The 139,687-nt window shown below is 53.2% G+C and overlaps 3 protein-coding genes and 1 long non-coding RNA gene across 6 annotated transcripts; 2 read left to right on the forward strand and 2 right to left on the reverse strand.

Moving 5' to 3' along the window:
* The first annotated feature begins 3,397 nt into the window (after positions 1–3,397).
* On the forward strand, positions 3,398–10,526 carry PSMA4 (proteasome 20S subunit alpha 4). Its single transcript, XM_032836828.1, has 9 exons — positions 3,398–3,458; positions 5,372–5,397; positions 5,605–5,647; positions 6,041–6,203; positions 7,367–7,444; positions 7,752–7,840; positions 8,305–8,435; positions 8,923–9,046; positions 10,138–10,526. The coding sequence occupies exons 2-9, from the start codon at positions 5,395–5,397 to the stop codon at positions 10,290–10,292; spliced, it is 786 nt and encodes a 261-aa protein (XP_032692719.1). The 5' UTR covers positions 3,398–3,458; positions 5,372–5,394; the 3' UTR covers positions 10,293–10,526.
* Positions 10,527–24,635: 14,109 nt separating this feature from the next.
* Positions 24,636–65,931, forward strand: CHRNA5 (cholinergic receptor nicotinic alpha 5 subunit). Of its 2 annotated transcripts, none has more exons than XM_032836912.1 (6): positions 24,636–24,833; positions 55,250–55,401; positions 60,015–60,059; positions 61,305–61,414; positions 62,909–63,740; positions 65,770–65,931. In XM_032836912.1, the coding sequence occupies exons 1-6, from the start codon at positions 24,734–24,736 to the stop codon at positions 65,929–65,931; spliced, it is 1,401 nt and encodes a 466-aa protein (XP_032692803.1). In that variant the 5' UTR covers positions 24,636–24,733. The 2 variants fall into 2 exon arrangements, with proteins under 2 accessions (XP_032692803.1, XP_032692804.1); XM_032836913.1 differs by lacking the exon at positions 24,636–24,833 and adding an exon at positions 37,422–37,438.
* Positions 26,041–44,525, reverse strand: LOC116854767. The gene is made up of 3 exons (XR_004380215.1): positions 43,934–44,525; positions 40,379–40,382; positions 26,041–26,052 (listed from the first exon to the last, which is right to left on the reverse strand). It is a non-coding gene; the product is annotated as an uncharacterized LOC116854767 (long non-coding RNA).
* A 3,246-nt stretch (positions 65,932–69,177) lies between the features above and the next one.
* On the reverse strand, positions 69,178–94,067 carry CHRNA3 (cholinergic receptor nicotinic alpha 3 subunit). 2 transcript variants are annotated; one of them, XM_032836885.1, is made up of 6 exons: positions 84,624–84,705; positions 82,888–83,027; positions 82,735–82,779; positions 81,704–81,813; positions 76,290–77,301; positions 69,178–69,622 (listed from the first exon to the last, which is right to left on the reverse strand). In XM_032836885.1, exons 1-6 carry the CDS (start codon positions 84,700–84,702, stop codon positions 69,494–69,496), a joined length of 1,515 nt encoding a protein of 504 aa, XP_032692776.1. In that variant the 5' UTR covers positions 84,703–84,705; the 3' UTR covers positions 69,178–69,493. The 2 variants fall into 2 exon arrangements, with proteins under 2 accessions (XP_032692776.1, XP_032692777.1); XM_032836886.1 differs by lacking the exons at positions 81,704–81,813; positions 82,735–82,779; positions 82,888–83,027; positions 84,624–84,705 and adding exons at positions 91,852–91,961; positions 92,064–92,108; positions 94,008–94,067.
* Positions 94,068–139,687: the final 45,620 nt, after the last annotated feature.

Raw genomic sequence — 139,687 nt, forward strand, 5'->3', positions numbered from 1 at the left:
AGCGTATGCTACGAGAAACGTGTGAGAAGGCACAGACGAAGAGGCAGGCAGTATTCGTAAGAAGAAGGGTTCACGTGCTTGAGAGGACAGCAGTTGAACCTGGGCCTGGACGGTACTGGACCTGCCCGGAAGCCAAGGGAGACCTCCGGGCAAGGCTGCCGACTCCTGAGTGAGGGGCCCGAACATCCCTTCGTTTTCAGCTTGAGACTAAGAGGGTCTCTCAGCAGATACTGCAAAATTGCTCTCCTTTGTGGTCCTTTTCATATGAACACGTGATGTCTGCGAACCACAGCTCCCTGCACACTGACATGCGTGATACCACGGTCTCCTTCGCCGATTTCTCTGCATGTCTCCCTTCGTCGTGCAATTCAGTAAATGGCTTTACTTATTCTTGTGGGTTTGTCTGTTCTCCAGGAGATCGCAAGTCTGCAGGCCTGGCCATTCAGGCTCGTCTCTTTCCGTGTATGTGAACAGACATCGCTTCTCCGTCTGTGGGGTGGACTCATGAGACGAAATTCAGTTGTGGTTGGTAGGGTTTATGATGAATAACAAAGACACTCCTCTTACTCTACCATTCAGGGGATTACAAGGGTTTTAGAGCAGAAGGAAACCCAAACCTGTATTTATTGTATCACAGTATTTTACATGGATTGTCTCATTTAATCTCCACAAAAAACCCATGAGGGAAGTAGTGCTGTGATTAATCCCCATTTTCTTACAGAAGAATTTGCTTACAGAGCCAGGGTCCCAGTCCTCCCTTCTCTCACCCACCATGCATGCACGTGTGAGCACATCTGTATTAGAATCAAACGAGATCACTCACGTGAAAGCACTTATGCTTCTGAAATTTAAGGCATTGTATATATTTTTTACAAAGATTTCATCATCATTTTTTAAAAATAACCTCTACCCCCAACGTGAGGCTTGAACTCTCAACCCCAATATCAAAGCGACTGAGCCAGCCAGGCGCCATTTTTTTTTAAATCTAGCTTGACCATTCTGGAAATTGGGGACCAGAAAAAGGAACGGAATCGTGGATTTCACTCCCAGACCATTGTTCATTCTCTTGAACCATGAAACTCTATGGATCTCCTTCTTAATTGCTCCTGCAAACATGGGTTCTCCTTCACCGAGTTCCTAATGCAGATGTTGCTAGCCACGATCTTGATGTTTAAGTACATACGGGCTTGCGTCGATAGTGTACTACTCGGTGTTTGTCCTTGCTTATCTCCAGTCAGTTCCGTGTAGTTTTAAACTCTGGTGGCATAGGGCCGCCTGGCCAGCTCAGTTCGTGGAGCCTGTGACTCTTGATCTTGGGGTCATGAGTTTGAGCCCCACATTGGATGTAGAGATTTAAAAAAAGGAAAAAATAGGTAAACTTAAAAAAACCCCATGTCTTTGATGGCATACATCGAATAGTATTCATTTTCTGTTGTTAGCTCCGTACCGGGCCCCTGGCACACCCTTAATAAACTGCTCGGACGAATGCATTTCCACAAGAGCCGATCTCTGGTCCTTTCATCCAGGGAGGGGAAAACCCAGTTCTAGATTTGGGGATCAATGCCGTATGCACAGCAAAGACTCTGCTCTTGCTTTTTCTGTCCAGGCTCTTATCCCCTCCAGGCTACAGAAGCACCTTACCTTCTGGTATTCTTATCCTTAATCTCTCCAACCTACCTCCATCCTTTTAGAGACAGATTAAAAACTCCAGCTGCATATTGCCGTGTGACAATTTAACCAAAAATTTAGTGGCTTAAGTCTCAGTCATTAGCATCTCATGGATTCTGCAGATAGAAACTCAGGCACCAGGGCAGCTGGTCTCTGCTCCCCAAATGCTTGGGCCTCTGTTGGGAGGTGATCTGGGGATTGGGGGAAATTCAGTGACTGAGGATATCAGCAGCAAACTTCACTCACGTATCTGGCAGGGGATGCTGGGACCTCGTCTAGGCCGGTGGCAGATCACCTCTCCATGTTCGAAGAACGAGCATCCCAAGAGGACAAGACAGCAATCTATCATCTTTTATGACCTACCGCTGGAAGTCACAGCATATGACTTCTGTTGTAGTCACAGGCCCAGGGGACTCAAGGCGAGGGGACACAGGACCTCCAAATGGGAAGCATCCATACCACATTGTAAAAGGAACATATGAGGCCTCATCATCCTAAAGCATCACTTTAATGCTCCCTGTGACCCACAGGGGAAAAAATTCTGGCATTGGAGGCATCTACGAATTGGCCTGATGTCTCTCCTCCTTCCCTTCCTTTGTTGTCTCCTTCATTCCGCTCAGATTCAACTGCTCTGTCCCCCAAACTGATCAAACTCGTTCTCTCTTCTGCTCTTTTGTCTCACCAGATCTTTCTTCCGTCGACCTGACATTCTGCCTCTCACTTGGGCCTGAGAACGCATAGTGACCCACCAGCGTGGGGCCCTGTGCCGTTTTGCCTGGCTCACCTCCTCCTGTGCCCGGGAAGCAGTAGCGACAGCAGAGGCCTCACACACGGCTCATTCCCAGGCTGCCTCCTCTTCAGAGTCCAGTCCCCCAGGAGTAATTTTCCATCCGGTCTGAAGAGCCCGGAGCCCCTGCCCTCTGGGCCTCTCCTTGGAGGGGACTATAAGCCCGTGACACCGTCTTAACCCTGATCTGGCCAACCGTGCGATCCAGGGCAACTTAAAGCACGAACAGTAGGTGGTGGACCAGAGGACGGGAGCCGCTGGGAGCAGGGCAGAGGGGCGGGCACCGAACAGACACCAGACGGGGTCAGCCGAGTGCTGTGCGCGCTGCTGGTCGGTATGGCCCTAACTCGGGCGGGCCGAGCGGGGAAGAGGCTGAGACCAGGCGTGGGCCCCGCCGGGGGTGCGTGGGCCCCGCCGGGGGTGCGTGGGCCCGTCCCGGCCTGCTCCGTGTGCCCGCAGTGAGAGCGGAGGGCAGAGACCCTCAGGCGGGACGCAGCGCATCTGACGAGCTCGGGACCGGCCCCGGGGAGCAGCGCACGGGCGCGCACGGCCGCCGGCTGGACGCCCCACGCGACCAGCACGCGGAGTGTCGGGGAAGCGGCCGAGGAAGGGCCCGGGGCCAGCACGGGTCACAGGGTCCGCGCGGAGGACGGCCCCACCCGCAGCACAGCGTCCTCGCCCAGGGCCCTTCCGACCCGAAGGTGCGTGGCCACTGGGGGGCGCGGGGCGCGGGGAGGGGGTTGGCTCCCGGCGCCGCCCGGGCACACAACCCAGGCCTTCGCAGAACCGAGCGGAAGGAGAAGCCAGAGTCCCCGGCGCTCCTGCTGTAGCCGTCAGTTCCGGCCCCGCCCCCGGACTTCCGGGCCAGCGGCGGCCCCGCCCCCGTGCTCTGCGCACGCGCGGGCGCCATATTGACAGCGACTGCTCGACAGTGGTGGAGGCGGCCGGTGTTCTTCCTCGTGAAGAGTCTCGGTGGACGTCTCCACTCTTCCGTGTTCCGCTGGTGAGCTTTTGCCCCTGGGCACCCGCGGAAGGGTGGCCGCCCTCTCCGCGGCCGGGGCTCGTGAACGTCGCGGCAGAGCCGTCTCGGCCTGCGGCCGCCACCGAGGCGCCCAGGGTGCCATGACTCTGCACCCGCTTCCTCGGCGACAGGCCGGCCATCGTGGGGCTTGCCTGCGGGGCGCGCGTCTGGGTCGGGGCCGGGGCCGGTGTCCGAGCTGGGATCTAGCGCTCTCGTCGGGGCCGGTACTGGGGTCCCAGCTTGGATCTAGCGCGCTCCTTGGGGCCGCGTCCATGTCCAAGCTTGAGTCTGTCGCTCACGTCCGGGCCGGGGTCCAAGCTTGGAGCTAGTGCGCACGTCGGGGCCGGGTGTGGGGTTCCCAGCTTGGATCTAGAGCGCACGTCGGGGCCGGGCCGGGTCGGGGGCCGGGGCCGGGGTTCGAGCTGGGATCTAGCGCGCGGGTCGGCGCCGGGGTGCAAGCTTGGACCTAGTGCGCACGTCGGGGCGGTGCTGGGGGCCCAGCTGGGTGGGACCTAGAGCGCACGTCGGGACCGGGCCGGGGCTCGAGCTGGGATGTAGCGCGGACGTCGGAGCGGGGGTGCAAGCTTGGACTTAGTGCTCACGTCAGGGCGGGGCTGGGGTCCCAGCTTGGATCTAGAGCGCATGTCGGGGCCGGGCGGGGGCCGGGGCCCGTTCGAGCTGGGATTTAGCGCGCGGTCCGGCCTGGGTCCAGGCTTGGACTTAGTGTGCACATCGGGGCAGGGCTGGGGTCGGAGCTTGGATCAGGCGCTGCGATGGTCGGGGCGGAGGCTGGGGTCTGAGCTGGGATCTAGTGCTCCCGTCCCAGTTGGGGATTGGGCTCCGCGTCCGGCGAGCTCTGCCGAGTCGGGACTGGGGTGGGGGTTTGGTGCGCACTCTGGGGCTGGGGCCAGGGTGGGGGTTGCACAGGTGGGATGGGGGCGTCACTTGGGAGGGTGGGTACCCGAAAGTTGCCCTGCTGGAACTGCACCGGAGGTGCACAGCGGGGCTTGTGCTCAGGGCTGTCCTTCCCTTTCCCCTGCTGGCTGGTGTACAGCCTCCTAACTGGTGACCTTTCTCGCGCTCTCCTCAGCTACAGTGATCTTCCTGAATGTCATCCAGTTCCTGTGGCTCTGTGGCCCACAGTCCTGCCGTGGAGCCCCGCGGCCCGAGAGAGAACATTTGCAGTTTTTACTTGGGTTGGGGGGCTTTCAGGGTTGGGGTCTGGCTTGGATTTCTAGCTTATCTCTCTAAGTTTGCTTCTCAATATTCTGGGATTTAGGAAAATGGGCTTTGCAGTCTGAAGTTTGGCATTTACACTAAATTGCGCTGAGCCCCAATGCTGGCTTTTGCAGGAATAGTAGGATCTCTAGCCCTACCTCCTCTAGGCTGGGACTCCGCATCGTCCTGGAGAAAGCAAGCCTCAGCCTTTTCACTCGGCGCTCGAGGCTCGCGCGCGTTGGAGTGTGTGCTCAGCTCTCTAGCTCCTTCAGGTTTAAGTTTAGCAGTTTGTCTCTCACCATTGAGCAGGCGTTCTCCTCGGCCTGGGCTGCTCTCCCGTCTACCCATGTTCTTCCTCTTAGGCCCAGTGGTTCCCAGCCTTATTTGTCTCTCCCACGTCTAATTTGAACTCATTTATTTTTATTTTTAGTTTTGGTAATTGTTTCTCAAAAAACAATGGTGTCTGCCTCCCTCACCTGAGTACCAGATTGTAAGCTCTGCAGGGAAGGGATTGGTGTTCCCTTTTCGGGATTCCAGCATCTGGCCTCGTGCCTGCTGCATTGTGGATGTTGGATGAGTGAAGGGAGTGAACAAAACAGATTTTTCTTTTTAAGTCAGAAAATGCTCCTTAAATTGTTAAGTTTCATTTTAATAATGATCTTACTTTCTTCTTACAGGAATTACGTGAAGTTCAGAAAACATGGTGAGTTGCTACGCATGCCCGTGAGCTGTTGCCTGATAAGTGCTATTGCTTGTGCCTCTAGACTAGCGTGAGGAAACGGGACGGAAGGGGTCTTCTTCCCTGTCAGTCCCTCCCGCACACTGAGCTTTGCATGCCAGGGTGTTTCATAAGATGGTTCGTGGACTGACTTCTGCTGGGCAGGACTCACTTGCCTGTTTTCCTTTGCAGTCTCGAAGATATGACTCCAGGACTACCATATTTTCTCCAGAAGGTAAAATCGAAACTGTTTAAGCTATCTCAAATTTAAAAATGTCTGTAGAGTTTGAACTAAAAAGGGGGGGTGGGTCTACAGACTTTTTTTTTTTTTTTTCAAGTTTTATTATATAAGTAATGTCTGCACCCCACATGGGGCTCAAACCCACGACCCTGAGATCAGGAGTCCCATGCTCTACTGACTGAGCCAGCCAGGCGCCCCTATGTAGGAAATTTTTTTTTTAATCCTTTGCTAAGTTCATCGTTTTTGTACTTTGGGCTGATTATGGCCACCGGGTTGGTTGGGTGCCTCATCAAGGGTGAAAGTGAGGCTCTTGCGTGTGTCCTGCCAGTGGTGTGACTGACTCCCTGGGGGCCGTGCTGCTGGGTACTCACTGCTGCTGTCTTCTAGGTCGCCTGTACCAGGTGGAGTACGCCATGGAAGCTATCGGGCACGCGGGCACCTGCTTGGGGATTCTAGCGAACGATGGTGTTTTGCTTGCAGCAGAGAGACGCAACATCCACAAGCTTCTTGATGAAGTCTTTTTTTCTGAAAAAATTTATAAACTGAATGAGTAAGTGAGATCTTAGGGAACGGAGTGTAAAATGTCTCACTTTTTCATGCAGTGATATCGCACATATGTTGGGAGAGCTGTTCTGTGTGTCAGGGTAGAATTGAAGAGAACGGTTTTTACCTCTGAGAATTTCTGCTTTTAATTTATCTTGTGTGAAACCTCCTCGAGCCCCAGACCTCGTGTTACCCTCTTGAAGCAGAGCCAAGCCCTCCGTGGGGAACCGAGTTGTGTATTGATAAGACTCAGGCTTGGTAGTCCCACAGATTTGGGTGAATTTAGAAGCTGTGTGACCCTACACCGATTATTTAATGTCTCTGGGTCTCAGCCTACTGGAGCAGTTATGGCAGTTTAGTGAAATGAAATAAACACAGACAAACCAGCACAGTGTGCAGCTTGTAGCAGGCCCTCCAAGCATTGTTCAGAGTGGCTGCTCCGGAGTTCTGTGGAATTACACTGACTCTTACCAAACCACAGGCCTCCCGGAGGTGTGGGGACAGTTCAGCCGAGCCCTGTACCCTCGGTGACGGTGGGGTGTGTGGGACTTGGCAGCTGGCAGCGAGCAGGGCTTGCTGATTGGTCCTTCTCCTCAGTGGTGGGCCAGGTGATCGCTGCTACTGGGCTTCTCTGATGGGCCTGTCCGAAGGAGTGCTGTCCCCTCTACAGCGTCACTGTCTCAGGCTTGCCAGGCAGGACAGAAGCTCTCGAGTCTGTGGGAGAGCCAGGGCAGAACAGGGGACGAGGGCAGAGGTAGAACTGTCCCCTTCGTGTGAGCCTAGCCCTGGGCTTCTAGGCAGCCTTAGAAAAGGCCCTTCCTGTGGGTGCCCTCCCCTTCACCTCCATCAGGCCAGGCCTCAGGAGGGAGGAGGGCACAGAGCAGCCTGTCTCCCTATCTGGTAAGACCTCTCTCGCCTTTGTTGATGAGTCTTGGGATTTACTTTAGCTTCTTCATCGTATTCCCTTGCCTGTTCACAGGGCGGTGATGGTAAATACATCTGTTGGGGAATTCATGGGTGCATTTGTTTAGTTTTCATGTGGAATGACATCTGGTTGAAAGTCTGTAAAGATGAAACTTCTGTCAGTGGCTTTGGAGCAAGGGTGGTGCATTTCTGACCGAACTCGCAGACCTCTCCCTGCTTACCGATCCCTGTCTTCCTTTTCTCAAGGGACATGGCCTGCAGCGTGGCAGGGATCACTTCCGATGCCAACGTTCTCACTAATGAGCTGAGGCTCATTGCTCAAAGGTATGCTTGTAGATAGCATCGGTGCAGGTACCTGCATTAGTGGCCGTATTTCTAAGGAGGAGTCATTTGTGCAAAGGTCAGAGTCATTAAAAAATGTATTCCTGGAAAATTCAAGTTTTCTTAGACCAAGGTTGTAACATGTTACTTCCTCTAAGCATATCACAATGCGGCCATGCTCTCCTCCCCTCTTGGAATCACAAGTAACTGTCCCTGTGGCACAGATTTATTTCCAGAGGGTGTATTTGTTTGCTTAGGGTATATCTGTGTTTTAGAAAAAACTGTTAATATGCCAATTTCTTTGTCGTAGGTATTTATTACAGTATCAGGAGCCGATTCCTTGTGAGCAGTTGGTCACGGCGCTGTGTGACATCAAACAAGCTTATACACAGTTTGGAGGTACTGAATTTTTTGAACATTGTATTCCAAAGTTAAACCATTTTATGAACAATAACCTTTTTGAGATGCTAAAAAGAAATTGAAAATGAAATAAAACTCTTTGCATAAATTCCTGCTTCATGAATTAACTGGCTTCTGCTGTGTAGATTGTCCTATGTCTTATTAATAGACTGCTGGAAGGCCATAATGCCGTTTTCAAATCTGGAAACAAATTGCTTTCTACATAATAATGAAATTCAGCACCAGTCTTCTGTGTCTTTATTCCTTTTCCTGGCTGTGCCCAAATCCTAGAGACAAAAGTGGCATTTTGGCTGGCGCTTATCTGTGATGTTCAGAAAACAAAGCAGTTTATGAATGCTTCACTTCACAGAGAAGGCTCTGGTCCCCCTCCTGGGCTCAGGGAACCATAGCGATCCCGGATTCAGATCGCTGACAGGTTTGGCTGTTTGCTGTTGCTGTTAAAGGAAAACGTCCCTTTGGTGTTTCGTTGCTCTACATCGGCTGGGATAAGCACTACGGCTTTCAGCTCTACCAGAGCGACCCCAGTGGGAACTACGGAGGATGGAAAGCCACGTGCATTGGGAACAACAGTGCTGTGAGTACTTTCATGCTGCAGTGAAATTGAGCAAAAGATCAAAGAACCACCACAGTTTTCGAGCGGCCGTGAGTACAGACTATTCTAAAATAGCTGCTGCGGCCCTGATGCGACGGCAGAGCACCTTTGATCCTGCTGACGAGGGGCTCGCGGGAACCACTGATCCTCCCAGGACTTCCTGTCTACCTTTGTAACGAAAGGAAACGCCAGTTTTCAGGGAGAAATGGAAACAGACGTAGTTATTTTTCATATCTTAGTTCTCAGACCCCTTGACTGCTGTCACGGACCCCTTGCAGGCCTGGGGAGGTCCAGGTTCCAGACCCCCTCGTCACCCCACCCCGTGTCTCCCCTCCCTGCCATTAGGGTTGTGCATGTTGGTTATAGTGCCCACAGTGATTCAGTCATTTCTCTTCTGACCAATCCGTATTCCAAAAAAGTGCAGGAATTTAAAGGAAATTCTTTGTTGATTCTCCTTTATGTCTTATAGGCAGCTGTGTCAATGTTAAAACAAGACTACAAAGAAGGAGAAATGACCTTGAAGTCCGCACTTGCTTTAGCTATCAAAGTCCTCAATAAGACCATGGATGTGAGTAAACTCTCAGCTGAAAAAGGTAATTGGTGTTCACTCCTAACCGGCTCACTTGAGTGAGAGAAGCCATTGAGCGGCTCCTGTGTTTGCCCTGACGTGTCCGAGTTCATTGATGCCGCGGCCTTAATGAATTGAGCGGCCTTAGACCTGTTTCCTAAGTGAGGATGCTAAGCCTTCATGAGGTTTGGTGCCTTGACCATAATCCCACCCTGTGTTCTGAGCGTGAGGGCTTGGGCCTGAGTGTTCTGTGTTCCTGGTTAGAGATCTGAGCTGTGCTTTTAGGTCCTAACCGATCAGTTTCTCGACAGCCTGCTCTGTGTGTGCGTGTATGGACAATAACGTGCGTGTACTTACGTGTTCATCCGTGTGCTGTGGTGTGTCTGAGGGATGACATTCGCATGAATTGGGGTATCCTCTGTTCTTTAAATCCACTGATCTCTAATGTTATCCCATGTTTGCAATTTTAAGTACTTTATTTAGTTTAAGCTCTATCATCATATAAAACTATTTCTAAATAAGGTTTTCAAAAATTAGGGTCAGTTAATGGAACGATTTAGTTTAGGATACTTGAGCCCCTGGTGTTCCTTAGAAAATGGAGTTGACTTGCAGACTGTCCTGTCATGTACTTCTCCCTAATTTCAAGGAGGCAGTACCCCGTTTCCCCTGCTCAAAAAACTCCTTCTTCTTTGGTGTCAGTTTACTTTTCTTGTCTGTGGTCATGGAAGCTGCTTTTCATGCCTTCGTTTTGAAGAGCTTTCCAGAGTCCCTGAAAAAGGCATGTGATTACTGGTTAGAGACTCTGTGCCTTCAGGGGCTCCATGGAGGGAATGGAGGCTCCCGCTGGTGTCGCAGCTAATGGCAGGCCAGCTAGAGCAAGAGGTTGGCGTGCTCTTTGAAGGAAAGTGACAGACTGGCGAGTCGGAGGTCGGGATTGGTGAGGGACCTGTCAGTAGGGGCGTGTGTGTGTCACTAGGATCGGGACAGGAAGGAAGGTATTGTTTGCTGTGGGAGCGGCCGGAGTCTCCGTAGCGCTGGGCCTGGGCTCCGGGGGAACTGGGACTGTGAGCCATTTTCCAAGGGCGTCCGCCTGTAACTGCGTGTGCTCCCTTGCAGTGGAGATCGCCACCCTGACAAGAGAGAATGGGAAGACGGTCATCAGAGTCCTCAAACAGAAGGAGGTGGAGCAGTTGGTCAAAAATCATGAGGAAGAGGAAGCGAAAGCCGAGCGGGAGAAGAAAGAAAAAGAGCAGAAGGAGAAGGATAAATAGGAGGACCCAGGGGTTTCGTAGCTCACGTGGAGTCACTTCAGGGCCCTCGCTGTCCTCCTTCCCACCCTGAGAAAGCCCTCGCTTATTCTCGCCTGTGTGGGGAGACGCGGGTCGTACCAGCTGCGTCGGGTCTTCGCCGTCTCTGTCCAGTTGAATCCTGCAACACGATGGCCTGCTGGTCGTGGACGCCCTCGCCCCTCCTTGTTTTGGGTAATAAAACTTGGAAAGAATGGCGGAGGTGAAGGAAGAGAGTGTCTGTGGCAGGAGTCGCGACGGCCCCGGGATCAGCAGAGGCCGTGGTCTGCCTGTGAGCTAGGTGCCCTGTGGTGGCCCGTGCGCGTGGCGTCCGTGCGCGGGGACAGCTGACGCGGTGCTAACTTCATAAATGGGAAGGGGGCACGGCGCAGTCAGGGTTTCCTCTGTTGTTGTCCCCCTTCCGCTGGGAGCGGAACAGAGAGTCTTCGTCTAGGAGTCTGTGGGGTAGAATCCAGGGACGCAGGGCCCCGTGCTGTCCCCAGTGTGGATGGGTGCATACCGGACTGGAAGTGTGTGAACGTGCACGTCTGTGAGGAGTTGGCGACATGTGGAAGGTGTGACAGAGTGAGACCCCGTGTACCCACTGCCCCCCTCTGCCAACAGCAGTTTCAAAGCGCCCTGTGGGAAGGGTCCCCCGCAGTGTCCCTTTCCCATGTCCTCCTGTCTGCAGGGCTTACACCCTGGAATCCCACCCCCCGCTCTTCTCACAGAGGCTCTGTCCACAGGGATGGGTCTGAGGATGAAGGCGAGGGCTGGGCTGGAGCGGGGGGTGGGGGTGGGCAAGACAGGGTGAGGGTCCTGACACTGGGATAGGCTGCCCGCAGCCCGTGCTGAGACACAAAGGCAGCAGTGGAAGAGAGGAACCAAAGAGGGGACAGTTTACGTCGACCAGAGGGAGCTCCACTGCTGAGTCCCGCTGTCCTTGTGATGGAGCCCCCTTTGCCAGAAGCTGCAGAGATGCGTTCCCCTGATTGTGTCCCCGGCCGGCCCCCCCGCACCCCACAGCCCGGGTGTGGGAGATGCCAGAGCTCTCTGGGGACTTCTCAGGCTTGAGGGCCCATGAGAAGCACACGCTGAGCTTGTTAGAACATGCAGGGCCCCAGCCAGTAGGTGTGCGCAGCAGGGGCGGTGTGTGCCAGCCCCACTGCTGGCCTTCCTGCTGAGGGCTGTTTCCAAGACCCTCTGACATAGTGTTTTGTTGTTGTTATTGTGGTTGTTTATTTTAAGATTTTATTTGTTTGACAGAGAGTGGCACAAGCAGGGGAGCAGTAGGCAGTGGGAGATGGAGAAGCAGGCTCCTCACTGAGCAGAGAGCCCGATTCGGGGCTTGATCCCAAGACCCCAGGATCATGACCTAAGCCAAAGGCGGATGCTTAACCCACTGAGCCACCCAGGCGCCCCTTTGTGGTTCTTTAATCCAGATGGCTTTTGCTCTAGACAGCTGGTTCCTGTTACTCCCAGTAGCTGTGTTCTGTCACATTGTCCTGAACACCGGATGAGCAAATGGTGATCCGTGGCCTGGGGGGAATGAGTATCAGGCCAGGATCCTGAGCTGCTGGCCACACTTGCACCAACCGATCAACATGTGACCTTGTTTTGTGTGTGTTTCTGTTTAAGACATCAATGTGTATCGGTAATTCATTATCTTGGGCTCATGGCCAGCAGCTGTAACCTGCCGTCTGACCCATCCATCTCCTTCGTGGGGGGGACATCAGCAGGCACTTTGGCCCCGAGTTTAGGTGGGATCACCAACAGCACAAAGATGGGGAAAATAGGCACAAAATAGACCAAAAGAGTGCTATTGGCGCACAGGGTGAAATGAGGCAGGGTTCTACTCCGAAGCTGGCTGGGCTGGTCCACCTGTGGGCCCGTCCACAGTGACCGAGAAGGCCCCGCCCGTGCTGGCTTGGGGTGACAGGCAAATCTGCAGACGCAGAATCTAAGTGGTGATGGCCGGCTCCGTGGGGTCACGTGATCCTTTGGGTCTCGCTTTGCCCAGAAGGGGAGGTAGATGGAGAAGGGAGCTGCCTGTCTCCCGACCAGACCCAGGGTGCAGGTGTTGGCCACGAGAGCCTCTCACGCGGGCCGTTCGGACAGCCTTGTGTCGGGTCTTCCCTTCAGTCTGTCCTCGACACGGCAGCCAGAGCAGTTCTCAGTACAGGCCGTGGCTGGGCCGCCCTTCCTGTACGGGGACAGCCGCTTCACTCTGGTTTACAAGGGGCCCCACGGCTCCTTCCCTCACCAGGTACTCGTCTGAATGAGCTGCTTGTTTCTTGAAATAACCGAGCCTCTTCCACCCCAGGGCCTTTGTGCCTGCCAGTCCCTCTGCCTTGAGACTACTCTGCCCTGGGAGTGTCTGCATTGCCCGCCCACCCCCCCACCCCGCGGCCCCCTGCCTATGTTCAGTGTCACCTTGTTTGGGGCATGTCCCCAAAAGGAGCAGCCACTCCCCTACACACGCCTCCTCCCTTTCCCTGTGGCCGTGTTTCTCCAAGCCCTCACCACCACCTGGCACATCTGCTTACTGTCCAGAGCTGGGACTCCACAAACAGCTATGTCCCAGCACAGAGAACAGAAATGGGCACGTATTAGGCCTCAGATACTAAGGACTGAGGGAACAGTGGTCCTTGATATGCTGGAGTGAAATCCTGAAATCCACTGCCTTCCAGTCCAGATAGAACTGGTGGGTTTTCTGTGTCCTGACCACCCCTTGAGCACTTTCCTAAAGTAAAGAGAACCGCAGAGGCCAGGGTCCTAGCACATTTTCCCACAACATCCAGAACAGGGATTCAGGACTCCATCCTCACAGTGGAAAAATCTCTACATACCTTTAAAATATATATATATATTTATATATATAAATATATATATATATATATATTTTTTTTTTTTAAAGGATTTTATCAATTGGACAGAGTGAGCATGAGCTGGGGGAGGCAGAGGGAGAAGCAGCTTCCCCGCTGAACAGGGAGCCTGAGGTGGGGCTTGATCCCAGGACTGTGGGATCATGACCCAAGCAGAAGGCAGATGCCTAACTGACTTGAGTCGCCCAGGTGCCCGTATGTTTTTTTTTATTATTTTTTTTTATTTTGAGTCCTCTGCACCCAATGTGGGGTTTGAACTCACAATCCAGAGAGGAGAGTCACATACCGCACTGAGCCAGCCAGGTGCTGCTGGCCCTTTTGTTGAAATAATTTCATGCTAGGGAGAAAGGGAAACCTGGGGGTGGGGTAGGGGCTGCCCTACCTGGTTTTTCCCTTGCTCCAAGGCTACATCCAGCCTAGATTCTCCCCAGCCCGATTCTGCTCTGTGGCGTCTTCGTGGCTCCAGGTTGCAGGGTGTTGCTGATGCATCCTAAATGTAGCTCAGCAGTCCTCACCTGAACGCGGGCTCTTCCCGTCAGGGCATGGCCGGGGCAGGAGTACTGACAGGCAGAAGCAGGGAACCAAGGAGCTAACAGGCTGAAATCTGGCGTTGATTTCCTTTGGGCGAGTTACAAATCATGTTTTAAAAAATGACTAATGTGGGGGAAAAATTAGGTGTTCTTCTGTATAATTTTACTTCTGGAGCTTTTTTTAATCAGAAAATAAGCAAGACTCGAATTTCTGCTGTCTAGCACTTCGAAAGGTCCATGAAAGCATTAGCAGTGCAAAATTATTCCACGTTCTGGAGGAAAAAAACCCAGAAAGTAGATTCATTTCTGTTCCTATTTGCCATGTTGCTGGTAATTTTAGGTGATGGCAGTTTGTGGCTGAGTAAGACATGTTCCCGGTTATTACTGTGCCGGAAGGGCAGGGCTGTAATCTACTCGCTAATGCGGACACGTGCTGGACCCCGGTGGCCGCGAGCCGCTCGGGAGAGAGGGCCTGGCAGCGGGACAGCCTCCCATATTTATGGAACGGCTGTAGCTGAGCAGAGCTGGAGCCTAGCTGTCAGGGGAAGACGATTAAGGACAGGAGATGAGGCTGGAAATGTGCAGAGACAAGACAGCTTTGCTGACCGCGTTGCCTGTGCTCTGCGCCATGCAGGAGCCACAGAGAGTCTTTATTTTTTTAAATTTCTTTTCATGATTTATTTATTTGAGAGAGACAGCATGGGGGGGCGGCGGAGAGAGAGGGAGAAGCAGACTCCCCGCTGAGCAGGGATTCCATGTGGAGCTTGATCCCAGGACCCTGAGATCACAACCTGAGCCAAAATCAAGAGTCGGACGCTCCACCAACTGAGCGCCCCAGGCAGCCCAGATTTTTGAGTGAATGAGGGAAATGAGTACACCCTAACTCAAGTCCAGCAGCCGGATCAGATGGGAGGAGACGGTGGGGAGATCAGCATCGAGGCTGCAGAAATGGGAGGAAGGATGAGGGTCTCGGTGGTGAAGAGAAGAGAGGGGGGAAGCTCTCCGGGGTGAGGGCGAGAGGAGCCGCACCAGGGCTGCTGACTCAGCCCGCAGCTAAAAGGCATGAAGAACAGGAGCAGGGCCCCAGCGGCTTAGTCGGGGCAGCCTCTGACCCTTGGTTTCGGCTCAGGTCATGCTCTTACGGTTGTGGGATCGAGCCCCACGTCGGGCTCCGTGCTCAGGGCGGAGTCTGCTTCAGATTTTCCCTGCCTCTCTGCTCGTGCCGGCATTCTCTTAAATAAATAAAACTCTTAAAACAAAAAGCTTCATGAACCACCCCTAAAATTTTCTAACCTTTTTTTTGTTGTTTTGGCCTCGTAGGGAGGAACTTGGTGACATCACCTATGAACCCATGAACCCATCACACGCTTTCCGCGCCCTTTTTCTTCCAGATGCTCTACATTCGCGTTCTCTTGGGCTCTGTCTGCCCATCTCCTTGCCCGGCTTCCTGTCACGGCCCTTAGGAAAGTCATTCCTGAGCTCGTTGTCATCCGCGTCCCGGGGTCTTCTCATCCTAGCACTTGCATTTTTGTTTTTAATGCTGATAATGGGAGGCTTTTTGTGTTTTTGTAGGCAAAGCTGTGAGTCATTTACGTTTCTTGTTGTTAGTATGATACATATAAAGATACTCCACCCCCATCTCCAAAGTATATAAATGTTCGGTGCACTTGGAAAAGGTGCAGGCACCCTGATGTTTACTGCAGTGTGTTCAACAATAGGCACACTACGGAAGCAGCCCAGAACAGAAGACGTGCTGTGTACACGCAATGGAATATTACGCACACACCAAAAAGAACGGATACTTACCATTTGCCATGACACGGACGGAACTAGAGAGTGGGAAGCCAAGTGAAACAAGTCAGTCAGAGAGAGACAACTAACGTATGGTCTCCCTTGCATGTGGACTTTAAGAAGCAAAATAAACAAAAAAGAAAAACCAAGAAACAGACTCTTAACCTCAGAGGACATGCTGCTGGGGGCCGGAGGGGAGGCGGTGGGGGTGGGGGATATGGGCTGGGGATGGAGCAGGCACTTGAGATGAGCATGGCTGGTGTACGGAGGCGTCGAATCACCGTACTGTATACCTGACAGTAATGTTACACTGCATGTGAGCTCTGACGGAATCACAGGCTTTTAAAAAGTATACGGACATTCTTCTAGTAAATTTGTGGTCTTACCATACACGATTTAAAAAATGGAATTGGTAAAAAATATAAAAATAAAAAATTTAATTGGTATCGTTAAAAGTCAGGATTTCAATTAGCGATGCCACCTTAATTCTGTCATTCACACTAATGTTCTTGAATGAATTCAGAATCAGATACAACGAAATGGTGACGTTTTCTCCGTAAGGGCTTTGTGGCGACATTACGCACCACCCATCCCCCAGGACGCGCACACGCAGTGGCTTTAGTTTGTCTCCACGGCTGTGCCGCCAACACCACGGTTTAGAAGGCTTTCATTCTCCCAAACAGAAACCCTGTCACACTTGGCCATCACCCCAGCTCCTCTGGCCCCGGGCACCCGCCAGTTGGCTCTGCATCCACACAGATTTGCCCACCGTAGATGTGTCCCAGAGTGCGGTCAGCAAGCCGCCGTGTGGCCGTCTGTGACCGGCGTATCACCGAAGGTCATGTCACAGTTCGTTGCAGCCCAGCGTGGGTTGGCAGGTCACAGCTTACTGGATAAGAGGAATAACGGCAGGAGTCCCTTGTTCTTACTGCGGAGAGATATCCGCCGTGGGGTTGTACTATGTGCTGGACGCGGGGGTGGTCTCCGTTCGGGGTTTCGTGGCTAGCGCTGCTGTGGACTTGTACGCCCACACTCTGGGTGGACTTGGGCTTCTGTTTCTTGGGCATATCCCCAGGTGGAAGTGCTGGGTCACGTCTTGTTTAATTTTTAATCCACCTTCGTGCCAGACATTCACATGAGCAACTCGGGTTGTAAAAGGGTCTACTTTCCCCTATTTTCTCCTAAAGAGACCAGGACAAGTGGAGAGTGCGTAGACTCCTGAGTGAATGTCTAGGAGTTTGTCAGCTTCGGTTGAAATAGGGCTCACGGTTGGAGAGAACTTTGGATTCCTTTCATGTTGGCAGCCTTTGTACCTAACGCTAGGAAAGGCTGAGTCTTTGATTCCATACCCAGGCGCCTTATATAATATTCTCTGAAAAATTCCAAATCATACAGAATGGGAGAATCCAGGATAAATGTCTCCTGGGTCCTGAACAATCCAGTAACTTATTTTTTCTGATTATAAAGCAGCATGTGCTCGCTTTGCAAAATACACAACAGATTAAATGAAAAATCGCCCGTACAGTCTTGCTCAGAGCTGGCCACCGTACACGTCCCTCCCTGGCCCAGATGCTGAGTATGTCTATTGGTAGACTTCAGCAAATTACAGGCCATTCGTTGAAAAATAGTTTCAAAGAAGACATTAAAATAGATATTTCTCCTTCTCGTTGCTTCCTGAAGGATTTTGAAGCCTTAGAAAACCCTTTCTCTGTAGGACAGAGCAGAGACTATCATTTCTGGAGCAGACGGTCTGCATCAGTGACTTCATGTCTGCTGCGTCTGACAGTCACCTCGTGAAACCTTCCTTACAAGTACAGCCCCCATTGCTGAGGGCCTTGGATGTGCTTGGTGACTCAGAGGCATCTTTCTGTTGTCTGGCTGAGGAAAGCAAAGCTCAGAGAAGTGTGTGAGGCGTGCCTGGCCCCCCGGTCTGCCCCCTCTGTCCCCGTGTGGGCTGTCCTGCCCTCCTCGGGGCCTCCAACACCTGTCCCCCTGCATGCATGGCTCCCTACCAGGGAGTTTCAGGCTTTTATTGGGATGCTCACGAGGCTTGACCCCTCGCATCCCTCGTGGGCACAGCGCTTCCAAGGCCCTGGGAACGACACGTTATTATGTATTCCTACGATCCTGTGTGCTCAGAGTGAGGTCTTGGTAAGTCCCACTGTCGGGTCCCACACCCGCTTCCCCTCCTCTCGAAGGTCCTCGGAGGGGTCTGGCTGCACCGCGAGGTGATCGTTGATCCTCCCAGAGTAGAAATGGCTTCCCAGGCATTTCCTGCCAAGCTCTCTCCAGCTCAGCCAGCGCCCGACGGGAAGGTGTGGAAACAGAAACTGTGTGAGCCCACGGACGGCATCTGGCACGGTGCCAATCGCTGGAAGAGCCGCAGGGCTCGGCAGGGATGGAGTCAGAAGCCGGTCTCCAGACCTGCAGAATTACAGGCTGAGGATTCGGTCCTCGCAGCCAAAAAAGCGGGAGAGAGAGTCTTCCACAGATGGGTCCCTTCAGCCAACCCTGCTTTTCTAGGTTACGGCATTATTTGTCCACTTTTAAAAGATGAATAGTTTGTTGAGTCTTTTGAAATTCTAATTAAATTATGAGGACCCCCACCCAAATAATAGAAGAATCTTTACTTTAAACCTGTTGCTGCTTTCCGCTGTCCCAAGGAGAAAGTCTGTGCTCTCCCTCCCGGCCTCCCCCTGTTCCCCCGTCTTGACGCCTCTTTCTGTCCTTCCTCACGAAGCTCTCTGGTCCCGTAGGGCCACACATGAGCTGCCCCCCTTTATCTGGACCGCCCCCCTCCCCATGCTGTGACTGGTGCTTTCCCTGTCTCCCACCTCAGACTATCCCCCCCAGGAAGGCATTTTCTTGCGCCCCCATCACTTTCTATATATTTCCTCAAGAGTTCTTAGCAGACGCTGAAACTCTCTTGTTTGTTCTCTGCCTTCCTCTCTAGGCTGTAAGTCCTGCCCTGTTTGCTGTGTCGTCCCAGGAACTGGGCCTATGGTGGGTTCTCAATTGTCGAACGAATGGCTGAGATGTGACAGAAGGAATTCAAACTCGCGTTTATTTGACACCAAAGATCAAAGGCCGTGTGTACCTCCCAGTAGGCCGCCATCTTGCTGTTTTCCAGTCCGTTACCCCGCAGAGCACTGGGGAGAGCAGACGTGTATCCCAAGTCCCACAGGCAAGCTCAGCCCTGGTTCCCTGATGACAAGGAGAGGACACGCCGCCTAGGATCAGGATGTCCTTTGGTGCGCAGAGCGTCTCAAGCATTCTTTAGTGTGCAAGCGACTGAAAACACCTGAAATTAATCAGGCGTGTTCTAGAAGAGCAAGGAAAGATCGCATCTCTGGGGCACAGCTGTGGAGCTGGACGTTACCAACGGTTTCCCGTTGTCAGAGACCTGGCTCAGGTGGCTTGGAATTAGGTTAAAGATAATCAATTCTCTGGGACAATCAATGTCATCTATTACTCTAATCCTCAGAGGGAACTCTTTGTGTTGCCGAAAGAGGCCCATCTGGTCGTGCTTCTCAGCCGTAAAAAACTCCGCACCAGTCACTGTTGCACAGAAACTGAAGCTGGAGGGGGGGGAGGGCTTGCTAAGTCAGTTCAGGTGGGTAATGAGCAGGTTCCCAAACGAATGCGAGAACAGCCCCAGCGTGCTGTCTTCTTACCCTCCCTTCCCTAAAAGCATTATGCGGTCGTGTACAAATCACAAATTAAGTCTATTTAATTTTGAAATTTTTTTGTGCATTTTGTGAGTTTCAGAATTTCATAACACCCCTTGATTGGAGTGGGAACAATGAAATTGGCAATTGTTAAATTAAATTCTGGGATGGCAGTTCTGCTGCTGGGTGTGTAGCCACAAATTTCTGGAGCATCTGTGGTCTATACCTGTGGTATAATTTGTCCTTTGAATTTACTTCGGATGTGTGGGGCAGTGTCTATGAATATCTCTCAGTTCCAGAATAGAAAGTGAGTGACGTCCGGCTTGTGTGTTTGAAGAAAATACTTAAATTCTACCTTTTGCACAGAATCAAGCACTTACGATCGTGTCTTGCAGACATCAAAATAGGGGCTTAATGTCTTTTATAAATCTACACCAGTGGGCATCGGTGAAGAACAGGTCACTTAATACAGTATAATTTATACTAGGTTGTGTTTACTTAGTACAAATGTTGAGCTTTGCATATCGAGTAATTACAAATCTGGTGAAGAAATTTATGGAAATCCATATTCATCCTTTTTTTAACCATAGAAATCTCTATGCTTTAGCAGCTTTATTTTTTTTAAAGATTTTATTTATTTATTTGACAGAGATCACAAGTAGGCAGAGAGGCAGGCAGAGAGAGAGAGAGAAGAGGAAGTAGGCTCCCCGCCGAGCAGAGAGCCCCATGTGGGGCTCAATCCCGGGACCCTAGGATCATGACTCAAGCCAAAGGCAGAGGCTTTAACCCAGGCTTTATTGAGATAGCAAAAACACGTGTGTCTTGTGAATTGCCATTTCCTTGTCCACTTGTGTTTTTCTTCTGGTCATTGGGTCTACGATGTTGTGGCATAGAAATGCTATTATTAGGAGCCCCTGGGTGGCTCAGTGGGTTAAGTCTCTGCCTTCGGCTTGGGTCATGGTCCCCGGGTCCTGGGATCGAGCCCTGTGTCAGCAGAGAGCCTCCTTCCTCCTCTCTCTCTCTCTGCCTGCCTCTCTGCCTACTTATGATCTCTCTCTCTCTCTCTCTGTCAAATAAATAGATAAAACCTTTTTTAAAAAAAGAACTGCTATTATTAAACTCTCTGGACACAGCTCAGATATGTATATGGTTTATATTTTTGTCATCTGTGATTTTATGCACTTCTACTTAGCTATTACAGTGTAATAAAAATATGGCCAACTAATTTTCTTTCTTGAAGCTTTGTACATGAAAATATGTCTGCCCTTTTACATTTTGATTAGTCACTGAAATAGCCCCTGAAAAAGGACCTTTTAGTCTTATATCATTTCTCTTGAAGGATGAATTTTAATACCCTATCAATACTGGCTTTTTTTTCTTTAATCTGTGAAAACGCATTTAATTTCAGCAGTAAAATTGACAGCATCCATTTTTATCTTTAATTAACTTTTCAGTTTGGCTTTCATCTTAAAGGCTCACAGCAGAATTTATCACCAAACTACAATGGAAATGCTGAATGGGAGATTTGAGAATCTGCCCAGCTCTGCGTTTGGCTCAGCTGACCCCATTATAAGGCAGGAAGTGCACAGCAAGGTTGGTACGCAGGACGCCACCTTGGGTCACCCCACTGCCAGACGGCGTGGTTATCGGACTTCTGACCATGCCCCCCCACCCCCGTGCTCTTTGGCTGCAAAGCACCAGTTTCCCTTTGCTTAAGGGCTCTGTAGGTGAGCACATCAGAGAATAACTACCCCATAGAGGATGACCCCGTCTGCCTCCTGACGGCAGGCCGGTGGGGGAGCCTGCCTCCAGGTTGTAAGGCACCACTTAGAAAATAAAATAGGACAAAATCAGAGAGAGAGAGAGAGAGAGAGACAAACCACAAGAGAGGGTTGCTGGAGGTTGGGGCTAGGGTAGCAGGGGTTTGGACATTTGAGGAGGCACGTGAGGTGATGAGCGCTGGGTGTTATATGCAACTGGTGAATCCCTGACCTCTGCCTCTGAAACCAATAATACACTGTGTGTTAATTAACTGAATTAAAAAAAAAAAAGGATTGGGGTGGGGCCCACAGAGCGCATTCGTTCAGAATGGTGGTCTCCGAGGCCTGGGTTTGAGTCCCCGCTCACCATCTTCGGCTCGCTAGCTCCGAGATCTGGGGCAGACTCCCCAGCATTCATGCATTTACCCAGCAAACGGTCTGAGCCTCGACCGGTGCTCCAAACGCCGGGTGCAGCCGGGTGAGCGAGGCAGACACAGCTTCAGCCTTTGGGAGCAAATGTCCCACGGGAGGGACCGCATACTGAAGGGCACGAATCACACAGACTGTGACATGTGCTGAGGGGAGGGCGCAGAGGGAGAGGAGGACCCGACCACAGGGCTGGTTTGTCTCTCAGAAGGTGACAGGAATCAGACACCCCAGGGGAGGTGGGGCTAAGAGAGAAAGGGCAGGCACCTGGAACACCGGAACACCGGGAAGGCGGGTGTAAGGGGGAGGGGTGAAGCTGGCACTAGTGAGGGCAGCCGGGCTACTCCGAGGGCCCTGGCACGGACTTGGGCTTTGGCTTTCCACGTTCAGATGATCACTCATTGCCCTCTGCAGAATGTGCTGGGGCGCGCTGGGCAGCAGGCTAAGCTGGAGATGCCTGCAGCGGTAGGAGGGAGGAATAGGGACGGGTTCAAGGATTAGTCAGGTGATGAGCCAAGGGGCGCTGGATGTGCCTAGCGAGGTGGGGGTCGGGGGGGGGACCTGAGCATGCCGTGTTTAGCTGGAGTAAGTCGCTGCATGGTGGTGCCACAGACTGAGCTGGGAAGAACGAGAGGCCAGGCTGGACTGGGACTTCCTAAGTGCCTGGTGCAAGTGACCCAGGGGGACACACTGGGGCTCCGAGGTGAGATCAGCACCCGAGTGTGCATCTGCTCATGTCAGTATGTGGGAGACCCCTCCATGCCCACGATCACAGAGTGTGGGGTCTGAGCAGGTGCACTTCCCAGCATGCAGTCTGGGCGGAAGAGCAGGGACCCACGAAGAGAATGGAGGACAGGGCAGCTCGAAGTTGACACGACACTGCCCTTGTTGGACAGCTTGAGATCAAGTGGGCTTGTGTATTTAAAGAGTGCGTAGGTCATGACAGCCCCCCACTCCTTAGCAAGGTTAACGTGGTGATGATTAAGTTCCACTTTCTGTGGCGGGGCACTGACGGGCTCGTGGGCAGATTCTAGGCCTGGGAGCTCATTATCTAGGAGAGGACATAAGATTTAGAGAGAAAAAGATGGAAAGTAGGAATGCAAGAGACGAGTGTTCTGGGTCCTGAGAGAAGGGAGGTGGCTAAGGCTGGGAGGCACCAGGCTGTGCTTCATGGGGTGAGCAGCATTTGAGGGGGTTCCTGAAGAAATGGTAGATGTGGATATTCCAAGAAGGGGTGGAGGAGGATGGCCGCAGGCAGGGATGTGGGGTGAGAACCCCACTCTGGTCAGAGGGCAGTGTGTCTGGGATGCAGATGTGTAGGGCAGCCCCTTGGGTCAAAGCTCAGAGTGCCGGAATCGGATGCTGAGTTAGGGGACGTGGTCGGTGGGAGCTGTGGCATTCACGCCCTGTGTCAGCCGTGTCTCCTAGCGGTGTGACGATGCCTATTACCAGAGTCAGGTGTGGCCACTGCAGCCAGCAACTGAGAGTGACGGGCATATCCTTCCAGAAAAGCCATCCAAGATGCACACTTTATGTTCCATAATTATGGTTGGATTTTAAAGTGCCCAACAAATTTCTCACTATGCCTTTCATGTACAAGCAGTCACAACGAGTGGTCCTTTCCCCAGACTGTGTCCATCACCACTATTCTCGTGGTTATTGATAGAACTCCTGGGAGAGGTCCGGGAATTGCAGTTATGCTTGCTGATGGGGCTGACGCCACCCAGGTTTCCCTGGAAAGGTCCTGTGCCCTCCTGCCGTGATTCAGCCAAGCTGCTTCCAGTCCCCTAGCTGTGAAAGTGCAGTAACACTTGCCTTGCTCAGATGCTGTCCTGCTGAGCTGTGTGAGAGTCTATGCGCCCCATCTGCTGAGCGGAGCAAACAAGTGTGCAGCGAAGGGACCACACGTACTTTCCTTCCAGTGCAGGAGTGTCAGTGGGGACTCACCTGACCCCTCTCCGTGGTCCCAGCAGAGCAGCATCATTGGGCTTTGTCTCCATGTTCCTGGCTGTACTTAGACCGAGGGGAGAAGTCTTACCTGAACTTAACCATTTTAACATTCTTTACAACCAGGTTTTTTTATCAGACTTTCCGGGTCTGGAGCTTGGTGTGAAATTCCTGCTCATGAGAGGAGTCTTAGAAGTGTGAAAAATCAGCGAAACGCTCTGCCACGTAAGTTTAAAGTCAGTTCGCCTGAACCTCTTCAGCCAAACGAAGCTTTCTAATCAATTATGAGCAGAGAGAATGAAATGCAGGGTCGGGAGGGATTGCCGATGGCACACCAGCAGTCTGCCCGGGCCAGTGGCTGCATTTCTGTTGCATGGAGTCATCAATCTTTACAGACGCTCATGGACGGGCACATGGTGGGGGGGCACCGTTTACAGATGCTCATGGTCCGGCATACGGTGGGGGGCACCGCTTACAGACACTCATGGTCCAACACACGAGGGGGGGCACCGCCTCCCGCTGGGGGGGGGGGGGGTGGGCACCGCTTACAGACGCTCATGGTCCGGCACATGGGGTGGGGCACGGCCTGCGCCGAGACGGCTGCGTGTCATATCTGCGGGCGCCTGAAGGAGGGTCCGGACTGGGCCCCCCGGGTCCCCACGCTTGGCTTCAGGGACTGGGGAGCGGACAGGCGTCCCCCCCCACCACGTCCTCGCGCTTCAGCCCGCGCCCTGGTTCCTCAGCGATTGTCCTGAGGACGGGGAAGGACTTCCTCCTGTGGGCGGGGCGCAGACTGTGGGCCCGTCGCCCCCGGAGCGGCACACAGCGCGGACGTTAATCAGTGATGGTGACCACAGGTAGCTGGGGGCCTGCCCAGGTCGCCGGAGGCCAGATGAGGGACCGGCCAGCGGCGCCAGGCCCGGTCTCCCCCTTCCCGGGATTGAGGGCTTGGCTGCAGCCGCCGGCATTGGGGCGCGGAGTCCGGCCAGTTAAGAGGGGGGGGCATTGGGGGCGGGGCCAGGCGCGGAAAAGGCGGAGCTCTGGCTCTAGGCTAACTTCTAAGCCAAGAGGCCAAAGGCGGGCTGGGGAAAACGGAGGCGGAGCTACGGGCGAGCGGGCGGGGCCAATGAGAAGGGGCGGGAAAGGGGCGGGACCAGGCGCGCGAGCCCCCTCAAGCGCCGGGAGCCTCCTCACGCGCGCGGAGTCTCCTCAGGCGCCGCGAGCCGGCGGGAGCCCTGCAGGCTGAGGTGGCCCCGCTGGCACCGGACTGAGGCGCGCTCGCGGAGCAGCCCCTCCGCAGCGGCGTCCGTTCTCGGTCGGCTCCTGCCCCTCCCCGGGCTTCCGCCCGCTGGAGCCCGAGTTCCTTTCCCGCGCGGCCGTCGTGAGGCGGCCGCCGGCGTTCCCGCGAGGGGCCAGGCGATGTCTGCGTGGGGGTCCCGCCCGCTCCGCCTCCTCCTCCTCTTTCAGCTGGTCGCGGGGCGCTGGGGCCCGGCCGGCGCGGGGGGCGGCGCGCCTGGAGGTGAGGCTGGGCGGCCGGGGGTCCCGGGATTGCGGGGCGGCGGGGTGCGCGGCGCAGAAGGGTCAGGGGCGCGGGGCGGCGGGGCCCGGGGATTGCGAGGGGCTGGGGGGAGCGCAGAAGGGGCGGGGGTCGCGGGGTCCGGGGACCGGCAGGCACGCGGCGGCCCGGGGCGCGGGGCGGCGTCGCGCAGGGCCCCAGCTGCGGCTCGCGCGGAGCGGCTCGGTGCCGAGGCCGGTTCGGACCTTCCGCGGGCTCGGGCGGGGGCTCAGGCCGCGCGCCCAGCTGGTTGGCTCAGACTCCGGGAGGCCGCTTGGGGCTGTGTCCCGTGACCCGCGTCACCGGAGACCGCTGGTTGACACCGGGGACGCGGCCTCCACCTTTCGGGGTCCCAGAGGCCACTGGGACCCGCGGGGCCCGCCGTCTGCGCCCACGTCGTCCGGGTGCTCACAGGCGTGCGGCCGCTCGCCCGCCCCGTCCGCCGTAGCCCCGCGGGGCAGGTGTTCCTTGGGCCGTGCCGGCCGCTGCCCGCCGGTGGCCCCGAGAGCCGCGCTGGGGCCGGGATAGAAGCAGCGGCACAAGGAGCGCGTCTCCAGCTTCCGGGCGTGGGGACACTCCGGGCCGCGCTCTCGGATCCCGAAGCCCGCGCCGCTTCCCAGTCCCGCGGCGCGCTCCCGGGAGTCCGCGCTGAGGGCCGGCCGTCGTCAGGAGCCGGCGGGACCTGGCCGCGCCCGCCGTGAGCCGTGGCTTCCGGTCCCGAGGCTCCAGCGGCTCTGCGCAGGCGGGACGCGTGTGGGGACGCGGGAAGGACGGCGGCTCGCGCTCCCGCGGGGACCCCCTGCCGGGACTGTCGTGACGAAGGCGCTGCGGCGCTGGCAGGTGGCGACCCGGGGTCACGCGACGACCCCGCCGTGTCCGCGCTGCTCAGCCTCCTTGGGGACCGCGGGGATCCTGTCTCTGTCCTCCGCGCGGTCTCCGGACTCCGTCGTGCGCCCGAGGCCGGTGCGGTGCCGGCCAGACCCGGGGGCCACAGGCCCCGCACCCTGACGCGCTGGAGGCGAGCGCTCGGTGGCGGCGGCAGCTGTGTGCCCCGCGTGGCGCGCAGGGTCCTGGTGGCGCAGCCAGGCTGGCCCAGGGTGGCCCGAAGCCCGCCCTTGAAGCAACGTCACGTTCTGTCGCGTTTGTTTCCTCTTTGCCCACGGGAGCTCCTCAGGACCTGGGCCTCGTTTTCGGGCTTCATTTCAGTTCGCGTGTCTGCGGAGTGTTCGGTGTGCCGCACGGTGACTCAGTGCTCGGGTGACCCCGTCAGCGGCCCCACCGCCGGCCCCTGCTCTGCCGACCGCCGCGGTCCTCCGTCGTGCCGAGAAGAGCTGGGACGCGGCTCGGAGCCGGCGTGTCGCGGGCCGCCGGGAAAGCTCTGGGCGGGACGCCGGAGCCGGAGCCTCTCCGGACCCTGAGACGAGCGGTCGCGTGGCTTCCCCCTGCGGCGCCGCCGCCCCGAGACCGTGTGCGCTCGCGGTGCGCGGTCACGCGAGAACAGAGCGAAACTGTGCCCGACGGGGGTGCACGCTGGCTCGAGTGTCGCAGGGGCTTGGGCCCCGCCTCCAGCACCCTCGGGCGTCGCTGCCCGCCGGCTGGACGCTCGACCCCAACCCTAACCCCAACTGAGAGGGCGGCCGCGCCCTGGCCGCGGACGCTTCGGTCCCTTCAGCCGTCATTGCTTCCGTATTACATTTCGTCGTTTTCTTATTTATCTTAGAACTCGGTGTTACTTTGCTCACAAACGATCCTACTCGTCGATTAGAGGGAGCGCCAGCGGGGAGGGGGCAGAGGGAGACAGAGAAGCGGCCGGGCTGAACAGGGAGCCTGTTGGGGACCTGACCCTGGGATCCGCGTCGCGGACCGAGCCGCGGGCGCCCCCGATGCGATCTTAGGAATTTCACTTGTTTCTTATGGTTTTCTGCGACCAGCCCTCAGGGGCAGAAAGGAAGTCTAGTCCGCCGGCGGCCCTACCTCCTGGCCGGCGGGAAACTGCAGAGTTTGAAGTGGCTCAAGAGGCAGCTTTGAACGCGCTAAAGAATAGCGGGGCGCCTGGCCGGCTCAGCCGGGACAGCGGGTGGCTCTTGACCTCGGGGTCACGAGTTCGAGGCCCACAGCTGGGGTGTGGAGATTATGAAAAATAAATTAAGAACTTAAAAAGGAGAATAATTAGTACATGAAGATAATACCAGCCTTTTTAACGGACCTGACCACGATTGCGGCGGCGATGTACGCGAGTCAGTCGTTGGTCAGTTATACTTCTCGGCTGTGGGACCGTCGAAGCGCTTGAAACTTGATTTTAGTATATGTGGTAAGAAGTTCTGTCATGCAAAGGGGAGTAAAATAGTTGTTTCAGGGAAAACAAGAGCTGTGAAGGATTTTTTTTTCTTGTCACCTTTAGTTTTTCTCACTCACATTTTCAGAAGCTAGCGGGAATACGCACATAGCGCCGTCCTCTCTCCTTCTGTGACGGCGTCCGCAAGAGTCTCTGGCTGCCTCAGGCCCTCAGGCAGGTCTTCCGCATTACTTGAAATTACACGTTAAACGCAGTCGCGCTCTGTGAGCTCGCCTGCGAGCACGTGGCAGGCCGGTCCGTCTGTGCATGTCCCGGTGAACCCGACTGACTAATGTAGCAATGGAACTTTGAAAGGTTTTCAGTCATTGGTCAGAATAGAGTTTTTTTCATCCTGTAATCTACAAATTAGATCTAACAGGTAATTTTTTATAATTAGGATATGACTTTTTAGCACAGTAATTTCAGTACAGAACATTTTTCTTTTAATAGTAGTCTTTTCCCTTAAGAAGTGAAATTATTTTTCTCAGATGTAATTTTAAGTTAATATTCAATAAGCATGTCTTAACAATGTGAGTTGGCAAATTTGGAATAGTTGTAAAAAAAGTTTCTAACTTGTTTGTCTAGAAGTCTACGCTACAGAACAGCATGGGTATAGTTTAAAAATGACAGTAGGATAGAAGAGATTACTTTAGCGATCCTTTTCTGCTCTTCAACTAAAATGTTCATTTAAAGGATCTGTTTCCATTTTGGGGATTACATGATATTGTTTCTCCTGTGTTTAATTCAGAAAACTTATCTTTTCCCCAGAAAACTTCCCCCTTAAGTAGAATTATAAAACCCCCTTTAAAAAAAAAAAAAAATTATTTATTTATTTATTTGAGAGAGAGAGAACATGAGAGAGATCAGTGGGAGAAGCAGACTCCCTGCCGAGCAGGGAGCCCGATGTGGGACTCGATCCCAGGACTCCAGGATCATGACCTGAGCCGAAGGCAGTCACTTAACCAACTGTGCCACCCAGGCACCCTTTAAAACCCTTTTACTAGTAAAAAGAGCAATTAAATATAAATATTTGAATTCTGACAAAAAAGATAGCATAAACTTTTTTTTTTTTTTGAAGCATGTCATCTACTATGTTTTGACAGTTACACAAATATTTACACCAAAGTGTGATAGGGGCTTTAATAGAAATATGACAGGAATAACAGAACGGTCAGGAAAGCATGGTCAGTTCTCTACAAAACATTCCCTCCACCTCTGGGCCTTAGAGGCCTGGTTCTCGCTCAAGGAAATGGGTTCCTCTGTCATCCTGTCTAATGCCGCTTACTTGTATACTGTCCCGTACGGCAGACCTGGAATGTGGGCACACTAGCTCTCCACTGCCATATCCACACTATTACCTCTTTCTTCCCTTCTGAACAGAATTTTTTTTTTCTTCTAACAGGAGTTTACAGGTTTGATGCAAAACAGCAGCAGCTGGTCACTGCTAACAATGTAGTGTAGTGTCCATCCAGATTGTTCTCTGTGCATGTGTGGTTTTCTCTGGTGTGTGCGAGCTTTCTAGGATAATGTAGTCCAACTTATTTATTTTTGCTTTTGGTGTCGGATTCGGAAAATTATTGCCAAGACCTTTGTCAAGGAGCTTACCACCAATGTTTTCTTCTACGAGTTCTGTGGTTTCAGATCTGACGTTCAAGTCTATAAACTGTCTTGAGTTAATTTTTGTGCCTGGTGTGAGAAAGTGGTCGGGTTTCATTCTTTCGCATGTGCCTGTCAGGTTGTCCCAACACCATTTATCAAAGAGACTGTCCTTTCCTCCTTGTATATTCTTGGCTCCTTTGTCCTAAGTTAATTGACCATAGAAGCATGGGTTTATTTCTGAGCTCTTTATTCTGTTCCACTGATCCATGTGTCTGGTTTTATGGCGATATATACTGTTTTAATTACTACAGATTTGTAATATAGTTTGAAACCCGGGAGCATGATGCCTCAATCTTTATTCTTTCTCAAGGTTGCATTGCCTATTCGGGCTTTTTATGGATCTGTACAAATTTTAGGATTACTTGCTCTATTTCTTTGAGAAATGCCATTGGAATTTTGATAGGGATTGTGTTGAATCTGCACATCATTTGGGGTAGTATGGACATTTTAACAGTGTTCTTTCAATCCCTGAGCATGGAATATCTTTCCATTTGTTTTTGTTGTCTTTCATTTCTTTAATGTCTTGTAGCTCTCAATATATAGGTGTTTCATCTCCTTGGTTAAATTCATTCCTAAGCATATTTTTTCTTTTGATGCAATTGTAAATGGAAGGTTTAAAAAACATTGCTCTTTCTGTTAGTCTGCTATAGAAAGGCAACCGATTTTTTTGTAAGTTGATTTTGTACCCTGCAGTTTTACTAAATTTGTTCATTCTAACAGCTTTTTGGTGGAGTCTTTAGGGTTTTCGATATATAACATCATGTCACCTGGAAATAATGACAGTTTTACTTCTTCTTTACCAGTGTGAATACCTTTTATTTCTTATTCTTGCTTCATTGCTCTGGCTAAGACTTCTAGTACTATGTTGAATTAAAGTTGTGACAGTGGGCATCCTTGTCTTGCTCCTGATCTTGGGAAAACTTTTCAGCTTTCCACTGTTGTGTATGGCGTTAGCTGTGGGCGTGTCATACATGGCCTTTGTGATGTGGAGGTTGATTTCCTCGGTGTCCACTTTGTTGGAAGTCTTTGTCATGAGTGGATATTGAAGTCGGTCAAGTGCTTTTCTGCATTCACTGAGATGATCATGTGATTTCTACCCTTCATGTTGTTAATGTGGTGTATCCCACTGACTGGTGGGTGGGTGTTAGACTGTCCTTGCATCCCTGGAGTAAATCTCACTTGATCATGTTGAATGATCCTTTAGTGTGTTGGTGATTTGGTTTGCTGCTGTGTAGCTGAGGATTATCGCATCTATGTTTGTCAGGGATGTTGGCCTGTGATTCTCTTTCCTGTGGCATCCTTATCTGGTTTTGGTTTCAGGCTAATGTTGGTCTCATAGAATGAGTTGGAAGGTGTTTCTTCCTCTTCTATATTTGGAAGAACTTGAAAGTTGGAGAAGGATTGGTAATAATTCTTTGAATGATTGGTGGAATTCACCAGTGAAGCTAGTGAATTAATGGAAGAGACTGTCCTAGATTTTTCTTTTCTTGGAAGTTTTAAATTACCGATTCAATCTTCTTACTAAGTATCAGTCTGTTCACATTTTCTGTGTAATCATGATTCAGTCTCAGTAGGTTGTGTGTACCTAGGAATTTACCTGTTCTAGGTTGTCTAGTTTGTTGGCATGTAACTGCTTGCAGTAGTCTTTTATGAGCCTTTGTATTTCCGTGGTATCATTCGTAACATTTCCTGTTTCATTTCTGGTTTTATTTATTTGGGTCCTCTTTTTCTTGATGAATCTAGCTAAAGGTTTATCAGTTTTGTTTATCTTTCAGGGAATCCGCTCTTTGTTTCATTGATCTTTATTTTTTAGTCTCTTTTTATTTCTTCTCTGATCTTATTTCCTTCCTTTTAACTTTAGGCTTTGTTCATCTTTTTCTGACTCTTTGAAGTGTCAAGTTATGTTTTTATTTGAGACTTTTCTTGTTTCTTGATATAGACATTTATAGCTAGGAACTTCCCTCTTAAAACTGTTTTTGCTGCATCCCACAAGTTTTGGTATTTATATTTCCATTTTCATTTTTCTCAGCATTTTTTAAATTTCTCTTTTGAATTCTTCTTCGACCCATTAGCTGTTTGATAGCATGCTGTTTAATCTCTACATACTTGTGAATTTTCCAGTTTTACTCTTGTAATTAATTTCTAGTTTCATGCTGTTGTGGTCAGAAAAGATTCTTGACATGATTCTAATCCTCTTAAATTTATTAAGACTTGGTTTGTGGCCTACCATATGATCTATCCTGGAAGAATATATATTCTTTTGCCTTGGACAGAATGTTCTAGGTCCGTCTGGTCTACTGTGTCCTTTAATACTGACATTTTCTTGTTGCTTTTCTGTCTAGATGATCTAGCCATTTATGTAGGTGAGGTATTCAAATCCCTTACTATCATTATATTGTTATCCATGTCTCCTTTTAGATCTGTTAATATTTGCTTTATATATTTAGGTCCTCCCAAGTTGGGTGAATGAATCTTAACAAATATCACATACTTTTTTTTTCCTTTGGATTGTCCTCTTTATCGTTATGTATCAACCATGTTTGTTTTTCAAAAAATTTTTGTTTACTTATTTATTTAAGATACACTCTGTGCCCATTGTGGGGCTCGAACTCACAACCCTGAGATTAAGAGTTGCAGGCCCCCTGCCTGAGCCGGTCAAGCAGCCCCATGTTTGTCTTTAATTACAGTCTTTGTTTAAAGGCTGATAGAAATATAGCTGCTCCATGTGTTTTTGGTTTCTGTCTTCATGGCATCTCTTCTATCCTCACTGTCCACCTGTGTGTGTCCTTACATCTAAAGTGAGTCTCTCACAGGCAGCACGTGGATGGGTCTATTGTTTCTAAACCATTCAGCCACTCTGTCTTTTGATTAGAGAATATGATCTGTTTACATTTAAAATAGTTATTGATAGGTATGTACTAATTGTTGTTTGGTTAATTGTTTACTATTTTTGTAGTTCCTCTCTTGTTCTCTTCCTTCATAATTTAATGATTTTCTTTAGTGGTGTATTTATATTCCTTTCTCCATCTTCCTTGTATGTATAATAGGTTTTAGCTTTGTGGGTACCATGAGGCTTACATGTAACAACCTATGTCTTTAACAATCTGTTTTAAGTTGGTAACAACTTAAGTTTGATCCCGTTCAAAAGGTTAACATTTTTACTCTTTCTCTGACCCATGTTTTATGCTTTTGATGTCACATTTTGCATTTTTTTAGTCTTCAGTGTCCCTTAACTAATTATTGTAAACATAGTTATTTTTACAACTTTTGTCTTTTAGCTTTCATACTAGTTTGTAAGTGATTGACTACTTTTTCTATATATTTACCTTTGCAATAGATTTATTGAGATTTATTCTTTCAAATATTTTCTTGTTATTAATTAGTGCTCCTTCTTTTCAGCTTAAAGAAGTCCCTTTAACATTTCTTTTTTAAAAAATATTTTATTTATTTATTTGATAGACAGAGATTACAAGTAGTCAGAGAGGGAGGCAGGGAGAGAAGAGGAAGCAGGCTTCCCACTGAGCAGAGAGCCCGATGTGGGGCTCGATCTCAGGACCCTGAGACCACGACCCGAGCCGAAGGCAGAGGCTTCAACCCACTGAGCCACCCAGGTGCCCCCCCTTTAACATTTCTTATAAGGCTGGTATTGTGGTCATGAACTCTTTCAGCATTTGCTTGTCAGGAAAACCATTTATCTCTCCTTCAATTTTGAATGCTAACTCTCCTGGGTGGAGTCTTCTTCATTGGAAAATGTTCCCTTTCAGCACTTTGAATATATCACGTCACTCTCTTTGGCCTGCCAAAGTTTCTGCTGGAAAATCTGCTGATAGCCTTATGGGGCTTCACTTGTATATAAGTTGTTTTCTCTTGCCACTTTCCATATTTTCTTCTTATTTTTAACTTCTAATGTTTTAATTATAATGTATTTTGGTGTGGATCTCTTTGGGTCCTGTTTGGGACTCTCTGGGCTTCCTGGATCAGGATGTCTGTTTCCTCCCTCATGTTAGGGAAGTTTCCCACCACTTTTAATTAATTAATTGATTGATTAAAGATTTTATTATTTATGTATTCAAGAGAGAAATCCCAGGACCTCAAGATCATGACCTGAGCCCAAGTCAGATGCTTAATCGACTGAGTCACCCAGGTGCCTTTATTTATTTACTTTTAAAGATTTATTTACTTATTTTAGAGGGGGGGAGGGACAGAGAGAGTCTTTTTTTTTTTTAATTTCTTTTCAGTGTAATAGTATTCGTTGTTTTTGTACCACACCCAGTGGTCCATGCAATACGTGCCCTCCTTAATACCCACCACCTGGCTCCCCCAACCTCTCACCCCCACCCCTTCAAAACCCTCAAGTTGTTTTTCAGAGTCCATAGTCTCTCATGGTTCACCTCCCCTTCCAATTTCCCTCAACTCCCTTCTCCTCTCTAACTCCCCATGTCCTCCATGTTATTTGTTATGCTCCACTAATAAGTGAAACCATATGATAATTGACTCTCTCTCCTTGACTTATTTCACTCCGCATAATCTCTTCCAGTCCCATCCATGTTGCTACAAAAGTTGGGTATTCATCTTTTGGGACAGAGAGAGTCTTAATCTGACTCTACGCTGAGCAGAGAACCTGAGGCAGGGTTCATTCCCACATCCCAGAGATCATGACCCGAGCCAAAACCAAGAACTGGAGGTTCTTGGCCACCCAGGTGTTCCTCTGCCATTATATCTAAAATAAGATTTCTATATCTCTCGCTTTTTCTGCTCTGTCTGGGAGCCCTGTGATGTGAGTGTTAGTCCATTTGATGTTGTCCCATGGGTCTCTTAACTTATCTTCACTTTTAAAAATTCTTTTTTCTTTTCGTTGCTCTGTTTGGGTGAGTTCCATTGCCCTGTCTTCAAGCTGACAGATCCTCTCTTCTACTTCATCTAATCAGCTGTTGAACTCCTAACTGTCTCTTTCAGTTTGGTTATTGTGGTCTTCACTCTGACTTCTGTTTGGTACCTTCATGTGTTTTCTACATCTTTGCTGAAGTTCTTGCTATGGTCATTCATTCTTCTCCCCAGTCTGGGGAGCATCTTTATGACCGTTACTTTGAATTTGTTTTCAGGTAAATTACTTATTTTCATTTCATGAAGGTTTTTTCCTGAGGTTTTATCTTATTCTTTCCTTTAGAACATATCCCTCTCTTTCTTCATTTAGCTCAACTCTCTGTGTTGGTTTCCGTAGTTGAAACAAATGCCTCTTCTGGCCTTGAAGGAGTGGCCTATATAGAAGGCAAACCTGGTCATTCAACCCTGACCCAGTTCTTTGTTGTCTCTCAAACCTCTGTGCACGTCCAAGTAGCCTGTTATATTTTTAATAGAATCTGGTAGGTGAGGATGTGCCAAGACCTGCCAATATAAGTAAGGGAGGATTTAGTACCTGCATTCAGGGTGTTTGGTAGCCAGGTAGCTACCCTCAGGTAGCAGCTTTTATCTTTCATTCATTCATTCATTCATTCAAAGTAGGCTTAGCATGGGACTGGAACTCACAATCCCAAGATCAAGAGTCCTACTGACGGAGTCAGCCACATGCCCCCAGGTAGCACATTTTGAAAGCGTGCTAACATAGGAGCGCCTGGGTGGCTCAGCCGGCTGAACATCTGACTCTTGGTTTCAACTCAGGTCATGATCTTGGGGTCATGAGATTGGGCCCCAGAGATTCTGTCTCTCTCCCCTCTGCTCCTCTCCTCCTCCTGTTCTTTCTCTAAAATAAATCAATAAATCTTAAAAATATAAAAGCGTGCTAAATATACACAGTCCCGTGGAGCCACAAGAGAACGCCCTGCTGCCCAGGTGATCTGGCAGTATCTCCTGGGCAGCGGTTGTTAAAAAACGGGACTCCAGACCAGTGTATAAGCCCTTTCCTGGGAGATACTGGCCAACAGGAGCAGGGCAGAGGGAGAGCACCACGATGGCATCCACAGCCTGTGTTTGTTGAGAACATTCGTGGTCCTCTAGGTGCATGCCAGACCTGAAGCCCGCCCTTTAGGGCAAAGCTCTGGGAGAGGCAAAGAGGCCGCCTTCACAACTTCACAGAGAGGTAGGGCTGTGTGTCTGTCTGTCTCAGTATTCTCTCTGGGCAGTGCCGTGGAGGTGGCAGCCTGCCAAGAGCTGTCTCTTCAATTGCCGCAGTCCCATGGGACCAGGAATGCAACACCCTCCAGCCCTCCCCAGCCGCCTCCAGAACTGTATCAGCAAGGGGCATCCCCTGGGCCCAGCTGCAAAAACTGGGGCACCAGATATAAAAAACAGGGCACCAGTCACGTGTAAAGCCACCTTCCAGGAGACCCTGATCCTCTGGAGTGTGAAAGAGGCAGAAAGCAAAGAGAGCGCCTACTCTCTAGGACTCTGGAAAAGTTCATAGTCCCTTGTTGAGAGTTTAACTAGACATCTGCCCCGCAGGCCAGAGCCAGTAGGCCTCCTTTGCAGAGAGATGGAGCTCCTGGGTCTGTTGCCTCTTGCTGTGCTCTGGGGGTGGTAGCTGTTTGCAAACTCTTTCTCCAGGGATACAGTCCTGTGGGACCCACCGGCACAAGCCCCACTGGCCACCAGGACTAGATGGTGAAGAGCTGTCCCTTGTCAGCAGCTGCAAAAGTCAGGGTGACAGACAGGGGTGTGAGCTCCTTTTCGTGTGGCACCAACTGGTACAGTCCCATGGAACCAGCGCAAGCCCCACTGGCCTTTAGAGCTGGGCAGGCAAGAAGCATCTCCTGGGGAGGCAGCCACAAAAATCAGGAGACCAGATGCACGTTCACGTGGACGTACCGAGGCTCTGGGTCATGGCAACGGGAGAGCTTGATGCTGGCGCCCAGCAGGCTCCCTCCCTGGAGAGAGTTCCCGTAGATGCCAGGTGTGTGGGTTACATCAGATGCCTGCCCCTCAGGCCAGTGTTTCCAGTTGGTGAGGCTCCCTCACTTTGAGTCCGGGGGATGGGCTGCTTCTGTGCTGGGGTAGGTAAGTCTGGGTGCCTAAGCCCCGTTAAGAGCTGTCTTCCAGATTGTTACAGTCTCTCAGGTCTCAGGACGGGAGCCCTCTTGGTTTTCAAAGTGAGATGTTTTGGGGGCTCATTTCTTACTTGCAGGTTCTAAATGTTAAGGTGGTCGAGGAGTTTGAACGCTTTGCTCCTTGAGGGGCAGCCCTGGGTTTTGAGTTTTCTCCTGGTTTTGGGTCGCTTTGCAGGGGTGGGGTTTCTGGCCTGTCCTGCCTGCCAGGTGTGGTGTTTTCTCATTTGCCTGATGTGCAGTCCTAACTCTACCAGCCTTTAGATTTTTGAAGGAGGAAATGGTCCCGTATGTCGTTGTAGACTCAGGGTATCTGTGGGAGGAGGTGAGTTCCGGGTCTTCCTCCATCAGTACTTGAGCCACAAGAAACCCATGCATCACTGTCTCGAGCTGGAACCCCACGGTGTAAACTTTTGATACTATTTTTATTTCTTTTTATTTTATGATCCACAATGTCTATATGGAATTGGGCAAAACTTTTTTTCTCCAAGTCAGGGTTCTCAACCCCTGACACTGGGGCTGGATGAATCTTTGTTATGGGACACTGTCCTGTGGATTGTAAATCTTTTGGCGGCATTTCTGGCCTCTGTCCACAATGCCTGTAGCACCCACCCAAAACTTTCCAGACAGAGTCAGATGCGCCTTAAGGGACTGCACTGTTCCCCTCACCCCTACCCCTGGAGCGTCACTACTGTCAGTCTTACAGACTGCAGCTTCCCAAACCGTGTGCCCTGGAACCCGCAGGGGTGTTGTGAGGATGCAGATGCTGGTGCAGCAGTGGGAGGCCGGCTCGAGATTCCGCGTTTCTTACGGGTGCTCAGGGATGCGAATGCCGCCATCCCGGGCTCCGCACTGAACCTCACGCTTGTAGACGTCCGCTCATTCGTATCATTTGGGTGAATTTTCAAGAGGATCCAATGGCAATAATTACAGAAATAGTAGTGAACTTTGAGTGAACTGTAGCCCAACAATCTAAGACCGATGGAAACTCGGAGAACAAGCTCTGTCCCTCCATCCCCACAGATCGCAGCTTCCTTTCCTTTTCTGCATGTCCTTCCAGCCCTAACGTTCATTTACAATCCAACTCTAAGGGTGGTGTTTGCCAGAATCTTACCAAGTTCACCCAGACGGTCGTGAATGGAGGCAACCTTATGTCCCACTGGGTGTTTTGAGTTAGGGTGCTGTGAACGTTCTAGCTCCGGAGAGCCCTCTTGGCCTGTTGAGAGGTTAATGGTATTAAATTCAGACTGCGAGCTCTGATCTGCTGATGCTCAATCTGTCTTTTGTGTGTGAAGGTGCCCCTTCTCCTTGAGGACTATTGACTGGACCTAAATTCAGCACGGCTGGAGGTCGTTTTCTTACTACAGGTGTTCTGAGAGTCCTGGAAATAGGTTAGGTTAGGGTTATTAAAGCTTACCACTTACAGAGAAATGTTGTCCTATACTTCTGTTCTCAGAATCAATAGAACATGTAATGAAAATCCTGGAGTGAAAAAAAAATCCCCTGCATTTCATCCGGAACCCTTAAAATAGTGATCGGTAAGCAGACTCATTTGTCACATTGAGAATGCTGGATACAGAACACATTTCTTCTCCTCTGCAAAATAATTGATTACGTTCAGAGCTTGATCTTGCTGTTGCTTAAAATAACCCTCTGAGAATGGCTGCAGAGAAGATTCTTTTGAAAAACGGAATATAAGTCACTTTCTGCTTAATTAAACAATACCAGGAGACGTGGAAGAGTGGATTGACTGCCCCAGTAATGCCTTAGTCACAGACTGGGGACGCATAACACATTGTAGGTCACTTCTACAAGCCTCGTTGAGGGCATTCTCTTATTTCATCCTTGTGGCAGCCGGTGACGAAGAACGGGGGGCTCTAGGCAGTACCCAGCAAAATTTAAAACATGTATACCCTTGACTCAGCAGTTTTAGGTCAGTGGCATAGAAATCCTTGTATAAGGGTGGAAAATAGATGTAGAGGGATGCTGACACCGCATTTTCCCCATGGTAGCCTGGTTAGAAATAACCCAGGGTTGAAGGCTGTATGACTGCCCGTCAACGGTAAAAGCTTAAACTATAATAGACTCATAACTCAGGTCACTTTGCACCATGTGAAGGAAGAGTGGGGAAGGATAGGCTTATACTGACGTATAGGATGGCATGCAAACAGCAGTCACAGAACTTACAAAGAGGAAGACATGTGCTCTTTGTGTGTGTGTATTTAAAAATGTCCATATATTGAACTTCACAGTGATTACCTTTGGAGGAAGGAGAGGGGAAGGAGAATTCCTACTCGTAATGTGCTTCTGGTTTGAATCCTGGCAATGATCATGTATTACTTTTGTAATTTAAGCATTATTTTGAGAAAAAACAAAAATGATCCTGGGTCCTAGTTCTACCGCTGCTACTCAGGTTAGACCAGTGGTTCTCAGCCTGGGGTAGTTTTGCAACCCCCTTCCTACCCCCCACATTTGGGAACAACTGGAGACATTTTTTGGCTGTCACATTGTGTGGAGAGGCCAGGGAGGCTGCCAAACCTGTAGTGCACAGGACAGCCCCCATGACAAAGACCAAACCCCAGATGCCCATGTTGCGGAGCCAGGAACTCGCGGGTCAGACTCCAGGGCTGCCGCCATGGTCAAATAGGCAGGTTGTGCACCTGACGGTATTGGGGACTGCTGTTCAGTGTGAGGTGTTCTCTGCGTACCACAAACCTCACCATTGTGATATAAGGGAAAGTAAATGTGAGCATGTGTACCCCAGGAAGCAGGCACTGGTTCTTTCTCCTGTACTGTTAGCGCCCAGTACGGACACTGGCGCATTGAGCAGCCACTCAGTGTTGGCTGAGCGAGTGAAGGAATTTAACTAGATACCCCACGTTAGGCTCTAATATACCCAGGTTGGGGCAGATGCTGAAGATTTAAGAATTTGCAGATGAAAACTAAAATTATGGCAGATGTTGTCTGTTAATTTGTCTTAAGACGAGAATTGACAAAAGACTGCTAATACTTGTCATTCATTTTAGAACACCTTTGGTTCACTTTTTGATAAGAAAATCCTTATCTTTTTGATAGGAAAATCCCGTTTCTTCTTGGAGGAATGCCAGTAAAGGACCCTATTGCATCTTATCTTCCTAGATAAGATTTTTAAAATCCTTTGCTTTTTGGCTGCATACTGACTTTAGTGGAGAAGACCTTAAAAAATTTATTTTTAAAATTTTAAATTTATTTTTAAACAATCCTTACACCTAACGTGGGGCTTGAACTCACAACCCTGAGATCAAGAGTTGCATGCCCTATGGACTGAGCCAGCCAGGTGCCCCTTAAAAAAACATTTTAAACTACTTTTGGCACTGTCTGACCTAGTAAAATAACGTACATTGTGTTTCACTTTATCCGTGTAGCAGTGAGACAGCAAAGCTGAAGGTATTCTTTTATTAATGTTTTATAATGGAAAAACTCAAATATACACAAAATATTTAAGAATAATGAGTTGATGAGTCTTTTTTGCCATACACTTCACAATTTTAGACATCTGCCAACAGATACCCTTATTCATATAGATTACAAATTGTGGCGTATGAAGGCTAACAGCTAATTAGTGCCAGTGCTCAGATTAAGGCTCTCATCATCTTAAAAATTGAGGAGCAAGGTTACATTTTTTGGAAAATGTATGTGGTTTCACTAAATGACTTGTGAAAGTGAAGGTTTTTCGTAACACATTCTCCTAATTCCTCCCAACATGAGACAATTCTGGAGCGATGATATTCAGACTTAAAACAGAATTTGTAAAACCCAAATTTAAATCCTTCAAAATGTTCATGGCATTATCCGTATTTGTACCTTTTAGGTATTCAGTTTTGTCTCCCCCTTGCTAGTTGTATCTTTACTATGGAAGGATTGTCCCATTTGCGCTTGGTCCGGATCTTACTCTATTTTTAGAACAAGCTCCACTGCTTTGCTCCCTTTGTTTTTCTGATGCTTTTCACAGGTTGACTTTTTAATTATTACTATTAGCTTTAGAGGATACAGACTTGAGGAAAGCTTCTAATTGAGCCGTCACTGTGCTGTGTCGAGAGCACCCCACATGACAGATCCCTCGCTCTGCCTGCTGTTGCCAGGTCCCACTGCCTAGAGTCCTCTGCAGGGAGATGACTTTGTTGGGCTATTGGGGGAGTTTTAGTCAAAACCAGTCGATGTGCAGGCAGTGGTTGTGGGATCTCTAACTTCAAGAGGCTGTCTCTGGTGACTTTAGTCCTTAGGAGTAAATTCTTGCAGCCCCGTGACAGTGTCTTCACAACTGGTGACAAAATTCTGAATCATTAGAGATAAATGGGACTTGTCGCAGGTGCTGACCCATTTTTTCCTTCATGTACTCCACACACTGAGCACCGCTTGTGTGCCAGCACACTGTTAGGTGCCAGGGTCATGTGAACAAGACACCCCCTGCCTTTGGTCTACACCACAGTGGGGAAGACAGACCTGGATCAAATATAGCCAAGATTGTACCATTGCACTGCCGGTAAGGAACACGGTTTATACAGAGGAACCCAGTGCAGACTTTGGGGGGTGGGGAAGAGCCTTGAGGAAGTGATGCCTGAGCTGGGATCTGAGGCTGAGCAGGAGGAGGTGAGGTGAGGAGGGGAAATCATCTCCGGCAGGGTAGAGGAGCGCTCCTTGTTGGAGGGAACTGTGCGGTGGGCTTGAGAAGCTGAGCTATCAGTATGGCTGGAGCAGAGAGCAAAGGGGACAGTCACACCAGAAGAAGCTGGGCAGTATTTGACCTTAAGGATTCGGTCTGTCTTCCACAAGGAAAGCTATGGAGGAGTTTTAACCAAGGGGCTACCACCGCATCTGTGTTTGGAGAAATCGCTTGGGTATCCGCACAGAGAACTGACTGGAGGGGACTGAGAAGCCACGAGGAGCCTGCTTAGGGCAGTAGGTTTGCTCTCACCCCAATGAGAGAAGCGGACAGCTCATGCTAAGTTGGTGGCAGTCTTGGGGTAGGAAATGGATCGATTTGGAAGTATTTAGAGGTAAGCCCAACAGTTTCCTGATGGATTGGCTATGCGGGTGAGGGAGAAGGGATGTGCAAGATGGCTCTTAGGTTTCAAAATTGTAACGAGGCACATGGTGGACCCACTCACTGCAGCAGGCAGTACGGTCAGGGACCATTATGGTGAAGGTCAGGAGTTTGGTTTTGTCCGTGTTGAGTTTGTCGTCCCTTTTACAACATCCGTGTTTCACAGAGACCAGATAATTGTGGCCAGCAGAGGTTGTCAGGTGATTGAGTGGTGCTGAGCTCTCAGGTGAAGGTTCTCAGCTTTGCAGTGTCCTCCCTCGTCACCATGCTGGAAGTAAGGAGCAGGGTTACATGTCTTTGAGACTATGTGTGGTTGCACTAAATGACTTCAATGGGAAATGTTCCTCGTCGCTGAGAGATGGGACCTTCGGGTGTAGAACAAGAGGCAGGGGCTGTGTGGGAGATTTGGATGCCCCATGAGCAGTCTTTCCTTAGGTTCACTTTAGTTCCAGTGCCCTTGGAAATGACCTTTTGGGGATTCTCTGGGATAAATATGTGGAGAACCAGAATAGAATTTCTAGGATCTCCATTGCTGAGTGCAATTTCACAAGCCTCCTAAAAAATTTCTAAAAATGATTACTGGGTACCTTCAAACAGAAAATCTCTGTGAAAGCAGGGGTTGGATATGTCCGTGCCAGCAGATTTGAAAGACCATCTGTGGGACTGGTGTTTCTGAAAGTGTGTCCTGAAAACTTCAAGTGTCTCTGAGATCTGTAGGTGGCCAGCACTGGAATTACATTGTTTTGCATACTGTTTGCAAACTAGAAATGTAAGATTAGTTATGTTTTTCTCCCCCTTTGGAAATCCCATTGTGTTCTTAATATTTACCTTCAAAGGAATGTGCTCGGAATGAATTGAGTGTCTTAGCTGACATGTTAATGGTACGGAGTTCAGCTAGATGTCACATGATTTAAGGGTTATTATTGACATTGGCTTATTTTACTTTCTTATTACTGTCATGTTGCTTTTACCCCATTCTATAAAAAAGACCTGTGGCTAAAGGAGTGAAAATGACTAGTAATGTACAATTCAGAATTTTGCCATAAATATAGTGCGCGTATGCAGTCTAAAGGTCTGTATGTGTTCTGATCCATCAGTCTGCAAATATGGTGGTGTCACGTGTGCTCCCAAAAATGGAAAGCAAAACCACGATCACCTGGAAATCAGGTTTCACCCTCTCAGGAATCCGTTCCCCAGTGCCTGGGGTTATTTTATTGTGAGACTTCGTCAAATAACGGCAGCCCAGAAAACACTTGTGACATTTTCAAAAGACAGTGGCCTCTGGTGAACCAATTATTTCCTTAAATAAGCATAATACTTCATAGTATGAAATTTATAAATTTTGTTACCAAAGTCAGAGAGAGACTAAGATGCCAGAGACATCAGTCCAAGTTGGATTAATTCCATGTGAGGAGATTGGGTTTAAGGTCGGTTGCAGGTAAGAATTTGCAAATCCAGGAACAAAATTATTCTGTGTGAAGAGAAAACAGAAGTGACTAATAACAAAATTCCTTCATCAAGTGACACATTGGATGTCATGTTAATAGCACGCCACGCGGGGACCGTTACTGTCGTGTGTGTGTTCCGATATTTTGCTTTTTGGTCCTACAAAACCATGAATGTACAGCATGAATCGTCTTCTAGCTTCTTCGTGGGACATTTTGTTACCGGGAAGAAGAGCTGTTCGTTTTACTTTGGATTGTTTTGTGAGCCCTGGTGTGGATTGGAAGAGTTTGTTGAGAGCCGCTCTGCGGGCTGTGGCGGGGGGCATTGCTGGGCGAGTAATTGGGGTGGCCCTGGGGTGCCCGTCCACACACTGTCCCACTCGCAGGTAGCAGCTGGTGGAGACCATGTGCTTCCTGACTGGTCAGTGTGGGACAGAGTACGGAGCTGAGAATAAGAGCGCGTCACGGGCACGGGCTGTGTCCCTCAGCCGCCTCAGGATGAAACGGGCACGGGGGGTTAGCCTGTGCTTTTCCATCCTGAGACACCCTGATGCTCCAGGGGGCAGGTGCTCACCCCAGCCCTTTGACTTGGGGGATTTGAGAGGAACGTTTCCTTGTGACACTGACAATGCCATTTTCTGACTTCAAGCGTTTGCAGGTAGCCGAGCGCACTGACCCAGTCATATCTTGAGTAGGCAGAGCTGGGCATTTGAGGGGCAGAATGTGCTCTTCCCCCTTGACAAAAAGGAGTCAAGGTCAGAAAAGGAGGGAGACGGAAGTGATGGGGAGGGCAAATACACCAAATTTAAACAGTAATTCTCAAGCAGCCACACTCTCCAGAGAAGCTATAGGTTTCTTAAACTTGCCCACACCTTGATATGTGCTCTCCACGCAGGCCAAGTGCTAATTTTTGGTAAATGTTAGAAATTATTTATTAGGATAAAAGTGAAATAGTGTTTTAACTGAAGAATTGGACCTTAGTAATGAGCTATGGTGTGATCATCTCACACATCCAGCTTTTTTCTTTGCTGCATATAATCATACAGCTAAATAAATTCAATCTTTGATTGTTTTACAAAAACAGGATTTTTTTGTAGTTTCTTTTTTCCCTTTACCAGTACCACATGGAAATCCCTATAAGCTTTTGGTTGTGTCTCGTCAGGTGTGACTTATTACAAACTTCTTTTTTTGTTGTTTGAAAGTTTAGATGTCTTTTGTGTGGGTGATAGTTTCAATTAGAGTTTTTAAAAAATAATTTTTTAAAAGATATTGTTTATTTATTTGACAGACAGAAATCACAAGTAGGCAGAGAGGCAGGCAGAGAGAGGAGGAAGCAGGCTCCCCGCTGAGCAGAGAGCCTGATGTGGGGCTTGATCCCAGGACCCTGAGATCACGACCTGAACCGAAGGCAGAGGCTTAACACACTGAGCCACCCAGGCGCCCCCATAACCACTTTTTTTTTTTTCAAACTGCATCCAGCTTTATTAAAGATACTTTTCATAAACAATCATGGTATTTCAGGCAGGACATGGGCAGACAATCGTTAGCAGTATAAACAACTTTCAAACTCCCTTCTTCAATGGACTACCAAAATCAGAAAGCCACTATAAAACCCAATGTGGTCTTCATGTGATGCCCGGAGCAGGGAAGTTTAGAGTGAGGGCGGACAGTTCACATTTAGCATGTTGTTTAACAACTTTTCACAAGCCGACCCTGACTTTCAGGAAATGAAATGAAAATGGCAGGATTATCCATCTGAAGACCCACGAGCTAAAGAAGGAACTCTTTTGAGGGACGCCATCTCAGTGGTGACACTTAGTCAAGTCCAGATTGCCTGACATACTGGGAACCATGTCTTGGGGGTCAGATTCCAACAGGCCTCTGTGTTTAAGGGAGTCAAGTCTATGTTGAAGGCAGAGAGGGAGAAGAGGACATAAAACCTGAATTTTAGTTTTTTCCACACCACCAAGGGATTTGTGCCCAGGTGGCTCATGTGTGTCGACGTCAAGGAACCCCTCCTCCTGGGAGCCAAGAGGAAGTTTCTCAGAACTAGGAGGGAAAGGTGTTTTTCCCTTTGTGTCCATCCAGCTTCAGAGATATTCTATTAGTGACATATGCCTTTCCCCAAAACAACAATGAAGTGTTCTGTGTGCTAACAATAGCTTAAAAAAAAAAAGTAAAACAAAACTCTGCGTTTTTATAAAACGTGATAAAAATGGTATTTCAAACTGTACAGTCACCAGAAGTACACAGTTATCAAAGATGCACACCCTTCCCTTGGCATCTCCAGCACCTCCAGCTTTCTGTGCCTGGTCTGTTTTGGCCTCTCCACTTTCTGCGGGTTATCCCCATCCTTGCTGGCTTCAGCTTTCCCCTTTTACCCTTTGGGTACCTTCTGTCCCTCTGCTGGGGCCTGTTCAGGCTTGGGCTCTGGCTGTGGAGGAGCAGGTTAGCAGGTAACCCTGCAGATCTTCTCTGTGGCTCGTCCTTCACCTTGGCTTTACCTCCTTTACCCTCCCCTCAGCCTTTCTGCTGGGCATGGTGGCGATGGCGGCGGGACGTAAGCGCTGGACGCGGGGATACAGCGGTGCGCGGGCTTTGGCCGGTCCGCGGGTCGTTCTCATCTCTTCTTCTTCGTCACACTGCTCCCCATAACCACTTTTTAAAAATATTTTATTTATTGATTTCAGGGACAGAGAGTGCACAAGCAGGGGGTTGGGAGAGGGACAGAGGGAGAAGCAAGCTCCCTGCTGAGTGGGGAGCCCGATGTGGGACTTGATCCCAGGACCCTGAGATCATGACCTGAGCCCAAGGCAGCTGTTTGACTGACTGAGCCAACCAGGCATCCCCATGATGACCATTTTTAAGTGTGTGGCTCAGTAGTGAGAGTTAAGTGTACTCACATAGTTCTGTCACACATCTCCGGAACTTTTTTTTTATCTTACACTGAAGCTCTCTACCCGTGGAACAGAAACTCTCCCGCTGCCCCCCTCCTTGCCCCAGTCAGCACATTCTACTTCCTGTTTCTGTGAGTTGACCACTCGAGAGACCTCATCTGAGTAGAATCATGCAGTGTTTGTCTTTTTGTGACTGGCCTATTTCCCTGAGCACAATGTCCTCAGGCCTCGTCCACGTCGTCGCAGGGGTCGGAATGTCCTTCCTGTTCGAGGCTGAGTGATATTCCAGGCTGTGCATCCCCCGTTCTGTACATCTGTTCATCTGCAGGAGGACATCTGAGTCACTCCATGTCTTGGCTGTTGAGAATGATGCTGCTGTACACATAGGTGTGCAAACATAGCTCCAGACCCTGCTCTCCCTTCTTTGGGGTGTATGCCCAGAAGTGGGACTTGTGGATGATATCGTAATTCTGTTTTTAGTGTTTTGAGAAAACTCTGTACTGTTTTCCACATCGCTGCATCATTTCACCTTCCCCTGACAGGGTACAAGGGCTCCAACTTCTCCACATTCCCTCCAACACATTTTCAGGTTGTTAACGTTTCACGAGTAGCCATCCTACCGTGTGTGGGTGACACTTGGTGATTTTGACTCACATTTGTCTGATGATCAGTGACGGTGAGCGAATTCTCACATGCTTGTTGCCATTTTAATGTCATCTTTTTTTTTTTTTAAAGATTATTTATTTATTTGACAGAGATCACAAGTAGGCAGAGAGGCAGGCAGAGAGAAAGGGGGAAGCAGGCTCCCCGCTGAGCAGAGAGCCCAACGCGGGGCTCAATCCCAGGACCCTGAGACCATGACCTGAGCTGAAGGCAGAGGTTTTAACCCACTGAGCCACCCAGGTGACCCTTTAATGTCATCTTTAGAGAAATGTCTATTCAAATGTCTATTTGCCCATTTGTTAAAAATTGGATTATTTGGTTTTTGTTGCTGTTCATTTGTTTTCTATTTTAGAAAATAGAAATTCTATTTTATTTTAGAAAATAAATAAATTCTATTTTATTTTAGAAAATAAAATTCTAAAATAGAATTTTAGAAAATAAAATTCTACCCCTTATGGGACATATGATATGTACATATTTTCTCCCATTCCCTAGGTTGCCTTTTCTCCCTGTTGATTGTGTCCTCTGATGTTTAATTTCTAAAATTTAAAAAAGGTACTTATTTTTATTGAATGAATTTGACATGTACCATTGCATAAGTTAAAGGTGTGCAGCATGATACTTTGAGGCATTTCTATATGGTAACGGGGCTGCCATTGTAGCAATGATGCTCACGTTACATAATTACTGGGCGGTACTGTTTTCTCTAAGCTTCACACTGTGCTTCGGATCTGCATGGCTTACTTACTGCTTGTTACAAGTGTGTCCCCTTGGGCACTAGCAGGCTTACCCCCTACCCATGCAGACAAGTTTTTGAGTTAGAGGTATTCCCATCTGTCCATTTCTGATTTTGTTGCTCATGTTTTTGTTGTCATAAAAGCAAGAAATCACAGAGCACAGTGTCAGGAAGCTTTTGCCCTGTGTCTTCTTCCCGGGGCTGTCCGGTTTGAGTTCTCACATTTGAAATCCGTTTTTTAGTTGATTTTTGTATATGGCTTGTGGGAGTGGTTAGGGGTCAACTTCTCTTGTGTGTGGGTATCCTGTTTTCCCAACACTGTTTGTTGAAGAAATTGGCCTTTCCCCGTCAAGCAGTCTTGGCATCTCTGTACACTATGTACGGTGTCACTGGTGTCATGGATGTGACCCACTCTCTTTGTCTCTGTGGTTCCCAGATATGTGCTAGAGTCCGTACAGAGGCCACCGTCCTTACCAGGTGCCCTAATATGTTGGTGCCTGTATTGTTATGGGAGTGGGGCGTGGGGTTGCCGGACCAAGGGAATATATACTTTTTGATAAATTTTGCAAGGGTAAAATATGACAAGGGTATATTTCAAAAAGGCAGTAATACTTTACGTCTCTACTCCCTGTGTTTGAGAGCAGTAGGGTTCTTCTTCATCAGATCCCGGGACTGCAGGCTTCAGAAGGCTTCTCCCTGGTGGGATCATATCTGTGATGAAAAGAGATGTTTCTCTTTATCAGTACGTATGTTAGTGCTTAACATTTAAACACATAAAGACTCCCCCCCTCTCCCTTTCCATGACCTCCAGAAGCCTACTGAGTGGCAGAGTTCTGCTGACCTGTGCTTACCCTATGGAGGTGGAATCAGTTGAGGAGGAAAAACCCGGGCTTTGGAGATTAATCTGGCTTCAAAGCCCAGTGCCAGGTCGGCCTCCCAGCCTTTTGCTGTGTGATCCTGGGCCGATGAGAGCCTCTCACACTCTTCACTTGTGAAAGGTGTCCGTGCATTTGCCACTGACGCCGCAGAACAGTGAGGCGACTGTTCAGTCCTCCTCACACGTGGTCTCCAATCGCTTGGGCTGCGGAACGACTTACTGCCACCAGGGTGGCTTGGCAACAACAGACTCCTGAGAGGCTGGAAGTCTGAGACGAGGGTCCCCCGTAGCTGGGAAGGGCCCTCTTCCAGGCCTGGTCTCCCCACATGGCAGAAGCAGCTGGGGGCTCTGTCTGCAGGCTTCTTCACAAGGCGCTAGCTCGTGCGTGAGCGCCCCACTCTCATGCGCTCAGGACTGAGGTCTCCCTACTGATCCCATCACCCAGGGGGCTTAGGAGCTCAGCATGAATTTTAGGGGGCACCAACATTTACACCGTAGCCAATGTCATTTTCTATTTATCAAGATAGTTCTCAAAAACAGACTAAGACGCAACTGTGGCGACAGTAGAAAGATGAGTGGTTGCTGGGGTTGTGGTGGGCGGGGAGCCATGAAGGGCCACAGCGCCAAGCTTGCTGAAGGCAGCGAGAGCCCCGAGGACGGTCCCGTGCTGGTGGGTACATGTCCTTACACACTTGCCCATACAGAGAATACATTACGCCGGGGGTGAAACGTAGTGTAAATTATGGACTTTGGGTTCATCCGCGGACACAAGTGTACCACTGTCATGGGGGTGTTGATGGGGAACAGGGAGTCTATAGAAAATCTCTACACCTTCCCCTCAAGTTTGCTGTGAACCTTGAACTGCGCTACAAAATAGTCTCTTAAAAGTAGTTTTTACATTATTTTTATGATCATCACAGTAGGTCTAGTTAATATCTTTTACCACATATACTTACAGTTTTCTTCTTTAAATTCTTTTTCTTCTGATGAGGAATTTTAAGATCTACTTTCTTAGACACTTTCAAATATTCAGCACACTATTCCACTGTACTCACTCACTGCGTATTACATCACCATGATGTCTATTTTACAACCGAAGTTTTGGGCCTTTTGGTACCTTTACCCATTTTGCGCACCTGTTCCCCTCTTGCCTCTGCCAACCAGCTACCTGTTCTCTGTGTTTGTGAGCTTTTGAAAATAAATATTCCGTATGTAAGTGAGATCACTCATGGTCTGTTGTTGACTTAGTATAATTCCCTCCAGGTCCATTTGTGTTGTCACAAATGGCAAGATTTCCTTCTTTTGAGTTGAGCTGGGGTAGTGTCAAGTTAGTGTTTTCATTTTCTTCAGATAAATGCCCAAAGTGGAGTTGCTGCATTGTAGGGTATTTCTATTTTTCATTTCTTGAGGGTCCCCCATGCTGTTTTCCACAGTGGCTGCTCTAATTTTTCCACAGTGCTGCAATGGTGCACAAGGGTTCCATTACCTCCACATCCTTGCCAACACTCATTTTTTCTTGACTTCTTTTTATAAGAGCCATTCTGACGGGTGTGAGGTAATGCCTCAGTGTGGTTTTGACTTGCAGGTCCCTGATAATCAGTGATGGTGAGCATCTTTTCATGTACCTGTTGGCCATCTGTATGTCTTCTTTGGGAAAAAGTCTGTTCCTATTCTCTGTCCATTTAAAACTGGATTGTTTTGCTAGTGAGTTGTAGGACTTCCTTATATATTTTGGATATCAACCCCTTATCAGATATATGATTTGCAGTTTGCAGATATTTTCTCCCATTCAGTAGTTGTCTTTTTATTCTTTTAAAAAGAGGGGCAGAGGGAGAGAGAGAATCCCATGCGGGCTCTGCACTGAGTGTGGTCCCCACTGTGGGGCTTGATCTCACGACTCCAAGATCATGACCTGAGCCAAAACCAAGAGTCAGATGCTTAACTGGCTGAGCCACCAGACACCCCTGTCTTTTCATTTTGTTGATGGTTTCCTTTGCTGTGCAGAAGCTTTTTACTTTGATATAGTCCCATTTGTTTATTTTTGCTTTTGTTACCTTTGGTTTTGGTGTTGAATCCATAAGATCATTACCGAGATCAATGGCAAGGAGTTTACTGTGTCTTCTTGTAGGATTTTATGGTTTCGGGTCTTCCATTCATATCTTTAATCAGTCCTGAGTTAGGTTTGTGTGTAATGTAAGATAGTGGTCCAGCATCCTCCTTCTGCATGTGGCTGTCCAGTTCTCCACATGTGATTTATGACCGACTGTCCTTTCCCCATTGTGTATTCTTGGCTCCTTTGTCATGAATTAATTGATCATATATGCTTGTATTTATTTCTGTGCTGTATTTTCTGTTCCACTGATCTCTGTTTTTACACCAATACCACTCTGTTTTGATTCTATTTTTTGTAATGCAATTTGAAATGAAGTAGTGTAATACTTCCAACTTTTTTGCTCTTTCTCAAGGTTACTTTGGCTATTCAGAATGTTTTGTGGTTTCACACACGTTTTAGGATTGTTTATTCTAATTCTGTGAAAAATGCCTTTGGAATTTGATAGGGATTGTACTGAATCTGTAGGTCGCTTTGGGTAATTTGGATATTTCAACAATACTGATTCTTATAACTCATGGGCATGGAATATCTTCCCATTTATTTGTATCATCTTCAACTTCTTCCAATAATATCTTACAGTTTTCAGTGTGCAGGTCTTTAACTTCCTTGGTTAAATTTATAACCTTATAAGTTAATGAAATTGTAAATGAGATTATTTACTTAATTTCTCTTTTTGATAGTTCATTATTAGTGTACTGAAATGTAACAGATTTTTGTATATTGATTTTGTATTCTGCAACTTTTTGAATTTGTTTATTCTAACAATTTTTTGATGGAGTCTTTAGGGTTTTCTATATATAACATCAGGTCATCTGTAAGTAGTGACAGTTTTATGTCTTCCTTTCTGATTTAGATAACTTTTCTTTCTTCTTCTTCTTCTTCTTTTTTTTTTTTTAAAGATGTGTTTATTGGAGAATGAGCATGAGACAGGGAGAGGGGCGGAGAGAGAATCTCAAGCAGACTCCCCACTGAGCACAGAGCTCTACATGGGGGCTCGATCCCAGGACCCCAAGATTATGACTTGAGTCAAAATCAAGAGTCAGATGCTTACCTTACTGAGCCACTCAGGTGTCCCAAGACATGTTTTATTTCTTATTCTTGCTTCATTACTCTGGCTTGGACTTCCAGTACTACGTTGAATAAAAGTGGTGACGGTGGGCATCGGTATCTTATTCCTGGTCCTGGAAAGCTTTTCACTGTTGTGTATGGTGTTAGCTGTGGGCGTGTCATACATGGCCTTCATGATGTGGAGGTGGATTTCCTCGGTGTCCACTTTGTTGGAAGTCTTTGTCATGAGTGGATATTGAAGTCGGTCAAGTGCTTTTCTGCATTCACTGAGATGATCATGTGATTTCTACCCTTCACGTTGTTAATGTGGTGTATCCCACTGACTGGTGGGTGGGTGTTAGACTGTCCTCGCATCCCTGGAGTAAATCTCACTTGATCATGTTGAATGATCCTTTAGTGTGTTGGTGATTTGGTTTGCTGCTGTGTAGCTGAGGATTATCGCATCTATGTTTGTCAGGGATGTTGGCCTGTGATTCTCTTTCCTGTGGCATCCTTATCTGGTTTTGGTTTCAGGCTAATGTTGGTCTCATAGAATGAGTTGGAAAGTGTTTCTTCCTCTTCTATATTTGGAAGAACTTGAAAGTTGGAGAAGGATTGGTAATAATTCTTCGAATGATTGGTAGAATTCACCAGTATTTGTTGCGAGGGATGAAGTCTTAATTAAAAAATATAGACTGTTACTAGGAAACATATAAAACATTACAAAGAAACAAGGAACATAAATGTGCCAGCATTGCCTTAGTTTTATCTTTGTTATTTGCAAGGGAACACTTGTGGGGTGACTATTCGGATAACATTTTTCTACAGTTACATCCACACTGTCACGTTTTCTCAGCGGTGATCAGAGCTATATTGCCCACGTAGGTCCTTGTGTGAGCTCCATCATAAGGACATTCTCCTTTTAGTGACAGCGTTATCAAGACGTCATTCACACACGATATGACTCACCTATTTAAAGTGCATGATCCTGAGAATTTTAGTATGTTCAGGATAGTGCTGCTGTCACAGAAAATGGTATTTGAACATTATCTCCCCCCTCCCCCATACCGCTCTCTCCCTAAGCAATCACCAATCTGCCTTACTCTGTCTCTAGATTTGCCTGTTCTGGAGAGTTCACGGAAGTGGAGTCATATAATTCACAGTCTTTGGGACTGGCTTCTCTACGTAGCGTGTTATTGAAAACGTTCACCCACATTCCAGCCTGCACCATTCATTCATTCATTCATTCATTTTAGTGGCGAATTAACATTCCTTTGGGTACTCCACATTTCATCTCTCCGTTTATCCTTTGATGGGCATCCGGGCGGTTTCTACCTTTTGGCTGCTGTGAACATCTGTGTGCAAGTTTTGTGTGGACGGCTGTTTGAATTTCTCTTGGGTGTGTACCGAGAATGGAATTGCCAGGACTATCACAGCCCTGTAGTTAACTCTCTGAGGAACGGACAGATGTTTTCCAAGGCAGCCACACCACCTTCCATTCCCGCCAGGAGTGTACGAGGGTCCCAGTTTCTCCACATCCTTACCAACACTAGTTGATCTTTGATTTTGATTATAGGCATCTCCCTGGGCATGGAATGGTAACTCATTGTAGGTTTTTTAAAAAAATATTTTATTTATTTTTAAGTAGTCTCTACAGTCAACTTGGGGCTTGAATTCATGACCCCAAGATCAAGGGTCACACATCCCACCGACAGCCAGCCAGGTGCCTTCAATGTAGTTTTGGTTGGCGTTTTTCTGATGGATAAAGGTGTTGAATATGTTTTCAGACACTCGTTGGCTCTTCTTCTTCAGAGAAATGTTCAGATCCCTTACCCATTTTAAAATTGGGTTATTGGGTTTTTAAATGATTGACTTGAAAAGGTCATTTGTGTATTCTAGATATATGCCTCTTGTCAGATAAATGATCTGCAAATGTTTTCTCCCAGTTCCCTCTTTTTTTAAGTCAGGAAGGGAAGAAAAACTAAAATGTATTAAGTAACTATCATGATCAGCATTATACCTAGTTAGGGCTGTAGAAGTTGCCGGAGCGTAGAAATGATTTCTGTCTTCTAGAGGTTTAGGTTTCTTTGGAGACCCCAGACTTACATGGCAAAACTGGAAAGCAGCACAGAACAGCGCATGTTAAATAACACACAATCTCAGTCAAAAATGGCATGGAAAAAAGTATGAGAAATAAATGCTCTGGGATTCCAAGGAACTGAGGTTGAAAGCAACTGATTTAAATTATTTATTTTGAGTAGAAATACATGAGCAAATGTTAACTATTCAGGGCAACTTCTAAAAAAGAATGTTCTCGTTTGATCAGCTTCCAGAGAGTTTCATAGTATCATGTACACCGTGGTCAGTCTTCCTGGTGGGCCTTCCCTGTTTATCCCTGTGCTCCCAGTTCTGGGCATGCGGCCGGAACCGTTTGTCGAAGGCACGAGCACACGCCAGCAGGGCTGGAGGGCTCAGGGCATGCAGCACCGAATGAGCACTTCCCTGAAGCTGGCACAGGTGCCAGTGTTAGGGTGGAAAGAGCAAGGGGTGGAGGGGCCCTGGGTGCCCTGCAGGCTCTTCCCCGAACCAGGTCGGCAGCAGCGGCCTTTCCAGTCCCACAGCCTCACTGTGAAGCGAGGGGAATGCACTGGGTCTTCTCCTCAAAGCATTCGGAGGTTTATGAGCAGCAAAAACTCGACACATTTAGAGCCAGCTAAACATTCTCTAAGTAGAATTTGAATGCATGATTAAGGTTTTATGCTAAAATCGCGCTGACAGGGGCCCCTGGGTGGCTCAGTGGGTTAAAGCCTCTGCCTTCGGCTCAGGTCATGATCTCAGGGTCCTGGGATCGAGGCCCACATTGGGCTCTCTGCTCAGCGGGGAGCCTGCTTCCTCCTCTCTCTCTGCCTGCTTGTGATCTCTGTCAAATAAATAAAATAAGTCTCTCTGTCAAATAAATAAATAAATAAAATATTTTTAAAAATAGCACTGATTTTAGCACCTCCCATTTCTATAAAATTGTGTCAAGGAAATGGTATTTCTGATATTGGATGTACTATGAAGATATTTACAAGGCAGTATCTTTTTTTAAAATATATTTTAAAATATATTTTATTTATTTATTTGACAGAGAGAGAGAGAGAGAGACAGTGAGAGAGGGAACACAAGCAGGGGGAGCGGCAGGCAAAGGGTGAGGGGGAAGCAGACTTCCTGCCAAGCAGGGAGCCCAACACCTGGGCTCAATCCCAGGACCCTGGGATCATGACCTGAGCCGAAGGTAGACCTTCAACTCACTGAGCCCCCCAGGTGTTCCTACAAGGCAGTATCTTAAGGATTATCATTAAGTAGAATGTTAGAATTAATTTATCAACTTATTTATACTCTATCTACTTTCTTTCAAACAAGATTTGAGATGGCAATTCAAGCTAGTATTTTTTTCCCTAAGGCAAAAGGTTCTTAGATGCTATTAAAATACATTCTGTTTGTTATTTTTATTTTTTAAACAAACTTTTGGTATTTTGGAGGCTAAGATTTTAAACAGGATTAGGAGAGGAGAAATAGTTTGGTAATGCTATTTTAACATGAAGCTCTAAAATTAACGGCTTTTAAACATGAAAGCTCTAATTTTCTGTCAGACCGTTTCGGTTGGAGAAGGACCATCACCAGCTACTATAAATCCCTGCGTGCATGCTTAATGGTAAACAAGCCAGTGGGGGTTTGGTTCAAGTAAATGCTTTTTCTTTGTAAAATCATGAGTCCTAGTAAATGTCATGCTTGAATTTCACACCTTTGACATATCCATAACAGAGACTCTGAACTATATAACACTGAAATCTCTCATTTCTTCAGAGAGGCTTAGTTAAACTCAGTAGAAATAGAAACATGACCATGACCTGTAAATCTAACCAGTCTGTGGCTACAGCATCGAAATCTTTAAAATTTTGTTTCTCTCTCTTTCCTTTCTCTCTCTCTCTCTCTCTTTTTTTAAAAGTGTTAGGCCATAAGGTAATTTTATATAAACGTATAGCAAACAAAGTATGACAAATCTGAATAATTCATGCAACGTTTATATGTTTTATATTAAAATCATGTAAGTTAAAACTTGTTTATTTTACATTTACAGTTGATATAAATAAACTTCAAAGTATCTATTTTCTAGGTTTCGAATTTTATGACAAGCAACCCCTTTAGCTCCAGTAACTTATTTAAAAGCTTAAAAGCTTTTGTTAAAATACTCTGTATCAAGTAGTGAGTGTTTCCTAGGGAACTCAGCATATTTCCATGTGAGTAATCTGATTTAACTAGAAATGTATCCGAACCACAGTGTCCTTTATGGATCATAAACATCTGTATTAATATTTTCCTGTAAAAGCTCTGTTAACAGTCTAAATGATAGGTTGGTTCCTTGATAAAGCCGAATGTTCTTTGACGTAGGGGTGTTTGGTGGGAGACAAGCGAATACACTAACTTTTAAACATTTTTATACAGGATTAGCTGAACCATCCTTTGTTGCGAAACATGAAGACAGTTTGTTTAAGGATTTGTTTCAAGACTACGAAAGATGGGTCCGTCCCGTGGAGCACCTGAACGACAAAATAAAAATAAAGTTTGGCCTTGCGATATCTCAGTTAGTGGATGTGGTAGGTGTGCATATCACGACATACTTCATTTCTTATGGGCTTCCTGAGGGCATCGTGGGGGCCCAGGCACCATGTGAGGCCGCGGGGATGGCAAAGATGGACGAGACAGTCATTCTCCTGAAGGAACTCAGCAGGGAGAAAGAACTACTACACGAGAGGCCTAGGAATACACTGTTTCTCTAATACCGTATAGTTTAGAAGTCATTTATTGGTCATTTTAATGGGCCTGTTTTTAATAAGTTCAAGGATAGTAAACCTTTTATATGGGAGATTCTCATTACATTTGTTTAAAAATACAATTTTAAAAAGTCAACATTTTAAAGAGGAGAAAGTCCAAGAGTAGAGTTGTAGATTTTGGGGACCAGAAGGTATCTCAGCAGATCATTGTTTCAGTATCACACTTAACACCTAGCTGAGACTTTCCCATATGACGCCCAGGGAGTATCTGTTCCATTGTAACTTGTTTTTATTGTCGGGAGATCCTTTCTACTTAAAGGACAAAGTTCACGCTAATTTTTAAATTAGTTTCTTCTTTTTTTTTTTTTTTTTTAAAGATTTTATTTATTTATTTGACAGACAGAGGTCACAAGTAGGCAGAGAGGCAGGCAGAGAGAGAGGAGGAAGCAGGCTCCCCGCCGAGCAGAGAGCCCGATGCGGGGCTTGATCCCAGGACACTGGGATCATGACCTGAGCCGAAGGCAGAGGCTTTAACCCACTGAGCCACCCAGGCGCCCCTAAATTAGTTTCTTCTTGTTCTGATCATGTCGATCAATAATTATTTCCCTGCTGTGTTCCCAGAATAGCCCGTGTGTGTGCGTGCATGAGATAAAGAATGTACACCAACATTTATAGGTGTGCCTTTATTTCCTAATTAGAGAAGCAATGCATAATTTTTGTTGAGAGTTTGGAAAGTGTGTTAATACAGACGAGGAAATAAAAACTGACTGTGATTCTATGACCCGGAGATGACCAGTGGTAACATTTTGCTGTATTTCTTGCAAGTTTTTCCTGTGTGTATGTTTTAAAATTGGGCTATTTTGACATAAAGAAGGCCTTTTTTCCTCCTGTTTTTTTCCCCCCTCAAAATTTTATTATTTATTTTAAGGATTTTGTTTATTTATTTGACAGAGAGACAGTGAGAGAGGGAACACAAACATGGGGAGAGAGAGGGCAAAGCAGGCTCCCCATTGAGCAGGGAGCCCCATGCAGGGCTTGATCCCAGGACCCCCGGATCATGACCTGAGCTGAAGGCAGACATCTAACTGACTGAGCCACCCAGGTGCCCCACAGGATACACATTTTTAAAAGTCTGTTGATATATGTCACTTTAACTGCCTCCAGAAAGATCAGTGAATATGGACTGTGTTGTGTGCTTGGCCCTCTGCTTGGGAATTTTCAATATAAATACAACAGAGAAGTAGGAGGGTGAGGGGGCTTGCTCTCAAAGACCTTTCTTTCTAGTTGGGACTGTGAGCAAGTAAGTGGAGTCACTATAGGACACAGCATTACTGGCCACAAAAATTTGGGAACTCAGGTTTTGATCAGATCGTCAAAGAAAGCAAGATAGAGGAGGGGGCACTGGGGCCGGCGTTGTGGTGAGTGAGGGATTGCACATGCAGGGAGGAAAGTAACAAGGAGCAGTGTGATCACAGGCTCAGAAGTGACCAGGAGCCTTTTTGTCTGTTGAGATCAAAGGGTTAATGTTGGGAGCCACCCTGGGATGGCCTGATGGGTCTCGGGTTGCCTACATGCCACAATGCTGTGCCCCCTGCCATTTTTCTGTTGCCTCTTGGAACAAGTCGCTCATCCTTCAAGGCCAAATTTATTTGACCTGTGGTGGAGTCTTTCCCGAGTTCCCAAGACAGTCTCCTCTGTCAGTGTCGCCCTCTGCTCTTGACAAGTGGCCATCACGGTGGCTGGCGCTCATGCGCTCAGGGCGGTGCCCTCCAAGCTTGCTGAGCTTCATTCCTCGGGTCCGTCCGAGAGCCCAGCACAGTGCCTGGCGCACAGTAAGGGCTGTGCGGATGACATATGTGAAGGCCACAGGTGTGGTTGAAGCTGTGCTTTAGGAAGAGCCATAGGATGGTTAAATATGTGGTCTTGAGGAGTGAAGGCGACAGGAAGCTTGGGAGGCCTGTGGAGGCCAGGAGGCAGGAGTCGCCGGACTGGAGCACTGAGTAGAGCAGGAGGTGGCAGGTTTTGAGGTCCACGTGGTGACAAGAGAAGAACAGGTCTGAAAGGTTGAATCCGTCGCTCTGCAGCAGGCAGAGGAGATAACGTGTCCCACTCCAATAGCAGGTGCTTGTGGTCGTTCAAAAGAAAATGTTCCCGAGGCCCTTGGGAAGTCACACGCGGCTCTGTGAGGAGACAGGAGGCTCAGGGTCAGCAGGGACAGCCTGGCCCAGGGCCGAGTGTCGAAAATGTGGGACTGATGCGTGTTCAAGCGAGCAGGGGATGCTGGAGGGGCCGTCCCGGAGGAGGCGGTGGAAGAAAGGATGAGCCAAGCAGGGAAGCTGGGGAAGGGCTCTCTCCTGAGAGAAGAGCCCAGAACACGTAAGGTCAGTGATGACGATGACAAGATGGAAGGAGGACAGGAGCTGGGGGAGGTGTGGTGAGGACATGGAGCACGGACGTCCCTGTCATCGCTGACCTCAGTCTGTGGTCATGTTTGGGGACTCCTTCGAGAAGTTTGCTCAGATTCCCACCTTCTTCCCCATGTGTTCTCGCTCACTCATCTTTCTGAAATCTCCATGTTGGCTGGTTCGTCAGTTGCTAATTTTACAGTCAGGTTAGAACATGATTGCCCCTGCGGGGTGCCTGGGGGGCTGAGTCATTAAGGGTCTGCCTTCGGCTCAAGTCATGATCCCAGGGTCCTGGCATCGAGCCCTGCATCGGGCTCCCTACTCGCCAGGAAGCCTGCTTTTCCCTCTCCCACTCCCACTGCTTGTGTTCTCTCGCTGGGTCTCTCTCTGTCAAATAAATAAAATCTTACAAAAAAACAACAAAAAAACTATTGCCCCTGAAACTTTTCTGTTCAACTTATGTGTAGCTAACGGGCACTTGTGTCCTGGTGACAAGGACACCTGCGCTTGTCCTTGCTTGGGTTTGTGTCTTTTACATCCTGCATAGTGCTGAACGCAAGAGAGATGCTTGGGAGACAACTAGGTCCCCTTAAGTTGAGCTGTACAGCCACATTTGGGGCTGGTTGTGAACTTAGGTATTATTCCTTTATCTGTATTGAAGATATCAAGTATTGACTGGGTCCTAGCCCATGGTGCAAAATTTATGTGTGTTCACATTTTTCTGGGGAAAAGGTCTATAATTTTCATTAGATTCTCAAGGATGACCTATTGCTTTATAGGGTCATAGGTAATAGGTTTACCAGAACTTGCCTAATTGTTAATGCTTCTGTTTAGAACTTTGGGCACAGAGACCAGCCCTTACTCTGGATGCTGTATGACTCCTGGGCACACGGGGGAGCTGGTAGGATAGGGTTTAAACCCAGGAGATTTGAATTCTAACATCAGTTCTCCCACCAGTTGGTGATATTTAGGCAAGTGGCCTCACTGTGCTGGTTTCTATACTTGCAGAATGAATGGGTTATGGTAGATGAAATCTCTAGGTCCTTGTCAGCTTGAGTGCTTTAATCAAGGACAATTGCCCTTTGGAACAGGAGTGCAGGAGGGATGGCCTTGCTGTGTTTCCTGGTAGCTGTTCCCATGGGAGGGACTTCACTCCTGTCTTTGTCCCAAGGGAGGTGTCTCCTCCATCCTCCTCCTCTCTCCCAGGTGCTCACCTGCTGTTGGAATGAGTGCCCTCTAGGCACCTGAGCCATTTAAAACCCTGTCCCCTCTCCTGAGCCCAGGGATGGCCTCTTACCGTGTGGGTCTCTGCACTTGGCATTATATCCCGCACACTGTGGCCGATGATCACGATGGTCTCGTAGGGGCCCAGTCGGCACCATGATGTTTCCATAAATGTAATGGAAGAAATGTCACTTTAGTTGGGCCTTGAGAATTCAGTGAAATGCTGGTCTCAGCAAAGAAACAACATCAGGGAGGTGTGAGTGGCAAGTATTGAAGAACTCAGTTCTCTAGCAAAGCCGGTTGTAAGAGCTCATGAGGTCCCACGCAGGGCAGCGAGCGCAGTGTCTTGTCTTCGTGGCAGTGCCTCGGAGGTTCAGAGCTGTGCTCAGCGGAGACACGGAACTACCTTCCCTGCATCGCGGCACTTCTGAGGTCACCGTGGGCTTTATCAATAATTCACAGTCAGCTTCTTCCTTTCTTAGCACTAAGGACGTAAAGTCATGCTGTGCCCATTCCTTGGACTGTGTCTCAGCTTTGACGTCACAGTGTAGTTGAGCCCGTGTGTTCAGTCGGAGATGCCGGTGGTGTGTGCCACGGCGGTGTACCTGACATACAGAGCACCCTGAGGGGAATGATGTACAGTTAGGCTGAAAAAGGATCCTGCCCTTCCAGAGAACGGCATCGATGGGCAGGATGTAGGGACTGTACTGACAGGAGTGTTTGTATAAAACTGTAAAAGTTCTTATTTCTAGAATTATTGTTTCTATACTTGAAATAATCAGCCTTGTTTACATTTTTGTTTTCTAGGATGAGAAAAACCAGTTAATGACAACAAATGTCTGGTTGAAACAGGTGTGTATGAAATGCAAAAGGTCACCTGAGTGGTCCCGGGTGCTGTGACCAGAGGATTGACAGCACAGAGAAACGCGAGCAGGAGGTGTCTGGGGGCGGGGAAGGATGCAGGAGGGTGGGGGTCGATGGGGTTCTCATGGAGCGGTTGCTGTCTGCCAGGCATCCTTGTGGGCACCAGGGAAACAGCAGTGAACAACACAGACAGAAGTCCTGGCCATCAGGAAGCTTCCTTCTGGTCAGAGGAAAGAATCAAGGAAGCTGTATTGTGCCTCGAACACTGACAAGCTTCACAGGGGGCAAGGATACGGGATCTTTGGGGATGTACTTTTAAATAGGATGGGTGGGGAAACCATTGAGAAGAATGTAGTGTTTGAGCAAGGCTTGGAGGAGGAGAAAGAAGCCGTATGAGTATCTGGGGGAGAACTGACCCAGGCAGAGAGGGACCAGCACGTGCAAAGTCCCTGTGGCTGGAGTGTGCCTGTGGTGTTTCAGGAGGAGCAAGCCAGCCAGTATGGGTAGGGATGAGTGAACCATGGGGAAGGAGGGGTGTATAGATGAGGTCAGAGAAGCAGTGGGAGGTGTTTAGTAGGCACCTGGGCTGGTGTCGGGATGGTGGTATTTACTTGGAGTGAGATGGGAATGGGGGATGAGTTACTCTTACAGACAGAGCCCCTTTGTAGAAAGGACTTCTCTGTCTTCTGGGCCATCAGACTTACGTCCTCAGCTGCTGCTGTGTGCTTCCCTTCGGTCTTTATTATTCCTAATTATAACACCGACTACCAGTTCCCTGGCCCTAATTCCTAAAAGGCTCCTATTTTGGGGGTGCAAGTCTTAACATGATTCCAGAATGTCACTTTGTGGAGGTTGGACAGGTGTTTATATCTGTGGAGTATGTAATAAATCCAGTCCCCCTGCAGGGACCAGTCCAACCAATGACAATAGAGCTGGAAAAGAGAAAGTCTGCCTAAACTTGGTCCTTACATGCCCATGGCTGCAGCCCTGGGCGTGGTCACTGGTGGGGGAGGAGGTGCCGAGGAGAGCACGGGCCTCACCTGTGTTGCATGAGGACCAGAGGCTGTGCTCCCGTGCTCTCAAGAAAGATGTGGAGCTGAGTGTTCTCTGTGGCGAGCAGAGATGCTTTCTGTGTCTAGAACTTCTGGATTTGTTAAAAAGTGTAGTTTTTACTACTCTTGACCTTCGATGTCATTGGAATTGGCAATTGAGGCCATTGTCTTTGTTCTGAAGGAGTGGACGGACGTGAAGTTAAGATGGCATCCTGAGGAGTACGGAGGAATAAAAGTTATACGTGTCCCTTCAGACTCTCTCTGGACTCCAGACATCGTTTTGTTTGATAAGTAAGTTATATTCTAAATACCACTTTGTGTTTTTAAAAGGAAACACTTGTATTTTTATGAGGCACTAGTAATTTTTTCTTCTCTTGGAACATTGTTTAGCTCTAAGATCAAATGACTTGATCCTATGTTTTTTGTGAACCTACACGTAGGTTCTGTGGATCCTCCTTTTCTTGGCATATTGTTTCCTGATCGTAAACGTGTTCTTTTTTTTTTTTTTTAAGACTTGTAGAGCATCTGGGAAGTCCAGGAAGGTGTAAGGAAGTGGGGGGTCACCTATAATAACCCCATCATCCCACACTTGGAGACAATGTGCACAGTAGCCGACATGTACAGCGGACTCACTCCGTGTCTGGCCGCGTGCTCCAAGCTCCGAGCCCGACTGTCATTTGGGTGGCATTGCTGACGGACGAACGGGGACTGGCGTTACAACCTTGGCCACGACCCCACAGTTTGCCGGTGTCCGAGTGGGCTTCCCACGAGGCAGCCTGATGTCAGACCTACCCTCTGATTCAATAGACTACATATCTGCCAGATTGCCTTCCAGATTTGGGGGGTATTTTTTCAAAAAAATTGTTGAAGTCCTACTTCATGTTCAAATAAATTTTGCTTCTAATTTCCTTAAATACTGCATTGGAATTATCCCTTGATGAGGGGTGTTGAGTCCACTCATCTCCACGGGCGTCCTACCTCGCCATGTCTTCAGGATGGTTCTCACTGGGGAAAGGATAATTCTGGGATCGACTTTCAGGTTTTCTAGGACCACCCATGGCAAATCTGGGAATTTGTGCTTCTCCTAAAGCACTTTGTGGTATTTGCAAGAAGGCATTTGGCACAAAGTCAGAGCAAATGCTATGCAAAAATACCAGTCTTTAGACACCCTTTCCTTGCTCGCTTCTCCACAGGTGAAGAGGGAACAAGGTGTACATTCTCAGGACAGAGCTCCCTGGAGTGTCCTGTACTCCGCGCTGCTGATAGCACGTCTGCATAGGCAGGAGTCTAACAAAAGTCACATGAGTTTTAAGATAAAAGAAACTGGTATTTCAAAGAAAGCTTTTGTCGGTTGACTTCTCCAGGATGTGAGTTCCCGGGGTGGCAGAGCTCGAGAGGCCCACAGGCTGGCGTCCAGTGTTTGTGGCAGAGGGAAGAGCACTGTGGGGGAGTCTCGGTGCGTGGAGTCGGGCTCTGGCTGCTCTCTGACTGTTTAAGTTGCCCAGTTGTAGTTCACAGGTCAGGTGAGGTCTTTCAGCCTCTCACGAGTCAGGATGCTGGGAAGTCGAGCTGGCTCGCCAGTCTTGGAGAGGATGTGGAAGGAGTTCGGCTCCCGGAGGGTCCCGTGTTTGAGGAAGATGGGCTTAGAACAGAGTCTCGTGTCTCCGGCACACTCATCTACGAAGTGTCTCGTGTTTTGGCACAGGCTTTCTTTCACAGAAGGCTCGTGAAGTACGGGCTTGGGCTGTCTCATCTCTCACTGTCCTGTACGTGTGTGTGTTTCAGTGCAGACGGGCGTTTTGAGGGGGCCAGCACAAAAGCTGTCGTCAGGCATGACGGCACGGTGACCTGGACGCCACCCGCAAACTACAAGAGTTCCTGCACCATCGATGTCACGTTTTTCCCATTCGATCTCCAAAACTGTTCCATGAAGTTTGGTTCTTGGACTTACGACGGATCACAGGTTGATATCATTTTGGAGGACCAAGACGTAGACAAGAGAGACTTCTTCGACAACGGAGAGTGGGAGATTGTCAGTGCCACGGGGAGCAAAGGGAACAGGACGGACAGCTCCTGCTGGTACCCACACATCACATACTCCTTTGTCATCAAGCGCCTGCCTCTCTTCTACACCTTATTCCTTATCATTCCCTGTATCGGCCTCTCCTTCCTAACCGTGCTCGTCTTCTATCTCCCCTCCCACGAAGGGGAGAAGATCTGTCTCTGCACGTCCGTACTGGTCTCTTTGACGGTCTTCCTGCTGGTTATCGAGGAGATCATCCCCTCGTCTTCCAAAGTGATCCCTCTGATCGGAGAGTACTTGGTGTTCACCATGATTTTTGTGACGCTGTCCATCATGGTCACTGTCTTCGCCATCAACATCCACCACCGTTCCTCCTCAACACATGACGCCATGGCACCCTGGGTCCGCAGGGTCTTTCTGCACAAGCTTCCCAAACTGCTCTGCATGAGAAGCCACGTGGACCGGTACTTTGCTCCGAAAGAGGGGACTGAGGGCGCTGGGAGACCAGAGTCTTCTCAAAACCCACTGGAGGCTGCGCTGGAATCCATCCGCTACATCACCAGACACGTCATGAAGGAGAACGACGTCCGTGAGGTCTGTGTCATGTGGTGTTTGCGATACGCGGCTGTTTCTGTTCTGAGTGTGGCGGAGTAAATGGCAGGACCTCGAGGGGACCCCAATGTCGAGGGCCACAAATGTTGGGGCACTGTCCTTAGAAGGTCTTTACTGGAACTGGCTTCAGTCAAAACATCAGCATCTCTACCCTCCTTGCTTCTCCGTCCCCCCAGCCACTCCGTCATTCTCAAGAGTGACAATCCTGCCATGATTATTTTAATTCTATCTTCCATAATTTTGTGTCTGAATTCTGTGCTGATCTGTCGGCACAACTTGGCACGATCATTGATCAGAATTTGTTTCATTTTTTAACCAATGAGCCTAATGGAGGCTTTATAAATATAACCAAGATATTTCTTCTAGAATATGTCCTTTTGTTCATTTACAAGAGAATATCAGTGAAATTAAAAGCAGTAAGGTATTCTTGGGTGTCACACATGCCAAAGTGTTCATGTGAAGTTTAGTAATGGTGCTTAATAATATGCTTAATTTGCTTAAAAATAAAAATTCATGTCAAACTTTATTAGGGAAAATAACTCTCACTGGCTTCTTAAGGTTAATATTTAAAGTAAGAATTGAACATGAATACATTCTACTAATGTGATATTAGATTGAACTTTCAAAACATCACATTTCAATGTCACCATTCTTACTCTTTTTTAAAAGATTTTGTTTATTTGTTTGTCAGAGAGAGTGCACAAGCAGGCAGAGAGGCAGGGGGAGAAGCAGGCTCCCCGCTGAGCAGGGAGCCCGAAGTGGGACTTGATCCCACGACCCTGGGGTCATGACCTGAGCCGAAGGCAGAGGCTTAATCACTGAGCCACTCAGGCATCCCACCATTCTTACTCGTGTATAATATTTTTAAAGCTAGGAATATAGCATTTTCATAATTGAATTTACTTGGGACAGTCCCGTTAAAATTATATGAATTCTCATTTCTAAAGCTTCTTTAAATGGAAAAATGTCTAGCAGGTGTGGGAAGAAGCATCAAAGCGAATCTGATAAAATCACAGCCCTCCCCCCAGAAGGAGCATAGGACATAGATTTCGGAAAAACGTGTAATGCTTGTGGATTTGTAAGGTTACTATTTCATGATTAGTATGATGAGTTTATGAGGTCTAAAGCAATCGATGGGGTCTTAAAACATAAATGTTAAGTGATGATTGGAATAGAGATGGAATTTAATTGATGTCTGCAAAGGGCTGTGTGAAAGGACCAGCACTCATCCCCTGGAGGCAGTAAATGGATTTTATTTTCGGGGAGACTCAGACAATCAGTAGAGTGTTCATAGCCCCCTGAAGTCCACATTGTCCCACACCTGGGGGCAGAGCTCCTGTAGGGGACCTCGTGCCTCATGAAAGCAGGGGCAACTTCTGGTGCTCAGGGGCTGGTCTCCCCTTGCCCTTCCTCTGAGGTCACTGAGCGCTGCTGAGCGCCCTCCCTGCTTAGGCTGCGAAATGGAATGAACTGAGGTCCAGGCCAGCAGAGCTGAATTCACGAGCTCAGATTAAAAGGCCCCCAGGGAATCCAAAACCAAATAATGCAGCTTGTGGGGCAGGGAAGAAGATTCGGGACTGTCCAATAGATATTATACTGAACCAACTTTTAACTTGGCTTGAAATTAATTAACCTCAGGCTGGGCTGTCTTCACAAATTAAAATAAGTAAGCACTGCTGGGCAAGAGTAAGTCACAGAAATAACTATAGAAAAAGAATCAGAGAGTTTTTTTAGTTTATCTTATAATAATTATTCAAGTAGTATATCCTGACTTTACTAAACATCTGTCAAAATATGCCACTTGAATATATTACAAATCAACTTGTAATTTAATAGCGTGTGCAGTGGTCCTGCACGCGTCCCGAGCTCTGAGCACAGGGTCCCTCGCTGTCATGCGGCGGGGGTGGGCGGCAGAAGCTGGCCTGGCCTCTAACTCAGTGTGTAATGTCTTGATTATGCAACTTTCAGTCACGTGTTAAACGTATGTGTGTTTTTTCTTCTTCTGCAACAGGTTGTTGAAGATTGGAAGTTCATAGCCCAGGTGCTGGACCGGGTGTTTCTGTGGACTTTCCTTCTGGTTTCAGTTGTTGGATCTCTCGGGCTTTTTGTGCCTGTCATTCACAAGTGGGCCGACAGAACAGTCCCGGTCCACATCGGACAGGCAGGCAAGTGATGCCTCCCCCTGGCAGGAACTTAGCTCCGAAAGACACGCATAGCTCTGTACCTATCACCGTAGAAAATGTAAGTTGTGCTTGAAATTGGACGCCAGCTCAATCAGACCAACAGCAGCGAGCACTGCTATACCCTCCCGGATGGCCCACTGGAACGCTTCACCCGCACGAGTGAGGCGCCGGCTCAACACCTGACCTAGAAATAGTGACCCCGCATCTGAACCGCATTAGCGTGAACCCGGCCTGCGGGTCCTGGCAAATAACACCCACTGTAATCACAGGGCGCGCGCTGCTTGACTGTGTCTGAAGACGGGTCTCAGAACTACTCCTGCATTTGGTACAAGGCACACATTTTAAATGTCCCTGTCCTCTACCCCCATCTCATCTTTGGCACGGTGGCCCGCGGCGGTGGTAAATGAGCCAGCTACTTGGTGCCGTGACGATTAAGTGCGATGCCGATTTTCTAGAACCGACGTTTCAAAAAATGAAAAGTGGGAATTCCTTGAAGGCTTACTTTATTTCTTAGATGCTTTAACTGAACAATTACGGTATTAACCATTTTCGTAGCTTACCGTCCGTTGTAAAATCATACAATAGACAACTCTCACGGACATGCACAGGTGTCTCCTTAATGATTTCTACCCCCTTGTCCACATTTCCCACAATAACCACCTTCTGTATAAATTGTAGCATTTCTGTACCCTTCACCTTAGAACTACAATGAAGTGAATCTCAGTTTTAAAACTTAAAAAAGCCAAACTGCTGTGGAGAATACCAAATCGTAACAGAAACCATCTTCCGCAGGGAAAGGTGGATTCTAACCAGGCAGAAGCTCATGGTTACGTGTCCGGAATGTTTCGGTTTCTCTCTCGTCCCTACAGTGACCGTGCTAGAGCCCTGGAGTTGAGAGGGCTGGGGGATGTCCTGCAGGCTTAGCCTTTCACTGCTCACTCGGGACGGACGGGCTGTCGCCAGTAAACGAGTTAGATTCCCTCTCTCGTGTCGCAGTTCAGCTGTGACCGAACGGGGAGAGCAAGACCAAAGCCCGGGTTTGAGGCACGACTCCAGGTCTCAGAGAACAAACGCCTTGTTTACGGCGAGTAACCGTCTTAGGGCGTCGGTGCTCTCTGGAGGCGGGAGCGGGCGGGCTCTTCCCTGTCTCGCTGTGGACACACATTCGGTGTCCCTCAGCAAGTGAACATTGGGTGTGCCGAGTTTAAACTGCCCGTTAGCTAGCTTAACACGTTCACTCCCTAACCCCTCTCCAGTCTGCATTCCCGCTGCTTGTAACTTGTATGAGTAAATTTTAGAGAGATCTTCATTTGACTTACTGAAACACAAGTCAGCACGGGCTGCAGTTCTGTCGGTTTTATTTTTGCGTAGCCTAAATATCCAAATGACGTGGCAAGATCAAAACAGTCTCCGTGAATCCTTGTCTCCTACCAGTGGCCACCCAGACTCCGGCCTGTGGTCCAGGAGACTCACTTCTAAATAATCTGTCTCAAGCAGTGGTTCTCAATTGGGTAGTTTTGTGCTCGAGGGGACACTTCATTTTTTGAGACAGTTTTGGTTGTCCTAACCGGCAAGGGACTGGCGGTGTGTCACTGGCATCTACTGGGCAGACCCCAGGGGGCCACTAAAGATCCCACAATGTCCTCCCAGCGCAGTGACGCAGAACGTCACTGGTGCCAAGGCTGGGAAGGGCTGTTGCTGAGGTCCATCTACTGTGACCGTGGGAACAGCTGCCACGTCTCCCAGTGGTCACTCAGGCTGCTCTGGGACATGCGCGGGCTCCAAGGTGGAAGTACGACCCTCAGAATCTTGGGAACTGGGTGGCGGGGGGAGCAGAGTGCAGGGTCAGAGCCAGTGTAGGGAGGGCTGCTGCTGAGAGAGCACGATACTTGGAGCGGGCCGCGGGCTGGGGAAGGAAGCCTCGGGAAATCTGCTGCGAACCGACCTAAACAGACATGCCTGGGTCTCGCTTACGCCTCCACCACCACCAGCAGGAGACAGTCTTCCTAGTTCGGCCATTTTCACACGGTCTGTGATACAGCATACCGCCCAACACTGCAGAAAAGCTGTATTTTGATGTTTCTCTCTCTCTTTTTTTTAAAATATTTTATTTATTTCACAGAGATCACAATCAGGCAGAGAGAGAGAGAGAGGAGGAAGCAGGCTCCCCGCTGAGCAGAGAGCCCGATGCGGGGCTCGATCCCAGGACACTGGGATCATGACCTGAGCCGAAGGCAGAGGCTTAACCCACTGAGCCACCCAGGTGCCCCATTTTGACGTTTCTTTACCAGAAAGCCAGTTTAAACATTCACTTATCTATAATAAATACTCTTGACGTTTTTCTTGCATGAATCTCTTCTGACAAAATGAAGACGACGGGATAAATAAGTAAGCCTTGAAATGCGAGATCCAATGCTGGTAGCTCGAGGTCAAGAAACCGTGAGAAAGAGCCTCAATGTAAGACTTCTTGGAGGCAACAGGACGGATTCTTTATAACACGGGATTTGATGTGACTTCTGGGATATCACACAAAAGAGCACAGGTGACAAAAAACTGACGAAGTGGAATTCATGAAAATTTAAAACTTCTGTGCATTGCAAGACGTTATCGACAGAGTGAAAAGTCAACCCGCAGACGGGGAGAAAATATCGCACATCACATGCCTGATAGGAGTTTAATAACCATGACACACAGAGAACTCCTTGAACTTAAGGACTGAAACACCCAAACAGCCCCGCCCCAAAGCGGAAGAGGACCTGAGCAGACGCATCCCTGAAGGCGCTGCACAGAGGGCCGGGAGACTCGGGAGGAGATGCTCAGCCTCATCATCACGTAAATGTGAATCAAAATGGCAGCGAGACCCCAGCTCCCACGCAGGAGGACGGGCGCTGTCGAAAGCACAGGGAGTGAGCCTTGATGGTGACGAGTCCAGCCGGAGCCCCAGGGGCACGGGAGACGGTGCGGCCACCCGTGGAGAGCCGTCCGGTGCTTCCTCAAAAAATTAAAAATAGAATAGTTCCACCTCGGGGCCTCTACCCCAAAGAACTGGAAGCAGGGTCTCCAGCAGATCCCTGGGCACCCACATTCACAGCAGCGTTGTCTGTAACAGCCAAAATGCAGGAGCCCCTGGCGTCCACCGACGGAGGAACAGATACGCAGAACATCCGCTCGTGCACCAGAGCGTCGCTCAGCCGTGACCAGGAAGGACATTCAGACACCTGCCACCGCGAGGACGGGCCTGGAGGGCATTACGCTCGGGGAAAGGATGCAGTCACAAAAAGACGAGTATTGCATAATTCACTTATATGGGGTCCTCAGTCAAAATCCTACAAACAGTGGCATGGGGGTCCCAGGGGAGAGGGGCGGGGGGCTCGTGGTTTCCGGGATGAGGAGGGTCTGGAGGTGGGGGTGACAGCTGGAGGTCCTGCACAGAAGTGGGTGCCTCCCAATGATGGGCATGGGCCACATCCTAGGGGAGCGACGTTTCCCACCAGAAGGAACAAACGCGCCCCATGCCCAGGCCGGTGAGCCGCCGGCCAACCCAACACGGCCTCATGCCTCGTCCCTTGCCAGCAGAGGCTGCAGGAACAGCCCCGCCGTCCCCAGGATGCACACCAGGATGAAAACCCACAGGAAGATACGATCAATGACCATGGCCACGTACTTCCAGTCATCCTGAATCTGAAAAACAAAAACACACATCAGGAAAGCAGAAAAAATAAAGCCCGAAGGGCCGCAGAGGGAACCCACTTCTAGCAGGAACATCGAGTCAACACGTTGCAGCGGCTGAAGCCATCTGGCCTCCCGACACAAGAAAGCTCATGCTCCTAACGCCGTCCACAGACGCCCACCAGTCCCAAGTCCCCCCACACCCTGCGAGAAACAGGCATAAAACACTCATGCAGAGTCTGTTTTGAATCAGGAACTTCTTGGGGCGCCCGGCCGGCTCAGTCAGTAGAATGTGTAACTCTTGATCTCACGGTTGTGAGTTCAAGCCCCATGTTTGGTGTAGAGCTTACTTAAAGCAAACAAACAAAAAAACCCCAAAAAATCCACAGAAATTTCTTAATGTACACATAATCTATTTATTCTTTTTTAGATTTTATTTATTTATTTTATTTTTTTTAAAGATTTTATTTATTTATTTGACAGAGATCACAAGCAGGCAGAGAGGCAGAGAGAGAGAGGAGGAAGCAGGCTCCCCGTGGAGCAGAGAGCCCGATGTGGGGCATGATCCCAGGACCCTGGGATCATGACCTGAGCTGAAAGCAGAGGCTTTAACCCACTGAGCCACCCAGGCACCCCTAGATTTTATTTATTTATTTAAGAGAGAGACTGAGCACAAGCAAGGAGAGGGGCAGAGGAAGAGGGAGAAGCAGGCTCCCTCCTGAGCAGGGAGCCCAATGTGGGGCTCCATCCCAGGACCCCGGGATCACGACCTGAGGCAAAGGCAGACGCTTCACTGACAGAGCCACTAGATGCCCCATAATCTATTTTTTCCTAAACTGACTTCTAATTTATAAGGTTGGTAAAACCAGTTCTTTGACCTGTGCCTGTGGGAGGGCTCCTGGACCTTGTTAGAAAAGCTAATACAATGCAACCGTCATTTACCATTGCTTCCAAGTACTGTTCTTACCCCGTTTTAGATACTAATTTCCTTTCAGCATCTGTCCGCCCATGAAACCAGCACATCAGGGCCAGGCCGGCGTCATCCCCGCGGCCCCTCCCCAGGCCCAGCTAACCAAAGATCCTCTTCCACCGTAAGGCCCGAGCACCACGGACAGGGACAGGCTGGAAATCAGACGTAATTGCTGACAATAAAGTAAGAGGCGGAAGAAAGAGCAAGACTAATTGTATATAACACAGCTTCAGTTCAGGCTTGAAACAGGAAGGAGAACCGCATGTTAATTACAGTCCTAGACAACTCCGCAAGCAAGGAAGCCATAATTGAATTGAGGAAGAGAGAACCCATGAATCAGTGGATTTTGAAGAAATAATCACATAATCAAGGGGCAGCATGTGATTCAGTAACCGAATTAAGTGCACGGAAATGGGCTGGGGCACGAGAACTGTCGCTCCCATCGTGAGCTGCATGGGGGGTGCTCTTGAAGACATTAGGCTCAGCTACAATTAGATGTAATGCCCTGTTTGCATTCCCAGGACCCAGGCTGTGGTTTGTAAGCACCTCAAATACAGAACAGACCCTGGGATTCCTCTGGTCCCTCGGCCAGCCGAACGCCCCCCAAAGGCTGTCAAGGCAGAGGGCGGAAACACAGACTTGGAGACACTTTGGTTTTAATCCCGGAGTCTGAGAATCTGGGTCAATTACATGACCTCGGTTTACCTTGGTTTCTCCGTCTGTGACATGCAGGTACTCACCCTCCTGAGTCCCACAACCCCCCGCCCCTCCCCCAACCCTCAGTTCGTTTCCTGTTCAAGAACCTCTTACGGTTTGTCTCCTTCTCTGGTTTGATCTTGTTTCCTTTTTCCCTCTATTCCACTATGATCTTCTGTTTTGTTCCTTAAATTCCACGTATCAGTGAGATCACATAACTCTTCTTCTGACTGACTTGTTTCGCTTGGCATAATCCCCTCCCGTTCCATCCCTGTCCACGCACATGTAAGTGTTCATCCTTTCCGATGGCTGAGGAACGTTCTGTTGTGTTCATCCATTCATTTGTCGTGGACATCTGGGTTCTTACATACTTTGACTACTGTGGACGTCGCTGCTGTAAACACTGGGGTGCAGGTGCCCCTTCGGATCACTACATCTGTGGTTTTGGGGTAAATGCCCAGTCGTGTGATTGCTGGTTGTAGGGCCCCTCTCTTTTCTATGAGTGCTGGGTGTTAAAGAGACTGAACTCTGAAACTAACAACACACGCTGTAATTCATTGCATTTAAATAATAAAAAAGGACAGCGCTCCCCTCGAGGGTGAGTGCGATGACTTGCGGAGTGAGATGAGGTGGGGCACGCGGTCCTTCCAGGGCACACAGTCCTTTGTGGACAACACCTGCTGGGATTCAGGCTGAACAGATACCCGACCCTTCTCCAAATACACATGTTCCTCTAACGTCTTCGTGGGCTTAGCCGGGTGCAGGAGGAGGGGACGTGGGTCTCACCCAGGAACACACATGTGCTGCACAAAGAGTGGGGCGAGAACTGGCGTTAGGTCTGTTAAAGTCTCGAAGGCAGGATGATGCGGGGTGGTTCGTGGAAACTTTGGAACTACTGATAACAAAGCGGCGTCAGACAGAACAGGGAACTGGCACAAGCTCTTGGCTCATTCTGCCAGCCCGGCCCCGGAATGTCCCCGAAGCCAGAGGAGCCTGTAGGTTAGGGGCTGGCCTGGGTGCGCTGGGGTGGGCGGGCGGAGGAGGGTGGGCCAGGCACAGCTTTGGGCCGTGCTCTTTTCACCCCGAATGCCCTGCCTCTTTTCAGACTGTCCACTCCCTGCCCAGAGATGCAGGCTCCTTGGGAGCGGACGAGAGCCCGGTGGAGGTGAAAAGCCAGAGGTCGAGATGTCCCTTAAGTGACGAGGTCATGCAGAGGGAAAGAGGCACCTTTGAAGGGTGGTCTAGTCCATCTGGCCTGTGGCCACGTGGGCACTTCCCCAAACAGCTGCAAGGATGGCTGACCCAGAAGAAGTGAGTTTTCAGACCTCAGTACACAGACTTAGTCATTTGAAAGGAAATTCACGTGACAGACAGGTTAAGGATTTAAACTAAACACGAGATCTGTGGAGATGACAGAGTGTTAGAAATGTGAAGTAGAGGGAGCAGGGTCCCAGAAGAAACAAGTGAGACAGACAAGTCAAGGAAAAGACCCAAGAGATGGGACAGTCAGCAGGAGGAGACCTGCGAGGAGGGGTGGGGGTGGCAAGCAGGAAGGAACTGGTGAGGTGGGTGGGGGGCAGGGAGAAGGAAGGGACTGTGAGAAAGGGTGGGGGGCAGGAGGGAGGAGGGACCAGTGAGAAGGGGTGGGGGGCGGAGGGCACGAGGGGAGAGGTGGGGGCCGGAAGCACAGGCATGCAGTTCAGGGAAAGAGGAACAGGGAGAAATCTTCACAGAAAACTTGGAGCCCCTGAGAACCGAAGGTGGGACGTTTGGGGCAAGCGGTTGGTGAGAATGTCCATCTAGGAGAGACCCGCACACACCCCGGGCTTGTGCACACAATCCGGCAGTCAGACGAACAGCGTCAGGTTCACTGGGAACTGCTCATCAGTGACACTGAACCAGTAGTACTTCTCAGTGTTTAAGGAAAAGAACTTCAACTTGAGAATTTTCGATCCAGCTAAACTTCCTTGAAAATGAGAGTTTTAACGTTTTGAAGCCCCCAGGCCTCTGAAGTTTCCACTGTCAGCCCTAGAGAAGGCACGTGCTGCAGGGAGAGAGGGGCAGGAGGACGCCCCAGGATGCTCCCGGGGTGAGAGCCTGGTGCGGGAAGCTGACTGCGAGGAAGGGACGCATCCACCCCTCCGCCTCCCCCATCCAGCAGCAGCCCCGGTAACATGCAGGGCGGCTGGGCAGCCAGGAAGGGCCGAGGGGAGCAGGGAGCAGTTGGGGGCGAGACACGGACGCCAGGCGATGCTGTGGGTCTGACTCTCAGATGCACAGCTTTCCCGAAACGAACGAAAACAGAAGACGCGGCTTTCCAAGGAGCCACGATTCAGACTTCACAGTGCACAGCACGAACTCCAGGAAAAAAGAAAATAAATGGAAAACATACAATAAGATGGCCACAACTGAGCCTTAACACGACAGTACCCACAACACGGGAGTGAACAAGGCACCGATCAGAAGGGAGACGCTGGAAGGCGGGAGCGTCCGTCCACGCTGTGCCATGACATCACGCACACGGTGCGTCTCTCCAGCCGGCAGAAGATAAGCTGTCTGCGGACTGGCAGCTCGGAGGATCCTGGCCCCGGGCGCGGGCACGCCTCCCAGATCGAGAGCCGGCGACCAGCAGCTGCGAACCGTGCCGTCAGCAAAGAGCACCTCCGAGGGACCCCAGGCTCGAGGATGACTACAACCCCTCCTCTTACTGCGAGACCAAGAGGGAGCACACGGTGAGCCCCATGAGCAGCCTGGAGAAGGGAGCCGCCTCGCCAGGGTCACCAGGCCTTCCTGTGCCGTGGGGGCCAGCACGGCCGTGACTGGAAGCCCTGCCCTGTGGTGAGCTTCTGAGGGGGCCGAGTGCACCCAGAACTGGTGAGGCCAATCCACGGACCCGGGGAGTGGGAGCCTCTCTGGAAATCTGTGGATCACGACCCAGGGGAGGGAGGGCCCCTCCAGGCAGCTTGTGTGTCCTCAGCACAGGGCGGGCATCCCGGCTCCCGCTGCCTGCTCATACGTTGCTGTCCAGTGGCCTGTGGGCCAGATTTCTGCCATTTCTGGAGAAACAGGAGAGCTAACAGCCCCTGTGGCAACAGATGACCAGAACTGAGCCATGGCTGCCCCTTGCACGTGCCACCCACTGGCCGCTAATTTACCTTTGGGCATTTCAGTGGCAATTTCCATTTTAGTAACAATTTTTAAGTGTCCTTTTGTAGAAAAGATGCTTGTGACACTCTAACACTTTGTATGGTGCCTAGTAACTTTGGAATCGAGTTAATTCCTTTCCTTTTTTTTTTTTTTTTTGAAGATTTTATCTGTTTTAGAGACCGAGCACAAGCAGGGGAGCAGCAGAGAGAGAGGGAGAAGCCGACTCCCCACGGAGCAGAGAGGCCGATGCGGGACTTGATTCCAGGTCCCTGGGATCCTGCCCTGAGCCGAAGGCAGACGCTTCACAGACGGAGCACCCGGGCGCCCCAAGAGTTAGTTTGGTAGCTCGACAGAGGCTTGAGTACGAGTACTCGGATTTCAGTCTTTACGAGGTCTCTGCTAACTGAAACAAGCTGTCAGGCGCATGCGGGAAGGGTAGAGCACGCCTGCCTGGGTTGTCAGTGTTGGGGCCACAGGCTGTCACGGATCAGGTACTTCTGCTCCAGCAGCCGCTTCAGCTGAAGTTAAAGGGGAGCTTGACTTTGTGGCTCAACGATGGGTGAGCGGGAGGCCCCGCGGTGGCCGTGGCCGTGGCGAGCTTACCGCTGTGCAGGCCAGTGGGGCACAGGACAGGCAGCGGCTGTGGGCTTCCTCCTGTCTCCTCCACTGTCCCAGGTGTTCGGAGCGGAACACAAGAGGCTCCAGTCGCTCCACACCCATGTTAACCGCTCGCTGTGCACCTGGGGCTGGAACCATCCGTCCGTCAGCTCCCTGCGACTCAGCAAGTTGAGGCACAGCCTGTTCCCGTGAAAGCAGAGCTTCTTACAAAAGTGTCGTGTGTGATTCCGACAACCCTGGGGGTAAACGCAGGGTCGGGGAGCAGCACACACGTGCTATCGCAAAGTGTAAAACATCCCCTAACGCTCACGTCACTTCCAGTGTGAGATCTGCGGAGGAAACAGGAGCTCAGCCAATGAGAAACAACGAGCAGGAGAGGTCGCCTGGATCCCTCACAGGAGAAGACGGACAAAAGGCAACTAAGCAAACGGGAAAGATTCCCACTCGCTTCTCAGCAGGGAAAAGCTCATGAAAACGGCAATGAGGCTCTGGTTCACACACATTGGGGGAGGGGCGTGCAGCCATGGAAACGCGCAGACGCCGCCTGACGGGGGGACGACCCTGGCCGAATGCCTGGGGGACCTCGCGGTGCCCACCAAGGAAGTTAACAATGCTTCCCTGCGGAGCTCAGCAAGAGCCGCGGGTGCGCGTGTCCACCAGAAGTCGCGCATGAGAGTACGTGCGGTGCCTTCCTTCCCAACAGCCCCAAACTAGACAAGCTGCGCCCGCAGCGCAGGTGACACGGGAAGCAAACCTCCAAGACATTGTGTTGAATGAGAGGTCAGCTGTGGAAGGGTGCGTGCCACGGAATTCCATCTAGATGAAGGCCAAGGGAAGGTAAAGCTGATGGACATCAGGAGGTTGGGGGTCCCTGGGAGGGGGCACCAGGAATACCCCATGTCCTTACTCAGCTCGGGGTTACACGGGTGTTACAGGGGTGTACACGCGATGCAGACTCGCGTGCACCTGACACCTAAATGGGGCAAACACGCAGTCGGAAAGGGAAGTGTGAGTGTAAGCTCAGCTGCTCAAGCCACGTGGAGGCCACGTGCTCTCAAGCCAGGAAGCCAGCTTCTGGCTCTTCTCTGCACCACCCGCCAGCCTCTGGGGCTGCTCCCCTGCTGGGAGCAGTGACGTCGCCCGTCCAGGACAGCGGCCTGGTCCATGGAGGCGCTGGGTCGGCCGCCGACCCCGGGCCAAACTCAGGCCCACCCTGCCCATCCGCCCCAGGGAGTAACGGCTTCTTACCTCTTTGGCTTCGTTTTGCGCTTTCATGTTTTCGGCAATGTACCTGACGCTCTGGACGGCTTCTCTGACTTCCGGCGACAGCGTCGAAAGGGCCAGCACGGCGTGCACGGACTCCGAACTGGAGCTTCTCGGGAGGTTGGCGCTGAAATTCGAGATTTTTATCCTGTGGTGGTGGCACTGGCCGCACGTCCCGTCCTGGCAGGCGCAGCCTTCCTTGCCGCCTCTGGGCTCCACGCGGCTGAAGCACTTGAGGTTGGAGAGCTCGGCGTTGCAGGCTGTCCTCGGCTTCTGGCCGGGGCCCTCGCCGCCTGCCGGCCTGGTCATGAACATGACCTTGGGGAGCAGGTGCAGGAAGACGGTCTTCACCCAGGCGGGCATGGTATGCGTGGTGGGCGTTCGGTAGTGCACGTTGAGCACGAAGACAGTGATGACGATGGACAGCGTGACGAAGATCATCGTGAACAGCAGGTACTCACCGATGAGTGGGATGACCAGCGAGGTGGACGGGATGGTCTCGGTGATGACCAAGAGAAACACGGTCAGGGAGAGCAGCACAGAGATGCACAGCGTGACCTTCTCGCCGCAGTCGGACGGCAGGTAGAAGACCAGCACGGTGAGGCAGGAGATGAGCAGGCAGGGCACGATGAGGTTGATGGTGTAGAAGAGCGGCAGGCGGCGGATGTAGAGCGAGTATGTGACGTCGGGGTAGATCTCCTCGCAGCAGTTGTACTTGATGTCGTGCTTGTAGCCGGGGGCTTGCACGATGGCCCACTCGCCACTCTCCCAGTAGTCCTTGAGGTTCATGGAGGAGCCAATGAGGACCAGGTCGATCTTGGCCTTGTCGTAGGACCAGGAGCCAAACTTCATGGTGCAGTTCTGGTAGTCGAATGGGAAGTAGGTCACGTCAATCCGGCACGAGCTCTTGAAGATGGCGGGCGGGATCCAAGTCACCTCCCCCGTGTACTTGACGAGAGCTTTGGTCTTGTCGTCCACCTGGAAGTCCCCGACAGCACTGCGGAGACAGGAGGACGGTCCAGGGTCACGACCACGCCCTCAACTGGACCCGCTTCTCACAACGCAGGCAGCGGGTGCTGGGAAACACTTACGAAACCACGCGGCAGGAGCGCGCGCCGGAGAAGGTCACCCAGGCCACCAGCCGCTGACCGATGGGGACACCGCGGCCCAAGCCTGTGTCCCCCCAACCCCAGGACATGTCGCTAGTTCGCTCCACAACTGTGAGTCTGCCTTGATATTTACCGAGATGCTTCCAAAGACCCTAAAGAGATTCTTTCCTCTCTAAAGAAATGGGGTGAAGGTGGTCCCTGAGGCGGGACACCTGTGGGTGTGTCTGCCCCTCATTCTGGTTTGGACCCGTCAGCCCCTCACTCAGTCTCTGGTGCGCACCTGCTAAGTACATGTGGGTGTGTAGGGCCAGGCCATGGGGCCGTGAGACGGCAGGGGGCCCACTCCTCCCACCCGGAGCCCCGACAGCTGGGCTCACACCAGACGCAGCCTGTGACCCTGCTCTCCCCACATGTCCAGCCCCGCTCTGCTCGAACAATCACAGGTTCTGATGCCTTGTCTTTCAGACCCTGTGCACAGATTCCTTTACCTTCCTGCTTTCCGGCCTCCCCAGTTCTCTCCTTTCACCTCTGCACTCCCCACCTGTCTGCACAGAGCCCCGGGGACCTGAGTCCTGCATCTGACAGTCCCAGCCGTGGCCTCGCCTGGGGGCCCTACTGGTCTCCTCGAGTTCTGAGTTCTGCGCTGGAGGTATCCATGCCCTCCAGAAGGAGAGGCCGCCACACCTGTCCGCCCCGAGGGCTGCAAACAGGACACACTTGAACAGTCTGGGGACAGCTGTTCCGTTATTTAGTGAGAACATGTGGACACAGAAAGGATGTGTCTTGCTGGTCTCTGCCCCGCCTCCCTTGCCTCCATGAAGGCATGTGACAGCATCGCTCCTGGAGGACACAGGTCACTGCCTCCCTGTCCTCTGGTCGCCGGTCTGCCCCAAAGGTGCCCTGCCAGCTCTATTCATGCTCAGCTCCAGGTCACCCGCCGCGCACCCCGTTCTCACACGCTCCTCCTTGCTCCAGCTCCACACAGACAGGAGGCAGGAAGAGTGGGCAGTGTCCACGTGGCCCTGACTCTGATTCTCCCAAAGAACCCATGGGGTCTGCTCAGGGGGGCTGAAAAGACCCCAGAAGAACCTCCTTGCCGTGTCCCAGGGCCACAAAACATGGGGACAGAAAGAGGCCTCCGGATCACTGCGCGACATCCAGATCACGGCATGCAGGCCCACTCCCTTCTCTGTGAACGTGCCCACTGGGAGACAGCCACGCTGTCTACTGTCCGTGGCTGGGGCTGCTTTTGGGTGATGAGGGCAGAGGGACCGCAGCTGGGACCACCGCCCCCCCCCAGGTCTAGAACAGTCACTGGCCAGCCCTCCCTAGCCACCTCTGTAGTCCAGTGCCTTTGTGAAGAGGACGCTGACGGTCAGACCGCAGGCTCCCGTGGAGTGTTAGTGGCAGGGCCTTGACCCACCGGAACTTGGGGCACGAGTGAGGGGTCACTAAACCACCCACGTGCCCTAAGGTGAGCTGGGGGCAGTGATGGCCAGGGGAGAGGAGTTCTCGTGTCCCAGGGGCCCCAGACACAGAAACCAACAAGAAGCACCTGCCCCTCCAGAAAGAGGCCCCTGCTCTCTGTTGAATCCTTTGCAAGGGGAGCAGTGAAACGGGGCCTGTGGCTTCGATTGTGGGGAGAAGCAAGGAGGGGCAGGGTCCATGGATGGTCTGCAGGGACGGCCATCGGAGATGGTGTGGGCTCGAGTCTCAGATATTCCCCAAACTCCCTCCTGAGCGGACAAAGAGCCACCCAGAAAAATGCTGCTTAGGGTAGGACCCAAGTTAAATGGGGTCAGAAAGGGGCACCTGGGTGGCTCAGTGGGTTAAGGCCTCTGCCTTCGGCTCAGGTCATGATCTCGGGGTCCTGGGATCAAGCTCCGCGTTGGGCTCTCTGCTCAGCAGGGAGCCTGCTTCCCCCCCTCTCTCTGCCTGCCTATCCGCCTACTTATGATCTCTGTGTGTCCAATAAATAAATAAAATCTTAAAAAAAATGGGGTCAGAAACAGGTGAAGAAGAGAAATAAGAACGTTTACAGGTCTGAGAAGCAGGTGTCCAGCGGGGGCCACGCTCCGACCCAGGGGCCCGCCGACACAGACGCTCTCGAGCTGGCGAAAGGAGACGCCCACCCACCCTGTCCTCAAAGTTCGACAAAGGCCACTATCTCCACAACAGCCACTGGGAGGGGAGTGCGAGACTTAGAAATGTGAATGGCCAGATCGCAAGCAGAGCTCACATCTGGAAGGACGGCCCGGGGCTGGGGAAATGGATGGTCTGGTGTGCCCAGCAAGAGGCAGGAAGCGAGCTCCGGAAGCGGAAGGAGCGGCGTAGCAGGAAGAAGTTAAACAACCCGGCCGGACAGCAGCAGGTGTGTCCAGAGTTGGCAGCTGAAGAAAGAATCACGAGAAGGAAAACCACCTTCGGAGCAAAGCGTAAAAGCAACAAGATGGCGTCGAAAGCACGGTCGCGGGAGTGAACCCGGACAGGACTGAGGTCGACGTCAGACAGAAACGGGAACCCCAGAGAAGCACCCAGAGCATGGGTGGACTTCCGATGCACGTGCCAACAGAGTTCCCGGAGTGAAAAATCTAGCAGCGGAACACATCTCACGTCCGCGACTCGGAAAGTCGAGACTTATCCCGTGCGCCGCCCCAACAACAGGACTTCACAGACAAAGGGAGGAAGTGTCCGGGTGCCTGAGCTGGGGGAACAGTCTCCTGCAAGGCCTGTGCTCCCCGGTCGCCCCGGACGGTCCCGGTTCAGGTCATGGTCCCGTTGTACGTGGCAGTGGCCCCCGCTGTCTACCCGAAATCACCCGATTTCGCCCGCTTAGACAGGCGTGTGATTTCCACAGAGACACTTCGCAGCGTTTTTAAGACTTCGATGTGAGGAAGGTTGCAGGCAAGGGTTTTACTTCCAGTTAAGCTTTACGTAAGAAGGCTACAATGTGTTAGGAACGTGTGAGAATGTGGGGTGTCTTGTGCCCACGAGTGCTGAGGGTCCTGCTAGAGAAGGAACTTCAGAAAACAAGGAAACCCCAGGGGAACTCTGGCCTGAACTTGTCAAAGACATTGCTCATGTGTCAAAATGAAGAGAAACTCTCCACAGAGGGACCAGTTGTGAGAAACTCCAGCCGTAACCCAGAGAGAAGAGCTGTGTGGGTTCCTCTAGAACCTATTTTCAGTTCCAGATCCCAGGAGAATTCCTGACGCTACCTGCTCCTCACCACGTCTGACGGGGAAGCCGCTCACGGTGACTCAGGCTTGGTACACTCACGGCCTCCGTCCTCCAGCCGTTCCCCCGAGATTGCCAGCAAGAAAGCAGCCCTGACATTCGCACCATGAGGTTAAAATTTCTGCACACTTTCTCAATTCCAGCTCAGCAAAAATTCTCCGCACCCTGGCCAGCGCCCCAGGACCCTCTCTCTGGGTGCTCAGACTTTGCAAACCAGCTGAGTTTATCTTGTGTTCCAGTTCCGTGCAGACTAAATTTACAAATAGAAGTTGCATGAAAGAAACATTTATGGATGTATTTCCTTGGGAAAACAGAACAAACAAACAAACAATGACAACAAAGCAAAAAGTGGCCCATCTTCCGGGCTGGACTCACTTCACCAGAGATCACAAAATGGGACTCAGCCAAAATACAGCTTCTTCAGTCCTAGCAGTTAAAGCATATTAGTTTGTCCTAATCTGGCACAAAAACCTAAATGCAGAATGCTTTGAATTGTTAAGATTAGATGAACTCTGTACCAAGTGCTTTTCTGAAAAATGCTTCGTGGCTGAAACGTGGTGACTTCAGAGAGAAAGCACAGAGGCAGAAACGCTGCTTTCCACATGCGGAGAACAAACTAGGACACACCGCGGGAGCCCATACGTTTGCCCAGTAACAGAGCTTCGCTGCGGGAAGCATCAGGTTTGGGGAAAGAAGCGGGTGTTGGAGGTGCCACGAGGGGCAGGTGGAGAACCTGTGGGCCCGGAATCACTGGGGAGGGTGAAGCTCCCCTGGGTCTGACCTTTGGAAGGTCCCGTCCTAGAGAGGGCCTCGGTGGCTGCGTCCCCTCCCTGGCTGTCCCTCCGGTGGGCAGCTGCACACCTGGAGGTGATGGGTGATTCCTGCACCCACCCCCAGGGTGCAGTAACGGGCTGGGGTCAGGGTGGGCAGCTCCAGCACTGGGCATACAGCAGGTGCTTGGTAAATCCCCGTGGAGTTCTCCCATCCTCGAAGCCCCCTGGACATGGTCCTGGGCAGGGCCCAGGCTCAGGCACATGGCCACCCTGCGCTTACTTGTTGTAGAGCACGATGTCTGGCTTCCAGATCTTCTGCGCGGGGACGCGCATGAACTCTGCGCCGTCGTAGTCAGAGGGGTTCCACTTCAGCTTGTAGTCGTTCCAGATCTGGGGGGACGAGCGGGCAGCAGAAGGATGCACACGGTCTCCTCCCTCCACCACACCTCCGAGGCACGTCCCTGAGCCCGTTCAGGTGCCCATGCCGTGCTGCATGTGCAGGCTGCCTCCGCCCAGCCCCAAACTGACTGCCGGGGGTGGCCACTAGTGCAGGCCAGCTGCATGCCGCAAGTGCCTGCTGTTTACATTCTGAAATGGCTCTCCAGAAGCTTCTCCACACCCATCTGTACCGCCCCAGCCCAAGAACAGGGAGCTGATGACCCACAACCCTCTGCCAACGCCAGGTTAAGCGGGGTTGGTGCCTGACGGTTCTGGGGAAGGAGCCAGGACACCCCCGGGGCTCAAGGAGCATTCAGGAACACAGGCTGGGGGATGGGAGGACGGGTGAGGCTGTGAACAGGTGTTCAGTGGGCACCAGACCCTCCTGCCTCCCCAGGCTCTGGGGCACGGGAAGCCTGCGTGGGCATGCAAACGGCCACATTAACCCAGGGAGTTATCTGTCCAGAGCCGGACAAGGCCTCCTGGGGCCTGTGGAAGCCCGTGTCCTTGGCCTCAGTCTGAAGAGGAAAATCCAGAGCCCTTGTTTCTGTTTTACCAGAGAAAACAGCAACATCCGATTTTACGGAAGGACCGATTTTTGGCAAGAAGGGAAGGAGGTGGGCTCGGACACTAGCCTGGAGTCAGGGGCCGGCTCCGGGCCCAGGTCTGTCTCTGTGTGACTGTGGAGCTGTCTCACTCTAGGTGACAACCTGACATGTGTGACTTGAGGGGCCAACTTCTGGGGGGCCCATACAGCAGCACAGGTGACCCCCAGCCCTGGAAGAGACCCCGATCTTTGGGCTTTTCTGGGTGGCGCAGCAGAGACCGCAGACACCACCAGGGGGCAGCAGTGCCTGAGGTCCGCTCACTCACTTGCTTGAGCCACAGGTTGGTCTCCATGATCTGGTTGACTTCGTCCTAGAAGGAGAGACAGGAGTGGAGCCTGAACACAAACTCCGGGCTGGTTCTGGGAGAGGCTCTTCCAAGCCCCGCACCCCACGCCCCAGTCGCGGCTCCCGCACTCACCACCTTCACCAGCTGGGACATGGACACCTCGAACTGGATGATGACTGGGTCGGACACATTGGCCACCGGCCGGATGATCTCGTTGTAATCCTCGAACAGCCGCTCAAACAGACGGTGCTCGGCCTCGGAGGCCAAGGCCACTGAGGGAAGGACATGCCACGTTTCCCTGCGCCAGGGACACCCCCCCCACCCCGGCACCCTCATCGCCTGCTGCTGCCTGCTGCAGCACCTCGAGTTACAGACTGGGAAACTGAGGCCCACCAGATGCATGAGGTCACGCACATCCAGGGAGACAGCATGATCACAAGCCTGGGCTGGAGTTTGGATAGATCTGGTGCAAATCCTGCCAGACCGCTTGGAAGCTGTGTTAGCTTGGGCAAGGGGTTCAACCTTTCTAAACCCGACTTCCTTTACTCAGAGAACATCTTTTTATCTGCATCCACCCCAGGGTTGCAGCACGTGAAGGGCTCACCAAGGACCCTACCTCCAGTGTTCACACGGGGCGGGATCCTGACCTCCAGTGTTCACATGGGGCTGGGGTCTCACCTCCAGGGCTCTCACGGGGCGGGGGCCTCACCTCCAGTGTTCACACCGGGCGGGGGCCTCACCTCCAGTGTTCACACGGGGCTGGATCCTGACCTCCAGTGTTCACATGGGGCTGGGGTCTCACCTCCAGGGCTCTCACGGGGCGGGGGCCTCACTTCCAGTGTTCACACGGGGGCGGGAGCCTCACTTTAGTGTTCACATGGGGCAGGGGCAGTGCAAGTCCAGTCCGCTTCCATACAGCCACTCCCAGGATGGACAGATGGCCAGTGCGTTCCCAGGGCGTGCCCCACCCCCTCCCCCTTCTGCCTCCCAGCCTGTAGGAGGCTGCAGCCGCCCAGGACTCTGTAGGGGTTTCCCCACCAAACCTCCGGGAAGCTGGGTGTCTGTGTGGCTCCCATGATCTCGGAGTGAGACCCATGGCCAATCTCAATCTTTTCCCAGCGTGGTCAAAGTTATCTCCCTGAAAGGGGTAGGGGGATCCCCTTTGTTCCTAAGCCACACCCTAGGCGACTTGAGTCAGCCTTCTTAGACCACTTAGAGGTCTGAGGACAGCGCAGCGAGGGCAGGAGGGGAATCCTTGGGGAAGTCTAACCCAACTTGCCCGCGTCCTGAAATGGGGTCTTGCCCGCTGCCCCCTTCCAAACACATCAGAGACCGCAGGCAGGAGCTGCAGAGGAGCGCAGGGACTCGGAGTGCTGGGGTCCCCAGCATCAAGGGGACAGAAACGGCGCCCCCCTGACCGACTCCCGGTGTAGCCCTGACGAACCCCGGGCCCTGGGCATCTGCCCGCCCTCCCCGCCGCCCGCAGGCCCTCCGGCGCGGCGCGCTCCTCGGTGCGGCTCTGGCCAGCGGCCTCCTCCCGGAGACCCGGCACCAGGCGCGAGGCGCGGCCCGGGTCCCGGAGAGGCGGGGGGAGCGGAGGACGCGCCGGCCCCCAGCCTCCCGCGATGCCCCCCTCCCGTAGGTGGCACCGGCCTCAGTTTCCTCATCTTTTCCTGGAAGGAAGGGGTGGGCGGGAGGCAGACAATGGAACCGACGACCATGGCGCCGACGCCCGAACCCCAGCCCTCCCGGCTCGCGCCCAGATGACTCGGGGTGGAGGGGTGGCCGGAGGGGCATCCGGGCTCCCCGAGGTGGCCGGCGCCCCTTCTCTGCGCCCCCCGCCCGTCCCCCCGGTCCCGCGCCCGTACCTGGCGGCAGCACCAGCAGGGACAGCAGCAGCAGCAGCGGGAGCCCCGCGACCCCGGCTCCACGCGGATGGGCGCCCATGCTCGCGGGGAGCGCGGCCGAGGCGCAGGCTGACTCCCCGGCTGCTCCCGACGCAGCCCGCCCGCGCAGAGCCGGACGCCCCGGCGCGGGGCGCCGAGCCGGACGCTGGCCCCTCCCGCCCGCGGGGCGCCGGAGGCTGGGCGGGGGAGGCGCTCGGCGGGGCGGGGCGTGAGGGGCGTGCGGGGCGTGCGCGGCCTCCTGGCCGCTGGGGTCTAGCGCCCCCGGAGCGCGCAGGGAGGGCGAAGAGGGGCTGGTCCGGCCGCCCCGGCGCTGGGGACCTCGGGGCTACTGGGCCGCGGGAGAGGCTCCCACACATCCTCCGAAGCGCGCGGGATCCTGACGCCGCTGAGTAAGTGCGAAGTGTCCCAGGTGTGATGCTGGGATCGCGGGGTTCGTGTTTTCCTTATAGTTTGGGGGGGCGGAAACGGGGTCCTCCGCCCGTGGGTGCTTGTCGAGGCGGGAGGGGGACCTGCGTGTTTGCTAGATCGCGCTCCTCACCACGGGTTTGAAATGCTCCCTGATAACAGGGAAAAAGAAACTAAGGAATGAGGCTTGGAAATGGAGCTGCCGCATCTGCACCCGGGGCTTCCCGCCGGCGGCCCTGCCCCCTCAGCACCCGCCCCGCCGCCCCAGCATCCAGCTCCCCTGACGACCTGCTCGCGGTGGGGGGTTGCACCTCCAAGGGAGTCGTCTTTATTACTTCCAAAATGCGTCGCCTTAACCCCAAACGGAAGGAGGCATTTTGCAGGACCCAGGAAATGGAAGAATTGGGGCCAATGTCTCAGGTGCCCATTTAGGGCGTTCTCATTCTCTAGGCAAAAGCTCCTGCATTTGGAAAATACTGCAAGTCGGACACACAACCAAGGACTTGTATCCGGAAGATATACAGAAGCCTCAAAACTCAGAAGTCAGAGTAGAGAGGTGTGAGGGTCTTGTGTGGGTGACGCGAGTGTTTATGGTGATAAACTTACTAAAACTCATTGAATTGTACACGTAAAGTGGGCGAGTGTTATAACAGGTGTGTTATACCTTAATGAAGATGTTTTTAAAATCTCAACAGTAAGAAAACTAAAACCCAATTTAAAGAGTGAGCAGAGGAGTTAAACAGACACTTCCCCAAATAAGATGTATGTAGGCAAAAACCCCAAAATCACATGAAAAGATGTTCCACAATGTTGGTTGTCAGGGAAAGCAACTTCAGAGCTAATTCAGCGCTCGGCACCTACGGGGATGGTGGAGATAAACCCATAGGCCGAGCAGACAGGGCCCTGAGTGGCTCTCTCGCTGCTTGCTGGTGGGGACGCAGGGTGGCCCGGCCGCTCCACAGCCCCGTCTGGCTGGGTCCTGGAGGTCCAGCAGCCATTCCCCACGCAGCCCGGTGACTCCACTCCCAGGCGCCTCTCTAGGGTAGTGAAAACTCTTGATCACACAGAATCACACAGAATCCCAAGCACCTGAGTGCTTTACCGGGGCTCTGATCACAGCTGCCCCAGACTGGTCACTACCTGAATGTGTGTCCTTTGAGGGCCGGACTTCTCACTGCTCAGCAGGGGATGGTGCACGCAGTGCACGCAGCGACTCCAGGGATCTTAAGGGCCTTATGCTGAGGGACGAAAGCTGCCCGCTCTCCCGTGGCGGGCTGTGTGGTTGTGGGTGTGGCGTTCTTGAGACCAGACCCTGGGGTGGGGACCCAGTCAGTGGTTGCCAGGGACTGGCTGGGAGGGAGGCGTTGGGGTGATCGAGCTCTCCTGGGTCCTCACGACACGGATTTACACGTGTGTTAATGTTCAGAGAACGATACACAAAAAGCCAATTTTATTGTATAATTGAAAACAATGGAATTAAAAAGAAATCCTGCATTGCACAAGTATTTTACGAGCCTGTCATGTGCCCGGCACTGGGCGAACCAGTGGGAGGACTAGTCAGAGTGTCAGCGAGGGAAACAGCTCAGCCTGGCCTTGATCTGGAGCATGTGTCCTGGCTGGGGAGTGTGGCCAAGAGTCGTTCCGTCAGAAGGGGAGCCGGGGACGGCTGCTGGGGTGGGGGGGCGTGTGAGCTTGAAGAAGGAACAGGAGTCAGTCGTTCATTCAACATTTATTAAGCACCTGCTGTGTGCTGAGCGCTGTCCCAGGCCCTGGGGGTAGTGCAGTGAACTTGAAGGACCGGGTTCCTCCTGTCCCAGAGCTCACACTGGAGTGGGTGAGAGGTGGACAACACACACACCAGCCAGTGAGAATTCTGGTCCCCAGGAGGGCTGGAGGAAGGCAGGGTGATTGGGGAAGGCCTGGTGGGGAGATGACACTGGGACGGAGCATGGATGGGGTGCTGCAGCCACTGGAGGAGTGTGGGGGGGCCCTGGGGGAGGAAGGTACGGCAGTGCAGAAACTTTGAGCTGGAAAGGATCCCGAAGTGTGTGAGGGTCTTAGAGAAGACCAGGGGGCCTGTGGGCAGGGTAGCAGAGGGCGATGGGGTGACAGTGGGGCTGAGGGGGGGCAAGATTCCTGGCACATCCTTGTCCCCGGTGCAGGGAAGGAGACTGGCCGGAGTCACACTGTTTGAAGCCCTGTGCTGGGGCTCCCTGTAGGTCCTCCAAGGCCTTAAGTGAGGGCAGCCCCGGCTCCCGTCCTGTTCTCCCCTGGCTGTGGCTGTTTGACGGGGTGGACGGCCGAGGGACTCAGGTCCTCTCACTGCATGACCCTGTGGCCCTGGGGCACACAGAGCAGCCTAGGGCCCCTCAGAAGGCGTGTGGGTCTGGAAGAGGGGAGGCAGGAAGAGCCCCACGGTCCCGAGCACACACACGACCACAAACACCCACAGGAAGAGCCTGTCCACCACCACGGCCACGTACTTCCAGTCCTCGACGACCTGTGGGCAGACAGCAGCCGTTACGGGCGCCCGAACTCCCTGCTCTCCTTCCTCCCCCCGTGCAGGGCTGTCGCTGTGGGGCCAGGGCGCCCCCAGGCTGGTGTGGACCCCCTGTCGCCACCCTCAGCATCACAGGACCCCTGCTCCCCAGCATTGTTGCCCCACCCCCACCCACCCCACCCACAGAGTTATATGACCCCCCGCCCCCGCTCCGTGGGCACCAGGCAGGACAGGACGCTGGTAACAGCAACACCAGGAACTCTGGGCAGTGTGGCTGGAGAACCATGCCACAGCGAGGCCCCTTCTCTCATTTTCAGCCCCAGCCTCCTGCCTGAGCTCTGCCCGAAAGAAGATCCGGGGTCCACCTCACTGTGGGGGGGGCAGGACATACCCAGCTGCGGAATCTGCTTGGTTTCCTAACACTGTGGGCAGAGACCAGCCTCCCTGGCCCCCCGCTGCCCAGAGCCACTGCGGGCACCCTGGCTAGTCGTCCCCCACCCAGCCCCACCCCAGGCCCCTGTGACCTCTCTCTGTGCTCCCCGCTGGACAGTGGCCCGACCCAAACTCAGCAGAGGCTCTGGGCTTGCAAATTTGGGCAGAGGCAGACGAGCTGATGTCAGTGACCCAGTTTGTCGGGGCCCCTCCAGAGCGATCCTGTGTCAGGGCCCCTGCTCCTGGCACCGGGATCGGCAGGCCCCGAGCAACGTGCCCCGTGCGGCCTCTGCTTGGCTCTCTGGGGTTTCGTTTCAGAGGACCGTATCTTTGGTGTGTGTGTCTTTCCCCCTCTTTTTATACTTGTGTGCTATTTACAGCTTAATCCCGCGGTGGGGGAGGGGAGCGCAGGTATCGGAGCTGAGCCGCAGCCTGGGCTGGCGGAGGGGTAGCCGTGCTCCGAGGGGGACACGCTGGGCTTGAGGAGGGCGGCTGGCAAGTGCTGGGGGCAGGTGAGGCAGCGTGGACACGCGTGGCTTGGCCTGGGGCCAGGCAGCACCGTCTCTGAGCCTTGGCTCCCCGATGTGCAGTGGGGTTTGCATAGGCAGGTGCCTCTTGCCGCAGTTCCGGGGTCTTGGCCGGGATGTAGGCCTGGACCTGGCGGAGCACCCGGTGTGTGCTTGGAGTTCTGGGAAACGGTGATCACAATAACGGGGGACCTTGCCTGGCTTTTATTTAATTGCATCAGAAACGGGGAGAGGCCTGTGAGTGCCCAAGTGGGACCTTTAGAGGAGGGCGCTCAGGGCAGGGGGCCGCTCGGCCAGGAGCACGGACAGCAGGCTTCCCAGTGGCATGTGCTCGTGCAGCCTGGGGGTCCGGGTTTCAGTGTGGGCTTGGGGGGGCCTCCCAGAGAGCCCCGGGCGTGCTCCGACGTGGCCCTGGTGGCCCCAGAGCCGGACCAGGAACGGTCACCCAGAGATTTCCTGGAGCCCTGGGGCCCCGCACCGCATTTCAGCATCTGGGACCTGGTGGCCGAGCTGAGCCAAGCGGCTGGCTGGTTTTCAGAGCAAGCGCAATCCTGAGCGTCTTTGAGAACGCGAGATCGGAGGGTCCCCGAGAGCCATGCTCCTCGCTCCTGGAGCTGGAATGTGTCCTGGAGTCCGCTACAGACGCAGACCCTGAGTCCTGCGGGGCCAGGCTGGGGCTGCAGTGCTACTGGCAGGCGGGCGTGTGGCCCCCCAGGAGCTCCGGTCCCGCCACCCGTCGGTCATGTGCTCTCCCTCTGAGGGTGAAGCGGGAGCTTCCGCGGCCTCCCGTTCCTCCAGGCCAAGAACCGGAAATGAGGGCGCGCGCGAGACCGTGCCCTCCTTTCCTCCCGGCAGGCCGCCATGGGGACAGACCTGGTCTGTGAGGTGTTGGAAGGAGAGCACACGTGACCCCGTGACGCAGCCATCCTGGCCAATGTGGACGTGTGCAGGGACGTCTCCAGGCTGGGCCTTCCTGCTCTGCATGCAGTGACCCCCAGCCCGGCCTGCGAGACCCAGGAGACCCTCCAGGTTCGCGCCCCTGGCTTTGTCCTGTGACAGTAAATGTCACCTCTGTTTACAGACCTGTCAGTGTCATCCCACTCCACGTCATGACCCTGCGAGCAAAGATGATCTAACTGCCGGTTCCGTACTCCCCAAAGCTGTCCTGTTCTGAGCTGGGGGAGCTGAGGGGCAGATGCCCTCACTACCTTCCCCAGCCTTGTCCCCAAGACTGGGGTCATCTTCTTGCCCAGTGACAGCCGCCGGCTAGGGTTGCCTGGGGCTCCTCCCTCCTCTGTTCCATCAAGAGGCTGGATGTGCTGGGGAGTGACCGCCTGGATTCCCTCTGTCCTGGGGGTGGGAGCCGAGGGCTGTGGCCTCCCCTAGACCCTCAGAACCCCAGAGCCTGAGGCAGTCATGGGCAGCCTGCTCTGCCTCCCTGGTGTCCCCTGCATCCTCCCTGAGCTCGCTCCACAGGTGACCGGCTTGTGCCTGGGCCTTGCCTCAGGGCTGCTTTTGGGGACCCCAAGACAAACCCAAAGGGATCCTTGTACCTCCATCCTCCTCCCTAATGTCCGGAGCTGCACTGAGACTCGGCTCAGTTTTGGGCTTCGCACTCCACCCCAGGGTCTGGGCGCTGTGTCCCTGGGAGTGAGCTGTGGGTTGGGGGACGGGCATGGGGGGACGGGGACAAGGGGACTTACGCTCTGGTCTTGGTCGTCACTCCGCATGTGCTGGGCAATGAAGCTGACGCCCTCCAGAGCCTCCTGCACGTCCCGCCGGCCCCTCCCCGACGACCTCAGCCGGGAATCCCGGGCCGGGCCCGCTGCATCCGAACTGGAGCCAGAGGCCGAGCCCGAGCCTGCCGGGGACTTGGGGGCCGCAGAGGCGGGGTTCACAAAGTACATGGAGGCCCCGTAGAGGTGGGGGGCGCCGGCAGCATCGGGCTGGGTCAGGCGAGGCCGGCCGGGCGGGGGCGTCCTCGAGGGGCCGCCGTCCGGGCGCTTCATGAAGAGGAAGGCGGGCAGCCGGTGCAGGAAGCAGCGGCGGACCCAGGGCGCCATGGTGTGCGTGCCGGGCGAGCGGTGGTGCACGTTGAGCACGCACACGCTGGTGACGATGGAGAAGGTGACGAGCACCATGGTGAACATGAGGTACTTGCCGATGAGCGGCACGTCCAGGGAGGTGGGCGGCACGATCTTGGAGATGAGCAGCAGGAAGACGGTGAGCGCCAGCAGCACGGAGATGCACAGCGTCATCTTCTCGCCGCAGTCGGACGGCAGGTAGAAGACGAGCACGGCCAGCGAGGTGATGAGCACGCACGGGATGATGAGGTTGATGGTGTAGAAGAGCGGCTTGCGGCGGATGACGAAGTCGTAGGTCACGTCCACGTAGCTGGGGTCCTGTGGGTTCACGGTCCGCCGGCCGGGCAGCGCCACGATGTCCCACTCGCCACTGGGGGTGAAGTCGTCCATGCTGGCCGTGGGCGAGCGGAGCACCATGTCGATCTCCGTGTGGTCGTAGGTCCAGGAGCGGAACTTGAGGGTGCAGTTCTGCTGGTCGAACGGGAAGTGCTTCACCTCGATCTTGCAGGCGCTCTTGTAGATGGCGGGCGGCAGCCAGAAGACGCTGCCGTTGGCGCGCACCACCACGTTGGTGTAGAGGGACACCTCGTAGGTCCCGTCGGCGCTGGGGGCATGGACAGGAGGACGTGGCGAGCTGGCCTGCCGGCCCTCCTCCCGCCCCGGGCGCCCTCCCTGGAAAGGCCCGCTTCCCGTGGCAGCCGCGTGGCACAGAGTGCCCCTCACGTGGACGAGTTCCCGTGGGCCGCACCATCGTCGGATGTGGGCTTTATCATGATCCCCGTTTTTCAGACGGGGAAACTGAGGCTCAGAGAAGTTAAGTGATTTCTTCAAGGTCAGAAAACCGGGGAGCAGTCCCGTGAGGACCTGAACTTGGTTTGTGCTTCTGCCAGGAGCACTGCGACCCCACGGGACCCTCGAGCTCCCTCCACCCCCCAGATAGCAATGAGAGCATCGAGGCCAGCAAGACAAGGGGGGAGGCCAGAAGGAGCACCAGATTCGGGGTTAGGATGGTGGCCCTGGGCCCTGCTGTGCCCAAATGAGCAGGTGACGCTCTCCTGCATTCTCCGGGACTCAGTTCCCCCACCCCCCTGCCCATGGAGGTGCTGGCTCTGCCCACCTCCTATGCCAGCCTGACTGCCTGGAGTGACACACGGATGAGGCCCAGGGCTGGGCTCCGGCCAAGCACCTGCAGTGGCTAGGCCTGCCGCCCGCTCGGCCGTCCCCTCCTGCTCCCCACTCACTTGTTGTAGAGCACGATGTCCGGGAGCCAGATGCGCTTGGCCGGGATCCTCAGGATGTTCACACCCTCGTAGCGGGAGCTGTTCCAGGCCAGACGGTAGTCGGTCCACTCCTGGGAGGACAGGCATAGCCTGGTCACTCGGGAGCCCGCAGCCACCCAGGGGAGGGGGCGGCCCCAGAGATGCCTCTCTGGCGGGACCCCACGGGCACTTACCTGTTTCAGCCAGACGTTGGTGGTCATGATCTGTTCTCGCTCATTCTGGGGAGGGAGACGGGGATATCTGCTCACCAGGTGGGAGGAGCCTTGGGCACAGACCCCGCGGAGTCACACAGAAGGCTGGGGGCTCAGGCCCCCGCGCCCAGCAGCTGACCCACCATTTCCGGGATGGCTCAGAGCTCTTTCCCTCCCCACGTGTCTGGGACAAATCTTGTGTTTGTCGCCCAGATCCGGTCCTCTGCTGGCATTCCCTCCCCAGCCATGCAGCTCCACTGGCCGGAAACCTGGGGACTGGCTCTGACGCGACGCGCCGTTATTTGAGCCCCCCGGGAGTCCTGTAGGTGGACCCCCCACCCCACACCCCCTGCGTGCATCTCCCACTCGCTGCTCCTGTCTCGGCTGCCGGCAGCATCCACCAGCTGGATGACCGCAGTCGCCTCCCCTCTGATCTTCCTCCTCCCTGGGCCTCCTCCTCCCTGCGGGTCCTCCTCTCTGCCCCAGGCCTCCTCATCCCTGCCGTCGCTGTCTCTACTCTGCAGCCAGGGTATCCTTTCAAAGGCTTTTCTCAACTTCCCAGACTGTGCTGCTCTGCTGCAACCCCCACGCCTTCCCTGCGTCCCCAGCATCCCTCCTCCATCCTCCCCATCAGCTCTCGAACCCCACATTCGTCATGGACCATGTTACAGTCTCCTCTGCATTTTCCATCCTCTTTCCTGTCATCTGTGTGGACATTTTCTGTTGACCTCTCTTCCAGACCATTAACCTTCTCTTCTGCTGTTACTAATCTGCTGTTAGCCCCATCCAACGAACTTTAAATTTTCCATCATCGTAATTGTCTTGAACGTACAGATGGCTGTTACTTTCCTTTTAAGAAAATTTATTTATTCAGAAAAACCTATTGTTAAGATTCTTTATTATTTATTTTTAATCGTGCTAAAGGGCCCATAACATAAAATGGGCCACGTTAATGGCACTTGCTGTGGAATCTTCCGTCGTCCCGCATGGAAACCCTCTGTGCGTCTGCTTCCATTGTTTGCTATTCTCGCCTCATCCTGTCTTACTGTGCACCCAGGGACTCCTGACTGCCTCCACAGACCCTCCGGGAGTGACAGGCAGTTATAGGGGGTCAGACCCCCTTCATCTAGTCCATGAGCTGGTTCTGTTGTTCTTGACTCATTTCTATTTTTATGGGTGGTCTTTTCAGGGCCCCCATCACGTGGGGCTCGAACGCTGGTGCGTGTCCCCTAGCCCTGCGCCAGTGCCCGACGCTCGGCGGGAACACCGCTGGCACCAGCGCGCTGCTCCCAGGTCCTTGGCCCCTCCGTCTCTTCCCGTGCACCTGCCATCGCATTTGGGGAAAGGCGCCGTAGACAGAGGGTCCCCTCCCAGAACCTGGTCCCTTGAGTCCCAGCTGAGCTCTCCGAGACGGTTGGAGATTCCCGGGGCAGGGGCGTTTTGTTCCCGCTTTTCTGGTTGTTCTCACGGAAAAGCTAATCTGCAGAGCTGAAGGCCTGCATCTGTCCGTAGAAACATTTTTTTAAAGTTGCGGTAAAATTTATACACAGACACATAGGTCTTAAGCGAGTGGTTTGATCTACTTGAGCAAACCTGTTACCCCACGGCCCCTCCGTTCAGGATCTGTCACTTAGGAACCTTCCTGTGTCTCAGTCCTGTCCGTCCCCAGCAGTGCCCCGACCGGTGGGCACGCAGCAGGCAGGGTTCGCCCAGCGAGGAAGGGGCGTGAGACGCAGACTGCATTCCGGGACCAAAGAGTCACGGCACAGAGGCAGTCGGGCCCCCAGTTTCGGTGACTCGTTGTTGTACGCACATGGGAAAGGAGTAGACGAGCGGCCTGACCGTGTCCAGAAGCCTGGGCCAAGCCAGAGGCGCGCCCAGCCCCGAGCTCCAGCCCTGTGGCCCGGTCGGGCCGCCAGCACCTACCACGCTGATGAGCTGGGCCAGGGACAGCTGCAGCTGGATAGAGACGAGCTGGGCCGAGCTGGCGGCCGGCCGGATAAGGTTATTGTAGCGCGTCCTGTTCAGAAGGTCATCCACAAGCCTCTCCTCCGCATTGGCCACGCGGCAGTCCCCTGGGGAGACACAGGCAGACCCGATGGGCCCTCACTGCCTGCCGCGAAGGGGCAAGTGGGGCGCGGCACACAGGGCCGGGGGCGGCGGGAGTAGCGAAGGGGGACTGGGCCCGCTCCGTGTGGCGGAGGCAGAGCCGAGCTCCGTCCTGCCCCGCGCTGCCCCTTCTTATCCCCTCCCCTATGCCTGCTAGGCTGAAGGGCAGCCCACACGCAGACACTGCGTCCAGAAGTGGGGTGCCTGCCGGTCTCGCTGTGCTCCGAGTCCGTCCCACCATCCTCCCACCCACCCCCGCAGCCCTCATCGTGGTGCCCCGCCCCACTCTGCCCAGCCACCACGTGCCACATAGTGCGACAGTGGCCGTGGCCTCACTGGGGCCTTCCCTGCCTGCAGCTTTCAGAGCCGGCGGGAGAGAGAGCCCTTGGGCCCTGGCACCAGCCTGCTCTCCTCAAGCTGAAGCTTCTAGTCCCCCAGACGGTCAGCGCTCTGCTCCTGAATCCCTCTCCCCGCTCCGTCTTTACTGTCTTACTTCTGAGTCTCTGAGAGCACTCTCTCTCCTGCCAGCATTGCCCCACGGCCACCAGCCGTCAGATGGCCATCTGCCTTGTGCCAGGCGCTGTGTTAGGTCTCAGGGATGACAGCGAGCAGAACCCCAGAAGGGACCCCTGCCTCCGTTTCCGTCCGGTGTGGTGGCGGAGGACTGTCACTGTGGGTTTCGTGGGCAGAGTGGGGCGGAGGGTGCTGTGTTCACGGGGAGAGAACAGACTGGCCACGGGGAGTTTCCTGAGTTGAGAGCTTCAGACTTCGAAGCCCTGTTACTCTCAAGAGTCTGCTGAGGGCCGAGGTGGGGTGGCGTCTTGAAAGGAGACTCTGGGGAAGATCAAGGTCGCTTGGCAGGAAAGTCCAGCAGCAGGGGAGGGGAGTTTAGGGCAGCGGGTGTGGGGCAGGAGAGCGGCGAGAAGAGCAGATAGGACCAGAGCAGGGGCCAAGGCTGCTGAGGGGCTGGGGGTGGGGCTGCAGGGGAGGGGCTGGGCCTTGTGGGGCATGGGGTTCCCATGATGTCCTTCCCTGAGGGGTCCTTCCCCGACGGGCCTGTGCATGGCTTTTTGCCAAATCCCTCCCTCTGGGTGGGGCCAGAGAGTTCGGAATGGCCCTGAAGGGGGTCTGAGGTGGCCCCCTGTGTGGGTGCTGGGCTGGGCACAAGGCCACAGGGGCGCCGCCACGCCAGCCGGCTCTGTGCACTTTCCAACTCGCTGCCTATCTGGAGCAGATGCGATCCTGAGTGCCTTGCACACGAGGCTCCCGGCGCACCTGCTACCCGCTGCCCCTCCCCCGACCGCCTGGGGCTGCCCACAGGGGTCCTCTGGATGCCTGTCCTAGATTCTGAGTTCTGCCTCTGTACCCCGACCCCTCCCAGACGCCAGCTGTTAGAATTCTCTGGAAGCCAGCCTGTGGCTCCGGACTAGAGCCGGGTCCCTCCCACAGCCCCTCTCCAGTGCAGGTATTTTGGCAGAAAGTGGGTCCTGTCCCTCGACCCAGCCCCTCTGGCATTTCCGAGGCCAGGGCAGCTCCTGGTGCTCTAGGACAGGGGAAGCCCGGAGCCCCCATCCCTGCAGCCCCGTTATACTCAGGCGGCTTACCTTTCGGCTGTCCTGCCTCCGGGGCATTCAGCCGGCCTGAGGGACCCTCCCCGTGCCGAGGACAGGCTGTGGGCTCCAGAGTTAGGGGTCCTGAAAACCTCAGACTGTTTTGCGTGTTCCCTGTTTCTCACCCGGGAAACTAAGACCCAAGAGGGAAGGAACTTACTCGAGGAGCCCCAGTAGGTCAGAGACAGGCCCTCCCGGACTCCAGTGCCTTCTGTCCTGCCCTTGCTAATGTCCCCAAAAGGAGACTGTCCTGCAGAGTCCGTACCGTTACCAAAGCCAAGTGTGTCCCCACTGTTGCCTGCTCACGCTTGTATGTGTGTGTGGTGGGGGGGGTGGGGGTGGGACTGGCCGGCCCTGCTGCTGTGGGCTGTAATGGTCTCCCGTCCCCGCCGAAAAGGCAGCGGGAGCCCAGAATAATGCACAGTGGTTGCTTTCTGCCTGTGAGGCCTGCTGGGTTCCAAAGATAAGGGCTTGTCACCTCTCCATGACAAGGGTGGCCCAGAATGGGAGGAGCCTCCTGCGGGCATTTCGGTTCTGTCCCAGCCCTGGGGTCAACACAGTCCAACAGAGAGGCCACCACTAGGGGTCAGTCATGACCCAGTGACTCTGAGGAGTTGTGGGTCTGTGCCTCCTCTGTCCAGGCCTGGGCAGGCCTTCCTAGGTCTTCTCTGGAAAACCAGCTCCGGGGCAGTAAGGGGTGGACACCTGAGAGGAAGCCACAGCCCAAGGCCTCCACTGTGCTGTGTGTCCAGGTCGGCAAAGTGTGATCTGAAAATGTGATATTGGAAAAGTGAAGAGGTGTTCGCTCTGGTTTGGAGCACAAGCCGCAGAAGGTAAAGACGACAGAATCCCCTGGCAGGGCAGCTTCCGGAAGGCGGAGTGATTGTCAGTTTGGGGCGAGTGTCCTTAACTGAGGAAAGGGACAGGGCATTTGTGTTTATTAAAGGCAGCTCTGGATTTTTTTAAGGTTGAGATTTTTACTTTTTACAAAAATCTCCCCACAGGTCACCAGTCATGTGTAAGAATCACCCCCATGCTTGGGTAAACGCAGGTGCCCAGGCTCTGTTTCTGGAGAGTATGGTCCCATGAGGCTGAGCGTTTGCGCGGGGTAACCCTGAGCCCTGATGCAGGCGGCCGGGGACCACACTTAAGAAACACTGCAGCGGACTCACGTCTGAGTCCCCAGGGACGTAGGCAGGACATACCGTTCCTATAGAACAGACGGGGAAACTGAGGCTCGAGAGAGGAGAGAAATGGCAGGGGCCACCTGGCAAGTGGTGACAGAGCCAGGACGCACACAGTGTGGGAACACCGTCTTTGGTGAGAGAGTCATTTCCCTCTAGGAACTTGTGTGTCCTCGAAGTCCTGCCTCCGGCACCCCCAGTGGTGTGTCCTGTCGGAGGAAGATGTAGTCCTGCCTGGTCTCCTGCGCCAAGCAGGGCTCAGAGGACAAGCTTGGGCCAGACAGTAGGAGCTAAGAGTCCTTGGAACTCAGGGTGGAACTGAGGCCAGGAGAAGGCACTTCTCATCGCATCAGGACTCTGCCTGGGAAGGGCCAGTGGGGTCTCCCTTCCAGGAGTCAGGTACTGGCGCTTCATCTCCATGGCCTGACCCTCAGCCACCCTGTCTGTCCCAGCCAGCCCAGCCCCAGCGGTGGGTGACCAGAGACAGATGTGTCTTAGAGTGTTTCTTAGGGGACGGCCCCACACCGCAAACCACCCCGGGTCTGGCGATTTGGGCCAGCCCCTTCCCGTCCCGGCTGAGCTTCCCCGATCTCTAGCAGCCCCGAGCCCTCTCCCGGGGCCGAGCGGCGGGGGTGCTCCCGGGCGTCCACACGTGGCAGGTGAGGAGCCTGTAGCCTCCTGACGTCGGTGTCCCGCAGACTCCCTTCGCGCCGGTGCGGAGCCCAGAGGTCGAGGCTGCCCGGGCTGGTGCGCGGGGAGGAGAGGCCGTCCCCACCCCAAACCCCGGAGTCCCGCCGCCCTAGCCCGCCCCCGGGGGCCTCGGCCAGTGGACTCACCCTGCCCACGCCCGTCCGGCCGGGACACGCTCCGGCCATCCCCCGGGCGCGGCGCCTCCCCCCACCCCACCTGTGGCCGCTGCTGCCCGGCGGCGCGACAGGAGCCCCTCCCCCGTGTCCCGAAAAGAACTCACCGCGCAGGCAAAGGGCAACCAGGGAGAAAAGGACCAGGGGCTGCGCAGTCCTCATGGCGGGGCGGGGGGGGCCGCAGAGGCAGCCGCGGCGAGCCCAGCGGTCCGAGCAGCCCAGCGGTCGGAGCAGCCCGGCGCCGGCGAGCAGCGAGCGGCCGGAGAGCGCGGGCGCGGGCCTCGGAGTCCGACCGCGACGCGGACGGGCGCTAGGGCTCCGCGGGAGGGCCCGGCGAGGGCTGCCGTCCTGAGCCCCGCCCACTCGGGGAGGGGCGAGGTCGGCTGGCTCCGGGACCCGCTGCGGGCTGTCGCCCCCACCCGGCTCCCACCTGCTCCCGCTGCGCCCGCCCCGCCCTCGGATGGGGACACGCGGAGACGCCGGCGTAGGGTCCCCGCACTGGTCGGGCACGTAGCTGTGCCCCGGGAAGGGTCCGTACCCCGGGGTTTGCCGAATGAAAGGGGCGTCGCCGGGAGTAGGAAGCGAGACAGACGGAGTGGGGCTAGGCTCTCTGCAGACAAGGGGTGGCACTGGGGACGGTGACCAGCTCAGGGTCTCCTGACCCAGCTTGGGGAACTGCGGGAGCCAGCAGAGTGGAAGGGATTGGGTGGGGCCTGGAGTAGGCTTCCTGTACCCTCCTCTCCCCTTCCCCACCTTGGCCTTGCTACCTGGGCGGATGGGGTGGGGAGGAGGAGGGGGTGGTGCAGCTCAGGTGACTCAAGGGGGCAGCAGGCCCTCCTCCAGCCCTCCAGCCCGGGGGTCCTACCCAGGTGTTGGGGTCAGTACTATTTCCCTGGGGGCTGGGGACCTCCCTGGACAGGTATCAGCACTGGGCAGGGCATCCCTGTTTAGGGATCTGGCCAGAGCCTGTCCCTCCAGCTCCACTCCTCCTCCCCTGTGGATTACTGGAGAAACCAAGCAGAGGGCAGGATCTGGGGGAGTGGTCACCTTCTTCCCAGGATTCTCAGTCTTGCTCTCATATCCCCTCCCGTAGCATCTTTTTGCTACAATATGATATGTCTGCGTAGATCTTTTTTTTTTTTTTTTTTTTAAAACTCTGTTGACTTTTGTTTTAGGATGGTTTGGAGAAGTTAGGTTCCAGGAGATCCCCTCTTCTCCACTGCAACAATAAAAAGGGGGAATACATATAGTAAATTAAAGTTACAGCCACGCTGAAAAACAAAATCTCCATGAATCAGAATCAGAGAAGAAATCCAGAGTGCGGGGCAGGGGGGGGGGATGTGGCTGAAGTTTGGAGCCTGCTGGGCTCTGGAAGCCAAAGGCTGGGGCAGGTCCTTTGGGATAAAGGGGGACTAAACTCGATCAGGAGCTGGGCATTTGCATGGACCTTGGTCCCTGAAAGGAAGCTGGCAGGGGAGGCCTGCTGCCGGTCTGCTGTCTGGAGTCCTAGCTTTATGGGGTGCACGTTTTCCCTGATAAACCAGAGGATGGAGCTTAAAAATGCCCTCCTAGAAGCAGCCACCAAACTGTAAGTTAGGTGAGCACAGGTGCGAGGGCGGGAGGACAGCGAGGGAGAGAATACAACACACGTTCAAAACCACCTACAGCTGTGCCAGAAAGGAAGGGAAGGGCTTGGAGGATGACGGGGACAGGACAGAGGGACACGCGGGCCATCTTGAAGGGGCGCCACCAACCACATCTGGGGCAATTTGAGCATTAAAGTAATGCTCGTCAGTGATGAACCCTCACTGAATACAATAAACTAAGCATATATCAGAGTAAATAAATGGAAGTTTGGTAAGAAAAGGGTTACCTACAGAGTTTCAAAGTACCTTCCCACAAAATAGTTATTAATTACAAGGGGATAAAGAGTTATCTCTCCGAGGGTGAAGCCTGGCAGGTGCCACCCACAGTAGGCTGAAGCAAGACCCCCAAGGGTGTTCACATCCTCCAGTCAGAGCCTCTCAGTGTTATCCTATATAGTGAAAGGGACTTTGCAGTAGTGATTAAATGAAGGCAGTTGGCATGGGTAGGTTCTTCTGGTGGGCATGCTGCGGTCACAGGGGTCCTGGGTCCTTACCTAAGGGAGGCAGGGGTCCTGGTGGGGTGGGGTGATATGAAAAGGGAGGCAGAGGTTGGAGTGAGGCAGCCTCCCGAAGCTGGAAGAGGCAGGGAATGGATTCTCTTTCTGAACCTTCAGCAGAAACTAGTCCTGCCGATAACCTTGGTTTCATCCATGTCACACCCGTGTCACACTTCTGATCTCTAGACCTGTAAGAGAAGAAAACTTACGTTGTGTTGTTTCAGGCCACTCCATTTGTAGTCATTTGTTACAGCCTAAGTAGGAAGCTAGCAGACCGCCTTAACCACGAGGTCGACAGTAACTCCATCAGGAATGGGGGAGATCCAAAGGGCATAGCTCCTGGTGGGACGTGGCAGGAAGAACTCGGATCCTTCTGGGGTAGTCCTGCCAAAGATGTAGGACTCGAACTGAGCCACGAGGGTACGTTGGATACACCAAAATTACGGATATTCTACAGAATAACTGGTCTGTTGTCTTCAAAAACATCAAGGTTATGAAAGCGAAGAAGACTGAAGAGACATCCCAAGTAAAGGCAACACATGGTCCTGTGGTGGGTCCTTTTGCTGTTGGGACATTGTTGGGACGACCGGCCAAACTTGAACGGGGCCCAAGGGGTGGACGGTAGTAATACATGGGTGTTCATTTCTGCTTTGAGGGCTGTATTTTGGTGTTACCGGAGAATATCTTGCCGAAACCGTACACGAAAGTACCAGAGATGATGGGACGCAATGTGTTGTAAGCATAACCAGATGATGCAGCGAGAAAGAGGGCTTTTTAGGGTACTCGCAGCTTTTCTCCAAATTTGAGCTTTAAAAAAAGGCAGAATGAGCATTCAAACCAAGATTTGACATAGGACCGGGAAAAGATAGCCAGCAAAATGAAGAAATGAGCACATTCACTGCAGGCGAAAGCAATTTTTATAGAAATGTGATAAATATTTCTTAAAAAGAAAGGAAAAAGAGAAAACACCGTGGAACCTATTTGCTGAGGAAACTAATCGAGAAGTAGAGCACCCAAGAAAACAGCAGACTCTGAATGCCCGTCTTTGCCCTGGGGGGCATTGGAGGGGGCAGAGTAGTGGTTAGTGCATAGGGCTTCTGAGTCAGGCGGTCTGGATTTGTATCCGTGTCGCTATTGACATTCTCTGCGACCTTGGGGAAGTAACTTGACTTTTTCGTGCCCCTATTCTCTCATATTTCAAAGGAGGAAATAGCCTTCATGCTAAGCTTTCTAGATTGAAATGAAACAATTAATGGAAATGCCTTAATGGTGCCTCGAACATACAAATCACCTGATATATGTGAGCTGCTATTAGCTATTAAGAATCAAAAATTCTAATAAGCTAATACCAAATTGAATCACCAGTGTGCACAAAAAAATACTGTATCATGATAAAGTAGGGTTTATTCCAAGGACACAGAGTGAGTCAACATCAGATACTCACTAATGGGATATGCTTACCCTAACAGATGACTCATTCAGTGCAAACTATTAGCCTGCTAGCTTCCTTGACCCAGTAAACATGTAGCAGTGATCGTACTCAATGGTAGAACTTCAGAAGCAGTTTTCAGTGCAGTCAGGACTTAGACAAAGGTGCTTCCTAGCATGGTTTCTAGTCAGTATTGCACTGAAGGTCTTAGGGAAGGTAGGTTAAATTATATTGGCTTGGGAATGTTTTAAGGGAATAGAGGTTAAATTATATTAATGTTGTTTTAGGTCACAGACTTCTTCACATCAGCAATTTATAGATCCAATCTGTAAAAGAAAGAAAGAAAAGAAGTAAACCCTAAGAATTGGAAAGGATAATTATCCCTATTTGCAGATGATATGATTGTGTAGAAAATCCAACGGAATATAGAAAATCCAAGAGATAAATTGTTAGGGTTAGTAGGAGAGTAGGGTTGCTGAATTCAAGGTCGACTGTAAAAAAATTACTAGCATTCATATACAGGAGTGATACCAAATTAGAAAATGTAACAGAAAAAAAGATTCTATTCGAAATAGCAAAATACCGCAAGAGTACATCTGAGAAAAGATAAAGAAGAGCATTCGTGAAGAATGGGATAAAAAATCACTCAGGGGGGCGCCTGGGTGGCTCAGTGGGTTAAGCCTCTGCCTTCGGCTCAGGTCATGATCCCAGGGTCCTGGGATCGAGCCCCGCATGGGGCTCTCTGCTCAGCAGGGAGCCTGCTTCCTCCTCTCTCTCTCTCTCTGCCTCTCTGCCTACTTGTGATCTCTGCCTGTCAAATAAATAAATAAAATCTTTAAAAAAAAAAAAATCACTCAGGGATTCGCAGGAAGATCTAACTGGCAATGTACAAATTTCTGAATGGGGGACTCAAATTACAAACACATCACTTCTCACCACATTTATACATGTGATGCATTTCCCATGCAAATCCCAATGGAATTCTCCATGGAACTCACTAAGAGGTGTTTATTACTCGGACACAACGCCGTAGAAGTTAAGACAGGGGAGTGCTGTCGAGAGGGTTAACAAATAGACCCACAGCCCTGGAAACTTGGAACGAGACAGAGGCCACCTTGTACATCAGTGGAAAAAGGGCAGAATATTCTGTGTGGGGCGCTGGGATCGGGGGTTCCCCTTAGGGAAAGTAAATACACTTAGATCGCCAGATCACATCTTATCAGAGATAAACTCCAGGCTGATTAAATATCTAGTTGTGAAATGGAAAAATGTGAAAACCTTTGAGAAGGACGTGGAAGAGGGCATCAGTGTGGCTGAGGAGGGGTCTCCGTCTTGGCAGCTGTAAGAGGACTGAGTGGCTTCGATAAAGCACCGTTTATTGATAAACTTCTGTTTCTTTGCAGTGACAGAGGCTGCAAGTCTGAGATCAGGGAGCCAGCCCGGTGGCTTCTTGGTGACAGCTCTTTCTAGGGAAGCCCCCTTCTCTTTGTGTCCTCACATGGTGGAGAGCAGAGAAAGGGAGGGAGCAAGTGCTCTCTTGTCTCTTCTCATATGGACACTGGTCCCAGTCACAGTGGCCCCACCCTCCTGACCTGTCACCTGCCAGAGGACCCCTCCTAACACCACCACGTTGGAGGCTGGGGCTTCACACATGAATTTTATGAGGACACAAACCTTCAGGCCATAATAGGCAGAAAGCAGTATCTGGCACAAAATGCTAAAAACAGAAGCCCCAGAGAAAAATGATAGATTTGACTTCACACAAGTATTTAAATTTCTCTCCAACCAAACATCCTACAAATTCAGTTTTGAGAAAAGCCCAGACTGGGAGAAGATCTTAGCAACTCATATAATCAACAGAGGATACACTGCAGAATATTTAAGGAATTCCTATACACATTAATATCTGAAAGATTTCATTTATTTATTTGAGAGAGAGCAAGATCCTGCCAGTGGGGGGAAGGGCAGAGGGAAAGAAGTAGACTCCCCACAGAGCCCAGAGCCTGATACAGGGTTCAATCCCACAACCCCAAGATCATGACCTGAGCTGAAGTCAAGAGTCGAATGCCCAACTGACAGAGCAAGCCAGGTGCCCCTGCACATTAATATTTTTTAAAGTCAATGAACCAAAAAGAAAAATGGGCAAGTGCCATGCACAGGTAATTCACAGGAGAGGAAACTTGTATGGCGTGCAGGCAGAGGAACAGACATTCAGCCTCAATAGGAACTGGGTGGGGGGTAATGGGTGCTGCCCATCTGTGGGGAAATTGGTGCTGTCTTGTGACGCCGAAGATAACTGTGTCCAGTGCCCAGCCCTTCCACCTCTGGATGTGCGTTCACGCACTCACACAGTGACGTGCGCAATCCTGTGTGTGAGCCCGTCTGGACCCCCTGGGATCTCCATCTGTGGGAACCCAGAGGAATGATCTGTGGGAGATTCATACACTCCAGTAGGATGTGGAGCCCAGTGTGGCCTGTAAGGGCTTCCCCCTCCCAGAGGAACTAGCTTGTGGACCCTGGAAGTAGGGGCGGGGCAGGCCGGGTGGAGACGTCCAATCGGTGTGGCGTGGGTATATCCACGGGGTGAATTGGGATTCAATTGGCTACCTGTGTAGGGGCGGGGCTCAACCGCCCCCATAAAGGCTGGTCTGCGGGGCTGGCGAAGAAGAGAAGAAGGAAGAAGAAGCAGCAGAAGAGTCGGCGGGAGAAGAAGAAGAGCTATAACAGCTCTTGTAAGAGCTATAAGTGCCTCCGGTGGCCCCGTGCCATCGGTGGCCCCGTGCCACCAGCAGCCCCACCCACACCGCGGCTTTGGCAGTGGCACCGGGGGGAGCAGCAGAGCCACCAGCGGCCCCGAGCCGCCAGCGGTCAAGATGCCAGCGGTCCAGCCGCCAGCGGTCCAGCCGCCAGCGGTCGAGACGCCAGTGGTCCCGCGCCACCAGCACCCCGACGCCTGTGGCAACAGACGCCAGTGGCCCCGATGCCAGCGGCCCCACCCACACACTGTGACCCTCGGCAGCGGTGCTGCGGGGAACGGCCTAGACGGCAGCAACCTCGCCGGGAACCCTGAGCCACTGCCTCACCAGAGCTGTGTCACTCCGGGGAGCGGTTTTGGGAAGAGGCCTCCTCGGTGAGCGGCCCTGCGGGAGCAGCATCGTCCGGAAAGAGGCTTCCTCCAGAGCGGCCTCGCCGGAGCAGCCTTGTCTGGGGAGCGGCCTCGCCAGAGCAGCCTTGTCAGAGTGGCGTCATGGGGAGCAGAGTCTGTCATCGGTGTTGTCCTCCTCGTCATCATTGCGGTTGTCATCGCCTCTTCGTCATTGGGAGCGGCCTTGTCCTGGGAGCGGCTTCCTCCAGAGTGGCCTCTTCTTGGGAGCGGCTCCAACCGGGGAGCGGCCGCATCTGCAGAGCAGCCTCGTCCGGAGCGGCCTTCTTGGGAGTGACCTTGTCGGAATCATCGTCGTCGTCTTTTCGTAAGAGACAGCCCCGACCGGTCAGTTTGATTTTTGATGCTTGGCGTGAAATAAAGCTTTGTTTGATTTTCGCTTTCTATCAGTCTCGTTCCTCTGATCACGGACCCTAACATGGCCCACGCCTGTGTTCATGCGGGGTGGAGCAAGGAAGAAGGTTTCTGCACCAGGAAGGGACCGTAAAATCACAACAGCAACCAGTAAAGAATGTGTGCCAGAGACCGAATGTGGCCTGCAGAGCCTGAACCCTTTCCTAGCTGCCTTTTTACAGAGCAGGTTTGCTGATCCCTGATCTAGAGTTACGTTAATAACAGAAGTTCTTTCTGCCACATAGTGAGAGGAAGGAGTGAATTTTGAATACTCTGTACAAGTCTTGTGCACGATACCTGGGCATATGCACAGTGTATTTAAGTATTTAAAACCGAAGAGGTCAGTTGATTAAGCGTCTGACTGGCTAAGGTCACGATCCTATGGTCCTGGGATGGAGGCCTGCACTGGGCCCCCTTGTCAGCCAGGAGTCTGCTTCTACCTCTGCCCCATCCCCCCACTTGTACTTTCTCTCTCGCAAATAAATAAAATCTTAAAAAGATAAAACCAGGGGGCGCCTGGGTGGCTCAGGGTGTTAAAGCCTCTGCCTTCGGCTCAGGTCATGATCCCAGGGTTCTGGGATCGAGCCCCGCACCGGCTCTCTGCTCCGTGGGGAACCTGCTTCCTCCTCTCTCTCTGCCTGCCTCTCTGCCTACTTGTGATCTCTGTCAAAAAATAAAATAAAAAATAAAACTATGTTTCAAGATAGCGACTTAAGTCGCAGAAAAGTAAAGACTGCGCAGGAGTGATCAACTCTAAATTCACAGCAGTTACCGCCGGGGACAGGAGGAAGAATGGGCTTGGGGAGCGGTTCTGGGGGCTTTCCTTGTCTCGAGTTTTCCTCAGGACGTGGGGGTGGGGAAGCCGGGGATGGGGATGAGGAGGGCGGGTGCTCTGATGAGAAATCCTGAATCGCTGTAGGGACACCGGACACTCATAAAACAGTACAGTAACGCTATTGCAGTTAAATTTTTAAAAAAGGCAAAAAAGGAAAGTGCTTTATCTCTTTAAACAAGAAAATAACGAAGGCAAATAGGGCTCTTAATGGGACTAAGTTCTGAGGAAGCCGGAGGTTTCTACGATTTCCTGCAGATCCGTCTGTCTGAGGCTTTTAGGACAAGCCCGCCGTGGGGCGCGTGGGCGCGGGCGAGCGAGGACCGTGCTGTGGGCGGAGCCGTCGGAGGCCAAGGCCCGCCGGCTCGGGCTGGGCGCTGGTCCGCTGGCCAGGCCGACAGACAACCTGCTCCTGGTGCGGTCGCCTGGGCCGGCGCTGAGCTGGGAGGCCTGCAGCTGAGACCCCGGCACCAAGCCTCTGGCCTCACAACCGGCGGGGCCGCCTGGGATCTGCTGCAGCTGGACAACGCCGCGCGGGGCTGCTTTCTCCGTGCGGGCGGACAGGGCGGACTCTGCGGTCCGCGTGGTCTGGCCGGGTCTTCCCGGGTCCGGGGAGGGTCGGGAGGCCCGTGGCTGCTGCCTGGGCTCAGCCTCTTCCACGGTCACAGCGCTGGACTGGCAGCGCTCCGAACCCCTGCTTCTAACCCCGTGCGGCGGGCCCTTCCCATCCGCGCGCCCGTGCGGGGACGCGGACAGCGCCTGCGCGCACCCAGCCGCACGCACGCACGCACGCACACGGAGGCTCGCAGACGCCCTGGACGCACGCACACGGACATGGACTCACGCACGTGGACACGGACGCACGCACAGGGGTACATACTCGCTCGCATGGACACACGCACATAGACGTATGGACGCGCACACACGTACTCACGGACACTGACACGTACTCGCACGCACACCGTCGTACGCACGCACACAGACACACACGCACACGGACGCACGCACACGTAGTGACGTGTGCGTGACACGGACACGTACGCGCGCACACGCAGCCGCGGGAGCCCTGGCCCGCCCGACCCGACTCCAGAGAGAGCGCGAGGATCCGCGGGCTCAGGGTGGGACGGACGCGCGGGTGGACGGAAGGACCGGGGGCGGGAAGGTAAGTTCGGTGTCAGGTCGTTGTGCTCGCCGGGGAACGTCCGACTTTCCTGTCTCCTGCGTACCCCTGGAGGAAGCGCTGTCGCCGCTTGTCCGTGCCCGGCGGGAGCGGCTCCGTCCGCGGGTTCCTGTCACGACGGGGCCAGGCGTGTCCTGGACGTGCGCGCGTGTGGCTTTGGGACTCGGGGTTTTTGAGTGCGGAGGACGGCGAGGTGCGCGCTCGGGCGCTTAAACCCGGTCCGGCGGGGCCGGGGAAGCGGGGGCTTGTCCAACTCCTCGGGGACCCCGCGGACACCCTGGTTGAGGGCGCGGGTGCTCCGGGAGGGAGGCCTCTGCTGGAGCTGGGCTGAGGCCACGTCTGGAGGGTGTGGGGAGGAGAACAGTTGTGTGGGTCCGCTGGGCCGCGCGTCTCCGCGGTGGGCTCAGGGTGAGGTCAGACAGAACGGCCTTCGGTGCGGGCTCTTGTCTGCGGGGCCGGGTGGCTGGCCTCGCGGGCTCCAAGCTGGCCGTGTGTCAGGAAGAAACAAAAGCCGGGGTCGCAGCCAGTCCCGCGCGTCGCCACCTCTCAGGGGCCCCTCTTTGGGGTTTCAGTGGCGTTTGTGGGAGGATGCGGCCAGGTGCCGTCTTCCTGTGAAACTTCTCTTCCGTGGGGCATTGTGCAGGATGGACCGCCTGGACAGCCCTGCAGGGAGAGCCTCAAGGGAAGCAGCAGGCGGTGAGAGCCCTGGGGCCTTGCAGGGCTCTCCTGCCTGGGACCTGTCTGCCGTCCCCCCCCCCGGGGACAGGGGCAGGCTGGTGGCTGCTGCTGGGCCACTCCTGGCATGAGGCGGGGGTGCTGCCCAGGGCACACCCCCAAGGCTCCCTCGCTCTACACTGCCCCCCGCCCCCCACTAGTACTGTCCTTTCAGGCGTCTCCTGCCTCCTCCAAACAACTCGCACGGAAGGTCGTCAAGTTTGGCAAAAGTGTGACCCAGGGGACATACTTAGACCGAACGTGTCCTCACCGGTCACTTGAAACGCAGATGCGACCGGTGTCGTGGACTCAAGGTGACCACCTGTCTCAGGGCAGGTCTCCGACCGTCTCTCCCTGTTTTGTAAGAAGGCAGCCTCGTCTCCTTCTCGAATTCGGGGGGAAGACTTGGGGCTGAAGTGTGAAGTTCATGCTTTGAAGGACGCCACTTCGAACCCTGTCCTTTGGGGTGTAACGGAGCAGCGGTTTGGAGTAACGGCTGGTAGAAAAGACTCGGAACCCAAACCCGGGACCACCTGGATCGTCTGTTTACTCAGAGCCTCTGCTGGGACCCCTGCTGAGCGGGCGCTCGGGCTTGCTCAGGGCGCGGATCCGGGCCTCGGGTGCAGGTGCCGGTCACACAGTGGTGAGCTCACCTTCGTGTGGGCTCCTCCCAGCCCGCGTACTCGCGGGGAGCTCTGCTTTCCAGAACCCTCTTCTCTGTCTGCTTCTGGGGCAGAGTGGGCCAGAAGGGGAACTTGCGGGCCATCTGGGAGGGAGAGGAGGCCGTCGCTCCTATCTGAAGGCTGCCCGGGTCTGTGTTCTCTGATGGCTGGAGCAGTGCCCGGGCTTGGCTCTTGCTCCGGCCTGCTGACCCTGCTGACCAGCTCTGGCCCTGCCCGGCACCCGGTGCTTGAGGGCAGACCCGGGGAGTCGCAGCCGCCCACAGAGCCCCCTGGTGCTTCCCTTGGCAGTCCCGCGTGGCAGGCTGGCCATGACTTCGCAGACTGACCTCTTGGGGGCCTCTTCTCCGACTTCTCAGCCTTCTGTGTCCCATGGCCTGGCCCAGCCGTGTGCCGTCTGCTTCCTCAAATAAATTTAGGGGGTCTGTTTCTTGCCAGATTGCATGCTGACGCTTCCCTCCAGGCGGGCTTTCATGGCCAGCCCTGGGCCAGGACACGTCCTCCCCCTCCTCTCTGCCCCTTGGCAGCTCTGAGTCTGCCCCCTGCCCATCTGCAGGGGCCTCAGGGACAGGATGGGGTCTGGGACCCTCCTTTCTTAGGGCAGATGGGGAGGAAGCCACAGTGGTTTGCCTGTACCCAGCGCTGGATACGTTACGATTCATTCTTGCGTTTTGTCCTCAAGTCTTTGTTGGCACATTTTACAGCAAAGTCGGGGGTGGGAGTTTGTGGAGCTGCTCTTTGGCCCCAGGACGACCAGGAACTGTACCCGCGGCCCCTCCACCCTCCACCCCGCTGCTGCGGGGGCTCCAGGTGGCCGCTGTCGGATCTGTGGCCCTTGCTCTGACCCTGCCCCTCCCCGCTTCCCTCTCCCTGCACCTGCTCCCTCTCCGCTGTGGGTTCCACGTGGGCACAGCTGAGGCTCTGTGCTGGGCTTGGGGATCCAGATCAGGCCTGGGGACACAGACTCAGACCCGAGACCTTGTGTGTGCAGCCACCCACCTGAGGGCCAAGGGCCATGAGACAAGAAGCGGCACGTCCCTCCGGCTCTGGCCAGCCCCCACCCAGGTGTGTCCGAGGGCTCCACCTGGCCTGGGACCTGGTCAGTCATTGCTGCTGGCTGGACACCAGGTGCCCTCCCCTGTCTCGTAGCGGGGGGTGGGGTGGTTTTCTCCATCATCGTCCCAGCCCTCTGCGGCTTCCAGACTGCTCCCTGCCGCCGTCCCTGTGTGTGGGACCGTCCTGAGGGCAGAGAGAGGGGCTTGGGTGAAGAATAGCCCCGGGGGCCTCCGCAGGTGCTCGGACGATGACCCCAGGGCAGCCATGGTGCAGGGACAGAGCGAGGACTTGGGTTCAGGTCCTTGTTACTTAGGCCCTGTGCTGGGCAAGTTGCTACGGATTCTCCACGTGAGAGAAGAGGGTGGGAACCACGGGGCTGGGGCCGTGATGGGCACGAGGAGCTCAGAAGACGGCCGGTCGCCTCTTCCGTCTCTTTGTGTCCCACTTGCCCTGCAGGCGCGCAGGTGGTGCTCCATAGGAGGGTTTCCCTTCCACGAGGTGATGCTGACTCCTGCTGTTTCAGCTCTCAGGGTCTGTGTCTCAGACTCTCCTAGCCTGGCTTTAAGTCCCAAGTGTCTGCCCTACGTTGTCCTGAACGCCTCCTCTGTCCCTGTGTGTCACACGCGTGTGGGCATTCAGGGGTCACCTCCCATGTGCCCTCCAGGAAGCCTGCCCTGATTACTCCCAGTGTGTACAGTCTCAGCTCTTGAAAGACGTCCCCTATCAGTATTTGAACCTTTACACCTGACCGCACACAGCCTGTCCAGCTTTCCCTGGGCACCTGGGCCAGGGTGGGCTGTGTGGGCTTAGGGGCTGAGCCGGGTCCTCCTCTTCCAGCCACACTGTGCGCCGGCCTGGCGGGTGCAGGGGTATCTCTTCCCCTGCGGGGTGGCCGTCCTGATGCCCTGAGGTACAAGGATGCTGTTCACTGCTGCCTCCCGTGGCTCCCGTGGTTTGCGTCTTCACGAGTCCTCTCAGCCTCCCGGGGAGCCCCTGCCCGAGACTCCAGAGCCCCCGGAATGCTCCCCTGGCCCCAGGCCCACACGCCCACAGGCCCCCTCCAAGCAGCAGCTCCTGCAGGATGGAACTCCCAGCCTCCCTCCAGCGCGGGTTCGTTGCCCTGGTTTCCTTTCTGGCTCCCGAGAGGAGTAGCGGGAGAGTCCCAACACGCATGTGTTGTGTGGACGCGTGGGTGAAGATGCGTGGCCTGGAACGTGGTCTTACCCTGTACCCGCTCTGAGGGAGGCGGCCTTGTCGGAACTGGCGTGGAAGTCCCCGGGCTATTCCCATAAAGCCGGAGGCGTCAGGACGGAAAGGAGGCTGACGGAGGTCTGCATGCCCGAGCGGGTCCCCCTGCGTCACTCTGGGGCCTCACTGAGACCACAGCGGCCGGCAGCGACAGGCTGGGGCATTTCTGGTGTTGGGGACCAGGCGTCATTATTCCCCACGATGGCTGCTGCCTTCTCAGTCCCCGGTCCCCTGGCTAGTCCTGGGATGCTGAAAGTACAACTAGGAAATGACTAACCATGATCTGAGTCCTGTCGCTCTCTGTCTACAGTGGATAAAGCAGGTCAGGGGCTGCTTGGATAGGAAGCAGCAAAACTGGGGTACAAACCTAGTCCTCCAGGTTCTGAGACAGACCAGTGGCACCCCCTCCCCCCATCTCACCAGGAAAGCTGTGTCTGCCATAGACAGATCTCCTTTCGTTCTCCTCCCATCTAATGGTCCGGAAGGGCTCCCTGCGTGCGAGGCACTGATGCCGGATGAATCAGGACCCGGGGAGGCCATTACTCTCCTCCCGAGAGCGCCTGTGGTTAGCCACAGACTGGGGGTGCTTCCTCTGGGGCCTGACCTGAGCCAGGCCTTGGCCCTGTAAGCAGTGGCCCTCCCCCGGAAAGTCAGGTCCATTCGTCTGGAGCTGACAGCCGGGAAGTGATCCTTGACCCACTGCTTTGAGCCGCTGGGGTGAGCAGCCCGTCTTGGGGACAGTCTGGTGGGCCTTGGGGACAGCACCTCACGGGGCCAGAAGCAAGCCTGGCTCTCTTCTCGGTCAGCATGTGCTCTGCTCTGCTCTTTTGCTCTGCCTCGGTCACTGTCCCAGTCTCGGCCGAGCCTTGGGGTTGGAGGAAGGAACATGACGATATTCAGCTCTCACGCGTCCTCGGGGGCCGGGGAGCAAGTAAGGGAGTAAATGAAGAGGACGGGACGGCGGTGGCGGCGGGCGGCCTGAGACAGGTGGAACAGGAGCGGGGGAGACGACGACAGGGAGAGGCTTTGTGGGTGGCGTTGGCACGGAGACCCCGTGACCCACGGGGGTCGCGTCTGTGGAGCTGGGGGAGAGTGTTCCAGGCAGTGGGGGCAGGGCCGGCCCCCTGGGCTCCAGCGGGTGGAGCGGCACACGTGGCTTAAGCGTGGAGTATGGTGTGAACGAGGGGGGGCAGTGCACAGCGTGGTGAGATGGACCGGCGACCAGAGCGCCGCTCACGGAAGGCCTCGCAGTCACGCGGGAGGGTTAGGGTTCCTTCTGTATGGCCGGACGCTGGGTAGTGACATGATGTAATCATTTACACGGGCGTCTTCCAGCTGCTAAGGATCCAAAGTGGTGGCAGGGGACAGTCAGGGGGCTCCTGGGAGCCCAGGCTAGAGTGGCTGGTGGCTCAGGCCTGGGCAGGAGAGGCCAAGGTGGGGAGAAACATACTGGCTGGGCGTGGAGCTGCCAGGGGGCTTTGCTGGAGGCTGGATGTGTGGAGGCTGGACGTGTGGGAGGGTGGGGGGGCAGGGCAGGTCAAGGATGGCTCCTGGGCGTGGACTTGGGTCACCAGGTGAATGATGAGTCGGTAGTGAGGGAAGTGAGGGGCCTCGGGGTCGGATGGTGTCTCCCCCGAACTTAGGTTCACCGACAGACTCCTGTTTCCGTCTAGGCCTCCACTTTGGCATATACAGCCTGCAGACGCTCCGCACAGAGGATTTTGCCGACCCTTGGCCCCCACAGGGAAAGACCTGAACAACCGTGGAGTTTCTAGCCGTGAAGGCCACATCTTAGGGTGACCCCGGCCCTGTGTGCAGTACCAGCCAGGGAGAGCCCCCAGCCGCCAGGGGACCTCCAGTGTGTTCCAGCCAGAACCTGGTGCTGCACAGACCCCGATCCCCTGCTCCCGGGCAGTTACTCTGGAAACCTTGCAGACACAGATCCTCTCTCCCCCTTCGATGCGTCTTCCGCTTCCCAAAACCCCCTCTCTAGGGCCTGAGAGCCGCGCCACGGGCGCACACACGTTCAGGGCAATGACCCCGCTCTCCCTGTGCCCGTGGGCACCTTGCTCCTGCCCTCCGACCTCCCATCTCACGGAGGCTGGCTTTTCCTGCGGGTGAGCACCAGCGAGCCAGCCTGCTCTCTGCCGGAGCCCAGCTCGCCCCTCCACGCCCCGGGAATGCCTGGTGACCGCCGCAGCTTGGCGGTGACCTGGGGAGCCGTTTGCTGTCGCCGTGGTTCTCACCGAGGAGTCCGTTCCCCGCTGCAGCCGGCGTCCGCCTCGCGTTTGACTCCACCTGGGACCTCTGAGTGTGACGCTTTTCAGACACAGAGTCTTTGTAGAGGTGACACCCTGGCGATGAGTCCACTCCCAGCACCTCAGCGCGGCCCCCCCAACACACAGGGCGCTCGGGAAGGCATGAGCCCCGGGGGTTTCTAACCGGTTTTTGGGGAGGGTGGCTGCTGCTGGTCTGCCCACCACGCTTTCAGGAGAGCCTTGGCCATGGGGCCGGAGCAGGCTGGGCAGTGAGGAGCGAAATGGAGGGGTTGAGGTCCGGGTAGCTGGGGTGTGGTGTCTTCGGGGGAAAGACCCTCTCATTCAGCTTCTACTTGTGTTTCGAAACCTTTCTTAATCTCGTTCTCTCTGTCCTGCCACTGACATAAAGAGACCTCTGTGTTCTTGTCCTGTCTAGGGAAGCCCACCCCTGCTGTCAGGACCCCAGGGTGCTGGCAGGCACGCTCCCTCCCTCTCCCTGCAGCCCCAGATGTGCGGGGTCTGCAGCTGTCCGTTGCTTGGGGGCCGGAGGCGGGGGCAGGTGGCACGGCAGGGAGCTGAGCAGAGGCCCTTCCTGCTGTCTGACCTGGCCCACGGGGCACAGGGAGTCATGAAGATGGAGGGAGGGACCACTTCCTCCCCACACAGCTTTCAAGGCTGGGGCGGGACGAGGGAGACTCGGGGCTCACAGGAGCCCACTGGAACCACCACCACCTTTGACCTTGGTTCTTCTGTCTTTAGTTTTTTTTTTTTTAAGATTATATTTCTTAATTTGACAGAGTGAGACACAGCAAGGGAGAGAACACAAGCAGGGGGGTAGGAGAGGGAGAAGCAGGCTTCCTGCAGAGCTGGGAGCCCAATGCGGGACTCGATCCTGGGATCCTGGGATCATGACCTGAGCCAAAGGCAGACACCTAATGACTGAGCCACCCAGTGCCCCAACCTTGGTTCTTTTTCACATGCTCTCACGTGGGGTGTCGGAGCTGAACAGAGAACAATGTGTGAGTGGGACAGTCTCTCCAAGTCAATTCGTAAGTTCCAATCGGTATGTGAAGGAATTGCTTGAGGGGAGCAGAGTGGTAGTGAACTTGATTCATTCATTCTAAACCTTACGAGTAACCGGGAGAAAACAGTCAAATAAATATTGGAAGAAAGAAAAGAAAGACGGAGGAGGCTGTGATAATTCCGAGGTCCGCAAGATACTTCATTTAGAATAGGACACATGGGGTACTTCAGAAGGGGTAAGAAGTGCATAAATGCGGCTGGAAAATTAAGGGTTTTATTTTCCCCGATCCACACACTAACACAAATTCCAAATGGGATAAAGAGTTAAATATAATAGGTGATACCAGAAAGGTAATAAAGTAGGAGAAAATACTTATATAATTCTAAGTTCCTGAGCTTAATATTGAGAGCAGAAACCAGCAAAATGTGACAGCGATAGGTTGTGTGCGTGGAAAACATCGTGACGTTACTAAGCAAAGGATAACCGGGCGAGGTCGGTGTGTATCCGACAAAGGAAACACGTCCCCCAGCAGGTGTGGCCGAGCACAGTGCAGGGGCAGCTAGTAGTCCCGTGACCGTCACAGCGGTGGGAGGAGAGAATGCAGCCCACAGCGCCGGGGTCGGCTTGCTGAGCTGCACCCACCAGAGTGACAGCCGGCCGGCCAGCAGGCGCAGACGCTGACAGGCTGCCTCTGGGGCCGGAAACTGGTAGAGCTGCTGTGTTGGGCGGGAGTCCTAAAACTTCCATCTCTGCACCAGAAATCCCCTTTCTACAAACGGACCCCAAAGGAATGGCTGCGTGTGCAGAATGAACGCGGGGGTCCATTGTACCTTGGGCGGAGCGTGACAGCCGGCTGAACGGGGGCCACACCTGCCCGGATGTCCCCACGGCCTGTGTCCAGGCTGTCAGGGCTCAGGCTGTGCTTCCCTCGGGGGCGGCTCCCAGCGCCGTGGGCCAAATTAGCTCTTTCCCTTGGAGCAGGGTGTCCCCACCAGGACCCAAGCCAGTGGGCAGGCTCATGGTCCTGGTGTCCAGAAGGATTGGAAAGCATATCCTGTCTCCCTAGGGACTTGCTTTCTTTCTGGGACCTGGCCTCCTGCTGCCCTTGGACCCTCGGAGCCCGTGAGGTCTGCTCACCCCTCACCCCCCACACCCCTGTGAGGCCGCTGGGTAACTCCAGCCACACAGGCTGGCCTTCCTCCCTCCCTCCCTCTTCCTTCCTCCCTCCTTTCCTGCCCTTCCTGCCTGCCTTCCTCCATGTGTTATACCTACGCACGCACGTATGTACACACGCATGTGTTTTTCGAGTAACCTCTTCTTTTATTAAGATATAAGTAGTTGTGAACGCAAGTGTAGAAGCATACGGGAGTACCACTGTATTTAACTCATTGAAACTATTTATAATCCTTTCTCTTTTTTGTTGTTTTTATTTAAATTTCAATTTGAATTCCGTGTAATATTAGTTTCAGGGTAGAACTTAGTGATTGAACCTATCTATGTAACACCCGGCACTCATCACAGGTGCCCTCCTGACTCCCTATCACCTGTGTCCTCCCTCCCCCTGGTAACCATCAGTGAGTTCTCTACATTTAAGAGTCTATTTCTTGGTTTTCCTCTCTTCCCCCACCCCCATGTTCATTTTTTTTCTTTCTTAAATTCCACATATGAGTGAAATCATATGGTATTTGTCCTTCTTGGACTAATTTCACTCAACATAATACTCTAGTTTCATCCATGTCATTGCAGATGGCAAGATTTCATTCTTTTTGATGGTTGCGTAGTGTTCCATTGTGTATATACACCACATCTTCATTATCCAGTCGTCTGTCAGTGGACATCTGGGCTCTTTCCACAGTTTGGCTATTGTGGACACTGCTGCTACAAACATTGGGGTGCATGTATCCCTTCGAATTACTATTTTTGTATCCTTTGGGGTAAATACCCAGTACTGCGATTGCTGGGTCATAGGGTGGCTCTATTGTTAGCTTTTTGAGGAACCTCCTTGCTGTTTTCCAGAGTGGCCGCACCAGCTTGCATTCCCACCAACAGTGTAGGAGGGTTCCCCTTTCTCCACATCCTCGCCGACACCTGTCATTTCCGGACTTGTTGATATTAGCCATTCTGACAGGTGTGAGGTGGGATCTCATTGTGGTTTTGATCTGTATTTCCCTGATGCCGAGAGATGTAGAGCACTTTTCATTTGTCTCTTAGCCATCTGATGTCTTTGGAAAAATATATATTTTTGTCTTCTGCCCATTTGTTAACTGGATTATTGGTGTTTTGGGTATTGAGTTTGATAAGTTCTTTATAGATTTTGATACTAGCCCTTTTTCATGTATGTCATTTGCAAAAATATTTTCTCCCATTCTATTGGTTGTCTTTTGATTTTGTTGACTGTTCCCTTTGCTGTGCAGAAGCTTTTTATTTTGATAAAGTTCTGATAGTTTGTTTTTGCTTTTGTTGCCCTTGCCTCAGGAGACGTGTCTAGAAGGAAGCTGTTGTGGTCGATGTCAAAGAGGTGAATGGTTCTTTTAATGCACTGTTGGATTCAATTTGCTGGCATCTTACTGAGAATTTTTCTTCCATGTTCATCAGAGACCCTGGCCTCTAATTCTCTTTTTTAGTGGAGTCTTTGTTTGGTTTTGGTCTCAGGGCAATGCTGCTCTCATAAAATGCATTTGAGAATTTTCCTTCCATTTCTATTCTTTGCTATAGTTTGCAAAGATTAGGTAGTAACTCTCATTTAAATGTCTGTAGAATTCCCCTGGGAAGCCATCTGGCCTGCCCTTCTGTTTTTGGGAGATGTTTTGACTACAGTTTCAATTTCTTTGCTGGTTATGGGTGTGTTAAGGTTTTCTATTTCTTCCTGTTTCAGTTTTATATGTTTCTAGTAATTTGTCCATTTCTTCCAGGTTGCCCAGTTTGTTGGCATATACTTTTTCATAATATTCTTTCACAGTTTGCATTTCTGTGGTGTTGGTTGTAATCTGTCCTCTCTTATTTATGATTTTCTTATTTGGGTCCTTTCTTTTCAGTAAGTCTGCCTGGGGGTTTATCAAATTTATTAATTTTTTCAAAGAGCCAGCTCCTGGTTTCATTGATCTGTTTCACTGGGTTCTTTGTTTCTGTATCACTGATTTCTGCTGAAATCTTCACTATTTCCCTTCCTCTGCTGGCTTCAGGCTTTATATGCTGCTCCTTTTCCAGCTCCTCGAGGCATAAGGTTAGGTTGTGTATTTGAGACTTTTCTTGTTTCTTGAGCAAGGCTTATGTTGCTACGTCCTTCCCTCTTAGGACCGCCTTTGCTGCATCCTGAAGGTTTTGGACTGTTGTACTTTCATTTCAATTTTCATTTGTTTCCACGTATTTTTAAAATTTCTTCTTCAGTGTCTTGGTTAACTCATTCATTCTTTAGTAGGATATTCTTTGACCTCTATGTATTTGGGGTCTTCCCCAGTTTTTTCTTGTGGTTGACTTTGAGTTTCATGGTGTTGTGGTCTGAGAATATGCATGAAATGACATTAGTCTTTTTGTACTTGTTGAAGCCTGATCTGTGACCCACTGTAGGATCTGTTCTGGAGAAGTTTCCATGTGCACTTGAGAAGAATGCATATTCCTTTGGTTTAGGATGGGATGCTCTGAGCATATCTGTGAGGTCCCTCTGATCCAGTGTGTCATTCAAGGCCCTTGTTTCCTTGTCGATCTTCCGTTTACATGATCTGGTCATTGCTCTAAGTTGGGTGTTCAAGTCCCCTGCTATTACTGTATCGTTATCAATGAGTTTCTGTAAGTTTGTTATTAATTGATTTCTGTATTTTGGTGCTGTCGAGTTAGGGGTGTAAGTGTTTACAGTTGTTAGGTCTTCTTGTTGGAAAGTCTGCTTTATTATGATATAGTGCCCGTTTTCATCATCTGGTTTGTCTGATACAAGTATGGCTACTCCAGCTTTCTTTTGATGCCCAGTGTTTCTCCATGCCCCAACTTTAAATCTGCAGGTGTCTTTAGGTCTAAAATGGGTCTCTTGTAGGCGGCATATGGATGGGTCCTATATTTTTTAAATTCATTCCGACACCCTGTGTCTTTGGATTTTTGGAGCATTTAGTCCACGTACATTGAGAGTGATTATTCAGAAAGATAGGAATGTTGTGTTGTTTTGTTACTTATTTTGTCATTGTTTCTGGATATTTGCTGTCCTTGCTAGTTTTTGTCAGTTTTGGTCTCTCCTTTCCACTCAAGAGTCCTCTGTAATATGTCTTGCACACCTGGTTTGGTGGTCATGAACGCCTTCATTTTTTGGTTGTCTGGAAAGCTCTCTATCTCTTCTTCTGGTCTGAGGGACAGCCTTACAGGATAGCATCTTGACTGCAGTTTGTCCCTTTCAGCACATTGACTATGTCGAGCCCCTGCTTTCTGGTTTGCCAGGTGTCTGTGGGGGGATCTGCCATTGGCCTGATGGGTCTTCCCTTGTAAGTTAGGGACTCTTGTCTTGCTGCTCTTAGGACCTCTTCTTTATTGATATATTTTGCAAATTTAATTACAATATGTTTTGGTGTTGGCCTGTTTTTGTTGATTTTGGTGGGCGTTCTCTGTGCCTCCTGGATCTGGATATGTGTTTCTTTCCCCCAGATTAGGGAAGTTTTCGGCTATAATTTCCTCAAATAATTTTCCTGCCCCCTTTTCTCTTCTTCTTCTTCTCAGACCCCGTGATTCAAATGTTATGATCTTAGATGTAGTCACAGAGTGTCCTAAGTCTGTTCTTGTGACCCATAATTCTTTTGCTCAACTTCATTATTTTCCATTATTTTCATTATTTTTCCACTCAGTATCATCTATATAACTGGTTTTTTCCTCTGATTCTTTCTTCCTTGAGTTCATTGCATCCAGTCTGTTTCAAATCTCACTTACTGCATTTTTCATTATTGAGTGATTGTTTCTTAACTCTTTCATCTCTGTGGTAAGGTCTCACCAATGTCTTCTATTCTTTAAAAAAAAATGTATTTATTTATTCATGAGAAGCAGAGACAGGCAGAGGCAAAGGGAGAAACAGACACCCCACTGGGCAGGGAGCCTGATGTGGGGCTTGATCCCAGGACCTCAGGATCATGACCTGAGCTGAAGGCAGGCGCCCAGCCATCTGAGCCACTCAGGTGCCCCAATGTGTTCTCTTCTTTTCTCGAGCCCAGTGAATATCCTTATGATTTATGCTTTAAATTCTGTGTCAGCGGGGCACCTGGGGAGCTCAGTTGGTTAAGTGTCTGCCTTCTGCTTGGGTCGTGATCCCAAGGTGTTGGGATCGAGCCCCACGTCTAGCTCCCTGCTCAGTGGGGAGCCTGCTTCTCCCTCTTACTCTTCTCTGTGCTCTCTCTTTCTCAAATAAATAAAATCTTTAAAAAAATATTCGGCACCAGGTGTATTACTTCTATCTGTTTCTCTTAGATCTCTCGCCATGACTTGACCTTGTTCTTTCATTTGGGATGAAATCCTCCATCTTGGCATTTTGTCGAAGTCTCTGTCTTCTCTGTGTTAGAAAAGCCAGGTATGTGTCCGCTCCTGAGAGTACCGGCTTTATGAAGAAGAGGTCCCAAAGTGTCCAGGCCAGAACGCGCCCTTCTTGTAGATCTTCAGACTCTATGCGCTCCCCCTGGCTTTGCCCCTGACAGCCCTCCATCCCTCCTGCCTGCTTCCCTGAGCTCAGGTGTCCCGGTCTCAGAAGCCCTGCCCTAGCCTCAGTTTCCATGGCCTCCTTTGGGGTGTGCATTCTGGAGTTCACCTGTACATGAGTTTATGCAACTGCTTGCTTTTCTCTCTCTCTTTCCCTCAGGTTTTTAAGGACGAGGCAGGACTTCGCCCATATTAATGCCAGGGTCCATGTGGTGCGTCATGTATGTAGGGCCTCAGTGTGCCCAACCATGGCTCTGGGAACATTGTTATCAGTTCCTGGATAAGTCCTTCTCCTTCATGTTTCTCTGCTCTTTCAGGGATGTCAGCTGACTGGATGTTGAACTTCCTGAGTTATTCCTCTCAGTATTACCTTTCCTCTTGTTTATTTTTCTTTTGAATGTTGCGTTCCACATTCTGGAAATCTCACCAGCTTTATTTTCCAAATCATCTATTTGAAGTTTTATGGTGGCAAGTATATTTTTTAATTTCAAAAATTATTTCTTTTGTATTTATATACCCCGTGTTCCTAGCAGCATTATTCACATTAGCCAAAAGGGAGAGAGAACTCAAGTGCCCATCAACAGATGTGGCACAGACATACAATGGAATATTTTTCAGCATTAAAAAAGGACATTCTGGGGCACCTGGGTGGCTCGGTGGGTTAAGACTCTGCCTTCGCCCCAGGTCATGATGCCAGGGTCCTGGGATCGAGTCCCGCATCGGCAGGGAGCCTGCTTCCCTTCCTCTCTCTCTGCCTGCCTCTCTGCCTACTTGTGATCCCTGTCTGTCAGATAAATAAAATCTTTTAAAAAAAAAAAAAAAAGGACATTCTGACACTTGTTTCAACAAGGACGAGCCTTTAGGACATCGTGCTAGAGAAATAAGCTGTCACAACAGGACACACGCTGCATGACTCTCCTTGTAGGAGGTCCCTGTTGTTGTGGAGCCCCTACAGACAAAGCAGTGGGTGGCGCCTGGGGCTTGGGGAGAGAAGGGGTCTGGTGTCCCGTGGGTGCAGACTCACCCTTCTCCAGGTGAGATGAGTTCTGGCGGTGGCCGGCGGTGGTGGCTGTACAGCAGGGTGGTAGTATTAACACCGCTGGGCTGTGCGCTTAGAAAAAGTTAAAATGGTAAATGACCTATCATGTAAACACTTGTTAAACAGTCGTTTCTTTCTTGAGCTGCTCCCTCTTTTTTTTTTTCTTCTTCTCCCTCTTTTCCTCTTTTCTTCTTGCTAAGATGCCATTTCTCCTTGAGCTCTTCTGAGGATACTGAGTTTCTTTTTTTACTTGCTGTGGTAGTTGCACTCTTGGCGGTCGTCTGGACCCGGACCTGCAGTGACTCCAACATATGCCTGCCTGCCTGCCTTTTTCAGGTGATCTTTTTTATTTAAAATCTTTTTAAAAAAGATTTTGTTTATTTATTTGACAGAGAGACAGAGATCACAAGCAGGCAGAGAGGCAGGCAGTGGGGGGAGGAGGAAGCAGGCTCCCTGCTGAGCAGAGAGCCCGACGCGGGGCTCGATCCCAGGACCCTGAGATCGTGACCTGAGCTGAAGGCAGAGGCTTCACCCACTGAGCCCCCAGGCGCCCGTTCAGGTGACCTTTTGTGCTCTGTGTGCTCTCTGAGGACTGCTGTTACTTGCGGCTCCCTGTTGGGAGCTCTCATCAAGTGCGTGTGTTGGCACGGGCAGACCTGGGGTGCAGTGTGTGCGGGCGGCGTGCAGTGAGCAGATGGGTGTCCAAAATGCTAGAACACGGGGGCCTCGGTCAAGAGCGCCGATATCCTCTCCCAGCGGGCGGCTGATTCGATTGCCCGTGGAGAGGAAGCTCTGGGCGTCTTCCTGGGCTGAGGGCCTGGGCGTGATCACGCACTGGGGAAAGGGCATTAGTCCCACACTGGGAGCACCATGGGCTCCACCAGACCCGGCCGGCTTCTCACTTCGCCCTCTGCGATGCTGGTCTCTGAGGTTCTGCTCCCTGGAATCCATCCCAAAGGCCCCCTCCTCCCTTCCTCCTTCCAGAAGCATGCTGAGATCCTGCATCTGCTCGGGTCCCTTCCCAGCCTCTTTGTGGCAGTGACGCCTTGCTTCCGAGGCAGAGAGTGTAAGGCTGACTTCCTGCCTTGAACTGGACCCCGCTGGTCCTACGACCTTACTCACCTCCTGTCCCGTTGTCATGGGATGGGAGCTTGGATCCCCTGAGTATCTGGTCCCCAGGCCACTCCATGAGGACACTGTCTGCACACCCGGGGGGGCTCTCCCTCCTGCCCACCCCCCGCCTTCCTCCCCAGCTGCTGCCCTGTCTCAGCCTCGCTGCTCTGCCCTCTAGCCCCCCCGCCCCCCAGGACACGCCGCCACAGCCAGAGCGACCTTCTGAAAGGGATCTGAACGAGGTGCTTCCCCGTTTGAACGCCTCAGCTGACCTTCAGAGCCAGCGGGGTCCCATCTGCGCTCCTGAGCATGACCTTCAAGGCCTGCTGTGAGCTGGGCTCTGCCTGTGTCTCCAGCCTCGGTATTTGCAGGTCCTCGGGGAGCCAAGCTGGTGCATCTTCCTTCCGGGCCGTGTATCCCCGGGTGGCTGAAGTTCATCTGCGGGGGAGGGACGCTTATACCCCTCTTGTGCTTGCTCCGTGCGGAGGGACTGCTACGTCCTCTAGCATCCGCGGCCCCTCGGGTCGCCTCTTCCAGAGAGCCCATGGCGCCTACCAGGCTGAGTTAGGCCCCTCCTCGGTCCTCGTAATCGCTGACACTTAGCACAGCGCGCACGGTCTTCTCCTTTGTCAATGGCCACGCGAACGACTCTGGAGGGAGGTTCTGAGCCGTGGTTCAGGAAAGTCCCCCAGCGCCTGGCCTAGACTATCTGTGCACGGTGTCGCCATTTCCTGGGCCCACAGCCTGCTCCCCCCAGATAGGCCCTGTAGACGGACAGGGCAGAGCACGCTCAGGCCAGTTGTTCCTTTCTGCATGGCCCACGTTCACCCCTTCCCAGCGGGCGGGCATCTAGACCCGCATCCTGTGCCATTCGCCACGGAGGCAGCCTCGCCCGTCCCCAGCAGCTGGCCAGTCCCGCCTCCTCTTGGCTCCCCAGCTTTCCCGCTCTTGGCCAAGGAAGACCTGCTAGCAGGTGCCCTCGTACCACCCTCCCCTCACTGGCCTTTGTCCACAAGACTCCAGATGCCTGCAGTCCTATCACCAGAGGAGTGGACTCTGTGATCCCCCTGTGACCGTCCCTGTCCTCCTCTGTGACCCCCAGAATTTCCCAGTGTCTTGTAGAGAGACCCCGAGAGCTCGTTTGTGTGGACATGTTTAAAAGAAAACACCCTGAACACAGAGCAGGGCGCGTGTGGAACAGCATGGGGGCTGTGGGAGGCATGGGTCTGCCACGGGCCGGGCAAACCGACCCTGTGTCTCCGTGTGCCATGGCCCCTGCTGTTTTCTAGGAAAACAATGGACAGTTCCTTGTTGGCAACGATAAAATCTTTAAGCGAAGATGAGAATTTGGGAAAACTTGTATCCGCTGCCACAAGCTGAGTTCTTTTCAAAACTGTCTGATGAGCTCTGTGATAGTATTAATAAAGTGATTATTTTTTGAATATTGTATAACAAAATGTGTCATCGTTTGGAAGATCTGTAGAGCTCAGGAAATTGGCATTTTCCAAAGGACCGGTACGTGATGTCACAAATGATGCGTGGATTAAGGATTCATCCAAAGTTAGACGGATGGATCTTGATGTCAGTACCAGATTTTCATGCGGTTTCGGATTTCACGTGGCAGCTGGCCTTTAACAAGTCCCACTCGTTGATTTTTAGGTAGTACTTGAGAAGAATACACGCAACTATCTGAAAAGATTATGAAAATCTCTCCTGTTTCTTACTAAAACCCTGAGACCGTCTTCTCTTCATCTGCTTCAGCCAAAGCTCCACCTTAGGACGGACGGAACGCAGACCGGGGTTGGGCGTCTGGGCTTCTGCAGTTCAAGCCCGACGGGAGGGGCGGGTTGCCGGGCGGGAAACAACGCCGCTCTTCCCTCTACGCTCTTTTTGCTTTGGAAAATGTGCTTCCATAAGACATGTGAACATGTAGTGGTTTATTGTTATCTTGAAATAAATACTTTAAAATACCTGTTTTAATATCTGAAATGGTCAATCAGCAGGTAAACCCTTAGAAACCCAGCCTTTGTGGCACTGATCGTTTTCTCACAGCCGCACTGAGGTATGACTCATGCATGATAGTGTGTGAGTTTACAGTGTGCTGACATGATGCATTTGCAGATTTAAAAAAATATTTTATTTATTTATTTGTCAGAGAGAGAGGGAACAAGCAGAGGGAGAAGCAGGCTCCCCGCTGAGCAAGGGAGCCCGACGTGGGGGGTCGGGGGTCCCTGGACCCCGGGGCCACGACCTGAGCCGAAGGCAGATGCCCAGCGAATAAGCCCCCCAGGTGCCCTGATGCGTCTATAGGCTACAGACGGGTGATCACTCCAGCACTGGCCACTGTGTCCGCGGTGTCGCGTAGCTACCACGTGTTTCTTGTGGGAGAGCATCTCGGATCTCTGCGTTAGCGACGCTTCCTACCTGGTGCAGTGGTATTATCTGCACGCTAGATGCGCGGAATGTTTTAGTCTCGTGCGGGAGGTCTGTCCCCTTCAACCGACATCTCCCTGCCCCCGCCCCCTTCAAGCCCCTCTGCTCCACGGTCTGCTTGTCCGGCGTGGGCGGCTTCAGATCGCGCCCGTGAGATCCTTGCTGGTTCTTTAGGGCCTCACTGCTGCCTGGGGCCCGCCTGCCTTCGTGTGGGTCCGCGGGACGGCTGCCCTGGGGTCTCCCCAAGTCGGCAGTCCGGAGACCCCTGGGGGTGGGGGCCGTCGCTCCAGCCAGGCCCACCTGTGCTGGAAGATCCGCTCCAAGGCTCCCTTTGTTCCATGAGGGGCGGCCTGGGGCGGGTTCAAACGCAGGTCGAGGTCCTGACCTTCCTCAGCCTTCTGCCAGTGCTCACAGGGGAAGGAGTCAGGTGGCCTGATGTCATTTCTCAGGTTCTACTTCCTGTTCCTGGCCTTGGACCAGATGTGGACCGAGTCCCGTTTCCCCCAGCCTGCCTCCCCGTCCCCAGGGCGGAGGACCCACCCCTCCCAGAGGTGTGCGAGGGAGCAGGCTCTGCGGGCAGGAACCCACCCCAGTATCTGCTTCCCCAGGCCAATGGAGAGGAGGACTGGAACCACATAGACTTGCTGTGCGACCTTGGGCATGTGGCCTCCAGTCTCTGGGCCTCAGGGTCGGGCCTCATCATCCCTAAGGACCAAGAGAGTGCAACTGTGGACCGATGTCCTGGACACACATGTGGACCGAGGTGTATCCAGGCAGAGGACAGGTGACCATCCCCAGCAAAGCTGGTCCCTCTCCAGGAGATCTTGGTGAAGGCGGCAGCCCCAGGGTAGCTCCCGGGAAGACGGGGTGGAGGAGGGGGAGTGGCGTGATTCTCATCAGTCATAAAGTCTTCCTGGAGCCCCATCTTCGGTTCCAGCAGTGGCGGGCGGGGCTGGGGCAGCGGGGGTGGGGGAGGGGACGTCTCAGAGCTCCTTCTCTGGCTCTAAAGAGGCCTAAGCCTGAGGACCAACATCCGGGGGCGCATTCCGCTCTCCCAGCAGAGGGAGCAGCCGGTGCAGGGCGTCTGGGGTATCCCGAGCGCTCAGAATACTGGATACTTCTCAGTGTCCCTGCAGCTGACACCAAGATGCACTTAGCCGGGGCGCGGGCTGCTCCAGGGAGAAATCGAGGGTAATTGAAATTAACTTGGCTCCTGTCATTTTTTCCCTCCTTCTAATCACCGGGAAATCTGCTGCTGGCTGGGCGGGAGGGCCTGAGGGCCAGTGCCCCTGGGAGTCGAGGGCTCAATTAAGCGGTGGCAAATTGGATTTCTGGCCGTGAGGCCACGGGGCTGGGGTTGGCATTGAGGCATGAGCTGCCAGATGGTATTAGGCCGAGGGCCGGCCAGATGGGTCCAGCCGCTAATTCAATCTGGCTTCCCAGAAACAAGGCTGGGAAGGGCCAAGCCGAGGGCCTGGAAGGGGGGACTCTGGCTGGGAGGGCAGGGGATGGTGTGGGGCTCGGAGGACCCTGACAGCGAGGGATGGGGTCAGAGAGGGAGGCCAGGAGAGACGGGACATGGAGATGCACTTAGAGAAACTGGAAGGCAGACGGGGGAGGGCTGGAGAGATACAGAATCCAGAATTTCACTGCAATGTGACGTCAGCAAAATGAGTGTTTTAAGGGGTGGAAGGGAGAGGGGTTTCAGCTGGGAGAGCTGGGGAGGATCCAAAAGGAGCACGTGAGCGGCAGGCAGGCCCTCGGACAGGTGGGGGCAGTCGTGCATGGAGAGGTCGCCCTGAGGAAGTGGGATTGGGGTCCAGGTGGGTGGGGCATGCAAAGGTCACGCATGCTCTCTAGGGGCAGCTCGGGGGAAGGCTGGCGGGGGGAGGACAGGCCGCCCCGCCTGCGATGTTGGCCTTGTCTTACCTTTCAGTGGCTGCGAACCTCAGAGCCTTTTTCTTTTCATGAAAAAGAGTCCCTAACCCGGGCTTCAGCCCAGCTCCCAGAGGGTCAGAGAGGGCCCGTGCTTCCCACACTGTGGAGAGGAGTAGGATGGTGGCTTTTCTCTGACCCCAGGCTCAAAATTTGGCCCTGGCTTGAGCTGGCTGGGCCTGGACTGGCAGGTCCTTTGCAGTGCACAGGGTGGTGGGAGGTGGGTAGTGCTCTGTCCCATGCGTCTCCGGAACTTTCAGGCGGAACACTTGTTTCTGGTCACCAGGTGTGGGGGTTCCTTGCCAGCACGTCTCTGCGGCACACGCTGGGTGTCCTGCTGGGTCCCTCACCTCTGACCCCTCGCCCCCGCCCCTGGAGACGGTACTGCCCCTGCAGGCCAGGGCCTCTGTCCTCCAGACCGCATGGCCACGGGTCGGAGCAGCTCGGCCCCACGTCCCCCCCTCGGATCTGCCTGGTGGCTCACAGAGCTCAGGGACATGCTTGTACCTGTTCATTAAAGGACAGGACACAGAATGCGGGTGAACAGCCCCATGAAGGGGGACAGAGCCAGCTCTGGGAGGGTCCCGAGTGCAGGCAGGAGCTTCTGTCCCCGTGGACTTGGGGCGCGTCCCCCTCCTGGCACGTGGATGTGTTCACCGACCCGAAAGTTCCCCAAACCTCATACATGAGGGATTTTGATGGCGGCTTCCCCACGTCGGCATGATCAATGAGTAACTCCGTTTCCAGGCTCTCTCCCTTCTCAGGAAGATGGGGAGGGGTCCTGGCTGCTGGGTCTTTCTCATGATTAGATCCCCTTTCAGGAGCCCACCCGGGGTCACCTCATTAGAATAAGGAACACTCCTGTCACCCAGAAAGTGACAAAGGTTTCGGGGGCCCTGTGTCGGGAACCAGGGGCAGAGGTTTTTCCCGCTGTCTAGCCGCAGGGAACGTGGCCTTGCTGACACTGCGATGTCAGGCTTCCGCCTCTGGGATGTGAGCACATTTCTGTGGTTTCCAGCCATCGGGTTTGCAGTTTTGGGGACCTCATCCAGTCCCCTGAGCTACATGTTGGTGGCGGGGTCCCTGGGCCATGGTGGCTGGCTCATGGGGGGTCACCGCAGGGAAGTGGGGGGTCTGCGGCTCAGCACCCCCAGAATCCTGCTGCACCCGGGGCTCAGGCTTAGGGTCCTTGGGGGGCCGTGTGGGGGCCGTGGCCTGTTCCCTCCCCTCTCTGGACCGGAGCGTGTCTCCAAGTTTCAGGAAGAGACGCCCCTGGGGGGGTCAATGCCTTTGAGGCCAGGACTTGGCGAAGCCAGGAGTGACTTTTGGGGTGATGTGGACACTCCCTCCCCCTCACCCCCGGTTGCCCTGCCCACTGCGTCATGGCCCAGGTCTGCAGAGCCGGTGGTCAGGGCGGAAGGATTCAGCTGCCACCCCGTGTCCCCCCTTTCCCCGGACGGGATCCTCTCTCTGGGGTACTTCCAGAGCTTCCCTGAGGTCATGGGCTTGGAGTAACTGGAGGTCTCTGCCCCCCTGGAGCCCCTCCCCAGCCCCGCACAGAGACTGAAATGAGCCTGTAAACCTGCGGGAAAGGGCTGGGAAAGCTCTGCTGAGGGTGAATGGGCGCAGGGCAGGCCGCTCTCGCCTGGTGTCTCTCCACGTGGGGCTGCTGCGGGCAGGGGAGGAAGCCGGGAGGTGGGGAGCGCAGCCTGTGGCAGTGGTGGGGGGTGGTGGCTGGGACATGCAGAGGAGAGCAGGGGAGGGTGAGGGGCGAGGTGGCCGGCTCCCTGGAGCTGTGCGGAAGGGTTCGTTGTCCACACACGGAGCTGGTGGTCCCCACGCGGCTGTCCGTGGAGACACGCGCGGTCTATCCCGCAGCAGCCGCCCCCCGCCCCGGGCCCCGCGGGTGAAGGGAAGATGCTGAGCAGACCGCGGCCTGTCCTTCCTCCGGGCTCTGTTTACTGCAGCTGAGCAGAATCCTCAGTTACCGTAGTGAAGTACATGTGACAGAAAAGGCACCGTCGTAGCCCCGTGCACTGTGCAACTTGGGGCACTGAGTGTGTCTGTGGGGTCCTGCGGCCGCCGTCCGCCCTGAGATACTGGCGCCGTGAGCCCGTCTCAGCAGATTTGCCGCTAAGTCAGGGATCCTGGGCTTCCACTTAAAAGGCAAACAAGTGATGGCATTTTCAGTTCCACTCACTGCAACACACCGGCCCGCCATCCCTGTCCGTAGCATGGAAATCACGCCATTCCTTTGGCTCCGGGGAAACCACAGGCCTGGCCATCCTGAGACCTGGGTCCAGGCCCTTCTTTCAGAAGCTTTGTGACCTTGAGACTTCTTGATGCTGTTGGGGCCCCATCGTCTCCATCCCCGAGGCACAGGCGTGGGGCTCCACTCATGCTCCGCAGGCTCCCAGCCCAGCAGGGGGGATCTGGGGCCGAGGCCAGGAGGAAGCCGGGGTGGGGAGGGGCCACTTCTGAGGGCTCCAGACCCCGACTGCCGGCCCACTGCTCACCCTGGAGCCGGCCCCATCCACGTTAGCTTCCCGGCTGGTCCCAAACCCCGGCTGGTCCTGTTGTAAGGCCTGCTCTGGGGTGAGCGTCCAGGGACCTCCAGCAGTGACAGCCTGGGCAGGAGCCCTGTGGGAGAATGGGGAGGCTCAGGGGTCAGTGCCCGGGAGGGCTGCAGGGGGTGCTGCCAAGGGCCTCATCGAAGGCTCCCTGGCCGTGCTTGCTTGTTCCCAAGCTCCTCACGGGAGCTGGTCCTGGATCTGTGCCGCTGGGCTGGGAGGGGCTCCGTGCCGCCTGTGGAAGCAGCGTCACATCTCTTGTCCCCTCCGTCCACCCTTCTCTAAAGGGAGGGTCCTCCTGGGAACAACAGTGTGTTGAAGGGAGAAGGGTCGAGAGATGGACTTGGGAAAGCTAAGGAAGGCCGAACAGAGTTGTGGAGAGATGGAGAAGCCCAGTGGGGAGGAGGGGGGCTCCCGGGGGAGGGGCAGGTGCAGAAAGACAGGGTTCGACTGCATGGAGGGAGCAAGACAAAACGTAACAGATATGGCAAGGACTGGAGGGAGGCAGTGTGGGGACAAGTGTCTGGGGGAGGCCTGGGGACATTTGTCCTGTGCTGCGCGAGCCCCTCCTCTGCAGCCTAGAGAAACGACTGACAATTTAGGTCCCGTTTTGGGGCTTTTGGAGATTTGCATCTGTTGTTAAGTCATGTGTGGGGCTGGCTGCGTCTGAGTCACTCAGGGACGGACGTCTGCATTGGGATTTGTCTCTGCTCCATTCGCTGAATCTCGGGGTCCCCAGTCTGTGGGTGGCTGTGCCCACATTGTCAGTGCATCGGGAGGCTCTGAGATCACTTCTGTGGCTGTGGCTCTGTTCCCTGACTGCTGGGGTCTCCTGCCCAGGTGGCCCCGCAGAGGGTGGTGTTTGAGATCAGGTCCGAACCTGCCTGCCGAGGACAGAGGCTCTCCTCAAGCCCCTCGCCAGCCCCTCGCTCTCCCTCGGGCCCCTTGGGGCCAGGCTCCTGCGCCTTCTCCCGTCTGCCTTGCATCTCCTTGCACCCACTGGAGAGTGGGCCTGATCGTCCGAGCCAACGAGACAGTTGCCACATTCCAGCCGGGGAAGGATGGCAGGCTCAGTGAGGTGGAAGCACTTGGCACAAAAAGTTCCTCCATCAGGAAGTTTCCAGAAACGCTGCAGCACCGAGAGAGCATCTGGGGCTGTGTGTCCCCTCATCGAGCTCTGGCCCTTGGCCAGGGGTGGCTTCCTGGGGGCCGGTTGGTCCAGCCCTCAGAGGAGGGAGGGAGGTCCACAGCATGGGGTGTTGGCCAGGCCCAGCCTGAGCCTGCCCGTGCCTGCTTCTCCTTCCTCCCCATCACCTTGCTGTGGCCTCTGACCTGCCTGCCACGTGGGGGCTGTTGGCGCTCTCGAGAATGGGGCAACGTGCTTAACACACAGCCCAGTCCTGGGATGCTGGCCCAGCCCCAATCCCACGTGCACCAGAGGGACCCCTGGACTTTATTGTCTCAAATGCCACCTTTGACTTCCTGCCGCTCCCCTGTGCCTTTCCCGTGCGGTTGGCTGTGCCCCTGCTGTGTGGCTGTGTGCCAAGTCAGGGGGCTTGGGCGTGGGGGACGCCTTGTCCTTACCTTTCCACCGGGTCACCACTGAAACCCTTCTCTGTCCGTTGTTTGTGTCTGAGCCAGGCTGGCATGGCCCTGGACACACCCCGGGGCTGTTCCCTCTGCTGCTGGTGGCGGCAAGTGGCACAGAAGAGGCCTGGGGGCTCCCCACTCTGCCAGGCCCTTCCGCAGACCCCAGGCAGCTGGCCCAAAGCTGGCAACCGGCCCGGATGGGGGAAGTCGGGGAGACAAAAACAGGCGTGAACATCTGGAAACGTGCTCCCACTGCAGTTGTCTGTACGTCCTTCTGCCTCAGCAAGGCAGCGGAGGCCGCGGGAGGCAGGGCGGCATTTAGAGAGAGACGAGCTCCCGGTGGGGAAAGAGATGGGGACGTCGGCCTCTCGTGCTGGGGACCCAGGCTGGGGGCCCCCTTCCTAATTACTTCGTTGCTTTGAAGCCAATTAGCTGAAAGGGGTGATGGGATTTCACAGCGGGCCCCCGGCCAGATGGCTCAGAGCCTCCCTGGGGGCACTTCAGGGAGCTCTGGGGGCGACAGATGTCTCTGGTGACATCAGGAAACCGTGCAGACCTGCTCGCCCCCGGGCCTGGGGCTCTGACTGGGAGGGTGGACAGACGGGACTAGATCATAGGCGTGTGCTCTGCCCACTGGCCCTTTATGTGCAAGCAAGACAGAGGTGCCTCCAGCCAGGGAGGTGGGGCAGGAAATCGGGATGCCCTGCCACCTGCCTGGGCAGGTTCTGGACTAGGAAGTGGACAGAGAGCTGTGTGTCCTCCTCCCCTCGCCGTGCGGGCTGAGACCCTGTGACTGCAGCAGGGGCCTGGGGCCAGCCTAAATCCCTACTAGGTGTGGACAGCCACATCCCACCTCCCTGCCTAGGACAATGGAGACACCTGCAGGGGTCCCCAGGGAAGAGGAAGCTGAGCAGAGCAGCCGGGACCAGAGTCAGGAAGAAGAGCCGGCGAGTGGGGGCCCTGTGGTCCGGGGAATGGGTTTGTATGTAGTAGTAGGTGGGGGCAGCGGAAGGCTTTCCAGGAGGTGAAAGCAGAGGGCGCAGGGGTGGAGAGAGAAGCTGGGGGGCGGGAGAGTCAGGATGGTGGTCCAGGTGGGACGGGGACAGAAGAGGGGCCAGGGTCGGAGGTCGGGGTCAAGAGCCCCGGCTGCAGTGCGCGGGAGGCAGGGCTGGGGTGGGTCGGCGCCCAGGCCGCTGGCTGGGATGTGGGTGGGGTGGGCCCGGCGGGCTGAGCAGGAAGATGAGTCCGCGTGCGGCGCAGTGAGCTGGAGAAGGCAGTGCGCCCGCCAGCCAGGCGGTCTGCAGCGGCGTGTGTGGGTGCCTGGTGGGCACATGTGCCTGGTGGCGAGTTGGAGCCCCCGTCTCCCTCAGCCCGGCCCCCTCGTCAAAGCCCTTGGCCCCTGAGGCACAGGCGCAAGGTGCCCCCCCCCCCCGACCCGGGCTAGACTCCTGCTCTGGCCAGGTGTGCTGGCTGCTGGGGTGCGGTTGGCGGGAGGGGGGCTCGGCAGGATGCAGGGAGGGGTCTCTGAACCGTGCGCCCTCCCCTCTGGTTCCACCTGCTCCGTCACCCCAGCCCCCCGCTCCGCTTCCCCATCTCCAGCCCCGCACCCGCCAGCGTCTCCTGTGCTGCAGAGAGTGCGGGCGGGGCCCACATGCTCATGAAAATAAAAAAAAAATAATAAAAATCCCTGCCCTTTCAAGTCTCAATTTCCTCCTCATTTTCATTAAAAAAAACCAAAATGAGAGCCACGCAAAGCTAAATTTAATGTTTTTTATTGAATCCAGTGGTTAACGGTGGTTTTAGTGCTCCCTGCTGAACCGAGCTGCGTGCGCCGTGGGGGGCGGCAGGGGCGTGGGGCGGGCCCCAGGTGGCTGGGGGACCCCCGGCCCAGGCTCTGCAGGCTTCCGCGGGCACTCTGGGGAAAGGGGCTGGTCAACATTTGTAATTTGGGGTTTCACGGAAGGGAGCATCTGGGAAATTACCACTGACGGGCAGCGGATTCACAGAAGGCTAACCCGTTTTCACCACACACCGTGTCTCCTCACTCAACTGTCCCCGTTCATCCGCAAGCTCTTACTGAGCACTCCCTGTGACAAACGTCCCAGGCCTTGGGGACCTGGGTAGGAAGAAGGCAGGATCCCGCATAGATGAGCCCTGGCCTTGGGGTACTGGTGGGAATCCCAGCACTCTGCCACCTTGGCGTGAACCTGTCAGGGCATAGCCCCCAGCCACAGTGGTTGGAAGGGGATGCGTGGTCGTCAGTGTTAGAATCAGAGTAAAATGCAGGAGCTTTCTTGTTCTGGAGGCTGCGAGATCTGGACCAATGGCAGTCATTTTATACCTACGAGGGAACCTGGACAGGAAAGGAAATTCCTCAGATGAGAGCAGAGCCCAGGGAATGCCAAGAGACAGAGCCAGCGCCCTGATCAAACTCTGCCTGAAGCCTAACCAGTTGCAAGACTTTGCAGTTTTGCCAGCCTTCACATTCCTTCTATTTAAACCTATTTATAGACAAAAAGTTCTAACTGAAATAGGCAGGTGACTTGTGCCTGCCATTTATATGACCTAGTGCTCATACTGAACCCTTAATGTGCAGAATGGTGGCCCCATTTTATAGATGAACATGATGAAGCCAGTGCCTGAGGGGTTCCCGAGGGTCACCCCCTTAGTAAGTGAGGAAGCTTGGGTTCCAGCCCAAGAAGTTCTATACCAAAATCTGTTTTCTGCAAAAAAAGGTTGATGGCTGGGCTGACAAGGAAAATGTCCTCAAATTTTCTCTCTGGGATCCTTCTGGGCCTGGGTTTTTGTTTTGTTGTTGTTTTTCTGGAAGTAGAGGAGTTGAGTCTCTCCGCTGAGTTGACCAAACCCAAAGAGGAGCTGGGCCTTAGGAGGCGAGGCCGCGAGAGGAGACCGACGGACCGGGCAGCCAGCTTGGGCAAGGCAGGGTGGACACCGGGACGGGGCCCGACAGCATCTCAACAGACAGGGCTCCAGCTGGGGTCCGAGCTTTGTCGATGGAAGGTCTGCACCTCGTCACAGGGATGGGCTTTCTGCCACGATGAACCACCTCGTTGTTGCTCTCCAAGCACACTGGCATTTACATAGATTAACTCGAATGTGACATTTTGACCAGAGGGACTATTAATGGCCCACTGCCCCCAGGGGAAACAGCTTGTGGACCCTGCCCGGAAGGTGACCCCAGCAGGCGGTCTTCCTCTGGCTCCACATCTGGCTGGGTGTGGATGGCTTCTCCACGACTCTGGGAGCGGCGACAAAACATTGGGAGCATGGTCCGTGTTTTGGGGCTCATTTCTCATGCCAGCTCGTTTTGCTGGAGATGTGATCAGAGTTAAGTCTCGGTTTGTTGGGCAGCTGGTAGCGGCCCCCCACCTGGGCTATCAGACAGATTCGCCCCTGCCCCATAGCCTTTGGAGGCCAGATTCAGGGTTTCAAGGGGGAAGAGTTGAATTCTGTTGACAGTTGCTTTATGATTCCCCTTAATAAATGCTTTCCCTTGGCACATTCCCTCTGTCGTTCATCTGGTCCTGTTCGTAGCCCCTACAAGGGTGCGGACGCACCGAGGACAGCAAAACGCAGAGAGGTGCAGCCATTTACCCCGAGTGCGCAGCCGGTCAGCGGTCAGCCTCCTTCCATTGCTCATTGCCGTGCTCCGCAAATTTAGAGGGAAGCTTAAGGAGGCACCTGACTGAAAACTGAACAGTGCTTACCCCCTGCCTTCTGCCCCCACCCAGCCCAAGACCAGAATGCACCCCTGCCGCCTGGCCGCCTGCCACTCCCCTGCACTGCGGCTGACCCCTCCGTGCTGCTGGTGACGCTGTCTCCCTGTCGTCTCCCCACAGGACTGGAAGCCCATCTGGGAGGCTGGACGTAGAGCTCCCTGGTCCCAGGGGGAGCTACTGGTATTGGGATTGGATCATTGTTTTTGTTTTATCGGCTGCCCTGCCTGCCTCAGGACCCCGAACCCTGCTCATGCCTGTCTGCTCCGTAATATCACCCCCTGAGCACCCGCAGACCTGTCCACGTCTCCCGGGTGGGGTGGGAATGGGGACTGGAGGAGGGACGGGCAGTGCCAGGTTGAGAACAGGCTTTTGGAATAAGATGGCCAAAACTTTCTAATGTGCTGTTGGATCCTGTTAGCTAGGATCTTGTTGAGAATCTTGGCATCCATATTCCTCAGGGATATTGGTCTGAAAGTCTCCTTTTTGGTTGGGTCTTTGCCCAGTTTGGGGATCAAGGTAATTCTAGCTTCATAGAAAGAGTCTGGAAGTTTTCCTTCTGTTTCTATTTTTTGAAATAGCTTTAGGAGAATAGGTGTTATTTCTTCTTTGAATGTTTGGTAGAATTCCCCAGGGAATCTGTTGGGTCTCGGACTCTTGTTTTTTGGGAGGTTTTTGATCACTGCTTCAATCTCGTTACCAGATATCGGTCTATTCAGGTTGTCAGTTTCTTCTGTTTCAGTCTTGGAAGTTTGTAGTTTTCCAGGAGTGCATCCATTTCGTCTAGGTCGCTTAACTTATTGGCATATAACTGTTGATGATAATTTCTGATGATTGTTTCTATTTCCTTGGTGTTAGTTGTGATCTCTCCCTTTTCATTCATAATTTTATTAATTTGGGTCCTTTCTCTTTTCTTTTGAATTAGTTTGGCCAATGGTTTATTGATCTTATTAATTCTTTCAAAGAACCAGCTTCTAGTTTTGTTGATGTGTTCTACTGTGTCTCTAGTTCCTATCTCATTGATCTCTGCTCTGATCTTAATTATGAAAAAATGTTCATCATCACTAGCCATCAGGGAAATTCAAATCAAAACCACATTGAGATATCACCTTACACCAGTTAGAATGGCCAAGATTAACAAGACAGGAAACAACATGAGAGAATGTGGAGAAAGGGGAACCCTCTTACACAGTTGGTGGGAGTACAAATTGGTGCAGCCACTTTGGAGAACAGTGTGGAGATGCCTCAAGAAATTAAAAATAGAGCTTCCCTGTGACCCTGCAATTGCACTACTGGGTATTTACCCCAAAGATACAGATGTAGTGAAAAGAAGGGCCATCTGTACCCCAATGTTTATAGCAGCAATGGCCACGGTCGCCAAACTGTGGAAAGAACCAAGATGCCCTTCAACAGATGAATGGATAAGGAAGATGTGGCCCATATATACTATGGAGTATGATGCCTCCATCAGAAAGGATGAATACCCAACTTTTGTAGCAACGTGGACGGGACTGGAAGAGATGATGCTGAGTGAAGTAAGTCAAGCGGAGAGAGTCAATTATCATATGGTTTCACTTACTTGTGGAGCATAAGGAATAACATGGAGGACATTTCTTTCTCCTAATGTCCTCCATGTTATTAAAGTGAATTGGGGGAAACCAGAGGGAAGAGGGGACGAACCATGAGAGACTGTGGACTCTGAGAAACAAACTGAGGGGTTTAGAGGGGAAGGGGTGGGCGTTGGGGGAGCCTGGTGGTGGGTACTAAGGAGGGCACGTACTGCATGGAGCACTGGGTGTGGTGCATAAACAAGGAATCCTGGAACACTGCATCAAAAACTAATGATGTATTTTATGGTGACTAACATAATACAATTAAAAAAATAGAAGATGGCCAAGCCTTCAAGCATGTCTGGCTTGGCTTCTGGATCTGGAAACCTCGCCCCAGAGGGTGACCATGACGATGAGATGAGGTAATGGGCCCAAGACACAAACTCTGCCAACAGGATGTATTTCTGTTAAGTAACTAATGAAAGTCACAGAGCAATGTCTTGCCCTACTGTGTGTGAGAGGTGCCAAAGTCCTGCCCGCTGTCCCTCAGGTCAGCATCTCTCAGGGGACAGTGAATGTCCCCGACTTGCAGCTGAGGGACTGGGAGCCACCGGGCAGGGGTGGCAAGTAGCGGCCCGTGGGCCGACCCTGTGGGCCAACCCCCTGGGCCTCTGCCTGGTCCTCCTGTAAGGAGACAGGTGCCGGACCCCACCACGGGAGTGAGATCCCCCAGTGTCCCCCAGCCAGCTGCTTGTACCCCAGGAGCCCTGGGAGCACGGCTTCTGGAAAGGGTGCCGGGGGGGACCCTCCGGGGCGGGGTCTGGGGGATCCAGGTGGAGCATCCTGCACCCCCAGGGACTGGGGCCATTTGGAGGGTGGCGCATCTCGACCGGAGACTCACATTAACTCTTGTCTCCCTGTCTTCGTGGCTGAATCATCTGGTGAAACCAAAAATGTTCCCAGTCCTTCTGAAAGGAGCTTTGACATGAAAACTGGGCACCTGCGCTCCGTCTCGGGGTGACTCACTCAGTGCTGGGCCTGCTCCGCCCGCGGCCCTCTTCTGGCTGGCTCTGCACCTGCCTGGGGCCAGCCCAGCCGCTCACAGCCCTCCCTGGCCTGGAGGTGGTCCCCTTGCCTCCGAGTCCCAGGCAGGCCCCAAGGCCCCAGGCTCCTCTGGTGAGCGGTGGGGAGGGAGCGGAGCCTTCTGGAGAGGAAGCAGGAGATGTTCCCCACAGGCCTGAGGCCCTGCATAGGAGGCCTCGCAGCATCCAGTCAGTGCATACTTCGTGCTCTACATAGGCCAGGCACTTCCCTGCTCGGCAGAACCTCGAAGGGGCTCTCTGTGCTCTAACTGAAGGTGCTATGCTCAGTCCCCCTCTGATGCATGACGAAGTCCCGGCTCCACGGGATTAAGCAGCTGGGCCCAAGACCAAGTGGTCAGCGAGTAGCATTGCTGTCCTGAGACCCAGCGTCAGAACCCAGGCAAGCGGCTTCCCCGGCTGAGCTGGCCTTTGGGGCCTGCTGGGGTCTGCCCAGGACAGCTGTCCACATGACGTGACCCCCAAGGGCTACCTGGAGGTGGTGTGTGACTCAAGGCCAGGAGGGAGCAGGCTGGAGAGGGTGGCTGGCGGCTTGTCTGTGTGTTGGATTCAGTCTTTAGTCTCTGCGTAGCAGGAGGACTTCAGGGACTGGGGACGGGCTCTGCTGGTTGGAACTCAGTTCCACTGTTCATTCTCATCTCTTCCCGGATGCCCCTCGCGGCCCCTGCTACCCCGAGCTGTTGTGGTCCGCGTCTCTGGGGCCCTTTGCTCCAGTTGCTGTGGCTTTCTTAGCCCGCGTCCTCCTCTGCCAGGATGGCTGCTGGACGTGTCCGAGAGCCCCAGGGCTTGCCAGCCACAAGAGTGCTGTCAGGGAGGGCCTCCCCTTCCCCTGCTTCCAGTCCCGGCTTGGGGGCTTCGGCGGGGTGACTTCTGCTCCGCTGAGGGCGGGGCCGGCGACCCCCCAGCAATGCATGGATGTCTTTCCGGGAGGGAGAGCCTGCGGAGCCCTCCGCAGGGTGGGTGTGGGGGGATTGGGGGGGTGGGACCGGGAGGTGCTGCGTGACCCGGGGTGTCGGGGTGTTCCAGGGAGAGCAGCCCACCCCTGTGTATGCAGGGCCTGCGTGTGCATGGGGCTGTGCCACCCAGTGAGTGGGTGAGCCCAGGCAGGTTGAGACGCAGCTAGTACAACCTCCGGAGCACGGCAGAGAGGCTTAGCTTTCAAGTCTCCCTCAGACTTGGCCGGCTGGAACATTGAGAAGGAAGCCACTTTACGACCAGCGTGTGTGTAAATGTTGTGTTCTGCGGTTTATGGCTGTGTTGTTTATTTTGAATTTCTCCCTGGGGAGGAGCACTGTAATATCTTCAGAGCTTAGACTGCTGAAGGTTGAAATTTTGTATGGGGATCCCATCTCGGCTGCGGCCCCACGGACGGGCAGAGCCAGGAGGGCCTGCACAGGGGACCCCGTCCCCTGCACCAGAGCTGTGCAGTCTAGACAATCCAGGACAACTCACAGACCCCTTCGGATTCTATAGGACAAGTCTCAAGGCCGGACTGAGCTTGAAGGGGGTGGGCGAGGGGATGGCGAGGCCCCTGGACCTTCCGGCCCCTCCTGGGGCCATGCTGCCTCCCCTGGGCCTGCCTCGTCCTTACCAGGCCCCCTGTGGGACTCCGTTGGCTCTGCAGACACCAGGCCTCTCCAGCTGCTCCTCCTCACCGGTGAGCCTTTGTGCCTGCAGCCCTCAGCCCACCACCCCTGGCCCTCTGGTCTCCCGTTTCTCCCCACAACCCCTGGCATAAGCTTATTCCCTCCTTCGGTGCCCAGGACTGTCAGTGGCAGTCAGTCACAACTAAGAGTAAGTGGTCTGGGCACAGCCTGAGCATTGAGCATTCTGCCAACCCTATAGGGCCTTCGGATACAGAGCTCAGCAGGCCTGGGCCACTCACACCGTGCATATTCCAAAGAAAGGACTGGCCCTCAGCCAGCTTCCGGCACGTGCGTCCGCGCCCTTGGAAGACCTGCTTGTTGTGAGTTTGTATGCCTCGGGTCCTGGGCCTTGCTGGCTCCATGTGACTTGCTTTGGGGCTGGAGCAGGAGTAGCTAAAGTCGGTCACCCAGGAGCTTCATGCGTGTCTGAGCCCTGGACCCCGGACCTCAAGGTTGGATGAGCGTTGCTGTGGACAACACTTAGCATGTGTGGTTGTGGTCGCTGCTGGGAGGATGGTTCTCGTCCTTGCAATGGCCCTGGGAGGATGGGGCCCTGGCGACTGGAATTTGTCCCATGCTGCTTTCCCCTTCGCTGGTTTAATCTGCATCCGTACACTGTCATAAAGCAGAACCTTGGGTGAAAGAGCTGTTTTGAATCCTCCGAACCATGCTAGCAAATGACTGAGCCTGTGGCTGGTCTTGGGGAGCCCACCACGCCCCCCAAGCCTGGGAGTGCTGACTGCTACAGCGTACACATTGGGGGGCCCTATTTCCAGTGGACCAGACTCGGGGAGGCTGGGGCGTGCTCTGTTAATGAGAGCCGAAGGAATCGGCGCTGCCCTTCTCCCTTCCTTCGTTCCCTTCTTCTGCTTCTCTATCCCTGAGAACCCTGGCTCTTGTCCCTGCGCTGTGATTTTGCTGTCTGGGCCCCAGCTGCTCCCTGGCAGGCGGGGGACAGAGAGGCTGTAAGTGGAACACTGACAAGGGTTTATGTGAAGTTGAACTTTCGTATCCCCCTCCTCCAAGCCCAGAAGCGATGGTGGCGTTCTCCCCATTTACAGACGAGGAAACAGGTTCAGAGAGGTTGAGTGATTTGGCTGTAGTCACACAGCAGCTTGGTGGTAGTGCCAGCATGGGAGCACGGACCTCCACTCCTGAATCTTTGTATGGTGTTTGTCAGCCGGGCCCCAGGGGCCCCAAAAGCCCCCAGAAGGAACTCGGTCTTCAGGCGGGTCAGAGGTGTGTATAATCACTCTGCCGGCCTTCCTTCCAAAAGTGCAGCCGCTCGGTGCTGCCTGTGTATTTCATGAACAGGTAAAACCGGGTGCCTGGGTGGCTCCGTCAGT

The sequence above is a fragment of the Lontra canadensis genome, unplaced genomic scaffold (assembly GCF_010015895.1).
Source record: "Lontra canadensis isolate GAN:19392208 unplaced genomic scaffold, GSC_riverotter_1.0 scaffold94, whole genome shotgun sequence".
NCBI classification, from domain to species: domain Eukaryota; kingdom Metazoa; phylum Chordata; class Mammalia; order Carnivora; family Mustelidae; genus Lontra; species Lontra canadensis.

Coding starts and splice junctions, on each gene's coding strand:
- CHRNA3 (XM_032836885.1), bottom strand. CDS start 84,702: ATGGGCGCCCATCCGCGTGGAGCCGGGGTCGCGGGGCTCCCGCTGCTG. Junction 82,780..82,887: donor TGTCCCAGCTGGTGAAGGTG/GTGAGTGCGGGA, acceptor CTCTCCTTCTAG/GACGAAGTCAACCAGATCAT. Junction 69,623..76,289: donor CGCAAAACGAAGCCAAAGAG/GTAAGAAGCCGT, acceptor TTTGTTTTTCAG/ATTCAGGATGACTGGAAGTA.
- CHRNA5 (XM_032836912.1), top strand. CDS start 24,734: ATGTCTGCGTGGGGGTCCCGCCCGCTCCGCCTCCTCCTCCTCTTTCAG. Junction 60,060..61,304: donor CAAATGTCTGGTTGAAACAG/GTGTGTATGAAA, acceptor TTTGTTCTGAAG/GAGTGGACGGACGTGAAGTT. Junction 63,741..65,769: donor AGGAGAACGACGTCCGTGAG/GTCTGTGTCATG, acceptor CTTCTGCAACAG/GTTGTTGAAGATTGGAAGTT.
- PSMA4 (XM_032836828.1), top strand. Junction 5,648..6,040: donor TACCATATTTTCTCCAGAAG/GTAAAATCGAAA, acceptor GCTGTCTTCTAG/GTCGCCTGTACCAGGTGGAG. Junction 7,841..8,304: donor AGCTTATACACAGTTTGGAG/GTACTGAATTTT, acceptor TTGCTGTTAAAG/GAAAACGTCCCTTTGGTGTT.